Here is a 144,179-nt window from a genome sequence, read left to right as displayed (position 1 = left end):
GCTATGAGCGTCGCTATAAGCGTCGCTATGAGCGTCGCAAATTTCTTTGTAAATTTGCGACGCTCATAGCGACGCTCATAGCGACGCCAGCTGGGGTAAAAAAAATAACCGAGCGCGCCCAAAAACTCAGATCTCAGATCTGAGTTTTTCGGCGCCCTCAAGCAAAGAGCAGGTAACGCTCTCCCTCACTCTCTCTCTCTCTCTCTCTCTCTTTTTCTTTTACACACACACACACACACGCACGAGGAGAGGAAGGAGAGACAGGTATGCTCCTTCCCTCTCCTCTTTCTCATGTTCCCTTCCTTTCTTTCTCTCTCCCTCGCTCTCTCTCTCACACACACACACATATAGTGTTTTTGAGAGAGAGAGAGAGAGAGAGAGAGAGAGAGAGTGCAAAAACGCACACACATACATAAACAAAGAATGCACACACACATTGAGAGAGAAAAAGAGAGAGAGAGCATGCATAAACAAAAAACGCACGCATTGAGAGAGGAAAAGAGAGAGAGAACATGCATAAACAAAAAACGCACACATTGAGAGAGGAAAAGAGAAAGAAAACATGCATACGATCCAAAAAAACGCACACACATTGAAAGAGAAAGAAAGAGAAACTAAGGGAGCGTCGTAGGAAACTAATTAAAATTAAAAGACCTAAAGATCTAGCCGACGAGGAGTTGAACTGAAGACCTATTATTCAAGAGAGAAATGGCATAATCAATCTATCATACTTGGCATGGGTGATAGAAAGGTTATACCATTTATCTCTTTTTATTGGCACACACATCCACACACGCGCACACACACAGGAAGAAGAGAGTTATAACGTCGTAGGAAACTATTTTAAAAGACGTTAAAGATTAGGTTATATGTAGACTTACATTAAATTAGATTTAGGTTTATTTTTAACTAGATTTACATTTATTTAAGCTAGATTTAGATTTATGTTATATTAGATTAGATGCGGGTCTCCATAGACTGCGATGCCTGCATGAAGCGGGTGAAGAAAGCCCTCAATGGAATATAGGGTATTGCTGCCTTCTCTCATAGTGGGCTCCGTCGATCCAAAAGTACTGGTGAAATGTCTTCAGAAGATAGGGAAGAAGGTGGATCTTCAGGGCGGCAAGAGTCACTACATCCCCGACACAATGACCATCTAGACAACCTCTAGTCATTATACTTACGTTAAATTAGATTTAGCTTTATTTTTAGTTAGATTTATGTTTATTTAGATTTACGCTTATTTACGTTAGATCGAGTCCACGCAAAAATTACTTACGGTTTAGGGTTTAGAGTTAGACGAACAGTGAAAAGATCTACTGTGAAAAGATGTTAAGATGAAGTGAAGTGCTACAGCTAGAGAAGAGGCAAAGGGATTTTGTCCACTACATGCAGTATCATGTAGACGTGGGTGTTTAGATTTCTTGTACCCACAAATATAGGTATTGACCAATAAAGACGAGATTATAACCCGGTGGTTCTGATCTCCGTGCACCTCTAGACCGAGGTGTGCGGGGATTGGACATGACTAGAGAATGTGAGGTAAAGAGAGAGAGAGAGAGAGAGAGAGAGAGAGAGAGAGAGAGAGAGAGAGAGAGAGAGAGAGATAAGACGAAGAATGCCAATAGAATATTAAATTTGTTGTCTAGGTTATAAGTTTTTTATCCTCATTATGAGTAGCGACGAAGATGTGGGACCGTCCAACCGAAACACCTATCTCTCAACGAGGGTCTTATGTCCTTGTAATCAATGCAAGCATGCTGTGCGACGGACAAGACGTGTTTCTTTGCAGCACGTTCGTGAATTTGGCGAGTTCGATCCATCTATTATAGATCGAGTTGTTGCCAATTATAACTCGTCGGACTCTGACGCTGGCCAACAAGCAGCAATCTTGCAACCCAATAGACGTATTCGCAGGCGCTTTGGTCAAGCAGCATATGTGAGGCCACAAGATGTAGCCTCTGACAGCTCGGGGGATGATCATGCAGAGCACATTCCCAACGAGGCAATGTTTGAGCCCGAGATTGATGAAATGATCGAGACGATCATGGATTCAGAAAGGCTTATCTATGATGATATGAAAAGTGAAGCCGATACATCATTGTATAATGGAGCACGTATGTCTAGATTGAAAGCACTCCTGGTTCTTCTCAACATGCAGGCAAAGTTTGGATGGAGTGACACTAGCGTCACAGCGCTTTTCAGGTGATCTATTACAATTAGTTTACTTTAATAGAACTCATGGTGTATAATGATCTGATAGATTTTTACACGACTGTATCATATTTTTATGTTGTGTAGATTGCTGAAAGAGCACATTCTACCAGCTGACAATGTGATGCCAGATTCCCGAGATGAAGCAAGAAAGATTTTGCGAAACTTGGGGATGGATTACAATTCTATCCACGCTTGTCCTAATGACTGCATTCTTTTCAGAGGGGAATACACAGACATGGAGAAGTGTCCGAAATGTGATTCCGAAAGATATCGAGTAGATCTCCACGGGACAAAAATTCCACAAAAGGTTTTGCGACATTTTCCTTTGCTTCCTCGCATCAAGCATTTCTTCGAATGTAAGTCCATGGCCGCCCTAGCATCATGGCATGAGGAGAATAAATCTTCGGATGGTGTGCTACGAATTCCTGCAGATTGCGCAGCCTGGAAACATATAGATGGAACATGGTCGGATTTTGCCAGGGAAGCTCGAAATTTGCGCTTAGGCCTGGCTATGGATGGCGTAAATCCATTTGGTCAAAGATCAACATCTTACAGTGTATGGCCCGTTGTCATCGTCAACTACAACATTCCCCCGTGGTTGACTACGAAGAAGGAGCACCTATGGCTAAGCTTGATTGTGCCAGGGCGATATAAAGTGGGGAATATGGATGTGTATCTTCGTCCACTATTGGAAGAGCTACAACAATTGTGGATTGGCATAGAGGTGGTGGATATGAGCCGACACACAGGACGACGGAATGCTTTGATCAGAGGTATTCTAATGTGGACCATGCATGACTATCCCGGGCTAACAGAATGCTCAGGTGATCTATTGACACTCCTCTCTCAGACACTGTAAATCTGGTTTTTCCCCATAGTTGATCTATTATCATGTGTATACATGCAGGGCTTCAAACAAGCGGATACAGAGCATGTGTCACATGTGGACCTAGACTGAATGCACGTAGGGCACCCTCACTGAAGAAGCAAATCTACGAAGGTCATCAAGCGTATCTTCCGGAGAATCATGTGTTACGCGACGGCTTTTTGGGAAGAGAGCCACCAAGGATGTCTGCACAAGCATGGTTAGAGCAGAAGGAGATGTGCGATGACGGATTGCCTCCAGGGATGAAGAGACTATCTCTATGGTACGAGTTACCATACTGGCCTCGACTCGTGATCAATCACTTGCTCGATCCAATGCACATATTCAAGAATGTGGGTAATCTACTATGGGACCATTTGACCGGCAAGAAAGATACTTTGGGAGCCAGAGTTGACCTTAGAAATGTGGATCGTATGGAGCAATATTGGCCGCAAACAGCGTCTGATGGATCGATAAAACTTCCTAAAGCACCATGGATTTTCACAGGAGCCCAAGAACGCAAAGTAAAAGAGGCCATTCGATCTTTGCGGACCCCCACTGGCGTAATGCACTCGCTCCGAACGTGTTTTACTAAAGAAGGAAAGCTTACCGGTTTGAAGTCACACGATTGGCATAAAATGTGTCAGGTACGTTCATAGTGGACTTTAATATCATTGCATAAAATGTGGACTTTAATATCATTGCTGCACATACTTTACAGTTTATTTTACCGGTTGCCATTGAGGGATGTTTGTCTCTCGACATCCGTAACACAATCTACAAACTTGCAAAGCTGGTGCAATGGATCTCACAAAAGGAGATCGACGTAGACTCCATACCATTCGCCAAACTAAATGCTGCGGAGCTTGTGTTCTAGTTTGAGAAACATTTTCCTACTACAATGCTAACCATTCAGGTGCATCTTCTTATTCACATAGTTGATGAGGTGGAAATAGCTGGCACAGTTCATTCCAGATGGATGTTCTTCTTAGAGCGTTTCATGAAAACGCTTAAGGGATATGTGCGTCAAAAGGCACGTCCGGAGGGTAGCATGGCAGAAGGTTGGTTGGTATCAGAGTCCCCTTCTTTGCCCGCCCCCACACCAGCCACAGCATCGCCGTCTACGCCAGGTTTTGCACGGCTGACTGTTCCTAGAAGCTACACACCTCTACCTACTCCGCCAGGAGCCACCCCACTCGACACTCCTCGCTTCGGGGCCCAGACGCCGGTGGAGACACCTGACGTCCGTACCCCCATCGACACGCCGCTAGAGACCCCTGCCGGGACACCCAGGTTCACGCGTCACCGGCCAGAGGGCTTGCCTTACTCCGTCGACATCAGCGGCGGCATCATCATGGATGATGACGGCAAGAAGGTGATCTCGCGCATGCGTGGTCTTTGCTCTCAGCTGTTTAGACACTATATACTAAACAAATGGAGTGAAGTACCAAGTGATTTAAAAAACAGAGTCATCAGCATACTTCATGATGAGTTTCCCGTTCCAACACGGGATCAGCGCTTCAATGAAGACCTGATGAAGATTCGAATGCGCGAATACTGCAAACACAAGCGTTCCGAAGTGCAAAAAGCAATCAAGAATGGGTGGAATAGGCCAGATTGGCTGGCCAAAGAAGATTGGAAGAATGCGAAGAAAGCAGCGCGCGAGAATCCCGACAAGTGGAAGCAACAAAAGGATGCAGCCAGAGCGCGAGTAGAGGCAGGGAGCTCGCACCACTTGGGGAGCGGTGGATGGGCATCATTTGAGGCCGATTTTGTAAGTCTTTTCACATTGCTCTTTATGCATGTTCGATAGTTTAGGGTTTATGAGTTTTTTAGTTCTAACATAATGAAATCTTTGTATGTTTTGACAGTGGTCGATGACAGGACGTGATCCCACACCGTACGAGCGCGAGTACGCAGGCAGGAAGGGCTTAAACGCCCTGATGGACATTCTCAGTTCTCGCAGCGGCATGGTTAGTATTAGGGTTTACTCTTTTTTATTTTTTGTATTGTTTTATAAATGTCGTTATATGTTTATACTTACTGAAAACTGTCTTATTGTCTTTTTTTGCAGAATCCGACAGATACGCCGCTTGGACGCGATGAGACGTCTGATTAGACGACGTCAGTTTAGCCGTATCTAGATAGCATTAGTTTAGGGTTTCTCATAGCTTATGTATCATGAGACGGATTTTATACGTCTTTTTGAACCATGTATATTATTACATTTGTCACCGCAATTCCTTTTGCCAATCAATTCTTTATGCCTATGATGTTGTACAATTGTCATTATTACATTTGCCAATCAATTCAGTTTGTCTATGATGTGTACAATTGTCAATTTTGCAAACAATGCGTCTTGTGGGTGACTATTTTGGGTCTATTATTTACCTTTGCACTTTTTTTAAAAAGTGAATCAAGTACAATATGGTTGATGGGTGGCAGGCATTCAATGTCCTGCCACCAAAAAAATATTCTCTCAGGCGTCGCTATATGCGTCGCTATTTATGGCTCTGTAACGTCGCTATATGCGTCGCTATACTCTTCTGTGAGAGCGTCGCTATAAGCGTCGCTATAGGCGTCGCTATAAGCGTCGCTATATAGCGACGTCTATAGCGTCGCCTATAGCGACGCCTATAGCGACGCCTATAGCGACGCTCTCGTAGCGACGCTTTTAGCGACGCTTATAGCGACGCCGGGGGTTATAAAAACCCAGTGTATTTCCGTCGCTAAGAGCGTCACAAGAACACATAACCTCTTGTAGTGATACTATGCGCTAAAATGGGACATATGGCTCATATAGCCCATTTTAGCGCATAGTACGGGTCGGGACCACCGACCAAACCATATCGGATGATCATGAGACTTTGCATGAATAGGTGTGAGTACCATTCACCCACTTCTAAAATGTCACACAACCATCCGATATGGTTTGGGCAGTCAAGGGCCATACTATGTTTTAAAATGGGACATATGGTTCATACAGCCCATTTTAGCTCTTCTATCATGGATTAGGATATGATCATCTGGTATTGTTGGATATTTGTTCATGTACATGGGTATTTATATGGTTGTCTATATTTTCATCTATATGATTAGATTGATTGCCACATATGTGGACCTTTATATGTTCATCTACATTGGTATCCTTTTATAATGGATTAGGATATGCTTGTCTTTATAGTTTCTATATGGGTGTTTATATGGTCCTCTACAAGTGTATCTACAATGTTGTTTTCTATGGTCACCTATACAATTTTCTGCATGGACGAAAAAGGAGTCTCAATAGAGACAAAGACTGACAAAGATTTGATCCAGACATTCTTTAAGCTAGACACTCAGTACGATTTTCGTCAAAAAAGTCCATGCACGCATGTGGGTCCATGTTCAATCATCTCTGCAAGTCTCATCAAGTGCCACGTAACTTGTCGAGTTACGTGGCATGCAAGCGGTTGAAAACCTGTCCACGTAACTCGCCAAGTTACGTGGACATTTGACGTGTATTTCACGTCTTTGTTGAGATTTTTTTCAAGAAGGTATCCACGTAACTCGCTGAGTTATGTGGCCTGCCTATGTGACAATCTAGTAGGCTTTGCCACGTAACTCATTGAGTTACGTGGCTTGCCTATGTTGGCATAGCCACATTACTTGGCGAGTTACGTGGAATGTCGTGTGTGTATGTACGTTGAAACAACACGTCGCCTTTGTAGCATGATTACGTCACTCGGCAAGTTACATGGAGCTTCTTACCAGTAACTCACCGAGTTATAGAAGTATGCCACGCGTCGCAATTTCCTGCTTCGGGCACAAGGGTAACTCGACAAGTTAGCCGCATATGGAGGTCACGCTTCGGTGCGGACTGTGGGAAGTGGGTACACCCTATCTTGCATACATCCCATGAGTGTTTTATTAACTTCTCAAAGTGTATCCACTTGTTTGAATACCGATGATAACACTTGTTGAGTTTGTCAAGTCCCATGCATAGTTGTCCATTTGTGTGGCATCTAATGTGCATTCAAGTGTCAACATGAATCCTTCTATAATTGATTTTTTCATCTCCATATGGGTCATTTGCTTCTTGCGTATTTCCAAGTTTTCATGATAGGAATTTTTACACTATCTTTGAACTTTTGTTTAAGCCTATGAAATCTTGATTTTCCTATTCCATGCATTACATCCCAAGCTTGATTACAAACCTTATTGCCATCAAAGAAAAATTCAATGTAGCCATCATCTTCACCCTAAGTATAGGCCATGCTCATATTATCTAGTATGAATGTGCATCGACTAGGATAGCTCTATCCCCACATGTCCAATCTTGCTTACATATAATTTGGGATATATATTTAATTTGACAACATTTCAACTCACAATAATCAACCATTGTATCTTTGTGCATCTCTACAATAGCATATTTCTTATTAAATTATTTTTGCATAGACTTGTCAAAGTGCAGCGATAGGGGGGTGTGTGTGTGTGTGTGTGTGTGTGTGTGTGTGTGTGTGTGTGTGCGTGCGTGCGTGCACGCGCACGAGAGAGAGAGAGAGAGAGAGAGAGAGAGAGAGAGAGAGAGTAGATAACTGTGAGAAACAACTCAGCTAACAAGAGAAGGGGAACAAAAGCTTTGTATCCAGAGATGTTATCTATGCAAGAGGTACCAACCCCCTCTGGCTATAAAGCATGGATCACGAGGTGGTTGCAATACCTCCTAGCCAATAATATCAATCAAGTTTCTCATTGCAACATAGGTAAGCAATAACAAACCACCATCTAGGGAGATAAGCTCCTACAAAATCTACAACACATCACCACCTTTGGCAAAAAGCTACTACACCTAGCATAAAGAGACACATATAGCTTGTAAGAGACCGGGGACAAGCACATACTCATCACCACCCAATCGTATTATATTTAGGTCATTGGCCCTAGCTTTAAATAGATCCCCATACTACATGTGTGTCTTGGCCCTTGACCTAACGTTACTCCCCCTTGGAGAAGCAGTTTTGTCTTTGAAAACAAAAGTGGTGGTATCTTCTTAAGAACACAAATGTTTTTCACAATGGAACCTCTCATGTGTCCAACCATTCATTTGAATGATACATGGTTCAAAAGAAGGCTCAATGAAACCAAGAAAAACATCTTGATTATCTAGATTATTGTCCCTTTGCAAACAGATTATATTCAAAATAGTGTATAGAATTGATTTATAACTCAAATATTTTAAGTGAGTTACCACAATTAAGAGGTGACTAAATGAATGACCAATTTTCAGACTTTTTGAACGTGCTAGAACATGTAAGAATACCTCCTCAACTTTCCATAAAAGTGAAATGCTTGCATAACTCATCATCACAAAGTAAGTCCTTTACTTGTTGTCATTCCTCATTAGCCACCGACCGACTTAAAAGATGAAAAAGAAAAAGAACATAATATAAAGAAAAAAAATATTCGAAAAAAAATCGGGTTCAATTTAAGCACCAAAGTATACTCACGAGACACTTCCAACTTATGCCATTGGAACATGGACATAACCAATGCATAGGAAATTAGCTTTTCATTTTGAGAAAAATTAGCATAAAGGAAAAAAATAGATAAAGGAAAAGGAAAAAAAAAAGATAAAAGAGAAAAGGAGAAGATAAGGATAAGGTGAGTAAGTAACTTGTTGAGGAAGTTTTGATAAGTAAGATAAGTTATCAAGATAAGGAAGATAGGCTATCAAGATAAGTGAAAGCACCTATAAAAAAATGTGCATAAAAAGAGGGCTTCTCTTCTCACTTTTCACTTCTCTCCTTCATTTTCTCAAGGTGCAAACTTGAGAGTAAGCTTGAGAAAGCCACAACTAAACCTCTTTCTCACACACACACACACACACCCACACATCTCTCCAAGAGAAGCCGTGGCCAAAACCCTAATTAAGTTTTTCAAAACTTGATCTTCTTCTTCACACTACACTCTCCCCCTAATTCTCAAGCTTTCTATAGCTTGAGAATTCCTTTGCCTCTTATCATTCTCTTATTCCAAGTAGCCAAATTGGTGGTCTTCAAGTGAAGTGAAGAGCCGACTACATCCAAAGCAAGGAGAATACTAGACCATACACACACTAAGGTAATGTTTTCTTGTTTTTTTAATGCATTTCATTTGCTTGAAAGTGATTCACTTTCATGCTTACATAAATTTATGCTTAAGCTCTCATTCTTTTCTTAAGCAAGCCTTTGCTTGGGAGGAAAAAATAACTACTTCCTCTAATTATGGTTCATTACTAATTATAACTAATCATGTTGCTAACAACTAACCCCAATGTTATTTCAAGTTTCGTTGTTTCAAGTTTTTTAGATTACCGGACTAATATGACATAGAGAGAGTAGAAAAGCACTCTTTTTAACCATAGGTGACTAGAGATTATAATAAATTAGCATGCATGTTGGATGATAATTAATATCTATGCGTATCCTTAAACCATACCAAAATTATCTTTTCTAATTTCTAAGATGCACGAGATAATTGCCACATAATCACGGCAATTAAATAATGAATTTTTTTGGCATTAACCATTCTATTCAAAGTGGCATTATAATTTACTCTAAAAAGAATGCTTTTATGAAAGGTTCACAAGTTTTTCTTTAAATTTAAAAAATAGGGATTTTCTTCTTTCAAAGAAAAAAAAGAGCATGTGTGTAAGATTTGTTTAGTGATACCAATAAAGTTAATACTAATTCTCTCAAGGAGAGTTAAGTTTTGAAGCGTAGCCCTATCTTAATCAAAAGGAGTTTTTCCTTAGAAGTGGAAATTTCCTTCCAATTAAGGTTATCCCTCCCTCTCTTATCAATTGGAAAATCCCGAAACCATAAGCCTCTTCTAAGTACGTTATTAATCCTCTCCATGGTAGCAAAGATATGCATAAATCCCTTCTTAAAGAAAAATTTGTTAATCACTCATACACTATTACATGAGCATTTTCCACTACACTAGCATGTCCACTCTTAGGAATATTGCATTTTCACTCTTACACTATCATGCATGAAAGGTTTCACTCTTACAGAAGCAAGAATTTTCTTGATTATTTGTCTCAAGATTGTAAGCTGGTGCATTCCAAAGTTTTGTATTTACCACACATAGATCACACCAAAGCACAAACTCATGGTAAAAAGCATATGCATTGTTCATTTCAAGCTTATCTACTTTCAATCTTGTTTGCAAATTTGAGGGGGGAGTAAGGGGATAGCTTCACGGATGTCGTGACCGTGTTGCTTGAACATAAAACTCTCATTGCTTCCATAGAGATGTCCCATGGATGGAAAATATGATACAAAGGGACCAAAATGGGATTCGTCAAAGTCGAGGGTTAACTTGAAACTTACGTTGGAACAAAACCTTAAACTCCCAAGAGACTCGTTGTATTTCTTAAGGTCTTGTTTGATTGAAGATTAAAATAAACTAAGAACTAAGAGATTATAACTCAAGGAACTTAATCTATATTTAAACTAAGATTAAAACTTTACCGAGAAGATTTGACATGGATAGCCCTAGCATAACATAGAATATTTAAGTGTGAACTTTGTCTTACGTTTGGAAAAAGACCGACGCATTCACCTGTGGGATACAACGGAGGATGGTCCTTTTTGGCTAGGACTGGTAACCGTTGGTCTATGTTTTAATTGTATGTTGTGTGTGTTAAGGTGAAGAACGCGGAAAGGGTTCTGATCTATGGAGTGGGGATCAAATTTGGGAACAAGGGAATTGACGGTTGTGCTTAGTCATAGCCGGAAAAAAAGTATCATTAATCTTGAAGCTAGGATGAATTAGAGGACTCCCACCAGTTGACCCTGGAAGATTGAGTTTACATTTAGTCTCATGACTTCGATTGGAAATTTCAAAGCAATAAGGAAAGATATTTTGAGGTTAAGGGTTTTGTAAGAAAAGTGGATGCTATCACCCCCTTCAGTTGACATCGAAGAGCAAGAGGAGTCCTGTCTTGGTGTCGGTTTCAAGTGGGAGGGATGTCCGAAATCGTGGTGTATCCATTTGGAGATGGTGTAGCCGATGGTCCATGGCATGGACCTCACAAGTGGTATCAGAGCGTAGTTTCTATCCTTGGCAGACAAAGATTTTAGTATGAACTTTTGTAGGAAGAGAGTGAGGTATTGACAAAAATAACATGGGAATATTAAGAAGAGAAAGATCTCCACTTTGTGTAAGAATAAATGGAGATAGCAACTGTAGAAAAAAAAGAAGAAAAGAAAGAGGAAATGATAAAGAGCTTTGTCTACCTCATCTTTCCTACCAAAGAGAGAATCGCAAATCTACAAACATAGGAGACCCAGTACAATATAACGTGAATATTACCTTGGGTCCCATGATTATGGTTTGGATAATCTCTGTCTAGAAATGGTAATAGAAAAAAATGGGAGCAGGTCCCAAATATCTTGTTGGACTCTTGCTGATGAAAACAAATTGGCATTTTAATTTGGGCTTGCAAGTAATTTTTCTTAATCCTAGTCTATAATATTACATTTTGGATTACTGTGAACCCTAGAGATTTAAGGACAGTCCTCTCAAAAGCATGAAATGGGGGAACTCAACATTTATAAAATGCTAAAGAGGTGTTTCTATTGATTGTTAATTATTTCCCAATGTAAATTTTGGATGAGATAAAGAGAATCCACCATTTGAAATGTCTGCATTTTTATGAATCTACCCTTGAGTATTTGTGAATGTATCGCTAAGAGAAAGTAGTTTTGTTTGCCACAGCCATAAAATATGCCATGTAAACTCCCAAGAGATAGAGATGCTCAGGACTCGCCTGTAGCTAACACTTCAGATTTGGTTCTTCCTGATACATGAGAGTCACCAACACCTCAAGTTATCCCTGTACCAAATCAGATGCTGCTTGCTACAACATTCATAGAGAACTATGGATATGACAAGGATCTGAAGACCCTGTTCAGATCTATGCAGCCACATTCATTTTTAGGCACAGGTGAATATGTGTCTACTCAATTAGAAGAAGATGATGCTGAACATTTCTTCAAGATTGATCTCAGATTAGGCTACTACCAAGTTGGGATAAAGAAAGAAGTTACCCAAAAAAAAAAATTTCAATACAAGGTTTGGACATTATGAGTTCACAATCATGCCTTTTGGCTTGGGTAACGCTCATACCACCTTTATCCGTCTCATGAGTGACCTTTTAGAAAAGAGCTAGATGATTTTGTTGTGGACTTCTTTGATGAAAATAACATATTTTCAAACACCCAAGAAGTTTGAGAACATCTTGTATGCCATGTTATGGAAACTCTTAGAAAAAGCCTAGTTATACACTAAGCAAGGCAAGTGCTCTTTCTTTGTAGAAAAGGTGTACAATCCCACTAAAGATGCTTCCTCAAAGGACTAGGAACATCTTATTCTTAGTTTTCTCATCTTTTTTTTAATGAGCTTGCTCCTTTTGTGATCCTATTAATCTTTCCCTAGCTGATGAAATCAATGAATACAAGCTCCGTCTTGATAACTTTTGTGCCACTCACATACTGCAAGCTTTGGTAATACGATTGTTTTTGCTACGTGATAATAAGATTAGTGTTATCCTTTGTAAATAAGCTAGCTACATTTGTATTTATCTCAAGAGATTCTACAAAATACCAAACATAGGAAGCTAAGAACAAATTTAATTGTAGTTGTCAAGAGAAATCAGATAAAGAAGGATTTTAGACAAAAACCAAGATCTTAATAAACGACAAACTTATTAAGAGATACAAAAAAGATGGATTTTAACAAGTTAATAAGCCCATTCATCACATGATCACAAAAGAAACTATCACAAGCGGGACACATATTATGCCTTTCAGTCATATGAAGAATTCGCTTGTGAAATTGTTGCACTGATCTCTTGAGTATGAGGTGAGAAGTTAAAGGGCCCTCTAAGAGGTAAACCAAAGTGAGGGCAAAGATATATCTTTTGATGAGGAAGAAATTGTGCAAGCAAATAGACTCGTTCAGAGAACCCACGATACATCGACCTCATCACGCAGTAGTATCGAGGACCTAAACCCAATGCTTCAATTACCACAGCCAAATGTACATTGTTGCAAAAGTGATCCCGATCGCAAAGTGTCACTCTTGTTATGTCTCGGAACGACCACCATTTGGTTTGAGCTTTTGAAGTTCCCAAGAGAGGAAAAAGCAAACACTTGTACCGCTTCACAAAATCCCTCCTGACTGATTCACTTATTTGTTACAGTTGAGGAATGGCCACAAATAAGATCAACTCTTGCCAGTGATCCATGAAGTAAGGTAATGAGCAAAGAGACAGAGAAAAGGGTTAAAAGACACAATCCTAAAAAGTTCTTGACAAGGACATGGAAAGAAAAGAGAAAGAGGAAGGTAACAACATTGTGAGAGATGAGGATAGATTTTGTCTTATATGGATGAACCAGCTAGAGAAGAACGAATTAGCATTATCTAAAAGTTAAAGGTGTAACTTGCATTTGAAGATTTATAACCTTTCTTTATTGTTCTGAACTGAGGACAACTCTTTCTTTTTGTTGGGGAGTTTATAAGGGCCTTCTCCTAGCCCTTAAGCAAAGCCAACACATCTAAGCCACCGACTTAAAAGATGAAAAAGAAAAAATAAAAAATAAAAATTCGGGTTCAATTTAAGCACCAAAGTATACTCACGAGACACTTCCAACTTATTCCATGGGAACGTGGACATAACCAATGCATAAGAAATTAGCTTTTCATTTTGAGAAACATTAGCATAAAGGAAAAGATAAGATAAGGAAAAAGGAAAAAGAAAAAGATAAACGAGAAAAGAAGAAGATAAGGATAAGGTGAGTAAGTAACTTGTTGAGGAAGTTTTGATAAGTAAAAGTGCATAAAAAGAGGGCTTCTCTTCTCACTTTTCTCTTCTCTCTTTCATTTTCTCAAGGTGCAAACCATTCTATTCAAAGTGGCATTATAATTTACTCTAAAAAGAATGCTCTTATGAAAGGTTCACAAGCTTTCCTTTAAATTTAAGAAATAGGACTTTTCTTCTTTCAAAGAGAAAAAGGAGCATGTGTATAAGATTTGTTTAGTGATACCAATAAAGTTAATATTAATTCTCTCAAGGAGAGTTAAGTGTAGCCCTATCTTAATCAAAGGAGTTTTTTCTTGGAAGTGGAAATTTCCTTCCAATTAAGGTTATCCCTACTCATCTTATCAATTGGAAAATCCCAAAACCATAAGCCTCTTCTAGGTACATTATTAATCCTCTCCACGGTAGCAAAGGTATGCCTAAATCCCTTCTTAAAGAAGAATTTGTTAATCATTCATACATTATTACATGAGTAGTTTCCACTATACTAACATGTCCACTCTTAGGAATATCGCATTTTCACTCTTACACTACCATGCATGGAAGGGTTTCACTCTTGCATAAACACTCAAGGAAGTTTCTTGATTATTTGTCTCAAGACTTCAAGTTGGTGCATTCCAAAGTTTTGTGTTTATCACACATAGATCACTCCAAAGCAAAAACTCATGAAGGGGATAGCTTCACGAATGTCGTGACCGTGTTTCTTGAACATAAAACTCCGATCGCTTCCATGGAGATGTCATATGGATCGAAAATGATGCAAAGGAACCAAAATGGGATTCGTCAAAGTTGGGGGTTGACTTTGAAACTTACATCCAAACAAAACCTTAAACTCCCAAGAGACTCGTTGTATTTCTTAAGGTCTTGTTTGATTGAAGATTAAAATAAACTAGGAACTAAGAGATTATAACTCAAGGAACTTAACCTAAATTTAAACTAAGATTAAAACTTTACCGAGAAGATTTGACGTGGATAGACCTCGCATAACATAGAAGATTTAAGTGTGAATTTTGTCTTACATGCTTAGAAAAAGGCCGGTGCAAGTATTTACCTATGGGATACAACGGGAGATGGTCCTTTTTGGCTAGGACTGATAACCATTGATCTATGTTTTGAGCTCGGATTTATTTACTATTGTAGAAATGGGAGTGAGTCTCGACCGGATGATAGGGACCCACAGATGCGTCTTGAAATCGGTCTAGTTTGGGTAGGCCTGATGGCGACAGGAAAAGGAGGAAGGAAAATGGATTCAAGAAGAGATCAGGATAATGGAGGAGGATGTGATTTAATTAAGGAACTCTTCTAATGTGATAAAAAAGAACCTTGGAAAGGCTAGGAACCTAAATGGGCTATTCCGCAATTGTCCTCATCAGCCCGACCTTTGCTCTACTTCTCGTATTATTGATTTAAAAAGAATCTGGAGTAGATTATTATTGTAAGCCTTTCCTACACAAGATAAAGAAAAATAAGAATTGAAAATTGTGTCAAGGCGCCGCCTCTACATGTGGTGGAGGAGACAAGATACCCAAGTCTTAGGACAAGGATAGGGATATGCATAGAGGAATATATGTGATTTCTTGAAAGATAACTAGATAATTTTACTAATACTAAAGGAAAAAGGAAGTAAAATCTAAAAAGAAAAAAGGTGGGAATGACCTGATAAATGCACACTTGCAAGGGTATGCACATTTTACATGCTGCTTTCAAATGCTGGAAATGTATTCTTGATTTGACATTTTTGAAATACTGTTTTCTAGTATCATAGTACTACCTTGGGAAGGTGCATTCATCAAACGGTTCGGTGGGTGGGTGGATTTCGGAGGGTTAATTTGTTGGCCGAAAAGTTAAACCCAATTTTATGTTGTCTGTTAAGACCAAGAACGGCGAAAGGGATTCTTATCTACAAGACTGGGGATCAAACTTGGGAACAAGTGATTCGTGTACTTAGTAAATACACTCATCTTAAGGAAACGTATTGACGGTTGTGCTCGATCATAACCGGGCAAAAGGCGTCAGTAACCTTGAACCTAGGATAAATTAGAGGACTCCCTTAAGTTGACCCTAGAAGGTTGAGTTCACATTTAGTCTTATGACTTCGACTGGGAATTTCAAAGCAATAAGGAAAGATATTTCGAGGTTAAGGATTTCGTAAGAGAAAAGTGGATGTTATCACCCCCTTGAATTGGCATCGAAGAGTAGGAGGAGTCTTGTCTTGGTGTCAGTCTCAAGCAGGAGGGATGTCCGAAATCATGGTGTATCCATTTGGAGATGGTGCAGCCGACGGTCCCTAGCATGGCCCTCACAATAATAAACTTATAAAGTCTAGGAAATCGATCTCAAGCACCCATACCGAGCCATCACTTCGTATGGTGGTTGGTAGACCCACAATGAATCCCATAGATATACTACATTATGGTACGAAAAGCTTCATAAGCTATCAAATGCATGAGTTTGCATGTCATTCCAAATATGCCTTTTCTTAACACTAGGGCCTATAACACCTAGTGTGCATGCTTATCCGAGCCTGCATTTTCATGACTATACTTGCAAATGCTCATGGAAGAAGCTATGCTCATAGCATCCGCCATGCATACATGGAAGAGGAGGGAATAATAATGACCTAAATATGTCCCATTGTAATTACTTGAAAGCTTTGCTAAACATTTGGACCATAATAGAATGCGAAAATGAATCACATCTAGATACAAACAATGAAACATTTTCATTAATAGCACATAGTCTTTCTATATGCGTGAAAAACCATCTGTTAATGTTGTTTAATAGTACTTGTAACCTTAACAAGTCTTACTTGGTATCCCATAATTTTTGTCCAATGAAATTGTTCCTAATACTAAGTGCTCCAATGGTCTAATAAACGAAATTGACCAGTACCTAGGGACTCTGTCATGACGCATAATTGAGAAAACATGCACCAATGTTAGTCCCAATGACTCATATTCTCCATATGTAGAATATGTATCACATAGAGATGTCAAGCAATATGACATCCATCAAGTATGATATATACTTATGTGTGGAGGTAAATGTAAACACTCAGCAATATGAGTGAGGGAGAACCTTACTCCACACTACCTAAACCAAACTCCATGAGTTCCTAGACCGTGTTGTACACTTTGTGACTAACAACATGTGCCAAGAAAAACCCTACCATGTAGGCCTATAACTATTTCAATAGGGAGTGCATCCTCAATTGTATCAAAATGAACAATTAAGAGAGAAAGTAACAAGTTGCAGAAATGATACCTGGCACACTACTTTTTCAAAAACTTTTGCTCCTTCATGACCTTTTCATGTGTCTGAAGAGTTAAGTGGAAAAACGCATTGCATCATATGCATCCCACCGGAGGTCAAGGGTAATTTTCAAGCCTCAAAGGTACATTACTAAAATTATAGCCTCTTGAAAAGGCCCAATCTTGGTTAGTTTCTGCAAAGAAAATAAAACTATCAGGTAGCTGAGACTAGCAAAGGCTACCGTACTACCAATAGTCGTTATACGGAGTCTAGTAAAGTGACATTTGCTACTACCCCTTGGCAGTTGAAAACTTATTTCCTTGAAAGTAAGCGTGTGAAGAGATCATTCAATGACCATCGACAATTATGGAGTGATTTATCATTAGCTGGGTCGTATCCCTGAAAATACCACTCCTATAGACACAATCATTGTTATAGTCTAAGTATGAGATCCTCTCAAGTTGGAATATTATTCACAACTGGATCTTTGAAACAATCATATCTCCTCATGAAAAGAAGAGAATTTTTTTCCAATCCAAAAAAAAGTTAGTCATACTAGATATTCTTTGGTTTTGAAACAGGGGATTATCTATCTTGAGGCTCTCTTAGAAGTGTCATGCTATCACATGAACTAGTTGCTTGATAGCAAGGCCATGCCTACCTGCTATACACAAAAATCATCATCTATAATACATGCACATTGTGCAAATAGTTATTGATATACAATGCTTGTCGATGCATTGAGATGAGAAAACACAAGCAGAGATACCAAGCTCAATTGCTAGTGAGTAGAAGGTCACAGCTATGAGTAGCTCCTGCAACAGCAACCACATCAATAGGAGAAGCATGAATAAAAATAATTGGAAACAAATAAGATCTTATCTCGTCTTAAAGAATCGTGCAACTCTAGTGCATGTGGTTATCACATCGATCCATCGTGACCATTAAGCGGATAATGAAGTCTTTGACAAAGTAGCTGGCGTTATGGCAAAAGCATAAACAATGATTAAGTGGAATTAATTTATTCCACCTTACTGGCATGCCATGCATGTAAATTAGAAAAATAGAGTGATAAGCCCTTGTCTACAAAGACGACCTCAATACTTTGAGCCGATACCATAAGTGCCTGGCATGATTTATACTAGCATGGATACATCACAATTCGATCGTTGCCATACGTAAAATGCGAGCTTATATCAAAATATAGCCAATTCTCCAAACATGTGTGCACTGTATCTTGGCATGGGGTAGAAGCCTTGCTTCTCGTTATATCCTTTAAAGTACTTTGCGTTGCACAACAAGAAATCCTCCAAAATAAAGGTTTAAATACCAAAAAACAAGGAGAACTTCCAATGTTGTCGCCCATCTGTGACTAGTTGTTTAGTTTGATTTTGTTGTCCTTGCTTGAATATGGCTCATAGCCATGTATGCTGATAGACCAAGAGTTGTCATATATACCATGTATGCCCTCTTAGCTTGGTTCATACTAAGATGTTGCAAAGCTCCCCCAAGTTTGTATGTTAATAATATATTTCAAACTTTGGAAGCTTCTATGCATTATGTTTCAAATTGAAGCCTTGCTTCACATAAGGACATTGTAAAAATAAAACATGATGGAGCTTTTATGCTCATAGCCAATGGATGCTTCTACCAACATGCAAATGTCGTGGCAAAATGGAATCGACCTTGTCAATCATTTACAAATAATCGACCTTGTCAAATTGTACGTCATATGGAGAATCAAGAAGTACTTGCAATTGATGTATAGCTTAAGTGCACTCACGAAACGTACCTTAAATTGTCCGATTGGCCTTAGTATTTTGTTGGCCAGGTGAACTGTAACAAATAGTCGGTCATGTTGAGCATCTTTGCCTCCTTCGTTAACATAGGCATGATAGAGAGAAATATATCTTACTAGCAAAAAGTCACCCATGCCAAACAACTTGCACAGTTCATCAAGTCTATACATGAGTTGGATGGGAGTAGAATCTCGCACCCCCTAGGGTAATCTAGCAACATGCCTTGCCTTTGACTCAAAAATTATCTTTTGGAAACCTCTTACAATATGAAATCATACATAAAGCTAATATCCACGAAAAACATGAAATCTCAAAGCTTATGATCATACTTAGCCAATGTGCTCTGTCTGATGCCATGCATGGGGAGAAGTAGTGCTTCTTGTGCAAGGAAATTCGGGAACTTTTCTCGTAGAGGACTATGTCTTTGTCTAGATTTCTTTAACGAGATCACTTTGCAATGATCTCTTGCGAAAGTCTCCTTGCTAACTGCATTCTGTACTTTGCACTTGCCAAAATTGTACAACCTTCAGAGTGAAGGTTCATGAGGCAAGGTATGAACTTTGATTTTTGGGAAGATGTCAAAGTGAAGGTACTTAGCGATAGAAGTTTGGTGCTGCCTCAACCAAGGTATCTATTCCATGAATTGGTCTAAATAAACAGACTTAAGACCACGCAACCATGTTTGGAATTTCCTTGAAAATTTCATGTTTTCTATGTGATGGCACCTTTAAGGTTACCCTGCTTGTTGACTTGTGATGCTTTAAAGCCTGCAAGGGGTGACCCTTCGTGACCTTTTGGGCATCTTGGGCATCCAACCCCTAAGAATAATGAGAAACGGCAAGGTTTGTCCATGGCGACAGCGAGCCAGAGCGCAGGCGAAGAGGGAGAGGGTGATGGTGCCCTCTACAGGCCAAGCATCTGTATGCCTTCGACAACTTTTCCTCCCCTCCCCTAGGGAATCTCATCAAGCTCGATTGCTCGTTGTTCTGCGCCCTCCTTCACTCCCCACGCAAGGGTTGTTTCCCGCAGTCGGTTGGAGCCCGCGTCTATCAAGCCTGCCATACTAGGGTGCTTTCACGCCTCTATCGAGTCTGCCTCTCCATGCAAGCCACATGCTCATCACCACCCAATCGTACTATATATAGGCCCTTGGCCCTATCTATACATAGACCCTTGCTGTCATGGCCATTGGCCTGACATGGCTGGATAAGTAAAAGAGTATAGACCACATCTAATCATTTCTATTAACATATCCACTTGGAAGACCGTGAAAACTAACCTATGAATGAGCGAAAGTGGTAGCCAACCCACCAAGAGGTTCTTAGTAGGCGGAAGGGTAATTTAAGTCCTTGAAGGGACTATTTTTGCCGAAATGCACTTACACTCTTTGATCTAAAGCGATCAAACTAAGTCTAACACACCCCTAAGACCATGAAAACTCAATGAAAGTTAGAACCACCATGTCTCTATCGGTGTACTTGAACATAAAACTCCACTATCCATCTCCAACATATCAAGTCGACGCCAAGTCACAAGAGTGCAAACTTGACTTTGAAGTTGCAAGTGATTTTTCGTGGGAAGGGATTGCAGACTCCTTTGCAAGGGCATATACACTAGTTGAAATCAATAGCTCACTATGCTGCACAAAACAGTCCAACTGGCTAGCTAAAAATCCGTAGAGGTACGGGGTACGAACCGCCACACACGAGTCCCTGCTTGCCTTCAAACCAACTCCTCGTTGAAAATTAGCAGTACTCCTCCATCGCCTATTGGCTGAAAAACGTACGTAAGACAACAGACAACCCTCAGCCCCATTGTTCGGGAAAAATGTATCTCAGCTTAATATCGTGTCGTTTTCAATTGCAAGGGGAAAAGGAGAAATTCCATCCCAAAATAGGGAAAAATAATGTAAAAACCCAAAAAATGACCTAATTTTCTATAAATTTCCTCTTGACAAAATCAAGAAAAGGAATTTTGAATGTTTGGAAAACGATTTTCCCGAACACTGCTCAGCCCCTTCTTGATGCCAAAACTTTGGTCCAAGGGTCGTTTCGGTGATGAAAACGCAGCCACATTCAACTTGTCACACGCTCCAGATCTACCATGTCAGAAGTGTGGCGAAAGATGTGGTGACTAAGAGAAGCTACCAGGCCTTTGCACAAGTTGTCCAAGTCGGAGTGCGTCTACAATATCTGCCCAACCCAACCAAATACCCCACAACCCAATAAACGTGTGAATATAAAAGGGTCACATCAAACAAATAGGGCACCCGGCCAAACTAGGTCCTGTTACTATATACATGTGGTAGTGATGTGTGTGAACACACTAGGACCGCCGGGGCATTTTTTCCCTCTTTAGGAGGTTTTTTCCCCCGTGCATTGTATATACGCCCATCACTCTAGGGCTATCTATCTTTCCATTGCACACTAAGTAACACACTCTCTATTGTGTGCCTTGAGCTTCCTTCGTCTTCTCCAAGCTGTGTGTGTTTCTCTGCAACCCTAATTCCAACAATTTGTATCAGAGCAGGTCACGTCCTCCCGGGCTTAGTCGCCAGCTGCTCCAGCACACGCCTGTTCACTTTCTCCGATTTCAGTGAGCTTTGGCGAGCGTTCGCAGGTCGACAAATATTTTGGGGCAGCTCGAAGAGCTTGGTCTGCTCAGAATTTTGATTTGGGCTCATTTCGGCCTCTGTTTCTACTACAGGCAGTACTGCACAGGCTATTTCGTCATTTTGTGCAGAATTTCTGTCAGTGCCATTTTCTGCATAACAGGTGCCTTACAGTCTTCTACGGTTTGTGCTATATAGCACAGGATGTTACCGCTCCGTTTCTCCTGTTTTCGGGCAGTTTTCACATCAGGTGCAGCATTTACCATGGCTGACAACAACAACACAGATGTGTTCAAGATGTTTGCTGCTGAGGATAGGTTGGATGAGGACAACTACCCTATGTGGGCTTATATGATGCAACATGTTCTTGTGTCAAAGGGTGTCTGGAACATTGTGCAGGGCATTGATGTACGTCCTGGTTTTGAGGATGTAGGCGATGTTGCAGGTCTTGTTGCAAGGATTGCAGCTATTAGAGTTGTTTTGCCTACGGCAGAACAAGCTCGTTGGGATGTTAAGGATGCGCAGGCTCATGCATTGATTGCGTTGTCTGTGAAGCGCACCATTGTTCCTCACATCCGTTCAGCAAAATCTACAAAACAGGCTTGGGATATTCTAGCAGGTCTTTATGCAAGCCGCAATGAGGCTAAAATTTCTTTGCTGCGTAAAGAGCTGGAGTCGAAGATTATGCATGAGGAAGATGATATGGACACTTTCCTTGCTAGTGTCAAGGATATCAATGAGCAGCTTATTTCTGCAGATGAAGTCATTTCAGACAGTTCCCTTGTGCAGATTGTTCTTGATGCCTTACAAGATTCCTACCAGACTTTTGCTAGTACTTGGAGACTGATGACCCAAGGAAATCCTGAAGTTGTCAAGTTTGATGCATTATGCACATTGCTGTTGCAAGAGTCACTTTCTAGAAAAAACAAGACTAGGCAGCGTGCAGTTGAATAGGCTTTTATTGCTTCTCAAAGAAAGGGTGGTAACAGTAATGCAGCCACTTCTTATGGTTCTGCTGCGAGTGGAAAAAATTATGTTCCTAGTGCTTCTGCTGGCAGTACTTCGTCTGGTAATTCTGGTGATAAGGGCAAAAAGAAGATGCGTTGCCATTATTGTAAAGCCAATGATCACTTGATCAAGTCGTGTCCTAAGTTGAAGGCCAAAGAGGCTAAGAAGAAAGAGGGTGGTTCCACTGCAAATGCTGGTTCCACTACAAATGCAGCCATTGTTGAGTCTTCTGTGAAAGGAGACTGTAATGCTGATCTTGATGCAGAATGGGCTTTTAGCGCAGAGTGCACTTACAATCCTGTTGTCCATGATGCATGCTTGTCAATTGCTGCAGATTCACATGTGTGGTATTTCGACAGTGGTGCTACAAAGCACATTACCTCACATCGTGAATTTTTTACCTCTCTCGAGTCTGTCCCTCATGGGAAATGAGTCACTTGTGCCAACAATGCCTATTATCCAGTTCAAGGAGTTGGAAAGATTGTGCTTACTGCTGCTAATGGCAGTTCTTTCACACTTGTTGATGCACTTTATGTACCTGGGATCAAGAAGAATCTCTTGTCTGTATCCGCACTTGCTAGACTTCGACTTGTAGTCAAATTTGTGGATGACAGATGTACAGTTCATGATCTCAGTTTTGGTGATGAAATTGTTGCATCTGGGCTTCTGTGCCGTGGGTTGTATAAGCTCACTTTGTATGACAAGTGTGGATAAAATTTTGCAAATGCTGTTGCAGATTCATGGGCTATTTCAGATGCAAAACTTTGGCATGCACGTTTTGGTCATCTGAATTTTGCCAGTTTGCTGCGTTTGCAGAAATCTGATATGGTTGCTTCTTTGCCGCCTCTTGAAGCACCTGTCAAACATGTTTGTGAAGGCTGTATTTTGGGTAAGATGCAGCGTTCTAAGTTTCCAAAGGATGGTTCAGTTCGGGCCACATGCAGGTTGCAGCTTGTGCATAGTGATGTTTGTGGGCCCATGCAAACTCCGTCCTTGGACAATGGGTATTTCCTCTTAAAGCGAAGTCCGAAGTTTTTATGTGCTTCAAACAATTTCTGGCTATGGCTGGCTATGGCTGAAAATGTCTCGAAATGTACTATGGGCACCCTCCGTTCCGATCGAGGGGGGGAGTATATGTCTCATGAATTTAATGCATTTCTGGCTAGTCATGGGATAAAACACCAATGTACAATGCCTTATACGCCTCAGCAAAATGGTGTTGCTGAGAGAAAAAACAGGTCACTAACGAAAATGGCACGATGTATGGTCAAAAGTCAAGCTTTACCGCATTCTTTTTGGCTTGAGGCCATCATGTGTGCCACTTATGTACTAAACAGGTGTCCTACGAAAGCTTTGCAGTCTATTACTCCATATGAAGCATGGCATGATAGAAAGCCTTCTATTGAGCACATGCGTGTTTTTGGCTGTTTAGCATATGCTTTGGTGCCACAAGTGCAGCGCAGAAAATTGGATGATAAGGCTATCAAATGTATTTTTGTGGGTTATAGTGCTGAAAGCAAAGGTTACAGGTTGTATCATCCGCAAACAAAACGTATTCTGGTTTCTCGGGATGTAGTGTTTGTGGAAGATTCTGTTCAGCCTTTGTTGTCATGTACTAGAGACAGTAATGTAATCTCACAGGACATTTATGACACTTTGTTGCCTCTTTTCAGTGGTGGAAATACGAATGTAAGTTCCAATGAGGCAAATGTACAGCCTATGGGGGTTTCTGAAAATGTTTTCGATCAGCCTATTACTGATGCAGATGTACATGATGTACTTGATGAGGAAAGGGCTGAAAATAAGCAGGCTAGAGGTATGCCAAAATGGCTGGTGCACACTTTGCGTGACAGTAAATTGGATGCACCTTTGTCTAGTCGTACTCGTTCAGGCTCTTGCCATGCATCTTATGCATCAGATTGTTATGCTTTGGCTGTGTCTAGTTTACATGATGTTGAGGAGCCTCTGACTTTTGATGAAGCACAGAATTCAGAAAATTGGATGGCTGCCATGCAATCAGAATATGATGCACTTATAGAAAATGACACATGGACTTTATGTGATTTGCCTCCTGGCAAAAAGGCCATTGGTACGAAGTGGGTTTACAAGTTGAAACACAAATCGGATGGTGAGATCGATCGCCATAAGTCTCGACTTGTTGCAAAGGGTTATGCACCGCAAAAAGGCATAGATTATGAAGAGACTTTTGCTCCCACTTGTCGTATGACTACTGTACGTTTTCTATGTGCATTGGCAGTTCATTTTGGTTGGGATGTACATCAATCAGACATTGTTACTGCTTTCTTGAATGGTGACATATTTGAGGAAGTTTATGTAACGCAGCCTCGCGGTTTTGTCATAAAAGGACAAGAGGACAAAGTGTGCAAATGTAACAAGGCTTTGTATGGGTTGAAGCAATCTCCTCGTGCTTGGTATGAGAAAGCTGACACTCATTTGGTCAAACAAGGCTTTCGTAACAGTCCAACAGAAAGCACATTGTATGTAAAGCGTGAGGGTGATGTATTTCTCATCGTGGTTCTTTATGTTGATGATTTGCTGATCATTGGACCAAATGAGAGACATATTGCTGAATTTAAGGCTGATTTGAATGCTACTTTCAAGATGAAAGATTTGGGGCTGTTGCATTATTACTTGGGTATACAGTTTAAGGAGTGTGATGGTGGTATTGCCTTGTGTCAGAAAAGTTACATAGAGACATTGCTATGTAAGTTTGGACTTGAGGATTGCAAACCTATTTCCACTCCCATGGAAACAGGTTTGAAGTTGAGTCTACATGATGCTGGCGATCCTGCTGATGTCACTCTTTACCAAACTGTTGTTGGCTGCCTCATTTATGTATGCAACACGAGGCCGGATATTCAGTTTGCTGTCTCACAGGTCAGCAGATTTATGCATAGCCCAGGGTCTAAGCATTGACAGGTTGTCAAGAGGATTTTTCGCTACCTTAGTGGCACTTTACATCTTGGCTTGTTTTATCCCAAGTGGGGATCATTGCCGCCAGACTTACATGCTTTTTCGGACTCAGATTGGGCTGGTTGTTTTGACACGAGAGTGTCCACAAGTGGTTTTTGTTTCATGCTTGGCAGTTCATGTATATCATGGTTGAGCAAGAAGCAACCTACTGTGGCCACTTCGAGTTGTGAGGCTGAGTACAGGGCAGTCTTCACAGCTACGGTTGAGTGTGTATGGCTCAGACGCCTTATGGCTGATTTGGGTGTTCGACAGGACACTGCCAACACTATCTACACTGACAGTCAGAGCGCATTGGCAGTTGCAAGGAACCCAGTTTTTCATGCTCGCACAAAGCACATTGAGGTGCATTACCACTATGTCAGGGAGAGGCTCTCAGCAGGAGAGATCAGCTTGGCTTATGTGCCAACACAGGACAACCTTGCAGATCTTTTCACAAAGGCATTGTCTCGTGAGAAGCTTGAAGCTTTCCGCAAAGCTTTGGGCTTACTCCCCTTTGTGGACTGATCCTGTCCTCAGGGCATGGCACTTCCCTTTACTCATGTGCCAGCTCTCGTTCACCGCATCACTCCAGGGGGGATTTGTTACCATATACATGTGGTAGTGATGTGTGTGAACACACTAGGACCGCCGGGGCATTTTTTCCCTCGTTAGGAGGTTTTTTCCCTTGTGCATTGTATATACGCCCATCACTCTAGGGCTATCTATCTTTCCATTGCACACTAAGTAACACACTCTCTATTGTGTGCCTTGAGCTTCCTTCGTCTTCTCCAAGCTGTGTGTGTTTCTCTACAACCCTAATTCCAACAGGTCCAAGTGGCCAAACCGGACAAAATTTGAAAAGCCTCCATATTACCTAGACTCTAGAAAAGCCTCACAAGGCTGAGGCACAGCCACAAAGAAGCTCTCTCTAGGGGAAACCACTATATGGACCTCCAAAACTCTAACAAGACCATGGACATGATAGATTTTTAACCAAACGAGTGCAACACCCGTCCTACGGACGGAAAAGGGCCTCAGAAGACATCTTTTTGACAACACTCTCTCTCTCTCTGGTTGCACGCACTGTGTTTAGTGAGGCTCTAGAAGTGAAAAGCTCCTGCCATGTGTCGAACATATAAAGCTCCCTACTTTTAGGGTGTTCAACGTCCTTTAGTATATAGTAAGATAAGATAGTAAGATATAATTCCATGCTAGACTAACTCCTAGAGATAGACATTATTTTCTTGAGATGAATAAAAACATTGCTATTGTAGCTACCTCTTTCTAAGGGCTGAGTTGCATCCGATTGTAGTGGGGGGAACAAGGTGTGAGCTTTTATGCAAAGGCTGTTTTCATGGAGAACATGGGGCTCGTAAAATTGGAGGAAATGCTACTACAAATGAGGAGGAAATATGGTCTCCTGAAAGAGAGCCTAAAATCTTCCTTTTTAGAGGTACTAGCACTACCATAGGAGGGCTTCGAAAATCCAACAAAGATCAAGATACTCTATTTTTAAATTTCCTTCATCACCCCACTCCTCCCACTAGCCCTGGGTGCTCTACTCAATCTCTTCAAAACAATATGAACAGATGTTGGATATGGAAAACCTCATCACATGCCTCTAGAACCAAATGCTACATCATCGACGACTTTACTTTATTCTTGTGTGAAGCATTTGGATGCAGAAGCAAAAAAAAAAGCTTCCAAGAGGTGCACTATCACAAAAACTTGTGCATGAACACGAGATTGAGGTCCCAAACATATTTTTAATAGTTACGGTGGGAAGTGATGATTTCATTGAGATATATGGGTTAGTTCCCCTTGTTTCTACTCATTATTGAACCCAAAGGGCAAGCATTAAGGTTAAATTTATGTTTACTATATGTGAAGTGAAGGCACATTCACCAACCTATGCACCTGTTAGAGCTATGTGAACGTGATATTTTTGCTTATGTGTTCATCACTGCTTATGTGAACATGATATTTTTGCTTATGTGTTCATCACTGCCATAAACTTTGAAAAGCATAGTTGTTAAGGTCATGAATCACAATGTTTTTGTTTTATGAACCTTGAAATACAGATGGGTTGTGCTCCGAAAGGCTATTCCAAACATTCAGTAGAGTATAAGTTCTTGAAGATGGTAAACCTTGGAGCACTGCAAAAGAAAAAAGAAAAATCTGTGAAAAAATTACACAAAACAAAAAAAAAGTTGCATTATTAATTGTAATAGATCGAACGCTCCCTACTGCTACCGCGCCCTCCCTCCCCCCCCCTCTCGCCATCGCTGCCCTCCCCCCCCTGCCCTCGCCCGCCTTGTGCCAGCAGATACTGCTCGCAGCCCCTCAACGCGCCCCCCCACCCCACACACTGCCTGCTGTTCCACCTAGCCCGCCCGCTGCCCCTGCCGCTCAGCCCGTTTCCCCGCCCGCCACTCGCCCAGCCCGCCCGCTGCCTTTGCCGCTCAGCCCGCCACTCGCCCAGCCCGCCCGCTGCCTTTGCCGCTCAGCCCGCCATCCCGCCCGCCTTTCGCCCATCCCGCCCGTTGCCTCTGCCGCTCATCCCGCTACCCCTCTGCTACTGCCTCTGCCGCTCAGCCCGCTACCCCTCTGCCCCCAACAACACCCCCCCCCGCCGCGGCCTCCTTTGTTTTGTTTTTTCGCCTTCCTTCCCGAAGATTTCCTTCAGCTGGCATTGGCAATATCCTTCCTGGGATAGTGCTCGTCAAGGTCGTTGACAGCGTTATCTCTCTTTCCTCCTTTCCGACACAACAGTAGACACAGATGCAGGCTCCAGCTCCGCCACAGAGGGACTCGCCCGAAGCCCCGTCGCCCGACCCCGTTGAGCCCACCATTCGACTTGCTCTTTCACCGGTAGAGCAAGCGACCCTAGCCGCAGAGGTAGAGCGCTTGCAGGCGACGTCAGTCATCTGCAAGATTCTCGGCACCCGACCTAGCAGAGGAGAGCTGCGAGACCTTCTCCAGGCCCGCCTTCTCGCAGAGGTGGGCAAGATCTTGGATGTCCAGATTCTCGGACGGTGTTACTATCAGATCGAGTTTGAGACCTCCGAGATGGTAACCAAGGTCATAGCTATGAGTCCATTGGCCATCCGAGCATCACGTGCCCACTTTCGACAGTGGCGACATGGTTTTGACCCGACTTCGGATGTTCTAGTAGAGGAGGCAGACATCCCCATCTCAGTCTGCTTTCCGGGTTTTCGGAGGGAGTACCTACCACTTCTCTCCAGGATCGGCTCCGCCATCGGGACTGTCCTGGAGACACCTCGTACGGCAGCATCAGTAGCTGCCAAGGCGGCTGGCATCTCGTCAGTTCGAGTTTTGGTCAGAGATACCCACACGCTCCCGAAGGTCATCCTTTTGCCTCGGGTGAGTGGGGGGTGGTTCAGACAGAGTGTGGAGTACTCGGGCCTCTCGAACCAGTGCTTCATTTGTCGACAGATGGGCCACCTAGCGAAGGCCTGTCCACGGAGGAGGCCGCGATATGCACCACAGCCTCAGCCCCAGCCTACCAGGGCTGGGCCGCAGCCACAGTCAGCGGCACAGCGCACAGATTCAGAGCCACCCTCCGAGCTTGGGGCTCCAGCGAAGGAGGGGTGGCAGCAGGCCCGTGGCCGTCGACGCCACGGGCCACAGCGACAGCCTGGCACTCAGAGTGGCCCCTGGCACTCCGACGCCAGGGGCCACAGCGACAACCTGGCACTCAGAGTGGCCCCCAGGTGCCTACTCAGCAGCAGTGGGTTCCCACGGGGAACCGCTTTGGTCCTCTTGAGCAGGAGGAGTCCCCTACGCCAGCCTCCACCTCCGCTTCACCCTCGACAGCCGCTTCCCCCTCAAAGTTCCCCTCCACCTCCTCATTCCCCCCCCCCCCCCGCCTGCTCCCGTCGCCTCTTCACCTCGCCCCTCTTCCTCTGTCGCCCCATCTCGCCCCTCTTCTCCTCCGCCGCCCCCCCCCCCCCCCCCCCCCCCCCTTCCTGCTCCAGTTCCACAGTCGACTCAAGAGACTGGTCCTTCTCCGGCAGCTAGGAGATCTCTTGGCAGCGCTTTTGCCACAAGTCGCCCAGCAAGAGAGGGTCAGCCCGTCTTGCGGCCCCCTCTGCAGATTCAGACATCTTCCCTTGCAGCTATCCCTCGTGGTCTGACGAGCATTGACCTCCGACGCCGCTGGGACTTCTTTGACTACGGGTTCACTCGCTTTCTCGGCGATTCCGCAGCAAACCACAAGGCAGCCTGCTTCAGGGTCCATGCTTTGTTCCTCGCCGCTAGGGGGACAGAGGCCTTGGACTCAGCAGTTGGTTTCTCCTTCCCCCTCTGTGGTAGGGCCGAGACAGAGTGGTACCTCGACTCAGTGTTGGGATGGTTGCATACACAGGTTCTCGAGTTCTCTCATCACATGGGAGAACTTGGAGTTACAGATTTGCTACAGACTTTGTGGCCATTAGCCAAGTTTGCGGTGACATCCCTAGACACAGCAGGATGTAGGCACATTGTGGTATACTTCTTTGCGGATACGCAATGTTTGCCTCGCTATGTATACATTCATGAGGACTCCTGGATAGAGGAGGTTGCTTTACACACAGCTCATTCTGCTTGGGCTTGGGCTAGGCACTCACTGCAGTCTCACCTATCTAGAGGACGCTCGGATGCGGATTACTCCCTATCCAAGCCAGCCTCGAAGATAGCACGACTTGCTGTTGCGGCAGCATCTGTTCTCTCTCGCTCACCATGAGGATCGTCTCATGGAACGTGCAAGGACTAGGTGGGCCCCAGTTTCAGCGACAGCGGGGCCGATTGCGTCGGGAGCTTCAGCGTTGCCTTGTGGGAGGAGAGATTGATCTCCTTATGCTTCAGGAGCACCATCTGTGTGAGAGCCGCATTCGGCGATGTGGTCAGATTTTGTGTGGACGATATGATACCTTTTGGTCAGCTGCTTTTGGACCTGGAGGCATCCAGGGTGGGGTATGTATGACTATTGCGGATTCATTGCAGCAGGCCATTGTGGGCAGAGGGATTATTGTGCCAGGCAGGGCTCAGTGTATTACTATGCAGGTTCAGGGTGACCTTGTGGGCTTCCTGAACATCTATGCGCCCAATGTGGCAAGTGCTCGTGCAGAGTTTTGGTCACAGATTGTTGAGTCTTTGCCGCAGGCCGACCATTGGTGTGTAGGAGGGGACTTCAACATGTTGGAGGACCCTTCTGACAGGATTGGAGGCAGCCATGCTACTGTGCATCGAGTCGAGTTAGAAGCTTGGAAGAGGTTGTGTATGACTTTGAGGGTCTCGGATACACGGCAGCACTCTGGCTTTGTGAGGCCTCCAGACAGTCTTGCCTTCTCTAGATCAGACCGCAGAGTGGGAGGAGTGAATCTATCGCGTGGATAGATCGCTTCTACACTAGTGACCACTTCAGTGACTTGGGGGGGTCAGTGGGCATCCTGGCAGGGACTTCCTTCTCGGACCATGCACCAGTGATCCTCACAGTGGCAGACAGGCAGAGGAGTGGGAGCACGATGCTTCGCATCCCAGAGCGGGTCTTGTTGGACTCAGCACTCAGAGAGAGGGTAGAGGCTCTCTGGACAGAGGACATGGACAGCCAGGTTCCACCTGCAGACAGAGTGGCCTTAGGCCTAGCTCAGTTGAGCCACTTTTTTCTTCAGGAGTCTCTGGCTCGTTGGGCTACAACGAGAGAGGAGGAGAAGCGTCTCAGACGAGGCATTGCTTCACTACAGAGGATGCAGGAGCAGCATCCAAACAGTCCATGGTTGGAGGAGCAGTTACAGCAGGCTTGACAGGAGCTTGCTAGCACAGAGGAGAGGCGTCATGAGTTTGCCTTCCACCGACAGGCATCTCAGTGGACTCAGGTGGGTGACAGAGTGACTGGGGCTTTTTTTGAGACAGTGGGACCTCGGCACTCGCATGCCAAGGTCAATCAGTTGAGGAAACCCGATGGGTCAGTTGCTTGTGAGCCCGAGGATATGCGTGCAGTTGCTACTGACTTTTAACGTGATTTACTATCAGCTGAGCCCCATTCAGAGCGGCAGGATGCATGCAGGGAGCAGGTTTGGGCACAGATGCCTTGTCTTGTGACAGAGGAGATGCGCCAAAGGCTAGAGATGCCACTTCAACTTGAACAGCTGCACACGGCTCTTAGGGCCCTTCCTCGTGGTAGCTGTCCAGGTGAGGATGGGTTGACTCCCAGCTTTTTCTTGGAGTACTGGGACCTGCTTGGCCCAGATCTTTGTAGTGCCTTTCAGTACATTTTGCACACAGGAGTGATGCCTGATAGCATGAGTGAGGGCCTGATCTACCTCATTCCAAAGGAGGGTGGCTCCTTGGATGAGATTCGATAGTGGCGCCCCATCACCATCCTCAACTCAGCCTACAAAATTCTTGCCAAGGCTCTGAGTTTGAGGATTCAGCCACTTTTGGAGAGCCTTATACATGGGACAGAGACAGGTTTTGTCAAGGAACGCAGTATCCTTGACAACATCTTCACTTTCTGGGAAGCTTCTGCCCTGGCACGGCTCCGTGGGGAGGACCTTGTGATTCTTCTTCTCGATTTTGAGAAGGCATACGACAGAGTTGACTGGGACTTTCTAGAGGGCACTCTATGCAGGATGGGCTTCTCAGATGCTTGGATCAGAGGGGTGTCAGCTTTGTATAGACAGGCTCACAGTCAGGTGCTTTTGGCAGGAGGTAGAGTGGAGCGCTTCATGCTCACACACTCGGTCAGACAGGGTTGTCCTCTTGCCCCCTTTCTCTTTCTGTTCTATGCGGAGGCGATGAGCAGATTTTTGGTGTCACAACAGGTTGGTCTGCGGGGATTAGCACTCCCTATTCGGGGAGATGAGCTACTGGACGCTGAGTTTGCCGATGACTCAGCCTTGTACTTAGAGGGCCAGGAGGCCAATCTGCACAGATGTGAGCAGGCTCTCGAGACCTTCTGTTGTGAATCGGGCGCACTGATCAACTGGAGAAAGACAGTGGCTTTCTCGGTTGGTAGTGCTCCTGTGCCAGATTGGATGCCAGGCGATGGATGCCAGGCGAGGGTTTCAGGTGAATTCCCCCAGGGACTGCAGTTCGGTACCTGGGTTGTCAGGTTGGTTTGGACTTGTCCCTCGAGCAGCAGATTGCTCCTCTTCTCCTGTCCATCAGGAGAAAGATGTTACATTGGAGCTCAGCACGACTTTCGCTGGCTGGTAGAGTAGTAGCTGCCAACCAGGTGTTGTTGGCGACTATGTGGTACATCACTTCTTGTTGGATCTTCTCGAGTTCTTGTATCAGCCAGGTAGAGAGGCTGATCAGGAACTTCCTTTGGTCAGGTTGTGACACTCAAATTGCTCGAGCCAAGGTGGCTTGGTCGGTCATCACACTTCCTTGTTCTCAGGGAGGGCTTGGGATCATTGATCCAGCACAGCAGAGCATAGCCCTTCTTGGTAAGTTCGTAGTCAGAGGACTTCTTCCAGGAGAGGAGCCCTGGAAGGAGTTCTTGCTGCAGAGGCTTCGTGCCAGGGTGCCTCAGTCAGGAGGCCCTTGGCAACCTTCGACCAGATGGATCTTTACAGAGTTGCGCCGAGTTGGTTTGAGCAGGAGACTGGAGGACCGCTTCGCTGTGAGTTTGCTCCGATCTTGGGAGCTCTTACGGCGTGGCCTGGAGCAAAGACAGCCAACGTGCACGGAGGAGCACCTACGGCAGCCCCTCATCTGAAACCCCATGGTTAGCACTCAGAGAGGCCACTTGGTTGGTAGTCGGCCTCATGTTTCTTGGGGTCCCATGGCAGCAGGTCCAGCGCTCTCTCTAGGTGACTGGCTAGAGTTCACAGGTTTGTCAGAGGAGGTGCAAGGTTTCCAGCTATACAGGGCATGAGAGGAGTGCAGAGCATGTGTCAGGACATCACAGTTAGTTCCAGTTGAGTGGCTCACGCCTCTCGAGCCAGTAGCACCCCGCTGGATGGGAGCCTTCACACGACTTGAGGTTCTCATTTCAGTCAGGGCCTGCTCAGAGTCTGTCTCAGCCCTGTTCTTCGAGCTTCAGGGTGGGGGACGACTACATCGAGTTGCAGTAGAGGCCCCGCAGGTAGCAGAGTGTTGTTTTCAGAGGATCCGAGTAGTGGGCATCTGTGGGAGAACCTGCGTCATAGACCCTGACCCAACAGTTCTTGAGACAGGACACTGGAGGCTATGGGCTTGGGAGTGTTGTCCATTGACACGAGTACAGTGGGATCCTGGTGAGTGGCTATGGAGGGACCCCTTCTCTTCTGCAGACCACCCAGGAGTCCCTTTCTTTCAGTACACTGTTCGACTGGGATGTCATATACTAGCAGCACAGAGAGAGGCCCTCCCCGCTGCAGCACGTCATTGGCAGGAGGAGGGTCTCACAGTCGAGTTCTTGGTAGACTTTTGGGAGAGGTTGTGGGACTCGAGACAGCCGAGGTGAGTCACCTTGTTTCAGTGTGGCTGGTCGCACATAGAGCCACAGCAGTAGGGAGCTGGCTAATGCATAGTGGTCTCTCGGCCACATGTGCAGCTTGTGACCATTTGGTGGAGAGTCAGCGTCACTGTCTTTGGGACTGTCCCTCGGCCCAGCAGGTGTGGCTACGAGTTCTTCGACTGATGCCTGCTCTCTCCACGGCTCGACAGTACACTTGGGGGGCAGCGGCTTGGTCCACCCTCACGGGCCCGGCACTTCAGTTTGAGCTATCTTCCACCAGCAAGATGATAGTGATACAGGGGGGGTGTCCTACACTCCAGCCTGCTACAGAGCTTACTCCACAGGAGTGGTGCAATGAGAGAGAGGAGTGTTAGGAGCTCATCAGTAGCCTGACACTTTGGTTCATCTGGCGGGCCCGCTGTTTTCGCGTCTTTGTGGCTCGCCCTGTGCCACCAACAGAGACTGTTCGTGACTTTTGGCTAAAGCTGATCCATACTCTCAAAGGACAGCTTGAGGGACTACAAGGCAGCTCCAACCGCATACGGGAGCGCCGCGAGGCTTTCCTTCGACTCTGGCACCCTGGGCCTTTCTACACCATTGTCCAGGGGGTGCTCAGATGGCACTACTGTCCACCTGTGTGGCTCTTCCCTCCTCCCATCTCTTGATTTAGCCTCATTGTATATATGCTGTTTTTTCATTGGGAGAGTCTCCCCATCATGCTTGTTGTAGCCCTCTCTTGCAGAGGTGGTTGTAGCCCTATGGGCAGTTTTCATTAACTAATAGAAGGATCTTTTTCTCGAAAAAAAAAATTTAATTATAATACAAGGTTTGACCAAAGCATGAATTATTTGCAAATGACTCTTTGCTACTAATAAGAGTTGTTAGTTTCCCTAGTGTTATTGAAGAGTACCCTCAATCCCACGACACGTCAAGCCATTGTTGGGACACTTGTTTTTCTGTTAAAAGCCATGAATTATATTAAAAAAGTTGGAGCTCATGGGGATTGAGTCCTAAATACAGGTACAACCATTAAATTGGTGAGAACATTGAAATTGCTGAGTAACCTTTATTCCGGAGCATGTCAAGCTGCCGGACACTTTGCACTGGCTTGCAGCAACAGAAGTAAATCATGTGTCATTTGAAACACATTCAACATGCAATGTGTACATATGTCGTGTTCGGCAAGGACCTTTATACTAGTTGAGGGGAGCGTATAATGTGGATTCACTAGGTTTGATGCTTTATCATGCTCGAGATGTTTTGTAGTTGGGAGTTTTACACAAAAGAAGGCTAGCTTTAAGAAAACCTTTTAAGTTTTCTTGTAAATGTTCTTTGGGGGTTTTGCATGCAAGAAACCTTGAAGTGACACTTTTAGAGGAACATTACATCTCTATATCTCTATGGAAAACTAGGGTTCAAAGTTAGGAGATTCGCTAAGGAGGCTTGTATGCTTCATTGAACGTTTGCAAACACTTCATTAAATAACTCATCCTGTACCCATTGCTTTCGGTATATTAAAGAAGAATGCCACCCATTGCTAATCTTCATAAAATGCCACTAAATTTCAATTCATTGCCACGACTATCTAAAGATACTCGTCTTGATCGGGGAACTCTATTAACAAGGTTAAATTATGTGACAGTATGACCGATAACTTTTCACAAACTGAGCTTAACCGTTTAGAAAAACTTAATCAAAGCAAGGTTCTTTGTCTGAGTATAATCCTTATGATGGTGTAGTGAACTCCTATAAATGTCCCTCGCTGCCTCGGTCGGGAAAATCCTTCAACCATCAAAGATTTGTGCCTAGCTCCACAACATGAAACATGCTAATCAGCTCCAAGTGGATACATCATTGCCCATTAGGGTTAGGTGGTTCTCAAATGCCAGCTATCGTAATCAGATTTAGAAAGCTGATCTACTGTCGTCATGCCCATAGATCAAAGCGACCGTCTCCTCAAGAGTGGGTCCAGGCACAGTGCACCAAGTCATCTTTCTCCAGGTATAAGTCCCCTCCACGCCCGGCAAGAGGCGAAGCATCCTTAGTCACTCTCTCTTACTCACCTAGCTAAGCTGGCATCTGAACTTAAACATCAGAAGTTGAGAAAAGAAAAAGCAGATAAATGCAGCTCTTACATTCAAACAAAACAAATTGTGTTCACCTATGCGCATGGTACTTCGGGGCCTTTCTCCACATTGTCTGGCTTGGATTCTTCATTGTCTTTTAATGCCAAATTTAGAGCATCAATCAATTCCTGATCCTCGCTTGAGCTCTGCTGCTGATTCTCATTACACTACAACCATAAGCCATATACAATTTTTTTCTTAGGTAAATGAACCCTTAAGCAAAGCTGAACAAGACAGAGAATCCACACTTAGGCTAAACCACCAGTAGACCTTATAACAACTTACCTTTGAGCCCACATCAAGCAGGCCATCATATACAGCTGCCTACATACACCAAGAAAATTGTAAAATCACAATTTTCATGCTCAAAAAGAGCAAAAGAATTCACTATAAAACTTGTTTTCCTTACAATGTGGTAGCGTAGTACCACCAACACATATTTTCATTATTATATCAGCAAATTCAACCAGAGATGTTATACTTGCATAGTGCATAGAAAAATCTATGGTATGAAAATACATTGCTTGATCATCACACCTTGTTTGTACTCCATTAATGTTATGTGTGTTCCTAATTTCTTTTGAAGAATATGTGCAAAAAATTGTACTCCTTCATCTTCTATTTCCTACCATAGCGGTGTCAGCTTTTTCCACCACTGCATTCCTATAAGAATGTATTGTACTTCCGAGGCAAAGCAGTTTGTACATCCAGTGTCAATCATTATATCAGATTCATAGACTTGAGAAATTGCAATACCTCGTTGCTTGGTCCCTTGGCCTGTTCACCAGAAATTTTCAGTGTGCGCAAAAAGACATGCTCCTCAACCTTTAAGCAAAGAGATCAACTCAGTTCAGACAACAAAGAGAAAATCATGAGCTGGCAACATACACTGCGTTATGTCTGTTTGATCACCTGTAAACGAGAGAGTTCTTCAGACATCTTGCTTTGCAAATGTGTAAGCAAAACTTCTTCCTCGTCGAGAAATCTGCAACAGCTCTCTCTCTCTCTCTCTCTCTCTCTCTCTCTCTCTCTCTCATTCATAGTGGCTTCCCCCACAGCAAGCACCTCTCTGTATTCAAAACAAAGATGAAAGAATGAGGAAGGAGATGGAGGAATAAAGGAAGGAGAAAGCGACCTTGATCAAAGAGTGGATGCGGGATAAAGAGGAATGGAATAAGGAGAGAGACACAATGAAGGAAGAGATGGACATGCTCAAGGCAGAGATCACTTTCCTCCAAGACCGGCCATCATGTGCAGAAGGGGAGATTGTAGAGGCGAACGAAGAAGCCATTAAAGAAGGGCTTACAAAAGCAATCACCGAGAGCATTGAGGGCACCAAAGAAGGATGAGTGGAGGTAGCGACACAGAACATCAAGAAAGAGGCCAAAGGAGGAGGCAGAGCCAGAGGCGAAAGTGGACGACAAGAAGAAGAACTCCCTCGTACACGCTACCCTTGAGGAGGAGGAGATGCAACATACCTGCCAGTCACCGGCATAGTGGAGAAGAAAGACCACACCCAACATGGATGGTATAGAACTATGTACCAAGCTTGGGTACAAAGAAGAAGAGCCACCCCCCTTTAACAAGACTTGGAGATGTCACATGATGATGTGGCATATTTGGCCAAGGCCTTGTTTAAGGGCCAATCAAGAACTGATGACATGGTCGATTGCTGACATGGCTGATTTTCTCTGGATCCCAGTGAATTTTACGTTGATGTCGTGGCACATCCATACGGCAGAAGCAAGGGGAGTTTTAGCAGAGCTTTTAAAGAGCCATTGGTTTTAGCTGTTGTATGCTTTTGGGGGCACCCAGTTTTGGAGCCTCTCTTCTTTTCAAGATCCTTTAAATATGAGCCTTGGAGCGGTATCGAATCTACTCCCCCCTATCGTCTTTTCAAAGATCGACCTGAAGACAGGCTACCACTAAGTAAGATTCACAAAGCGAGACATCTGCAAGACCGCCTCCGAGCGTGGGCATTACGGTTCATTGTTAGGCCGTTTGGTCTAATGGGAGCGCTTGGTAGGTTTAATTAGATGATGATGCATATCTTCATTGACTTGTAAGTGCATGTTTATTTTTCTCAATGACATTCTCATTTTCTCCACTACTTGGGAACAGCATGCTATAGATGTAGAGAAAGGTTTAGCCTGATTGGATGCTAACCATCTTTATATATACCTAACAAGGAATAAAGCACTCCTAAAACTATAAAAGCAAGGGACACAAGAAAAGAAATTTAAAAAATCACTTTATTTGCGATGAAATAAAACTAGATAAAGCAAAACATTATTAACTTAAAAATGTTTTTAGAAAAGGCATGCGCAAAATAAGCCAACGTAGCTTACTTAGCTAAAACTTAAAACAAGTACTCAACTTTAAACAAAAAAGATGAGACATCTTAAAAACTTTAATTCTAGAAATCAAACTTCACACAAATTCTAAAGGAACAAATTTTTAAGTCTTAACATAATCTAAATACGAAATCGAAAAATGAATACTACTACAAACCTACGAAGAAGAGGCTGCAAATAACCAAAGAAGTACAAAGATCCAAACTTGACAATATGTGACCTCAACTTTGCTGCTTGTCCAAACAAGAAGAATAAGATTATCACCTTTATCACGCATAGCTTACACAACAGCTATGACAACATCCATGTGTGCCATACTACTCTCTCACCTGCGATTACCAAGCCTCCAGCTTGCGTGACTCTGAAATGTGTCAAGGGCCTCGAAGGAGAGTCTATCTGATGGCATCTCTCTCATCATCTGAATAAGGCAAACTGTCTGGAAAATAGCCTCGACAAGCAAGGGTGGAGTGGCTAATTCTGCTCTAATAATGTCGTGTGGTATTGAGGGCTTGTTGTGGAACAAGGGTGATATCATATATATATGTGGTTTCTCAATCTGTGTCCATGAGATGGTTGATAGTTGATAGTCCAGGGGCCATATTGCTGCAACATACATTAAAGTGGGGGTGACCAGAGTGTCGAAAAGCCACCCCTTGGTGCGGAGCTCTTGAAAGTGTGCATGATGACATCTCTCTAGCCTGGCCAAAGCTACATATCCTTTGGTAAGTCTATCCCTAGGTGCCTTTGCCATGGTGAAGCACTCGAGTCGGTTGGCAAAGGTGACTCCCAAGTATACATAAGACTCCACCACCTCTACCTGTTCACCTGCAGTAATAAAGACCGTCGCACTCTTGACTGCCTTGGAAGTATGAAAGATCATGACCTTGGTTTTCCCAATGTTCATTGCATGCCCTCTCTGTGTACAAAAGTCGTCATGTCAGCTGTTGTCATAGCTTGGACAGCAGCTTGGAAAATAAAAAATACAGGTCACATGTCACGAGGACGTGGCAACTGCTAACCTTATTTGTTGGTTTCTTTCCAATGATTTTTGTTTTATTTTTGAGACCCTTTTTTTGAAGTTGCAAATGGTCAGACATTGTATGGCCAATGTGAATGGTAGTTTCACCCGCAAACGGGAAGTCGGCATTGGAATTCGTATCGTAAGAGGATGTCTAGGCTCAGTCCCAGGTCATGTAGGTCCCCCTGTCGCACTTAGCAAGTTGGTGGATACTAGGAAGTGAACTCAATAAAGGCATAAAGTCCAGGTGGGATCACCGACAGAAAGTATCCGACAATTGGGCCACATTGCACTTTTGGATACGGTCCCAATAAAGATAGATGATCAGAAGACCAGTGGGAGCCCAACAGAAGCATCTCCTAAAAATTAGGGAATTGCTATTTTGGGCCATGAAATGTGTTCGCGTCATTACCTCCGGAATGACAAGGGGAACATTTTAGAACTCTTGCCGCGAAGTCAACTGGGCAACCAGTCAGTAGATTTTTAGGGGGCAACCCCGAAACGGGAAATTGCATGTAATCGTGCCAATTGGCACATTTTAGTGTACTTTCCTTATGCAATGAAGAGGTAGCGCTGAATATTAAGCTGGGAGGCCTCATTTTTCATGCTGTTCACAGGTTAAGAGCTATGGAGTACCTTCAAGATTAAATCCGCATGAGACGACATGCAGTTATGTGATGCCCCACAAGAGGGCTCTTCATTTGACTAATGTACATTTGTGTGGATGTGATGCCCCACAAGAGGGCTCTTCATTTGACTAATGTACATTTGTGTGGGTTCATGCGTTGACAGGTACTAGATTAGCTAGTTGCTACTCCCCCGCAGGTATAGGTGAATTCGGAGAGGTTTCACGTGAGAAATCTCGTCCGATTCAAAGGGCAAGTAGCCCTACAGGTGCGGGAGCTAGAGACTTGCTACAGATGCGACCGGCTCACGAAACGGAGCCCAAAACAGGGAATTACAGCCTACTGTGTATTTTTGCAGGTTTAGGGTTTCGGCCCTAAACGGTCCCTAATACCCCCAGGAGGTCCGGAGACGCAAGGGGACCGCAGTAGAGGTGATCTGGCGCATTTTCGGGGCAGAAAACAGAGAATTCAGCGTGCTGCAGATTCTCGCCAGGTTTTGCAAAGTGTCCGTATGCGTCGGGAAAGTCATCTATTGCGTGGGTATACTGTCTGTGAAGCGTCCTAGTACAGTTATGCTGCCGAAATCGGGCCAGAGCAGGTGGATTTTAGGTCGGATTATGCGGGACAGCTTGAAACTGGCCCGTGGGGCGGTAGGCTTTGGCTTTCACCCGAAATTCTTTACTTTAGACACACACACAGAACAATTTGCAAAAAGAACCTGCGACAGGAATTAACACTTGAATACACACGGCTCGGAAGCTAGAATGCCCCGAGCAGACGCCGACAACCTGTAGGCCCTAAAATTGGCGCCCCTTTCGGTATTTCTTTATTCTTTAACAAAGGGAATAAAACCTGTGATCTCCTACAAACTGCCCCGTCCAGGCTGAGAAACACCTGTTCTGGCCCGATTTCGGCAACATAACTGTACTAGGATGCTTCACAGTCAGTATCCCCACGTAATAGATGACTTTCCCGACGCATACGGACACTTTGCAAAACCTGGCGAGAATCTGCAGCACTCTGAATTCTCTGTTTTCTGCCTCGAAAATGCGCCAGATCACCTCTACAGTGGTCCCCTCGCGTCCCCGAACCTCCTGAGGATATTAGGGACCGTTTGGGGCCGAAACCCTAAAGCTGCAAAAATACATAGCAAGCTGTAATTCCCTGTTTTGGGCTCCGTTTCGCGTGCCGGTCGGCGGTCGCATCTGTAGCAAATCCTCAAGCTCCGGCACCTATAGGGCTACTTGCCCTTTGAATCGGACGAGATTTCTCACGTGAAACCTCTCCGAATTCACCTATACCTGCGGGAGATTAGCCACTAGCTAACCCAGTACCTGTGCAAGAGGCTCTTGCCTCGGCAATCGCACATGAACCCACACAGCTGTACATTAGTCAAATGAAAAGCCCTCTTGTGTCGGGCATCACATAACTGCACATAAAAGAGAGAGAGAGAGAGAGAGAGAGAGAAGTGTGTAGCTGGCGGCAATTGCGACGGTAATGAATCAGAAAAACAATCACTAAAATCTCGCAAAATGCTGACCTTTCTTTATCTAACACAGATAAATTTGGCTGACAATTGTCTGAGACATCACGTGCAAAAATCAAGTACACAGAAAGCTGATTCTTTATTACAGAAGCGATAGCTGAAGCAGATACAATTGGGACAGACTCCCCTTTGAGCTTTACATACAAAACATGAGTTTCGCCCCTATGCTGAAGGATGATCTTCTTGCCGCAAGCATCCAGCACACCTCTATACATTTTACAAATTATGATTGTTCACAATGTACTCTGAACATCCACGGGATTTCAAGTAGCGCATCGCACCCTTCCAATGGCATGATATAAAATTCTTTTGTGTCTACATATGATTGAATATGCAAACGCAGCTTTCCAATAATGGGAGTAACGCACTCTGAGTGGCCAAGACATGCCAACCCTGCCTCTGTCGTGTACCCCATCTCTTCAGCTCTGATGCCCAGCTTCATAGCTAACTCTAGTGAGATAAAGTTTGGTTTGGCACCTGATCAAAGAAGATGAGTGCCGTCTGATCTCTAACTTTACCCCATGCTCTGCATAACTCGCTGGCATCTGTACTGGGCTTGTCACCCACCATATCTGGCACCAAACCTGCCGTGGGTTTAGGCTTCTTGCCTTTCTGGTCCTCTTTATCATCTGACTCAGCTGGTCTTTTACTTTGTGGACAATTGGTAGCAAAGTGACCAGGCTGCTCGAATATAAAGCATTTGTTTTCAGCCATTAAGACCTTCTTTTGCTTGAGCGACTTACGCACAAAAGGCTTCCTTTTTTGTTTCTTTGCCTGCACTCTAAAAGTCCCGGTTGAGTCCTTATCCTTGTTGGCCTTTTCTGACCCCTATGAAGCTGCAGGAGCCGTTTTCACAAAGGACTTCTTCACTGAATTTTTCTTCTGCTGCCCTCTTTTTTCGTTGCTCGGAAACCCACTGTCCTCTCCTTTCAACAAGGCAAGACCAGTGTTAGCAACTTCCATGAGTTGGGTGAGGGTAGCCACTCTGTTCTTAGTACAGTAGTCCCAAAGCCCTTTAGGCAGCCCACAATAGTACTTCTCTATCTGCTTCGTCAATGGCACAAATCTGTAGGAGGTTACTGAGAGTAACGCTTTACAAAACCTCCGATTGTACTCCAGCAAGCTCTTGCAAGTAGCCGAAGTAAGCTGGTGCCAATCTGTCATGACGTCAGCTTCAAATTCATTTGACAACCAAGCAGATGCAAACATTTGCTTGAAGTAGACCCAAGTGGCAGGTCCCTGTCCTTGCATTAACAATGTCGTCCACCATGTAAGCGCATTGTCTTTCAAGAAAGTGGCAGCTTTCCTGACCCTAGAGGCCTCTGTAAAATTCCCTCTTGCATAAGTTGTATCGAACTGTTGGAGGAAAGTAAGAGCCTTCGTCTTATCCTCAAAGCCGCTGAAAGTGCTAAACTTTATAGCTACACCACCTTCTTTGTAAGCTTTCTGCTTTTCCAGTGTCATAAGGAATTGTCTGCAACATGGGCATTGTAGTAGGGGATCATTGGCACGTCTAGGCCATTGACATTTTGCGTAAAAGGTGCCATATCTCGCTGCTGTCCAGAAAATCCAGCCATGCCAAAATGACCTTGTGGCACCCCAAACTGGCCCTGGTTGCTCTGAAACCCTTGTTGCATGCCGATGCTACCATACATAGGGTTTGGCATCATGCCTTGTATACCTCCAAACACTGTTTCTAGCATCTACGACTGGCTTCGAGGCGCATAATCAGCAATACTCTGGAACACAGATCCACCCCCGAAATACCCAGAATGTACCGTGGGTGGTGGAAAAACTTGATGCATTGCCTGGTAACCAGTTCCTTGTCCATTCAAGGCAACATGCGGGCTCTGAAAGGTGGTGGGCTGAACTGGCATAGCTTGTGGAATCGACGTCCTAGCCATCTGTTCATAGACGGAATTTTGGAGCCTCTAACTCCAACATGCGAGTGCTCCCTATCATGTTGGGACGCATGAAGTACTTGGGCTTAAGCCTCAACACGCTCTGTTCGCGGTGTAGGTTGCCTTATTTGTTGTGTCATTGGTGGCGCTTGCAAGAACTCCATAAACATTGGGTTCTGCACCAGTTGCGAAAACACATTCACCGTGGTAACTAACTGAGTCCTGAACGCATCATCCTCAAGTTGCCAAATCATAAAGCCCTCCACTGAAGGAGCATTCACATCGGGAAAAGTTACAGACAGGGGTGGCCGTGAACTCTCGCCAACCTCAAACACCATAGGAATTTCCTGCCTATCCTACGGAGAGGAACCCTCTTCTATAATGCCTTTCCCTTTGTCGGCCATAGTGTAATCCCGCGTCCTTGTACTCTTGTGTCTTTACCCACACAACCGAGGCTCACTTCTTGAGGAAAAAGTGATTGTGTCCCGGCAACAGAACCATGAAACCGGCCCGTAGGGCCGTAGACTAGGCTTTCACCCGAACCTTTACTTTAGATTTTAGGACATAGAGAAACTTTGCAAAAGAAAACCTGTAAAGGGAATTGATACTTCAAACACACAAGGCTTGGAAGCTAGAGCGCTAGCAAGCAGACGCAGACACCTATTGGCCCCAAAGACTGGCACCCCTTTCGGTATTTCTTTTTTGTATTCAAAGAGGGAATAAAACCTGTGATTTCCTACAAGCTGTCCGACATAATCCGGGCTGAAAATGACTTGTTCTAACCCGATTCGGCAGCATAATTGTACTATGACGCTTCATAGATAGTATCCTCACGCAATAGATGACTTTTCTGACGCATACGGACACTTTGCAAAACCTGGCGAGAATCTGCAGCATGCTGAATTCTCTGTTTTCTGCCCTGAAAATGCGCCAAATCACCTGTACAGAGGTCCCCTCGCGTCCCTGGACCTCCTTAGGGTATTAGGGACCATTTAGGGCCGAAACCCTAAACCTGCAAAAATACACAGCAGGCTGTATTTCCCTGTTTTGGGCTCTGTTTCACGAGCCGATCGCATCCGTAGCAAGTCCTCGAGCTCCCGTACCTATAGAGCTACTTGCCTTTTGAATCGGACGAGATTTCTCTCGTGAAATCTCTCCGAATTCGCCTGTACCTGCGGGAAATTAGCAACTAGCTAATCCAATACCTGTGCAAGAGGCTCTCGCCTCGGCAATCGCACATGAACGCACAGAACTATACATAGGTCAAATGAAAAGCCCTCTTGTGGGGCTTCACATAACTGCACGGAGGGGAGAGAGAGAGAGAGAGCAGTGAATGTTGTGCAAGGCTTCAGTTCTTGCACTTCACTGTACATAGAGGATAGGCAAGCACACACTAGCTTTGGTACCTACAAGAATCCATCATACGGTTGAAAATGCAACCCACATTTTGTTTTGATGCTTTTCTCTCTCGAGTTGGAAAATGCCCAAAAATGTGCCAAGTGGCACTCATGCATTAATTCCCCGCTTTGGACCTTCTGGTCTAAAAATATCTCAATCGGTTGCCCAATTGACTTAGCGGCAGAGTAATGATATGTTCATCTCCTCATTCTGGAGCTACTGACGCGAAACAGATTTCGTGGCCCAAAATAGCAGTTCCCTAAATTTTAGGAGATGCTTCCATTGGACTCCCACTGGTCATCTGACCATCTTTCACTACTGGCACCACGTCCAAAAATGCAATGTAGCCAAGTTCTCGGGTGATTTTCTCTTGGTGACCCACCTTGTCACTATGCCCCTATGGAGTTAATTTCCTAGTATCCACCAACTTGCTAAGTGCGACAAGGGACCTACATGATCTTGAACTGAGCCTAGACATCCTTTTACTATACGAGTTCCAATGCCAACCAACTTCCCGTCTGTGGGTGAAACTACCGTTCACATTGGCCATACAATGTCCAACCATTTGCAACTTCAAAAAGAGGGTCTCAAAGATTAAACAAAAATCATTGGAAAGTGTCACAAACTCGTGACGTGGCTGCCCTGTACAGTTGGTGACGTGGCTGTCCGATACACACACACACCCCCGCCTCGGGAAAGCTGGCCGAAATGGTGACATGGCAGATTTCGCGCTGCAGGCTAACGTGGCACTGCAAAACGGACCCCCGTAAATCATGCCGCAAAAAGTGCTACCACGCAGTGCGAAAATTTCAGCTTTTTGCGATGAGAAAAAGAAGGGAAATTTCTACGCAAAGCTTGATGGGAAAAATTCTACACAAGTTGCTTTATTTTGCAAAGCTTGTGAGATAAAATTGCTTTATTTTAGGCTTTCGATTTTCAAGCTTTTGGGGCTCGGCTTTTAGCATCCCTTGTAACCTTTATAATGAACCCAAGGGAGCTCCCTCTGCAGAGCATCTGGACGCAAAGTCTGAGAGTGAGCACACGCGTTGCTTGAAGATTGATATAAAGAGAATTACCGAAAGGGGCGCCAGCCTTTGGGGCCAATACCTCTTGGCATGGAACTCCGCCGGGCCGTGTCGAATCAATTGTGAATTGTTTTAAAGTGATTTTGTGTTGTGTCGCGGTAGAATCTTGACCTGGAGTGTCCAAGTCTGTTATAGTGGTATCAGAGCACAAAAAGATTCTTCTTCTACGGAGCATCCGATCCTTTTTACAGCGCACACAGCTTTTGGGAAAGAATCTTCGTGCCCCGACCTCGGACTGCATAAAGCCATTAAGAATCCCTGATTACACATGGGTTCTCGTGAAGAATTTGACAGAGATGACACCTCTCAATGGGAAGGCAAAGAAAAGTTGAAGATCTGGCGCGGAAACTACAGAAAAGAATGAAGATTTGGGTAAATTTTTTTCCGGACAAGTTTGCCAAAAATGGAGTACAAACGTCAACTACAGATTGGCATAAGTGTGAACAGATTGATTAAGTACTCCAGGGATCCGAGATTAATAATACACCTGAAGAATTGCCCAATTAATAAGATTTACTTGAGATGGCGTGTGGCCATTGCTTCTCCTCTCAGGAAGGGAGTAAAGCAGAAAAGACAAACGAGTGCAGAAAAGCAAAACTTGTACTTGCAGAAAGACATGGACAAGCGAAGCAAAAAGCAAAGCTTCGGAAAGGGCAAGAAAAAGGCAAAGAAGCCTAAGTTTTGCCCAGTTTCTGACAGTTCTACAGAGGACTCGTCTTCGGATAGTTCGGACTCCGACGATCATAGATTTTATACAAAGAAGAATTTCTATAAAGCCAACCAATATGACTTCCTCGAAGATAAAAGCAAGAAAGTAAAAGAATTTAAAGAAGGTGGACACTTGATTTGAATCCTTTTCTAGGTTCCGTGATGCTCGAACATGGTGGTTCACTCTTCTACTGAGAAAGGAAGCTCCGGTTAAATGGTTGAAAAACTTTTTATTTCTTCTTGGCTAAGTCGAGAGTACGAACGAGATATACGCACTGCTTGGAATCATCTTCGGATGACCAAGGGAGATTCTTTCGACGCTTATTGCGAGCGATTTTGGAACTCTTTTCTACCAGCCTCTTCATTTACGAAGGTCTTGTTTAAGGATTGCGGCTTCCTACAGAGATCCGAGACTACTGCTTGGAAAAGAAGTTGAATTCTTTTGAAAAATTGATGGGTCATGTGAAAGAGGGTTTTGCGATACATTCGGGAAATTTGACTTACCCCACTGATGAGATCTTGACTCAGAGAACCCAACAAACCTCTCCCAATGAAAGTAGAAAGAGAAAGAGTTCCCAAAACAAATTAAAAAAAGATACACGTCCCAGACAGACTCTTAGAGAAAGGGTTATCTATCTCAAAGAGGGGAAGTGTTTTGGATGCGGGGAACATGGACACATCTCCGCAAAGTGCTCGGCACAGCAAGAACAGACTGGAGACAGGCCAAAGAGTTCTAGAGCAGCACAGGAATGTGGCAGAAAAGGCAGATGAAAACACAACTAGTACCACATTGCTTGGGATCCGAACCGAATCAGATGAACAAAAGTACAAACTTTGCCGCACCTAGGGCACAAGGTGGAACCATACGTGTTGTACGGTACGTGAAAGTACGTACTATACGTCTGTATGTATGGGTAATTTTTTTTATGTACGCAAAGATACATGGCATTGGTAAATAAGGGTGGAAACCCCAAAAATAACTGTTAGTTTCAGAGACGAAGCTACAGAATTTGTCAATTGGATGTTTCACAACTTTGAATATGTCTAAACTCTATACACAACAGCTAGAGACTCATGAATCACATACCTGACGTGTGATATGCACCAAAGAGCACTGAACTTTTACCTATGTACCTTGAATAATAAACAGGCACAAAAATCACACTTTTTGTTCGCTTACACACACGCTTATTGTTCGCGTGATTTACTTGAGTATTGAGAAAAGATCACGCGAACAAAAAGCGTGTGTGTGTAAGAGAGAAGAAGGGAAACAGGAGAGGGAAGCTCCAACAAGTGTGGAGTAGAGAGAAACACACACGAGAGAGGGAGAGAGGCATATACCTTCACTCTGTAGCAACTCTGCACAGGCTTTTTCTGGTTCTGTTTCAAAGTTTCGTCTAACAGAAAGGCCTCTGTTTCGAAGTGGGTTTTGTGGGATTCGTGGGCAAATTGGGAGAAAATAGGGATCGCTTGGCCAGTTTGCTACCTTCCGCAGCCAAAAAGCCCCCAAACCAAAAAAAGGTGAAAAACATACGGATTGTTCCGTATGTACAATATACGTTATGTACGATACGTACGTACGGTACGGATCTATACGTACGTATTGGTCCAACCTTGCCTAGGGCACAATGAAAGAATAGGAAGCCCTCGTTTTCTTTGATGGAGGAGCCAAGGCCAACTTCTTTTCACTTGAATTGACGGCTCGATTTGGGATTACGCCCGACAGGCTGAGGCTACAAGCAGAGGTAGTTCTAGCGGCACCCGGATGGGATGATGTCATTACACCGATCATTGGCAAACGTCGTTTGCAATGTCAGGGGTGTTTAGCCAGGACGACTTCTACGTAATACAGGTTGTGACATCCTCCTCGAAATCCCTTGGTACCATAAGAACAATGCCATGGTTGACTATCGGCCTAAGAAAGCGACTTTAATAAATGAAGGGCACAGAGATTGTACTTGATGAAATTCAGCTTCTCGATTTTCTGGAGAGAACTGAATGATGATTGAAGGTCGAATATGTTTTGACCTTGATAAAGAATGCCAGGATTTTCTCCACACTCATGCCGATTGCTTTTCAGAGGGCCTGCCATGCGAGTTGCCAGCAGCTCGTCCTAAGGATCATACCATTGATCTGATACATGGAAGCACACCACCGAACCCGACACCTTACCGTGTGAGCCGAGCCCAAAATAAAGAAATTATGAACCAAGTGAAAGACCTCTTGGAAAAGGGTCTTATCCAGCCGAGTACTTCACCTTACTGCTCTCCGGTGTTGTTGGTTTTGAAGAAAGACGGATCTTGGAAAATGTGCATCGATTATAGAGCTCTCAATAAAATCACCATCAAGAACAGATTCCCAATTCCTAGGATCGATGATATTCTTGACCGGCTACAGGGATCCTCGTGTATTAGCAGGATCGATTTGAAGAGCGGATATCATCAGATCCGAATCGCGTCGGGAGATGTCTTCAAGACAGTTTTTCGGACGACTTTTGGCCCTTCCTTAGCACGAAAGATAAGATTTTTCTTTGAGGCGACCAGTTCACGAGGGACTTGGACTTGGTTCGGAAGACTTCGGAGAAATCTCAAAAAAAGGCAGCAGATCGACATCGTCGCGATTAGAAATTGAAGGAGAACGATTGGGTGCTCTTACGTTCTGAGAAGGCACGCCTGAAAAAGAAAAAGGGAAAGGTGCAGCTTTTTTGAAATCTTAACATGAGATACTGTCACCAGCGTGTGACTACTATCTATCCTTTTTGTTGATTTCTTTCTTATTGTCTATTTACTTTCACTTTTTGGAAACACCCCTCGGGAAATCTAACTGCCCTGCATTGCATAGCTTGTGTGGAACTGTCCAGAGGGAGTCCAGGCCTGAGGGCAAGAGAGCACTAAGGTTGGACAAGGACTATGGTTAGCCAAGTGGGGTCATTGACTAGCCAAAGTGGAATCCTTTGCTACAGAGGCTACATTTCAGTTTTGGGTGTGGCTGCAGTGTACAAAGGGGGTCGGATGACCTAGAAAGATACAATGGCAGCATCTCCTAAAATTTAGGGAACTGCTATTTTGGGACTTGAAAATGTGTTGGCGTCATTACCTCCGGAATGACAAGGGGAACATTTTCTTACTCTGCCGTGAAGTCAACTGGGCAGCCGGTTGGGAGATTTTTAGGCGGCAACCCCGAAACGGGAAAATGCTTGTAAATGTGCCAAGTGGCACCTTCTGGTGTACTTGCCTCATGCAACAAGAACTGGCGCTGAATTTAGGAGGGGGAGAGCCTCATTTTCAGATTTGTCACAAGTTAAGAGCTATGGAGTGCTTGCTTTCCCTCCTATGTACGGTGCGGTGCCAGGAGTGATGCCCTGCACGTTACGCACTGCCCTCTCTCTCCCCTTTGGCAGTATGTTATGCCCCACTAGTGGGCTCTTCATTTGACCAATGTACAGTTGTGTGGGTTCATGCGCGATTGCCGAGGCAAGAGCCTCTTGCACAGGTACTGGATTAGCTAGCGGCTAATCCCCCCACAGGTACAGGTGAATTCGGAGAGGTTTCACGCCAGAAATCTCGTCCGATTCAAAGGGCAAGTAGCCCTACAGGTGCGGGAGCTCAAGGACTTGCTACGGATGCGACCGGCACGCGAAACGGAGCCCGAAACAGTGAATTACAGCCTGCTGTGTATTTTTGCAGGTTTAGGGTTTTGGCCCTAAACGGACACTAATACCCCCAGGAGGTTCGGGGACGCAAGGGGACCGCTGTACAGGCGATCTGGCGCATTTTCAGGGCTGAAAACAGAGAATTCAGCGTGCTGCAGATTCTCGCCAGGTTTTGCAAAGTGCCCGTATGCGTCGGGAAAGTCAGTCAATGCGTGGGAATACTGACTGTGAAGGGTCCTAGTACAGTTATGCTGCCGAAATCAGGCCGGAACAGTTGAAATTCAGCCAAGTTTGTGCGGGGCAGCTTGTAGGGATCCACAGCATTTATTCCCTCTTTTGAACAATAAAGAAATACCGAAAGGGGCGCCTAAGTTAGGGGCCAATCTGGTGTCGGTCTTCTCATACAGGTGCATTCTAGCATCTGTATCCCATTCCCCTCTCTTGTGTCACTATAGCGCAGGTATAATAGACGACTAATAATGGGTGAAAGCTAAATCAAGGTTTAAAGTAAAGTCTACCGCCCTTTTTGGATTAAACAGGCCGGTTTCATGGTTCCATCGACGGGATTAAATCACTTTTTCCCATAGAAGTGAGCCTTGGTCAGTTTAGGCTTGAAGACACAAGGGATCATAGACCAGACACAGGGAATTGCAATTATGGCTGACAGACCAGATGATGTGACTGAAGAGGTTTCCTCTTCACAGGGTCAACAGACACATGAAGTGGGTGAGTCCTCAAGACCACCACAGACAAATGACGATATATTCAGGACCCAGTTGGCTACTGCTGTGGCTATGTTCACACAAGTAATGCAGAATCCGAGGTTTTTAGCCTTTCTACAACCTCCTGTTCCGTCTCAGCAAGTTGGGTCACTGGATCATATTCAAAAGCCTGTTAAGGCTCGAGCACAGGTGATTCATACCGCACAGTCAATGGAAACACAACCTGTGCCTAAGGTGCAAGAACAGGTGGCTAAGATGCCGGCGTCTTTCAGGCTGTACCAGTTCAGCCCGCCACCTTTCAGCAGCCTATAGCTGGTTCTAATGGGCAGGGAAGCAACTTACAGGCTATGCAACAAGTCTTCCCACCACCTTCAGTACACCCTAGCTATTTTGGAGGTGGATCGGTATTCCAGAGCATGGCTGGTCATGCACCTGGAAATCAGTTTTACACGCCAGGAACAGTGTTCGGGAGTGCACAAACGATGATGCCTAACCCCATGTATGGTGTCACGGGCATGCTACCAGGGTTTCAAAGTACTCAGGGCCAACTTGGGATGCCACAGGCAAATTTTGGTATGGCTGGCATTACAAATCAGCAGCCAAATATGGCATTTCCAGGTCAACTTAATTTCGGTCAGGGAACACAAATGAACCCTAACAGTGTTCCCATGTTTCAGTCACTTCCATATGACAATTTAACGCCACTAGAGAGGCCAACTCCGTACAAAGAAGGTGGCAAAGGTGTGACATTCACGACCTTTACAGGGTTTGATGACAGGAAGAAGGCTCTCTCACGACCTTTACAGGGTTTGGTGGACAACTTTATTGTTGCAAGGGCAAGCTCCGTCCACATGGATTTATTTCAAGCAGATTTTTGCAACAGCATGGTTATCTGATGACTTTGAAGCAGATGTCATGACAGAATGGCACCAGCTTAATGCTGCCACTTGCAAGAATCTGGATGATTACAATCGGAAGTTTTGGAAAGCTCTACTTCCAGTAACTTCCTATAGGTTTGTGCCATTGACAGAACAGATTGAAAAATACTGTTGTGGCCTACCTAAAGGATTGAGAAAGTACTGTACGAAGACAAAAGTCACTACTTTGACGCAGCTCATCGAGGTAGCAAACACTGGCAATGGTTTGCTCAAGGGAGAAGATTGTGAATTTAACACTGGCGTCAAGGCTCCTAGGATCAGGCAAGAAAAATTCAGCCAAGAAGCACGTTCCATGAGGCTCCTAAAGGGACTCATGACTCAGCCAATGCAGGGAAAAATAAAGCTACGGCTGAATCAAAAAAGGGACCAGTAAAGAAATGGAAAAGACATTTTCCTCGCAAGTCAGAAGAGCAAAAGAAGGTCCCGAGGACAGAGAACAAATGCTTTATATGTGAGCAGCCTGGCCACATTGCTTACAACTGTTCTACAAAGAAAAGGCCAGCTGATTCTGAAGACAAGGAGGACAGGAGAGGAAAGAAGCCCATGGCTGGTCTAGTGCCCGATATGGTGGGCGACAAGCCAAATTCAGATGCAAGTGAGCTTTGCAGAGCATGGGGAAAGGTCAGGGATCAAACAGTGCTTATCTTCTTTGATCCAGGTGCCAAAGCCAACTTCATTTCCCCAGAATTGGCTTCAAAGTTGGGAATCAGACCTGAAGAGATGGGGTATACAGCAGAGGCAGGTTTGGTATGTCCTGGCCATACAGAGGCTGTGACACCCATCATCGGAAAGTTGCGCCTACATATCCAGTCCTATGTAGATGCGGAAGAATTTTACATCATGCCACTGGACGGATGTGATGTGTTGTTAGGTATTCCTTGGTTGTTTCGTGTACAGGGAATCCTAGATGCCTACAACAAAAAGATCACTGTACAGAGCAGGGGAAAGACTCACATTCTGGATGTAAAGCTTAAAGAGGAGTCTATTCCTACTGTATCAGCTTCTGCTATAACTTCTGTAATGAAAAAGCATCTTTCTGCGTACTTGGTTTTTGCACGTGAAGTGTTAGATTGTGATGAATCAAATTTATCTATGCTAGATAAAGAAAGGTCAATGTTTTTACAACAGTATAGTGATTGTTTTTCCGATTCATTACCGTCTCAATTACCGCCAAAGAGACCCAAGGACCATGCGATAGATTTGGTGCCAGGCAGTAGCCCACCAAATAAGCCTCCGTACAGGGTTAGTGCGGCTCAGCAGAAAGAGATAATGGGCCAAGTACAGGAGCTGTTAGAAAAGGGGCTGATTCAGCCCAGTTCATCTCCATTCTGTTCTCCAGTGTTGTTGGTGCAGAAAAAGGATGGCTCATGGCATATGTGCATCGACTACCGTGCACTGAACAAGAATACCATCAAGAATAGGTTCCCTATACCTAGAATTGATGATATTATGGACAAATTAGAAGGAGCAGCTATGTTTAGCAGGATAGATCTAAAGAGTGGGTACCATCAGATCCGCATTAGATCAGAGGATGTGCACAAGAGTGCTTTTAGAACAACGTTTGGCCTTTACGAATTTTTAGTGATGCCCTTTGGTCTCACAAATGCTCCTGCTACGTTCAATAGGATGATGGACAGAATTTTCCGTCCACACCAGCAGTTTGTTGGTACATTCTTTGATGACATGATAGTCTACTCAAAGAATGAAGAGGAGCATAGGCATCACTTGGCCATTGTGTTCAAAGAGCTACGCAGTCATAGGTTGCTCATCAATGCAAAGAAAAGTGAATTTTTTCTGGAAGAGATTCACTTTCTGGGACACATTGTCTCAAAGGATGGTGTCAGAATGGATCCTACAAAAGTTGAAGCGATCAAGTCATGGCCACATTTGAAGACGGTGCACGATGTCCGAAGTTTCTTCGGACTATGCTCCTATTATAGAAGGTTTATCCGAAATTTCGCTGAGATTGCTTCACCTTTACATGCTCTTCAAAAGAAGGCAGTCACCTTTAGATGGACACAGAAAGAGATTTCAGCTTTTAATCTCTTAAAGGAAAAGATGACTTCAGATCCAGTCATTGTGTTGCCAGATCTTAGGAAGTCATTTGTGGTCCAGTGTGATGCCTGTGGTAGTAGCATTGGTGCAGTGCTAATGCAAGATGGCAGGGTAGTAGCCTATGAGAGCAGAATTTTGCAAGGGCCAGAGATGACCATGCAGGTCTATGAGAAAGAGTTACTAGCTATGATTCATGCGCTCTTAAGTTGGAAACACTACCTGCTAGGTGCAGATTTCGTTGTCCAAACGGACCATCAGACCTTGCGATACTTCTTGACACAAACAAAGTTATCTGAGAAGCATATGCGATGGGCAAATATCTTGTCCATGTTCCATTTTCAGATTGTGCATGTGGAAGGCAAGAAGAACGTTGTGGCTGATGCCTTCTCAAGGAAGCCACAAATTTCAGCTGTGTCCATTCCTTATCATCATGAACTTGATGATATGAGAGAACTGTATGCAAATGATGAAGATTTTGCAAGGGTCTTCGAGCAACTAATGGATGGACAACGTCATGAACACTATCTTCTTAAAGACGGGTTCATGATGATGCATGGCAGATTGTGTGTCACAAAGCCATTGCGATGCAAAGTGATGGAAGAGAGTCATGTCCCACCGTATGCAGGGCATCGTGGTATCGATGCTACAGTTAAAGCGGTTGAGACATTCTTCTATTGGCCTACATTGAGAAGAGATGTGGATGCCTTTGTGCGAGAATACCTAATATGCCAAAAGGTCAAGTTTGACAGGCAAAAGGCACCAGCGTTATTGCAACCACTACCTATTCGAGATAAACCATGGGAACGTATTGCTATGGATTTTATCTTTGATCTTCCGAGAACGCAGACAAGAAACGATGGTATTTGGACCATTATTTGCAGATTCAGCAAACAGGCTCATTTTATTCCTGTCAGGAAGAAGATAAAGCCAGATCAGATGGCACGCTTGTTTATGAGCAATATTTTCAAGTATCATGGCATGCCACAGTCGATTGTTAGCGACCGTGATCCACGCATGACAAGTTTGTTCTGGAGAGGCTTATTTGAGAATATGGGCACCACGCTCAAATTCTCTTCGTCATTTCATCCTCAAACAGATGGGCAGTCAGAAGAGGCAAATTCTACTGTCCTAGATCTGCTGAAGTGTTATGTGTCAGAGCATAAAGGAATTTTGGCACACAAAGAAAGGAAAGTGAAAGGCAAGGTTGCTAGGCGTTACTTGGTAAAGTTCAGAAACTATCCACCAATGGATGCTAAGTGGATGGAAGAAGGTGAACTTGCAGAGTCACCAACTGTGTTATCACTTTACCTTGAAGCCTTCGATTTGCAACCTACCTTGACCCCTTGAGTTTCAGAGCTACATGGATTGTCAGTGTGACAATGGATTCTGAAACAAATGATGTACGTGGTATTTAAAGTGAGCTCAAATGAAATACCTGTTACATGAATGTTAGAGCTGTACAGATTGTCAGTTTGGCAATTGCTCTTATGGAATGTCCAAAAGTTTGGTTAGTGCTATAGAAGTGAGTATTTCTTGTCAGTTTGTCAAGGATACAGTAATTGCTTCTATTATAAAGTACATGTGTAACTGCATTCTTAAACTGTCGGTTTGGGTATGCTCGAAAGTGTTACGGGATCCAACGTGTACTATAAGACAGTGGCAAAATGTGCACCTACCATTTTGTCATTGGAAAGTTAGTGACTCAAAGCAATGGCAGAGTGCGAAGCTACCACTATGTCATTGGGACAGGGTTCACACGCAAGCAATACATGAGTCGACGAGGTGTTGAATACACCAGGGTTGACAATGAGCATGTATGTGTCGTATATGTGTCGACACGTGTTGAATACATCAGTGTTGACAGTAAGTATGTACGACATACATGCAAACGAGGACGTTTGAGATTTCAAGAGGGGGGATGTCACCAGCGTGTGACTACTGTCTATCCTTTTTGTTTATTTCTTTCTTATTGTCTATTTACTTTCACTTTTTGGAAACACCCCTCGGGAAATCTAACTGCCCTGCATTGCATAGCTAGTGTGGAACTGTCCAGAGGGAGTCCAGGCCTGAGGGCAAGAGAGCACTAAGGTTGGACAAGGACTATGGTTAGCCAAGTGGGGTCATTGACTAGCCAAAGTGGAATCCTTTGCTACAGAGGCTACATTTCAGTTTTGGGTGTGGCTGCAGTGTACAAAGGGGGTCGGATGACCTAGAAAGATACAATGGCAGCATCTCCTAAAATTTAGGGAACTGCTATTTTGGGACTTGAAAATGTGTTGGCGTCATTACCTCCGGAATGACAAGGGGAACATTTTCTTACTCTGCCGTGAAGTCAACTGGGCAGCCGGTTGGGAGATTTTTAGGCGGCAACCCCGAAACGGGAAAATGCTTGTAAATGTGCCAAGTGGCACCTTCTGGTGCACTTGCCTCATGCAACAAGAAGTGGCGCTGAATTTAGGAGGGAGAGAGCCTCATTTTCAGATTTGTCACAGGTTAAGAGCTATGGAGTGCTTGCTTTCCCTCCTATGTACAGTGCGGTGCCAGGAGTGATGCCCTGCACGCTACGCACTGCCCTCTCTCTCCCCTTTGGCAGTATGTTATGCCCCACTAGTGGGCTCTTCATTTGACCAATGTACAGTTGTGTGGGTTCATGCGCGATTGCTGAGGCAAGAGCCTCTTGCACAGGTACTGGATTAGCTAGCGGCTAATCCCCCCGCAGGTACAGGTGAATTCGGAGAGGTTTCACGCCAGAAATCTCGTCCGATTCAAAGGGCAAGTAGCCCTACAGGTGCGGGAGCTCGAGGACTTGCTACGGATGCGACCGGCACGCGAAACGGAGCCCGAAACAGTGAATTACAGCCTGCTGTGTATTTTTGCAGGTTTAGGGTTTTGGCCCTAAACGGACCCTAATACCCCCAGGAGGTTCGGGGACGCAAGGGGACCGCTGTACAGGCGATCTGGCGCATTTTCAGGGCTGAAAACAGAGAATTCAGCGTGCTGCAGATTCTCGCCAGGTTTTGCAAAGTGCCCGTATGCGTCGGGAAAGTCAGTCAATGCGTGGGAATACTGACTGTGAAGGGTCCTAGTACAGTTATGCTGCCGAAATCAGGCCGGAACAGTTGAAATTCAGCCAAGTTTGTGCGGGGCAGCTTGTAGGGATCCACAGCATTTATTCCCTCTTTTGAACAATAAAGAAATACCGAAAGGGGCGCCTACGTTAGGGGCAAATCTGGTGTCGGTCTTCTCACACAGGTGCATTCTAGCATCTGTATCCCATTCCCCTCTCTTGTGTCACTATAGCACAGGTATAATAGACGACTAATAATGGGTGAAAGCTAAATCAAGGTTTAAAGTAAAGTCTACCGCCCTTTTTGGATTAAACAGGCCGGTTTCAGATACTACGGACCTTTCCAGATTTTCCGAAAAGATAAATGATGTCTCCTTTGGACTGAAGCTGCCCGATACTTGGAGAATTCACAATGTTTTTCATGTGAGTCTCTTGAAGTCTTTTGAAGGCGATGTGCTCGATGATAGGGAGCCAGGTGAGCAACCCAAAGTGGAGGAAAACGAGCAGATACTCGTTCCAGAACAGATATTGGCACAGAAAGATAGAAGGTAAATCGATAAGACGGTTCTTGGATAAATTCAAGACCTACTCCGCATTGGATGCGAAGTGAATGGAGGAGGAGGACCTAGCAGATACTCCTCAAATTGTGAATCTTTACCTTGAAGCATTTAGTTTAGCATAGTCTACTCGAAATGGAACCCCGAGCTCAACTTGGGCGGAATCTGGTGCAGCGGGTATGCACAAGAGGGGAGTCGCTCCGCTCCTTTGTCAACAGATTGCCTAGATTTTTGATACTAAAGTCACTGATGTCTCTTTGAGTTTCAGGGATACTGTGAGCTGACAGTATTCTGCTGTAATGACTTTATGAACTGAAATTTCCGATAATATGATACTCACTTGTTCTTGACTTGTTTAAGTGCAGGAACTGATAGACGAAATGACTGCAGCATTTCGGTTTAAAAGATCTCGATAGACGTGATTGCAATAAGGATTAGTTAATTGGGCATCTATCAGGTCCCGAGTGGATCTAAATGCAAATGCTAAATACGTTGCCGATTAATCATGATCTGAGATCCAAATGAATTTTGAATGTGATGTCCTGTGATGTCAAGTGATGTGACTGTCGATTGGTACATGTGCTAGATGTGTGTTCCTAGTGCGTCGGTACTAACAGTCAGTGTCTGCTAAGACAGTTTATAGCCTCTGTCTGTTTTGCAGGCGTAATCAAGGGCAATTACAATGCTTTCAAGAGGGGGGTATGTCACAAACTGGTGACGTGGCTGCCCTATACAGTTGGTGACGTGGCTGCCTTGTACACACACACACACCCCGTCTCGGGAAAGCTGGCCGAAGTGGTGACGTGGCAGATTTCCCGTTGCAAGCTGACATGGCACTACCGTACGGACCCTCGTAAATCACGCCGCAAAAAGCGATGGCAGGCAGTACGGAAATTCCAGCTATTTCGATGAGAAAAAGCAGGGAAATTTCTACACAAAGCTTGATGGGAAAAATTCTACGCATGTTGCTTTATTTTGCAAAGCTTGTGAGATAAAATTGCTTATTAGGCTTTTGATTTTGAAGCTTTTGGGGCTCTGCTTTTAGCATCCCTTGTAACCTTTATAATGAACCCACGGGAGCTCCTTCTGCAGAGCATTTGGACGCAGAGTCTGAGAGCAAGCACCCGCGGGAGTTGTACTTTGCTCGAAGATTAATATAAAAATAAATAACGAAAGGGGTGCCGGTCTTTGGGGCCAATACCTCTTGGCACGGAACTCCATGGAGCCGCATCGAATCAATTGTGAACTGTTTTGAAGTGAATTTGTGTTGTGTCGCGGTAGAATCTTGACTTGGAGTGTCCAAGTCTGTTACAGAAAGAAACCAACAACTAAGGTCAACAGTTGCCACGTCCTCGTGACACACGCCAGTAGGCAATCTTGTCCTACGCAACCTTGAAAGCCAGTAGGCAGTGCCATCTAGAGGCTACACCTTTGTTCACCACACACGCACGCACATTATTTACACAGCAAATACATTTAGGCAACACTAGTTGATGGCAAATCACCCATAGCCTACACACCACACACACGTGGGCACGCGCACACACACACTATACTCATAGGGTGGCTCTATGCGATAGTGGCAAGCCCTTCCAAAGACAGCACTACAAGTACATGCGGAACAAATTCTACATCACGGCCACTGTTACAAATTGCGCACTTGAGATCTCGCCCAAGGGTGCCCGAACAAATTCAATACACACAAGTAATCAACATGTGTATCTGAAACGAAACGCGCAGAGTGGATCTCCCAGCTACATGGACCACCTACCGACACGAGTCAGACGAACCACCTGACCATAGCCACCATCCGGCCGTGTTGGGGCTAGCGTCCGAGGACAGTCGTGCACCTGTAAGACCGAGCGTCCCATACCACCGAGCCTCACCTCCTCGAGGTGACCTCGCGCACTCCTAGCCTCACGGGCTAACCACTGCCACTCTGCCAGTGGGGGTGGATAACTGCAAATGAGGTCTTGGCCTCTCTTTTATTATAATGGCCGGCCACACTGGCCGGGTTCACACTACGTCCGGCCGGACACTGGACGCCAATCTCGACGGCGTCTAGGCTAGATCCCCTTCGAGCGGGACATAACATACTTTCCCCCTTAAGAACCATTGATGTCCTCGTCAGTGAAGTGGGGATACTCAGCTTTCAAAGCTCTAACTGATTCCCAAGTAGCAAACCTTTCAGATTGACCCTTCCATCTAATTAAGTACTCGCCATAAGATTTTTGGCACGAATGACGTGTACAATAATCTAAAATAGCCTCTCGTTCTCAAGGAATATACTCAGTTTACATATCTTGCCATACATTTTCCTCGAGGCCTGTACCGACACTCATACCAGCGCCTGTACAGACGCTCATACCAACACCTGTACAGACGCTTATACGGACGCCTGTAGAGACACCTGTACAGACGCTTGTACAGACGCACATACCAACGTCCGCACCTGCAAATTCTTTTTGAGCAGAGAGTAGTGCCATTTGTTGCTACATGTGCTGTAGTAACAAAGGCACAACCTCTCTACTCAAAAGAAGAAGGAAAATGTGATCGCACTTTGCATTAATATAGATTGATAGTGCATCATAAAAAAATAAAGGAGTGTTAAGCAAACGACCATAAATATGAAACTAGAAATTGCAATAATATGAAACTCATATAGACCCATTGTCCCACCCCTAGAGTCCTGTGGGAGATCTCTTTTGATTAGCATAAGTAGTTAATCAATCTCAAGTTGTCCCTATGTTGTCCTTAGCCAATTCGAGCGTTTCTTGCATGTCATACAAGAAATCACGAGCTTGGCGATTCTTGACTTTCTCTAAGCCAATAGCAATCGGGGATTTAGGCTCAAATCCATACATCAGCATGAATGGGCTAAATCCACTAGCAGAATGCTTGCTACTATTGTAGGCAAACTCTAATTGTGGAAGATATCTTTCCCAATCAGACAGCTTGTGAGAGACATAAGCCCTCAACATGTCCTCTAGCATCTGATTCATCCTCTCAGTTTGTCCATCGAACTCGGGATGGTCAGAAGACGACATACTCAACTTCATCTGAAGATGAGCAAACACATCTCGCCAATATTGCCCAGTGAACTTAGTATCTCGCTCACTGACGATATCCTCTGGTAGACTCAACATATTGTAAAGATGATCGACAAATAAAACCGCCAACTCATGGCTTTTTACTGTCGACTTCATTGGTATAAATTTTGCCATTTTTGTAAGTCTATCGACCACAACCCAAATGCCATCATTGCTCCGACTAGTATTTGGCAAACCAACGATAAAGTCCATGGAAATACTCTACCACTTGGCATCTGGGATTTCCAATGGATGTAGCAAGCCAGCTTTCCAAAGGCGCTCTGCCTTATTGACCTGACATTGAGTGCCTCTCTTCACATAGCTCTCTATGTAAGAGCGTATCCTTGGCCAATAGAAATATCGCTTGACCAAAGCCAAAGTTCTTTGGATGCCTGGGTACCCAGCGCTAGGAACATCGTGGCATTCGAACAAAATTCTTTGTCGAACCTCATCAATTTCTGACACACAGACTTTTTCATTTCTGAACAATAGTCCACCTCCAATGGAATATTGTCGCTATCTCGTCTCTCCAGTACGACTCACTTGGGTCTCTGGACCACCCAAGCCTGTACACGAGTCATGCACCGCTTCGACCTCGTTCCATATCTTGCCAAAATAGTTGTCGGAACGACATAGCCCTCGGGGATAGAGATAGAAATCCGTCGAGATTTCAGTCATAGACAAGGCATTAACCTCAGGAATCCGGCTGAGTGCATCGGCAACTCGATTGCTGGATCCTTTTCTGTAGCGGATCTCAAAGTCGGACTCTTGTATAAGCTAAACCCATCTGGCTTCCGGCCTCTGAGATCACCCTGATCACAGGCATATCGCAAGGAGTGATGATCTGTCCATGCAACAAACATAGAGCTATACAAGTAGTGCCGCCATTTCCTCAAGGCGTGGACTACGAAGTAAAGCTCCTTCTCATACGTTGGATGACGCATCTTAGCGTCAGAAAATTTCTTACTTTCAAACGCAACAGGACGTCCATCCTAGTATAACGCCGCACCAATGGCATAATAACTAGCATCCGTTTCAACCACAAACGGTTTGCTAGCATCCACAATGTGCAATATTGGCGCAATAGTCACCAAGTGCTTTAGTGTCCGAAAGCTCTCGTCGAGACGCTCATTCCAGACAATCAGGGAATTACCTTGTGAGGGCCCGAAGTTTTTGGTCCTTTTACGCCTCCTTTTAGAAGTTGCGTAAGCGGAGCAGCAGCTTTGGAGTAATCCTTGATAAACTTGCAAAAGAATCCTGTAAAGTCTAAAAAGGACTTTACTTGGCTCACATTCTTCAAAATGGGCCAATTTTGTACTTTATCCAACTTTTCAGGGTCGACGAGACTTCCATCGCGAGTAATAATATGACCCAAATACAAAAGCTCTTTCTTGAAGAATTCACACTTGGAAGCCTTAGCATAAAGCTTCTCAATTCTCATTACTTTGAGAACAACGCATATATGCGTTAAATGCTCAGACAAACTTCAGCTGTAGATCAAGATGTCATCAAGGAATACAACAACGAAATGGTCTCAATAGATCATTCATCATCTACTCAAATGTAGCGGGAGCATTGGTCCAAACCAAAAGGCAAGACCAAAAATTCATAGTGACCATAATGCGTATGGAAACCTATCCTAGGAACGTCTTCCAGTTTGATTCGTATTTGGTGGTGATAGCCTGATCGCAGGTCTATCTTCGTAAATTACAACGCCCCATCGAGCCGATCTATTAGATCGTCCATACGTGGGAGCGGATACTTATTCTTTACAATGAGCTTATTAAGCCCTTGTAATCCACGCAAAAGCAAATAGTGCTATCTTTCTTTCGAGAAAGTAACACTGGCGCTTGAAGGGTGGGCATGGGAACTCCTTCTACACCTAGTGCAAGTGTTGATGTGACACATAATACATATATGTATAGCCATTTTAAAAAGGCACCTGGAGATATGAGTTGCCGGATATAGGCTATGAAACCTCTTGTATATAAACCCTTTCTTTTGTATATGTAATAACATAACATATGCTGTATAGGTATTATACTTTTTGTATTGCTATGCACTTTTCTTTATCTCTCTCTCTCTTCCTCTCTCTCTCTCTACTGTGTGCAACCATGGTTGTTCCAAGCTTCAAACCACCTTGATCTCATTGTATCAATCCACCCATCCAATCCTAACAATTGGTATCAGAGCATTCAGACCCCGATCCCCCGCTTCCCTCATCATGCGTGCAGCCCTCTCAAACGAGAGATGGAAGCTTGAGAGCTTCTAGTAGTGAGTGCAATAGAGGAAAATTTGGGCAATGCACGCACGCAAATCAGAGCCAACTGTGCAAGAGAAAATTCACGGAAATCCAGTGAGCTTGGAGCTTCCAAGTCATAGTCGGGCGGCCAATAACCCAAGCAGAGAGAATCGACAGTTGTTGATCTCAACACACACACAGCTCGGCATAATCCATACGTGTACACAGGCTCGACATAATCCTCAAAATTGGCGCTATGTGGGCGATTGCGGGCAGCCACACCATCATGGCAAGATGCAGCACAGTCGTTTGCTTCTCGACATTGCTGCTGATTTAGGGCGGCTGGCACAATTGACATTCGTCATTCCTGCTAAGCGAACTTCCAATCGAGCTTCATGAATGCTAGCACGAGGCCAAGCGACCCTTCTAACACTCTCAGGTCACGCAACATCTATAAAGCATAGCACTTCCTCCTTGGACGGCTACTGCTTGCCTATCGCAGTCATCAGAAATCTTTCTTTTTTTTATGTCTTAATGTTTTGTCTTTGCATTATTACATTGCATTGAAATCAATTTATTTTTGGGCCTCCGCCTATGTCACGTGACACATCCAACCCTATGTGTCCGTGGACAAGCTACATCACGACAAGTCATCTGGCACTTTTGTGTCCAGCCAGTCTAGATTTAGAAGTGATCTGGCACTTTTGTGAGTCTATTCGTAGACCGTGCATGCCCAATCAATTAGTGTAGATGCATATCCTCTGGTTGCACACAACATGATCATAAGCATTCCCATCAGAATCAATCAGAATCCTTCAAGGGAATTTTCCAGTGCATTTAGCCTATTTTACCTAGTTTTGACATTTTTCACTTATTATGACATTTTTCACTTATTATTTTTAAGTGACTTTTGTTGGAAAGTAGGTAGGGCAAATTGAGTAAGTTTGTATATAAGCAAGCCTAGACTAGCACTAATTGGCAGAAGAGGCAACAGGAACCAAGGTCAACAGGCAACTTCTCAAGCAAGAACCTTGGTGGTTTCCCCTCCAAGCAAAGATCCCATCCCTGGCGATTCCATCAAGCAGTCCTCCCTAGCGTTTTGCATCAACATCAACCATTGACGTTTTCTCCAGCAGGTACCCACGCCAGCAGATCCCAGACCTAGCGTTTTCATCCTAGCCTTACCGCACGAAGATCCCAACCCTAGCGTTTTTCACAGACCCAAGTCGCCCCCTTCTGGCTAGCATTTTTCAACAATGAAGCAACATCAGATTCAGTCCTAAAAGACCATCAGTTTCAGCCCAAAGGAACATCAGTTTTCAGCCCTAGGACACGCAGACTTTCAGCCATAAAGAGCAGCAAGGGCAGCGTTTTCTTTTGCGTTTTCAACCGCAGCAGATTTCAGCCCATTAGCGTTTTTGGACAGCAGATAAAGAGTAGCAGATTTCAGCCCTTAGATCGGTCTCGCCATCCCCATCGTCATCATCGATCTAACCTAGACTGGCATCAGTCACATGCATTCAATTTGTACCAGTTTGTGCAATAATAAGTAGACCACTCTCCCCAACGAGAGTGGGGCCTTCGGAGGAAGGGTTTTACAAGGTCTCTGGTGTCGTATTCTCTTCCTTCTCTATCTCTCAGTCTCATACACTTGCACGCACAGTGTCCATTCTTTTTGTTTGTAACCATTGCACTCTCTCATTAAGAACGGAAGGCTCTCCCTTCCATAAGAACAAAAGGAACCTTGAGCACAGTTCGGAGCACTCATCTTGAGCAAAGTTCAAACATTCATTCCGTTGCACCTTACATTGGTATCAGAGGTTTGGCAGTATCACTCCAGGAAAGAACCACAAGAATCACAAGAATTTTTTTGCTTGTTGCGATCGCACGAACCCAAGTTCGCATTGTCCTCACCCGAAGCGGAATGGATACTTCGCATACAGGTGATGAGCATGGGAGTGGCGAAGAAGAACTGTCCCCACCAGGAGGCTTTCCCGACCCTCCCCCTTCCCCATCTACGCCACGAGTTGTACCAAATTCTATGGAGGTGATGGTCAAGTGGATGATGGAGATGATGGCACAACTAGAAAGAAAAGCAGAACGACAGGAAGCCAAGGACCGTGAGCGCGAAGAACGAAAAGAAGCCAAGGACCACGAGTGCGAAGAAAGAAACGAAAGAATTTCCATACAACAAGAAGCGACTCACATTGCCTTGGAACGCGAGCGCGATGAACGAGAAGAAAGAAAAGCACAAAGATAGGAAGAAGTTGAAGCAAGACGAGCGGCCTTGGAGGCCGAGCGTGAGGCTCAAAAAGACCTCCGCACTCAAGAATTGGTTCGACAAGTACTTGCCTCGAAGTCCGAACCAGCCAAAGATCGTGGGAGTTCCTCAAGTGGCGCAAGCCACGATGCGGATTCCAACAACCCAGTCACAGAGAAGTTGACTTTCAGTAAGTATGATCGTAAGATGGATGCTACGGTTATTCATTCTTGGTTGCATCGATTTAATGTTTATTTTGCAACAACTAACAAGACAGGAAATAGCAAAGTTTTGACGACAGCCATGGATCTTGTCAGTGATGCCATCAATTGGTACCACACATGGCAAGAGGCACAGCTAGCCGCGCACCTAGAGGAAGCCGAAGAATTCACGCCCCTTTCCTTTAGTTGGGCTAATTTCCAAGACAAGCTCAAGGCGCGGTTTATGCCTCCTCAGTATCTCGCACGATTGAAGGAAGATTGGCGCAATCTCAAGCAACATGATATGTCAGTCATGTCTTTTTCTAACCGTGTTTTGCAGCTCGGCACTCAATTACGCAAATCGGATGACGAGCGCAAAGAGGCTTTCCTCTTTGGGTTAGACGAATACATCAAGTTTGATGTAGAAGTCTTTGACCCCGCGGATCTCAACAAGGCGGTAGCGATTGCTCTCGCACAGGAGATGAAGCACAACAAGGGAAAGCCTAAGGGGAACAAGAACCCTCATAGCGGTAAGAACGGTAAGAATGGTAAGAATGGTAACTCTTCTAACCAATCTTCCAATAGTCTCTCAGAAAAGAATTCTTCCAATGAACCTAAGGGTAAGGCTAACAACAATTGCTAAACCTAAGCTTACTCCAGACGAAAAGGTAGCACAAGGGATTTTAGGAGGATACATCACGTCGGAAGAGCAAAACACTTATTCTAAGGAAGGTCGTTGTTTTTATTGTCACATTAAGGGTCACATAAAAAGAACATGTCCTAAGCTTGACTCTAATGAATCTAAAGAACCCACTTCCTCTGTCAATGCAATCATCGACAACACGAGTGTGCCCCAAGTTTCTCCTGACCCTCCCATTGATGATTCTCTCATTAAATGTTATGGTCATATGACGGGGCACCGTTTTGTCATATTGTTTGCCCCAGGTAGTATACATGATGTGATCAGTCCCTCTCTTGTTGAGAAAGCCCGCCTAGAGGTTAGTCGGATATCTCCTCTCGGATCTCTGGCTTTGTTCCCGGTATGGACTCTCTCATCACGCAAGAGTGTCTTGGTGTGTTGTTTACAATTCAACAAACTGCTTTCCGTAGAAGATTTTTTGTCTCTCCTCTCTCAAGATGTGATATGATTTGGGCATTCGATGGTTTCATGAGCTTAACCCTCTCATTGATTGGGAGGCTAACACTTTCACTCTCCATGCCAAAAGTGACTCTCCCATTGTCATTCGTAGAGAGGAAGTTGTTCATTCTCCCTCTCTCATTACTAATGTGCAGGACAAGATTGAACGGATTTAGGAGAAGGAGACTCTCTCAGTCTCTTCTTCTCCCAAGCATGACAATGATGACACACATGATTTGCATGATGATACGCATGATGATTTGAATGATAATGATGAGCATGATGATTTGGATGACATTGACAAGCATGATGATTTGCATGATCAAGATGTGATTTCTCACAAGTATGATGAGTTGCATGAAGAAGATGTGGTTGTTCACAAGAAGGATGATGTGTTAGTTGATACTTTCTCTAGTGAAGCTAACCTCATTGCAGATTCGATCAGTCACGAAGAACCAATCTTGGCTCTCGAGCCTAGGTCCCAAGAACCCCCTCAGGAAGAACCGATCTTTGCTCTCAAGCCTCGGTCAAAAGAACCCTCACAGGAAGTACTATGTGTTCGCATGATTAGTCAGCACGCATTGTTCGAATGTTTCATTCATGATTGTTTCCTGTATTTTAGTCAGTGTCTTTATGTGATCCCTTTTCCTAGGTATGACATATTGTACGTTGAGCACGTTTCACTCATAAATGAGCACAAATATATGCGGATTTTTCATGAAAAGCTGAAAAGTATGCATTCAAGGAAGTAACATTCCATGTCTCTTCCTTGGCATGACACATTTGTAGAAAGAGCACATGAAAGTATGAGCACCAAGCATGGGCATTTCTGTTATGAATTGCCACAGGTGATTGCTCTAGATCGTAAGAGAAAGATTCGATCTCATTGTTTGCGTGTGTGTGGTGAACGGTTTGGCACTCCGTCGATTGGTTCATCGACATTGCATGCACAGTCTTTTAGGAAGACAAAATTTTTTCCACTCACTTTACATGGAATGGGTATGTTCATGTTTCTGTGTTGGAAGTGGTTTCAGGAATTTTCAGCCTTGGAGATTCTTGAAGAAGAAAGCAGCAGCATGACTCTCAACGAAGTTAAAGCATCAAAGGAGCCACAGAAGACTTTGTGTCGCTTTCGGCACGGCCCAGAGAAGCAAGCGTTGCAAACCTTTATGAAGTCCAAGTACCGCACGACCCGGACATCAGAGTGGGTCGGCGAAGAGTCCCTTCCAGGATTCCGGATGCTATTGGCGATCTCCCTCGACGCCATACAATTCGGTACCAGTACCTTACTTTGAAAAGGAGGGGATGTCACGTGACACATCCAACCCTATGTGTCCATGGACAAGCTACAGGCGACAAGGGTGCAATCAGTCCAGTCAGTCTAGATTTAGAAGTGATCTGGCACTTTTGTGAGTCTATTCGTAGACCATGCATGCCCAGTCAATTAGTGTAGATGCATATCCTCTGGTTGCACACAACATGATCATAAGCATTCCCATCAAAATCCATCAGAATCCTTCAGGGGAATTTTCTAGTGCATTTAGCCTATTTTACCTATTTTTGACATTTTTCACTTATTATTTTTAAGTGACTTTTGTTGGAAAGTAGGTAGGGCAAATTGAGTAAGTTTGTATATAAGCAAACCTAGACTAGCACTAACTGGCAGAAGAGGCAACAAGAGCCAAGCTCAACAAGCAACTTCTCAAGCAAGAACCTTGGTGGTTTCCCCTCCAAGCCAAGATCCCATCCCTGGTGATTCCATCAAGCCGTCCTCCCTAGCGTTTAACATCAAACATTGGCGTTTTCTCCAGCAGGTAGCCACCGCCAGCAGATCCCAGACCTAGCGTTTTCATCCTAGCCTCACCGCACGAAGATCCCAGCCCTAGCGTTTTTCATAGACCCAAGTCGCCCCCTTCTGCCTGGCGTTTTTGAGCAATGAAGCAACATCAGATTCAGTCCTAAAAGACCATCAATTTCAGCCCAAAGGAACATCAGTTTTCAGCCCTAAGACACGCAGACTTTCAGCCATAAAGAGCAGCAAGGGCAGCGATTTCTTTTGCGTTTTCAGCCGCAGCAGATTTCAGCCCATTAGCGTTTTTGGACAGCAGATAAAGAGTAGCAGATTTCAGCCCTTAGATCGGTCTCGCCATCCCCGTCGTCGTCATCGATCTAGCCTAGACTTGCATCAGTCACATGCATTCAGTTTGTGCAATCATAAGTAGACCACTCTCGCCGACGAGAGTGGGGCCTTCGGAGGAGGGTTTTACAACGTCTGTGGTGTCGTATTCTCTTCTCTCTCTATCTCTCAGTCTCATACACTTGCACGCACAGTGTCCATTCACTTTGTTTGTAACCATTGCACTCTCTCATTAAGAATGGAAGGCTCTCCCTTCCATAAGAACAAAAGGAACCTTGAGCACAGTTCGGAGCACTCATCTTGAGCAAAGTTCAAACATTCATTCCGTTGCACCTTACAGCCTAGGGTGCTTCCCACACACCCTCACTACTCGCCTTCAACCCAGTAGGCAGCCCTACTTGTCCGAGGTTTGACGAAACATCAATACTTTAAGAGTTTCTCCCAAGAAGAGGCCCTTCAAAAAAAAAAAGAGGATTCTAGCCAAAGGCTCTTTCCGTGTAAATCTTTGCAAGTTTGAGTTACTCGAGGGGGCCATCCCGCTAGCTGAAAAGAAGCTTGACTAAGAAAAGCACCACATCAAGCTTTGAGCTCTTATTCTTATATGACTTCAAAGAGTCCTTTTTCATTTCAAGACTTTAGTGAAGAGGTGCTTTTCAAGAGAGAAGAGTGACTTCACAAAATAAAATTATTAAGCTCGCACCTGGACTATTTTATAAATTGGGCAAGACACTGCCATAGAGAGAGTCTCTCTATTTGTAAGACCAAGTCCTTGGCATCTTTCACGAGAGCTTGCGCCATGGAAGAGAAAGGAATTATAAAATTTAACGGGGAGGGTTTCCATACCTGGCAAACTAAGCTAAGGGGATATTTAATGAAGAAAACATTATGGACCGTAGTAAAAACATCTCTCAATGATTACGAAGGCACACAAACCATGGCTTCTACTGCACTCAATCAAGAAAAAGATGAACAGGCACTTGGCATCATAATTACTGTACTCCATGACAATTATGTACATTTTATATATGAGTGCACACATGCATACGAGGCCTGGCGAGTTCTAGAGGAGAATTTTGGCGCTAAAGCAAAACGAAGTAAAGTTAGCTTGAAAAGGCAACTTTACAAACTCACTATGCTCGAGGGGGAAGACATAGCCAGTTCGGTCAACAGGCTTAAATGCATGATTACACAATTGACCTACATCCAATGCGAAATAGAAGAAGACGACAAAGTTGCAGTCCTCCTTACTGCACTTCCTTCCAACTATGACCATATAGTCACTATTCTTGAAGAAAAGGAACCAACTCTAGCACTTCAAGATGTGGTAAGCTCACTTCAGGCAGAAGAAAGGAAGCAGAGAAATCCACCTACACCGACAAATGGGGCTTTTATAGCAAGAGAAGGCGAATCATTCATAGTTCGATATGAATGTGGTAAAATGGGACATATAGCTAAGGACTGCTATATCAATAAGTTTTGTAGCAATTGCGGAAAGAAGGGGCATCCTCCTTCTAGGTGCTATGGTAGCAGCAATAGTAACAACAAAGGCAAGAAGCCAGTGAGAGGAGCAGCTCATATAGTCGAAGAGGAAGAAGTTGAGGACGAAGGGGAAGTTTCTTTCGTTACAGATATACTATGAAGATCCATTTCTACTCTCTAGTTCAAGGGGAGGTATTTTCATCATCTTGTGTGGATAGATCTTGTCATCCTATGTGGATAGTGTCATCCTGTGTGGATAATTGGGTCTTCATTATGTATTACATACCCAAGGGAAGGGTTGAAAGGTGGGCATGGGAACTCCTTCTACACCTAGTACAAGTGTTGATGTGACACATAATACATATATGTGTAGCCATTTTAAAAAGGAACCTGGAGATATGAGCTGTCGGATATAGGCTATAAAACCTCTTGTACATAAACCCTTTCTTTTGTATATGTAATAACATAACATATGTTGTATAGATATTGTACTTTTTGTATTGCTGTGCAGTTTTCTTTATCTCTTCCTCTCTCTCTCTCTACTGTGTGCAACCATGGTTTTTCCAAGCTTCAAACCACCTTGATTTCATTGTATCAATCCATCCATCCAATCCTAACAGCACTCCCCACGGGGATTTACTTGCCAAACAAAACCCCTGCCCAGATGATCTTTCAACAACCGCTGAACCTCGTTCTCCTCGGTTTTACTAAAGTTTAAACCGATAGGGTTGACTACAAGCGACCAGCTCAATGCCATGATCTACTCCTCTCAAAGGCGGCAAGCTAGGAAGTAGATCATCAGGAAAAACATCCTTGAAATCGGTCATGATTTCTCGAATAAATTTGGATTCATCGGAATCCCGAAGTTCAACAAAAGAACATGAAACATTTTTACAAAATTCAGTGACAAAAGTACCAAGCACTAATAAATCAAACCAATCAGATGGTACACATTGATAAGTCGACGTCATAAGACTTTACATCTTTAAACATTTCCAAAGCAGTGACGAAACAGTAAACATGGATCGTATAAGTAAAAGTCCACTTCGGAAGACTTGATATCCTTAAGCATTGCAGGAGCAGTGACAATTGACATTACCAAAAGGATATGTATAATCATTTACAAGAGAAATACGCAACTACGGCATGTCTTGCCGCATAAATAAAAAGCTATGTACATAATTTATGTACAAAGAAAACTGTAAATTTCTTTGTAGTTTGTTGCTCAAGCTCAAAATCCAAAATTATTTGGTTCTCTATCCATGTTCATATCACGAGCCACTCATACGCAAAAGAGCATACTAAAAGACACACTTTGGTGTCGCATTTGCAATCAATGCATGGAATGTGCGCTAAAATAACAAATTTCATATTAAAATGAGCTTACCAAAAATGTGGATATTATTACTTTCTTCTCTTATCTTGTAGAGCATCATGGTGTAAGGTGCAGCCGAATGAATGTTTGAACTTTGCTCAAGATGAGTGCTCGAACTGTGCTCAAGGTTCCTTTTGTTCTTATGGAAGGGAGAGCCTTCCGTTCTTAATGAGAGAGTGCAATGGACACAAACAAAGTGAATGGACATTGTGCGTGAAAGTGCATGAGACTGAGAGATAGAGAAGAGAATACAACACTAGAGACGTTGTAAAACCCTCCTCCGAAGGCCCCACTCTCTATGGCGAGAGCGGTCTACTTATGATTGCACAAATCTCTACAATGCTTGGACTTGCCGACGATGTCGACGACGAGACGGGCTGAAATCTGAAATCGCTAAGGGCTGAAATCTGCAAATCTTTATCTACTGAATTCTGACTCTATGTCGATGACGACGGTACGACGACGACGCGCTGAAAACGCAAATGCTGAAATCTGCGTTTTCTGGGCTGAAACTGCAAACTTCGATGGATCCCACCGTGCGGCGAGGAACTGCTGCGGGAAGGTGAGATCTGCGAGGTTTGGGACTTGATCTGCGAGTGCTAAAGGCTAAAACTGAAAACGCTGGTCTTATGGCTGATTCTGTCGCGATGATCTGCAAAAACGCTGAGGTTGATCTGCAAACCAAAAACGCTGAGGTTGAAAACTGACCTTCCGGGGAAATCTGCTAACGCTAGGAAATCTGTTGTGTTGCTGTGGGAATCTGCTAACGCTAGGGCTGATCTGCTGTCTACTGTCGCCGAGAATCTGCAAGTGCAAAAACGTTGGCTGATCTGGTGCAAAAGCGCTAGGCCTTCTGTTGAGAGAAAACGCCAGAGTTGTCGCAGGGGATGGTCTTGCTGAGAAGTTGCCTGTTGAGCAAGGTGCTCCTGCTGCCTCTTCTGCCAATTAGTGCTAGTCTAGGTTTGCTTATATACAAACTTACACAATTTGCCCTACCTACTTTCCAACAAAAGTCACTTAAATTAATAAGTGAAAAATGTCAAAAATAGGGAAAATAGGTCAAATACACTGGAAAATTCCCCTGAAGGATTCTGATGGATTCTGATGGGAATGCTTATGATCATGCTATGTGCAACCAGAGGATATGCATCTACACTAAGTGTCTGGTCATGCACGGTCTGCGAACAAACTCACAAAAGTGCCAGATCACTTCCTATTCTAGACTAACTTGACTGAACTGAACCCTGGTCATGCTGTAGCTTGTCCACGGACACATAGGGTTGGATGTGTCACGTGGCACGTTGCCTTGACCACAGCATCTTCGACATCTGTCAAAGCTTTACCTCTGAGTAATGCCCAATGGTATTCCTCATGTAGGTCGAGGATATACATGTGGACAGCATGTTCGGAGTCTAAATTAGTAAGGCAGAGGGCTTCCTTGAAGGCGGTAGTATATTGGTCGAATGACATTGTTTTCATCGACACGCTCTGAAGCCTAACATATGCCTTCAATGGATCCTTTCTGGCAAAGTGATCGAAGAACTTCGCACACAAAACAACCCACGTCACGTGTTTTTTCTCTCATGTTAAACCACCAAATAAGTGCGGCACCTTTCAAGTACTGAGGAAGCATCTGCATCCTTTGTGCATCTGATTTTTCATGGAGATCAACAAAAGTTGTCCATTGGCAAAGCCAATCATTGACTACAAACTCCGCACACTCTCTCTCCTCGCCAAAAAATTGAGTGATTCGTCCAACCTGTGAACGTAGATAATCGGCAATTTGCATCAGCAATTGTCGACTTTCAAATCCGCTCACAAAAACATCACAATCGTCGACTCGTCTGTGTTTTCGGGAGTAAAATATGAGTATCAAAAGGCCATGTAAAGCCTCTCGAGATGACATACATTAATGTTTATATTCCATGAAAATGGCGCACAAAAATAGAAATAATTTCTTACTTGGAGTGCCCTCGCCTCGTAAATCAAAGTTGGAGGACTCCATCGCGGGAAACCCAGAGAAATATCAAAATTTGACTGAGTTCAGATTTTTCACATCACGAAAAGAAAAAATTCCACGCTCGACCGCGTCAATGGGAGCATACGGAGGCGTGCAGGTGAGGAGAGGGGCACGTGAGAGTGAACAGATGAGAGAGAGAAGCAGTGGGAGAGAAGCACAAGAGTTAGACTTTTTTTTCGGGAAAAAGATCCTTCTATTAGTTAATAAAATTGTCCATAGGGCTACAACTACCTCTATATCAACCATAAGGGGAGACTCTCCCAATGGAAAAACAGCATATGAACAATGAGAGCTAAATCAAGAGATGGGAGGAGGGAAAAGCCACACGGGTGGACGGTAGTGCCATCTGAGCTCACCCTAGACCATGGTGAAGAAAGGCCAAGGGCGTCAGAGTCGAAGAAACCTACGCTCCCACATGCAGTCAGAGCTGGCCTGAAGTCTCTGGACCTGTCCCTTGAGAGTATGAATCAACTCCAACCAAAAAATCTCGAACAGTGTCCGTTGGTGGCGCAGATGCGGAAGCAGCGGGCGTGCCAAATGAACCAGAGTATCAGGCCACAGACGAGCTCGCAGATGGCCACGATTGAGGAGAGGGGCTACACAGCATCGACGGAGACTACAGCAGAAGATTGGAGCCATACTCTCTCGACATCCAGAGTGCAGATGAGGATGGATTCTAGTAGTAGTATCTTTGTTCTAGTTCTTTTGTTCTTTTGTACCCAGGGTCCTAGACATGGTATTAGATTCAATTTTTTGTAGCAGATCGGTCTCTCGCCTTTTAAAGACGTTAATATAACATTTCATTTCATTTCTCACTGCACCACTCCTGTGGGGTGAGCTCAGTATCATTATCATCCTACTAGTGGAGGATAGCTCAAACTGAAGTGCAAGGCCCGTGAGAGTGAACCAAGTAGATGCCCCCCCAAGTGTATTGTCGTGTAAGGTACAGCGGAAGTGAACGTTGATAGTGCTCAGGATGAGTGCTCCGAACTTTACTCAAGGGGTTCCTTTTACTTACAGAAGGGAGAGCCTTCCGTTCTTCTTAGCGAGAGAGTGCAAGTGCAATGACCACAAACAAAGTGAATGCTTCTGTGAATGAAAGTGTTGAGAATGAGAGAGAAGAATACGACACCAGATGAATCTGAAAACACTAGCTAATCTCACTGAGACAGAGAGGATCTGCTACGAGATGTGAGATCTGCGAGGCTAGAGGGTCAATCTGCAAAGGCTAAAGGCTGAAAACTGAAATTGCTAACCTGATCTACTGAGACGGACTGCCGGAGACTGAAAACGCTGGCTAATCTGGATGTTGCCAAAACGCCAGAGGTCTGTAGCTGAAACGCTGGGTTCTCTGCCGGTCTGCTGAGGAGAAGCATTGCAAGTCTAGTGAACTTCTGCTGGAAACTGGGTGCCCCACCTCTCCTTATATGAGAATCTCATGCTGGGTCAAGCAAGCTCCGCTACAGCCCCACGACCCTAGAAATTGGCATAAATGAATAATAAAATAAATAAATTCCTAGAACTGAACTGCCCCAAAATGCCATGGAAAATTGGGTTCCCTGACTTATCAAATGCAAATGCTAGTTACTAATGGTTGTGCAATCAGAGGGTATGCAACTACTCTTAAGTGTTTGGACATGCACAGCCTGCACACAGGCTCACATAGGTGCCAAAACACTTCCTAGGCTGTTCTAAACCCAAGAACTAGTGTAGCTTGTCCACATGCACATAGGGTTAGATGTGCACGTGACATCCCCTCCTTTTTAAAGTGAGGTACTGGTACCGAGCTGCATGGCTTCCTTGTAGTCTGCCAACAACTCTGGGTAATCTTCGAAAAAGACTTTGTCTACCCACACGGCTTCGTGGGTTCCTCGATCTTTGAACTTCAAAAGATAATGTCGCACTTGTTTCTTTGAACCATGATGAAACCGATACAACAAGACTTGCTCCTCATCTATAATGTCTGGTTCCTCTTCTTCAGAAATGTCCTTTGGAGGTGTACCCTGAAACACTTTCAACCAAGAAAAGGGTTAGCTTTTCTAGGCACATACTCGATAAAACCACCAAATTGCTCAAAAAAATGTGGCCACAATGCTTGGCGATCACTCCAATGTGCACTACGCATAAACTGGAGCCACTTGAGGCCTTGATGATCTGTGCGGATTGTTAACTCTCTACCATACAGAAAATGCTTTCAATGCTTGAGAGAGTGAATAACAGACATAAGTTCTTTGTCATAAACTGAATAGTTCTTTTTGGCACTATTTAACTTCCGACTAAAAAAAGCAATTGGACGGCCATGCTGCTGAAGCACAGCACCTATAGCAACATTGCTCGCATCCGTCTAAAAGAGGTCATCTCAAGAGGCAAGGATGAGACACGAAGCTTCTGTCACCGCAACCTTGAGAGCTGCAAAAGCCTCAATGGTTGCCTCCGGCAAAACAACGCGCTGGTGGCGAGTTTTCACTCCTTTCAAAACACCAGTCATGGGTGCGGCAATGTGTGCAAAATTCTCTATGTGCGAACTATATGCTTGACATTAACCAAGAAAAGAACGCACATAATATACAGTTTTGGGCAAATCCCAATTACGAACCTGTTCTCCCTTTGCGGTATCAAGCTTGACACCTTCTGTAGAAATGATATAACCCAGATAAGTAACTTCAATGAGAAAAAATTCGAACTTCTTAGCTGCAATGTACAGCTGACACTCATCCAAACCGGCTAACACCTTTCCTACATCCTTTTCGTGATGTTTCTTTCCTACATCCTTTTCGTGATGTTTCCATGATGTAGAGAATAAGAGAATGTCATCAAGAAAGATAAACACACACACACACCAATCATATCACCAAAACGACCTACCATGAGACGGTTGAATGTAACCAAGGCACCAGTCAATCCAAAAGGCATAACCACATACTCCCATTGCCCTCACTCCGTACAAAAGGCGGTTTTGTAGATATCGCCTTACCTGATGGTATCCACTTTTGAGATCGAATTTGCTAAATACCTTTGCCTCATTGAGCCTATCGAGGATATACTCAATGCGAAGCATCGGAAACTTGTTCTTGACGGTCATCTTGTTCAAAGCCATGTAATCGACACACAAACGAGATGAACCATCCTTCTTGCGGTTAAACAAAATAGGTGCAGTAAAAGGATAGAACTTATGAATCCTCTGGCCACTAACTCCGTGAGTTGCCGCTCTAACTCTTCTTCTTGAATCTTGTTCAAACGATAGAAAGCCTTACTGACTGGCTGTGCCCCCTCCGTGAGTTCTATGCGATGGTCCTCCGGCCGCTCAGAAGGGAGACGGGGTGGAAGATCATTCTGCAAAAAAAAGTGCTCATACTTGGTAAACAAACCTAAATACCTTTCTGGAGCATTGAGGTTCTGATTGACTGGAGAGGCATAAATGTTGTTGCTTGTGCTCCCTTCATAATTCACACTTCGCTTGCACATGAGAAATGAGAGGTAAAGAATAAAGACCCTCCTCACCACGAATGATCATGGAAGAGTCACTTTTGGCATTTAGAGTGAGCGTATTGTTTGCCCAATCAACGAGAGGGTTATGTTCACGAAACCATCGAATACCCAAAATCATATCACATCCTAAGAGAGGAGACATAACAAATCTTCTACGGGAGAAAGCTTGCTGAACAGTGACTAACATCTCAAAGGCACTTTTGTGTAATGAGAGAGTTATACCGAGAGCGAAGCCAGACACCTCAACAGGAGTTGTCAACCTAACCTCCAAGCGGGCTCTTTCTACAAGAGAGTCACTAACCACATCATGCATACTGCCTGAATCGAACAAGATCACAAGACGTTGACCCTTCACATGACCATAACATTTAAAGAGAAATTCATCAATGTGTGTGTCAGAGACATGTGGAGAATCATTGTGGTTCACTGAAGTGCTTGTGGTAGTTGTTTGTCCTTTTTCTTTTCCGTAGGAGTAGAGGAATATGGGTTAGAAGAATTGCCATTCTTACAATTCTTACCGTTCTTACAATTTTGTGGGTTCTGAGGATTTTGAGAGGTACTGTGAGAAGACTTATTCTCCTTAGGCTTTCCTTTGTTGTGCTTCATCTCCTGCGCGAGAGAAATCGCTACCGCCTTGTTGAGATCTATTGGGTCAAGGACTGCGACATCGAACTTGATATACTCGTCCAACCCAAAAAGGAAGGCCTCTTGGTGTTCCGCATCCGATTTGCGAAATTGGGAGCCGAGCTGCAAAACATGGTTAAAAAAAGACATATCTGGTGTAACATTTTGCTTAAGGTTACGCCAATCTTCTTTTAACTGAGCCAAGTACTAAGGCAACATGAATCGCGCCTTGAGCTTGTCTTGGAAATCGGCCCAATTGAAAAAAAGGGGCACGCCTTCCTCCGCTTCCTCTAGGTGCGCGGCCAACTGTGCCTCTTGCCACGCGTGATACCAATTAATGGCATCACCGCCAAGATACATGGCTACCGTCAAAACTTTGCTATTCCCTGTTTTCTTAGTTGTTGCAAAGTAACTATTAAATTGATGCAACCAAGAATGAATAACATTAGCATCCATCTTACCATCATACTTACTGAACGTCAACTTCTTAGTGAGAAGGTTGTTGGAATCTACATCTCTACCTGTGCTACCTGATGAAGTGCCAAAGTTCTTGAGTGGCTCGGATTTCAAGGTGAGTACCTGTAGGACCAACTCTTGCATGCGTTGGTCTCTCTGCGCCTCACACTACTCCATAGCCGCTCGCTTTTCTTTGGCCGCTACCCGTTGAGCTTCGCGCGCATGCTCGCGCTCAAGCTCCATAGTTGCCCTTCGGTCTTCGGCCGCCAAGCCCTCTTGCTCACGCTCATGCTCCATGGCTGCCCTTCTTTCGTCTGAGGCAACACGTTGCACCTCTTGTTGTAGCATCATCTCCATCATCGACTTGACCAAAGCCTCCATAGGATTTAGTGCAGTCCGTGGCATAGATGGGGATGGGGGAGCATTAGGGAACAGTAAAAACTTCTTCTCCAACTCCACTCTCATCACATTCACGCAAAGTATCCATTCCGCTTCGGGTGATGACCATACATTGAGATCCTCGGTATTTGGGTTCTTGAAAGACTTGGGTTCTTAGCTTGCAATCGGTGTTTAAGAAGGCTTTTCTCTTACCCGAGCTCGACTCTTCCCTGCGGAAACACCCCTTAGCGGCCTTGCGCTTACACCAAAGTTGCTTTTTCCCACCTCACATCGATTGGTCGGTTGCTAGGTGCACAGTCCTCTCTCAATGAGTGAAAAGAGGAACAAGGGAAGGCTCGACAAGCCCTTCTTTCTTGGGTTGCCTGCCACTCTTCAAAAACACAATTAAGAATCAATACGTCCAAGTGGACTTGGGTTACGTGCGACCGCAACAAGCAAAAAAATTTATGTGGTTCTTTCATTGAGTGATACAAAACACTGCCAAAGAGCTTTGATACCAATGTAAGGTGCAGCTAAAGTGAATGTTGATAGTGCTCAAGATGAGTGCTCCAAACTTTACTCAAGGGGTTTCTTTTACTTACGGAAGGGAGAGCCTTTCGTTCTTACCACAAACAAAGTGAATGCTACTATGAATGAAAGTGCTAAGAGAGAGAGAGAGAGAGAGAGAGAGAGAGAGAGAGAAGAGAGAGAGAGAGAGAGAGAGAGAGAGAGAGAAGAATATGACACCAAATGGGTTCCCAAACCCCCCTCCAAGGGCCCCCCTCTCTATGGCAAGAGAGGTATATGTTTTAGATTGCACAAATCTGGTACAATGGTCTAGATGCAATGGACTTGCCAACGATGTCGACGACGATGATGGCGTCTAGGAGGACGGGCCGAAAACTGAAAAACGCTAGGGCTGAGATGCTGAAATCTGAAAATGCTGATCTGCTGCTGAATCCTGCCACCGGGTTGGAGTGGACGGCAGTGACGACGACTTGACAACTATACGCTGAAAATGCTCATGCTGAAAACTGAAAACTGTGGGCTGAATCTGAAAACACTAGCTAATCTAATTGAGACGGAGAGAATCTGCTGCAGAATGTGAGATCTGCAAGGTTAGAGGGTCAATCTGCAATGGCTAAAGCCTGAAAACTGAAAACGCTAATTTGATCTGCTGAGACGGACTGCCGGAGACTGAAAATGCCAGGTATCTAGAAAACGCTGGCTGATCCGGATGTTGCCAAAACGCCAGAGGTCTAATGGCTGAAAACCATAGTTACCCGGAACGCGGAACGGGAACGGCGACGGGATCCCCGCGGAACGGGGGAACGGCTAGGGGTTCGGAACGGGAACGGCGCGGAACGGGAGGTATAAAAAACACCCAAATAGTGCATTTTTTAGCTCCTTGTGTTTAAATACGAGTATTAGAGTGCTTTGACTCTAATACTCACAAAAAACTCGTTTTGAAGACCATTCAATCTTGCTATGACTAGATGATGTGAGAGAGAGAGAGAGAGAGAGGGAGAGACTCGAGAGAGTGAGAGGGAGAGGGAGAGATTTGAGAGAGTGGGAGGGAGAGGAAGAGAGCTTGAAGGCTTAAAGCCTTGAGCCTTGAGAGAGTGAGTCTTGAGAGGGAGAGATCTTGAGAGTGTGAGAGGGAGAGAGCTTGAGCCTTGAGGATTAGCTTGTGGAGAGAAAGGGGGAGGGGGGTGCATTTTATGAGTCCTTGAGGCCTTGCACACTTCAAAAAGAAGCCCAAACATTTACTTCAATTTTTGCCAAATTTGTTTGTAGCCGTTGGCCGTTCCAGGGGCATTCCGGAACGTTCTGGGGGCGTTCGGAACGTTCCGGAACGGCCGTTCCAGTTTGCACTGGCCACCCGGAACGTCAAACGTTTCGGGACGTTTCGGAACGTTCGGGAAAGAAACTGCCCCCCCGGAACGCCAGAACGGGGGCTAGGGGGCGTTCCCCGGTAACTATGCTGAAAACGTCGGGTTCTCTGCCGGTCTGCTGAGGAGAAGCACTGCAAGTATGGTGAACTTATGTTGCCTCTTCTGCTGGAAACTGGGCACCCCACCTCTCCCTATATAGGAATCTCATTCTGGGTCGAGCAAACTCCCCTATGCCCCACAACCTTGGAAACTGGCATAAATGAATACTAAAATAAATAAATGCCTGCAACTGAACTGCCCCAAAATGCCATGGAAAATTGGGTTCCCTGACCCAATCGAATATTGTACTATAAGAAAGGGACCCCTGGATGGTCGGCCGAGGAGAAAGGGTCCCTCCAAAATCACCCTCCAGGATCCCACTGCACTCGTGCTAGTGGACAGCTCTCCCAAGCCCAAAGCCTCCAATGGCCTGTCTCAAGACCTGTTGGGTCAAGATCGATGACACAAGTCCTCCTGCAAATGATTACTTGGATCCTCTGAAAACAACACCTACAACCTGTGGAGCCTCTACTAAGACTCTGTGTAGTCAACCCTTGCCTTGTATCAGGAGAGTTAAACTTTTTACTCTCTGCACTCTTTCAAGTCTCTGTAAGTGGGTTCTTTTATTGTGCAGGTTTCACACCTTTTTTTAAAATAAAGAGTCACTTAATGAAGGAATAGCGAAATAAATCTCAACGCAAAGGGAAGAGGTAGCGCAAGAAAATGGAGGGCCTGTGAAAGCTGCAATTGACGCGTGGAGAGAGAGAGAGATTTACCAGGGCACGTGCCGCTTGTGTCCAGCAAGAGAAGGAGACTCCACGTTGGAACCAACGCTGCCTTTTTTTTTCCCACGCTGGAAAATTCTCTCCACGTCAAGCGACCTCCCTCTCTTCTCCTACAGTGAGCACTCTGCTCAACACAGAGTTGTACTCTCCCTCTCACAGACACACGTCGGACAAACCACCTGACCATAGCCACTATCCCCAGTGCTAGGCCAGCATCCGAGGACGTAGGCGTGCACCTGTAAAACCAAGCGTCCCATACCACCCAGCCTCACCTCCTTGAGGTGACCTCCCGCACTCTTAGCCTCCCAGGCTAAACACTAGCACTCTGCCAATGGGGATCGATAACTGCAAATGAGGCCTTGGCCTCTCTTTTATAATAATGGCTGGACGGGTTCACACTAGGTCCGCCCGGACGCTGGACGCCCATCTCGAGGGCGTCTAGGCTAGATCCCCCCTCCTGTGAGCGGGACATAACACTATCCTTGGATTGACTACACAACCACATGTAATGTAGAATATACCCACATGCATATACATTATATGTACAGACCTATGCGTATACACATGCTAAACCACGTACTGGTAACTAGTCTCTCCTCTTCGTTGTTACACAGCACACACATACACATGCACACATAATGATCATTAACCACATACAGACTCGTACGCAGCTGTGATATGCACAATACAAGCATAGACATGCGAACACACACCGGTACACACATACATATTACACACAAACTTTGCAAATACCTGCAAAACAGGGTCCTCCTACTGAGCTCAGGTCTAGTCGGCTCGTCATCTTGTTCTCTTCCAGTCTGGTGAAGCATTGCCAAGTCAACAGGTTGTGACATACCCCTCCCTTAAGAGAGGAGTAATCGCCCTCCACACAGACATGCCAATGACAATCCCCACAAGATATGCATGTATCTGTATAAAATCCAATTCCACGAGCACATAGTTTACACTGAACACTTATATCCTAAAGAATCTAGTCATCTCCTCAATGCAGAACTTTTGAAACACTCGAATTATGATCTGTCTCGTCACCTCACCCATGCGGAATTCTTGATGCACTAGGGTCGCCATCTATCTAGTCGTCCTCCACCTCTTTGTCTCTCTAAAGGGAAACAGAACTTCCTCAATCAAGGAACCACTAAGGATTGTGACTGTGCAAAGCCAGATTCTATCACATCTATTCTCTTTCCTCTGTGCCATTCAGATGAAGCAAGAAATGTTCGACTTACCCAAACATCCCAAATGCATGACCAAACTGAAATAGAAGAGCATGGAATGGTCTTGTTGGAGCAGCAACGCTCTCAAACAAGTAGGCTGATGCTGCTGTTAATGACAATGGAGAATACGTCGACCGATCTTGACAGTACACTCAAGAAAAGAAATAGGGCACCGCAAGACTTTGCAGAAGGACAGTGCCACTCCCTAGGATCGTAACATAGTTCAGAAACCCCCCACATCCTTGACCGCCAACTCATGGCTTGCGCTTGCCTACAGAGCCTACCACCCACATAGGCATCACGTGAGTCCTCCACTTCAAGGTTTCCCACGAGTAATAAAAGAAATTTAAAAAAAAGCATGCATGTGCTGCCCGGGGGGGAGGGAAGAGAGAGAGAGACCTGAGCATGTCCTTGAGAGACATGCTATCCATGTCCACGTTGCTTTCTGCCACTTTATCGGGAGGCTTCACTTGATTTTCAATTTTCTTAAGGTGGCTTCTGATAGGTTTAAGCTTCTCTCTTCTAGAGCTTCCTTCAGTTAAATCATTCGTTGCTGTGTCAAGCCTGACCAAAAAAACATCAGAAGACACAAAATTATCAGAGCTTCCAAAAGTTTTTGCTTGCAAAGTAGTGAAAAAAAAATGCTTTTCTGTTCCTTTTTCTTTTTACCAACTATAAAAGAAGTTGTCAGGTAATAGAGCACACTGGCTATTACAGCATATTAGCCACTTTCATTTAACAAAATTTTCACACTTGCAAACATGATATTTTTATGGCTTTATAGTGTGTTATACGTGGTGCCACACACATGTGAGTGCTGATTGCACAAACCGCACACATATTTTCAAGCAAAAAGATGCAAACAGTTAAATATAAAAAGTGCAGTGAAAAACCTGGGCCCCTCATTGGAAGACATATTATTCATGTCCATGTTGCTCCTTGCCAATCTATCTAGGGACTTGACTTGGCTTTGAGTTGTTTTGAGGCAGCCCCTCATCGGTTTAAGCTTCTCTCGAGGCTTCACTTGGCTTTGAGTTGTTTTGAGAGAGCCCCTCATAGGTTTAAGGTTTTCTCGATGATTCACTTGGCTTTGAGTTGTTTTCAGACAGCCCCTCATAGGTTTAAGCTTTTCTTTTCCAGAGCTTCCTTCGGCCATATCATTCGCTGCTATGTCAAGGCTACCAGAAACCATCAAAAGACACAAATCTATCAAAGCTATTTGCAAAAAAAAAAACTGCAAGGTATTCAAGAAGACAAGCCTACCCGTTCCATTTGTCGACTACAAACAAAATCTTTAATAAGAGGTAGCACATATCACGTGCGCACTTCACTTGCGCCACGTGGACAAGCTACTGCTACAGTCTAGTGTCAGTCTTAGCTTAGCTTAAAAACTAGCCTAGCTTTTTGTGAGCCTCTAGAAGGACATGCATGATCAGGCAGGTCATAGTTGCATACCCTGACTTGCACAGTTAAGTCACTTAAGCATATAGGCATATGAACAGTCACTTAGGTCATTTATTAGTAAGTGACTTTGACATGACATTTATTAAAAGCATATAAGCATATGAACAGTCACTTAAGTCATTTTATTAATAAGTGACTTTTACATGACATTTATTAAAACTAGGTAGGGCAAATGGCTAAAGGACCTATAAGCGGCCCTTTGGGCACCAGTTGAAGGCAGAGGAGCAGTAGAGAGCCTCACAAGAAGCACCAGTAGAACCAACGTTTTCCCCAAGCAGTCGTCAACGCTTTCAGCCCTATGATTGCCATCAGATTCCAGCACCAGCAGCGTTTTCAGATCCCAGTACCAGTTGCGTTTTCAAATCCCAGCAGCAGTAGGTTTTTTCAGATTTCAGCCATCATCCACCTCAGCGTTTTCAGTTTTCAGTCCATAGCCTTTTCAGCAATTTCAGTTTTCAGCCCATCGCTGTCCCTGGCAATAGCAAATAAGCCCACAGCCTAATTGTCGTCGTCGTCGTCATCGACACAGCACCAAGCATCTCTAACAGCACCCATCACTACCCACAACACCCAAGTACCTTCAGTACCCGCAGTACCCAAGTACCAAGTACCCCGCAATACCAAGCACCCAAGTACCCACAATACCAAGTATCCACCGCAATACCCCTCAACATCTACTGCAGTAGCATCTGCATCAAGTACCCATAAGCATCTCAGCATTTAGCATCATGGTGTCAACAGTGTGCAAGTAATAAAGCAAGATCTTGCTCTGGCAACAGAGCAAGGGGGCCTTGAGGGTGGTCGGGACTCGTGTCACGAGGACGTGGCAATTATTAACCATGTCACAGAGATGTGGCAACTGCTAACCTTGGTTGTTGGTTTCTTTCCAATGGGGTTTATTTTATTTGTTTAAGACCCTCTTCTTGAAGTAGCAAACGGTCGGACATTGTATGGCCAATGTGAACGGTAGATTCACCCGCAGACGGGAAGTGGTCGGCACTGGAATTCGTATGGTAAGAGGATGTCTAGGCTCAGAGCAAGATCATATAGGTCCCCCCGTCGCACTTAGCAAGTTGGTGGATACTAGGAAGTGAACTCAATTAAGGCGTAAAGTCAAGGTGGGACTTCCAACAAAAAGTATCCGACAGTTGGGCCACATTGCATTTTTGGATGCGGTCCCAATGAGGATAGATGGTCAGAAGACCAGTGGGAGCCCAACGGAAGCATCTCCTAAAATTTAGGGAACTGCTATTTTGGGCCACGAAATGTGTTCGCGTCATTACCTTCGGTATGACTAGGGGAACACTTTACAACTCTGCCGCAAAGTCAATTGACGCACCAGTTGAGATATTTTTAGCAGGGAAAGCCCAAACTCGGAAACTGGGCGACGTGTCAGCTTGTGAGCGATTCTGCCACTCTGGGAGGCAAAAACGAGCTGCATATCAACAAAGGGGGCGCCATTTTCAGCCACAGGCGGATTGCAACAGGTACAGAAGCTATGGAATGCTTACCTTGCCCTCTATGCACAGTATGGTGACGGGAGTGATGCCCCGCACGCTACATACTGCTCTCTTTCTCCCCTACGTGCAGTTATGTGATGCCCCACAAGAGGGCTACTCATTTGACTGATGTACAGTTGTGTGGGTTCATGCTTTTGTGCTGAGGCAAGAGCCTCCTTGAGCAGGAACAGGGGTAGCTAACTGCTGCTCCAAAGCAGGCACTGGTGAGGGTCATAACCTCACCGTACAGGTGCAAAATCAGCGCTGTGTATGCGCTGTAATTTGACTGTTTTTCAGCCATACGGACGCCAGGATCATTGGGAATCGTGCCCCACTGGCAAAGGATAGTTAGGGGACTGTTTGGGGCTGAAAACAGGGCAAAAACCAGTAAATACAGCGTGCTGAATTTACTGTTTTTGGACAGGAATCAGAGGGTATACGTCAGTGCAAGCGAGTTCCAGCAGGGGAATGGGTTTCGCGCAAGTTTTGGGGCTGTTATGCTGCCGAAATTTGGCCAAATCAAATGGTATCTAGGTGGATACACGTGAAGGATTCCCAGGACCTTACCTTGTAATTTACCCTCCTAAAGAATAAAGAAATACCGAAAGGGGCGCCAATTTTGGGGCCTACAGGTTGTCGGCGTCTGCTCGGAGCATTCTAGCTTCTGAGCCGTGTGTGTATTCAAGTGTTAACTCCCGTCGCAGGTTTTCTTTGCAAAGTGCTCTGTGTGTGTGCATAAAGTAAAGAATTTCGGGTGAAAGCCAACGCCTACCGCCCTACGGGCCGGTTTCAACTCGTCATCGTCACAGTCACCATCGTCGTCGTCGACATCATCGTCGTCGACATAAACCAGCAGTACCCGTCGTCGACATCATCGTCTTTGACATAGACCCCGTCGTCGACATCACCGTCTTCGACACAGAACCGTCGTCGACTTCATCGTCATCGACAAAGACCCTTAGTACCTCGTCGTCAACTTCATCATCTTCGACATAGACCTCGTCGTCGACCCTCCCATCTTCGTCATAGAACCCGCAATACCCGTCATCGACATCATCGTCTTCGACATAGAACCTCAGTACCCCTTCAATACCTTGGTAGCTAGTACCCAGCATCAGTAGTGTCAGTACCCATTAGCATCAGCATCTCAGCATTTAGTCATTGTAGCAGCATTGTGCAAGAATAAAGAAAGTACTTGCTTTGGCAACAGAGCAAGGGGGCCCTTGAGGGTTGGGACCCGACATCTTTGTGTCATCTCTTTTCTCTCTCTCGTCGTCTCTCTTTCTTTCAGTTCAGTTCAGTTCTTTCAAGTGAAGTAAAGTGTTCCTTGTGTTTGTGTGCGGAGTACTAGATCCGAGCAAAATCTTTTTTCTCTTCCGCTGCACCTGACATGCCATTTGTGTGGAGTACTAGATCCGAGCTAAATCCTTAAACACTTCCGTTGTTGCACCTCACAGCACATGGCTATTACAATACTTTATGTCACAAAGTGAGGTCGTGCATTTTTCTCTTGCAGCTCTCTCTCTCTCTCTCTCTCTCTCTCTCTCTCTCTCTCTCTCTCTCTCTCTCTCTCTCTCTCTCTCTCTCTCTGTGTGTGTGTGTGTGTGTGTGAGACCATCACATCAGTTGGAGGATTGAGACTCACCAATATCGAGGTATTTCAGTTGAGGCCAGGTTGTGCGAACTATGTCAGAGAGAGCCAGAGATGAAGCTTCACTATATATGCCACTGTACAGCATACTATGAGATACGTGGCCGCTTTCACTGCCTCTTTGAAGAGGGTTTTGGGCCTCTATTTATAGTCATGAGATACCAAGATCAGAGATTTCTTGGCCTCTATCTATTGGAGATTCAACGATATAGAGCAGGGATACTGAGAGAGAGAGAGAGAGAGAGAGAGAGAGAGAGAGAGAGAGAGAGAGAGAGAGAGAGGCTCACACACAAGGGGACACACCCATAGACAAATCACAATGTTCTTCCATCCAGAGATTGAGCAGAGACGAGATCAGCCAAAGAGGAGGGATACAGGGCACATCACTAGCACAAGTATAGAGCAGAAGAGCTCGGGAAACCCAGGAGGCAAAGGATGAGGGGATGCTCCCATCAACGGAGGAGGTTACGGTAGAGAATTAGATCTATATTGGTGAGGTAAACCGCAGCAAAACCGCTCAACTTGTTGTTTGAAGGTAATTTTCTTAAATGAAGAGGCCGGTAGAAAAGTATCCCAAAACCTCTAGCAATAGTCGTCCAAGTTGTCTTCCTTTGTCATCCTCATATGATTCCAGGCGGTGATGACATCCTCTTTGTATTCTTCTATAAGCCAAGCACAAATGAAGACCGGTTTGATTTTTAACCACTTTGTAGGTGATTCCTTGTGCAACAATAGGGTTGACCACCATGTATGGGCATTCCCTTTTAGATAAGATGACGCTTTTCGTACTTCAGAATGTTCGGAAAAACGTCCTCCTGAAAAGACGTCGTCAAACTATTGATAAATGCAAGAGCTCTGTGGATGTCCTTATGTCACAAAGTGATAACATGGAATGGCCTCAAGGACTGAAGGAAGGGCCAAAACCCTAGCATAGAGGCAGAAGATGTTTTACAAACTTGCAGGACTCTTTCGAGTGGCCCACAAGGGGTTTAAAAACCTGACCAAAAGACTTCCCAACTTATGGTAACCCCCAGTCGAGGGACCTAAAACCCTTAAAAATAAAGCTGAACACCAAAAATTGTGCGCAAACTGATGACGTGGCACGTTGTACAAACTTCTACAATTTGTGCCGAAATCGCGCTGACATGCTAACGTGGCGCACCGTACGAACATCCCAAGAGAGAGCTAGCTTTTGGGTACCAGATGCTTTTAGACTACTACTTTTCATGTATTGCTATTGGCCTAGGGCCTTAAAAGTATTGCAAGGGCCTCTCTTCCGGCAGATTATCTTTGAGAGCACTGTTGAGAGAGCGGACACTCCAACTTGTACTTGGAGAAGCATAATAATAAAGAAATACCGAGAAGGGACGCCAGTCTTTGGGCCCAGCACTTCTGGGCACGGAACTCAGCCGTGTCGTGCTCTCTCTCTCTCTCTCTCTCTCTCTCTCTCTCTCTCTCTCTCTCTCTCTCTCTCTCTCTCTCTCTCTCTCTCTCGCTGCACCAGCGCCCTCCTCCTGCTGCACCAGCGCGCGGACCTGCTGCTGTGCTGCCCCAGGCACATTACTACTGTGCTGCGTGCTCCTGTGTCACCCCAGTGCTCAGCGCGCCCACCCCACCTGCACAGCACCCCCGGTATCTGCTTGTTGCTGACGCTGTTATACCTGCTGCTGCTGCTGAACTGCCTTGCTGCACACGTACTCCCTCTCTTTCCCTCGCGCAGCCCCCCTCCAGCTTCCCCCTCACGCAACCCCTACCCGCTCCCATCACGCAGCCTTCTCTCTCTCTCCTTCTCTCTCTCTCTCTCTCTCTCTCTCTCTCTCTCTCTCTCTCTCTCTCTCTCTCTCTCTCTCTCACACACACACACACACACACACACGGATACATACCCACACACATAATACACGCATATACGCATACACACACGTACTCCCTCTCTTCCCCTTCTCCCCTCTTCTTCACAATATGAAGAGAGGGTAGCTTCGAAGACAACCATGTCTTCCCCCACCATCAAGACGCCGACACCGACAATGAAGACAACCTTCATGCTCACGAACAAGAGGCTTGCACAATTGGAGAAGGACATGAAAGAATGGTGGATGGAGAGAGAGATATGGAGGGAGGAGAAAGCCACCTTCATCAAGCTATGGAACGAAGAGAAGGAGGACATGAGAGCGGAAATCCAAAACCTCAAAGAGGAGAAGGAGAGAAGGGAACGGGAGAACGAGAAGGAGAGGGAGAGATGGAGGAAAGAGCAAGAAGAGATGAAGGCACAAATCGATCTCCTTCATGCTTCCATCACATCCCTCACCCCCGAGGAAGGAGAGATTAAAGAGGAGGCTAAGGAAGCCCTCAAGGAGGAGATCACCAAAGCCCTCACCGCAAGCATTGAGGACAAATTAGAGGCCACCAAAGAAGGATGGGTCGAAGTGGTCAAAAAGAATATCAAGAAGGTAGCAAGAGAGGAAGCCCAAAAAGATGAGGTACTCATAGTACACACAACCATCGAGGAGGAGAAGATGCGACAAACTCGCCGTCTCAATGTGCGAGTGACCGGCATCAAAGAAGAAGAAGGGTCTACACCCGAGAGCGATGGGAAGGCTTTATGCAAGAAAGTGGGATACAAGGAAGAAGAGATCCCTTTCTCCAAAGTTTGGAGAGCCGGCAAAGATCCAAAGAAGAGAGCTCTCATCCTCCAATTCGCCTCCGAGGAGTCTCGAACTTCTTTCCTCCGAAAGAGGGTCATCTTGAGAGGACTAGAAGGCCCCCCGATTTATCTTGATGATGACCTCACAAAGATGCAACAAGATCACCGTCGTGCGTGCATGCCTAGAGTCCACCAAGCCCGCAAAGAAGGGAAGAAGGCAGTATATCGAGATGGCAGGGTCATCATTGATGGCAAGACCATCGCATAGGGACTCGCGGCCTGTGGGACACACGAGGAGATTCATGTCACGGTTTGGAATTGCAATGGAGACCTATGGACACACCCAGAGAGACTTGAGGAGGTGATGAGAGGTCGAGACATCATTCTACTTACAGAGACACACGAGAGCCCAGAGAGAGGGCTACCACGGATACATGGATTCCAGTGGGAGTCTCTACATCGGGGATGTATGCGCCAGCACACCACTCGCGGTTCAGGAGGAGTGGCCATACTCTTTAGACAGGGGCTTCACAACAGACTACAGATTGTTGCCCGGGACCCACAGGCCCGCTACATGTGGATTCGTCTCGAGCTCTCACGAGACAGGATCGTCTACATTGCCCTTTGCTACTTTGCTCCCACAGGCTCCAGATTCGCCCCTACTGAGCAGGAGTCACCGTACGCATGCCTCACGGAGGAGATTATGGAGTACTCCACACTGGGTGAAGTCTTCCTTATGGGAGACTTCAATGCTCGTACGCGTAGTGAGCAATGTGAGGCATATGACCACGAGGACCCAGAGGCACTACACACTCTAGATGAGGAGGCTACTATGAGAGATACAGCAGACAGAGCTCCAGTCACAGCCTACGGACGACATCTACTTCGACTTGGCTCCTAGCACCGTCTCGTTATTTACACACTCCACACACCACCATCCATTTCACACATGAGCTAGCCCCTCTTTACTCGGCCGAGGTCGAGCATGGCCTATGCCTCCTCCACCCATCCACACCACTCTCAGTTCTCACATCACATATCTCTTCCGTTCTCCACACTTCAGCTATTAGCTCTTTTCCACACACCACTCACACAGGACGCACTCCCCCTCCCGGGACTATGCCTCAGAACCGCTGGTATGATGATGAGTGCAGAGAGCTATACCGACGCCTTCGTGCACGGCGAGCCTTAGGAGAGATCATAGAGAGAGAGGCCAGACGGCATATGAAGACGCTGACACGCCAAAAGCGGCGAGCATTCGAAGAGGCACAGGAGCTAGAGCTATACCGCCTATTCATGAGCATGGATAGCGCGACGGCATGGCGCACCCTGCGCGAGCCACGTCCGACTACAGCTATTGAGGATCCACAGATATGGCATGATTATGCAGAGCGACTCTATGAGGTGCCAGGGCAGCCTCCTATCCCACAGCCACACGGGCCACGCCCCACGGGCTCTTCCTTCTTTACAGCAGAGATGGTAGAGAGGGCCATACACCGCATGCAGCACAGACGATCAGCTGACCATACTGGATTACAGAGTGAGCACATCATTTATGCGGCCTCCACTATAGCCCCGTTGATTGCACATGTCTTCAACCGGGCTATAGGGGAGGGCTTCCCAGAGGAGTGGACACAGCACACCATAGTGCCTATCCACAAATCTGGCGACACCCTGGACCCAGGGAACTACAGGACTATCATGATTGGCCACACTATGGCCAAGCTATATGGAGCAGTACTTGAGGCACAGCTCAGCCGCTACGCAGAGACCGAGGGTTTACGAGCTCCAGGCCAGGCAGGTTTCAGACGAGCTTTCTCCACCACTGATCACATCTTCGTTCTGCGCTGCCTCATTGATGGGGCAAAGGCGCGGAAGAAGAGGCTTTACTGCTGCTTTGTGGATTTCCGCAAGGCCTTTGACACAGTCCCACGCGAGAGACTCTTCCAGCGCCTTCACAGCATTGGGGTACCAACAGAGATGATTTGGGCCATATATACTCTCTACGAGAGGGTGACGGGTCGGGTTCGTTGCCCAGGCGGTTTTTCAGAGACCATTGCTAGCACCATTGGTGTTAAGCAAGGATGCCCACTCTCCCCGACACTCTTTGGGCTCTACATCGACGAGATCTCCGACTACATACTGCGAGCAGGGGGAGAGGGGAGCGACTTGGCAGGTACTCCGGTCCACATCATGTTATATGCTGATGATATTGTGTTGATTTCAGAGTCACCCGAGGGCTTGCAGCGCCATCTTGAGGCCTTGGACGAATTCAGCACACACAAGGGGTTGACTGTGAACCTTGGCAAAACCAAGGTCATGATCTTTCACACATCCAGTGCAGTGAGGAGCGCTGCCACCTTCACAGCAGCAGGAGGACAAGTTGATGTAGTTACCTCCTATGTCTACCTTGGCATCACATTCACCAGCCTACCAGGACCCTTCACTATGAGGCAGGCTGCTGCTGACAGGCTCACCCGAGGATATGCAGCTCTGACCATGCTAGAGCGGAGGTGCCACCAGGCACACTTTCAGGAGCCCCGCACGAAGGGGTGGCTTTTCGACACCTTAGTCACCCCGGCCCTGATGTACTCGGCGGCAGTATGGGCACCAGGATTGACAGCTGACCAGTGGACACAGCTTGAGAGGCCACAGGTATGTATGATCTCACGCTTGCTCCGCAGCAAGAAGACAGTGCCACATGACATTATTAGAGCCGAGCTCGCCACACCACCTATGGTTGTAGAGGCACTATTCCAGACAGTCTGCTTCCTCCAGAGGATGAGAGAGCTACCTCCTGACAGACTTACTCGTAGAGCATTTGAGGCAGCTATACAGCTATCAGAGAGTGGGCATGAGAGAGCATGGTACTCACAGGTCAGAGCATGGTTTGAGGGACACGGTCTTGACATGGAGAGCCTACCACCATTCCAGTACGACCCCCACTCACCATATATTCACCTCTCTCGCAGTGAGAGGAACTTGGTATTGAGACAGGATCTGTGGCAGCTATACACTAGGAGAGTCTAGGAGTCACCTGGCTTGGGGACGAGGATGTCAGATTACAGAGACCAGTTTCTCACCATATTGTCTGGGGGGTTCATACAGAGACCACGCTATATGGACACATATATGCCACATAGCTCACGGGTGGCGATTGGTCAGCTGAGAGTGGCTTCACACAGGTTAGAGATTGAGATCGGGAGACACACTGGTGTTCTAGGGAGGAGCGAGTCTGCAGAGCCTGCACAGAGGAGGTAGAGAGTGAGGAGCACTTTGTATGTAGATGCAGAGCATACACTGAGATCAGAGGCAGGTATGAGGCCTTATTCAGAGGACAGCCCACTCTCCGAGAGATCATGGACTCTCGAGATCAGAGACAGCTCGGACGTTTCTTACTAGAGATACAGAGCCATCGGGACACACTACTACAGCCACACACAGCTACACAGACAGAGGGGAGACAGTCGCAGCTCACAGACTTCTTTCAGAGGATTGCCGCCCCTCCCTCACCAAACACTCAAAGGGGAGTGACACTGCCACAGGCGGAGGTGAACCGAGCTAGACGACGACCACGAGTCACAGGCTACAGGGGCGCGAGCTCCCACCACCGACAGATCGAGGAGATCCGAGCCCGGGAGCGCTGTGCCACTGAGGAGCGAGTAGCTCAGATGAGGGCCGACCCGACAGCTTTCATCCGGGTAGCCTTGGCACCAGCCCCGCCCATGTACCACATCTTACATCCCCCCATTAGTACAGGATGGAGCTAGATAGCTTGATGCATTCTCATGATTGTACTACCTTGAGCATATAGACATGCATATACCCCTAGAGAGATAGAGCTCCATCCCTCCTCAGATACTCCACTACCTACATTCAGTTCAGTTTTGTATCAGTTTTGTTTCATTTGTCTTTCCGATAGACGGATGACATACACACCATGTACATCTGTTTTGTCTCATAGGCCGATTTCGGCCTGACATAGACGTTAAAAATCTTTCTTTCTTTCTTTCTTTCTTTCTCTCTCTCTCATGTATGGTGCAACGGAATGAATGTTTGAACTTTGCTCAAGATGAGTGCTCCGAACTGTGCTCAAGGTTCCTTTTGTTCTTATGGAAGGGAGAGCCTTCAGTTCTTAATGAGAGAGTGCAATGAACACAAACAAAGTGAATGGACACTGTGCGTGAGAGTGTATGAGACTGAGAGATAGAGAAGAGAATACGACACCAGAATGTTGTCAAACCCTCCTCTGAAGGCCCCACTCTCTATGGCGAGAGCGGTCTACTTATGATTGCACAAATCTCTACAATGCTTGGACTTGCCGACGATGTCGACGACGATGAGGACGACGACGAGACGGGCTGAAATTTGAAAATGCTAATGGCTGAAATCTGCAATTCTTCTATCTGCTGAATTTGATGACGACGGTACGACGACGACGACGCTGAAAACGCAGATGCTGAAATCTGCATTTTCCGGGCTGAAACTGTAAACCTTGCGGAAACTGACCGTGCGGCGAGGAACTGTTGCGGAAAGGTGAGATCTGCGAGGTTCGGGACTTGATCTGCGGTGTCTAAGGGCTGAAAACTGAAAACGCTGATGGTTCTTGAGGTTCCGTCGCGGAGAATCTGCAAAACGTTGGGGTATAATGCAGATGCAAAAAGGCTAGGGCTGAAAATCTGCTGCTGTCGGTGGTTGTTTCGCAAATGCAAAACGCTAGGCTGATCTGATGTGTCTTGACGACGCCGAGCTGATCTGCTGTGCACAAATCACCAAGGCTGATCTGATGCAAAAACGCTAGGCCTTCTATAGAGAAAACCCCAGAGTAGTCGCAAGGGTTGGTCTTGCTGAGAAGTTGCCTGTTGAGCAAGGTGCTCCTGCTGCCTCTTCTGCCAGAAAGTGCTAACTCTGGTTTGCTTATATTAACTTAGCAAAATTGCCCTACCTACTTTCCAACAAAAGTCACTTAAAAATAATAAGTGACAATATCAAAAATAGGAAAAATAGGCCTATGCACTATAAAAATGCTCCTGATGGGTTATAATGGAAATCTAATGATCATGCTTTATGCAACTAGAGGATATGCATCTAATTTAAGCGTCGGGACATGCAGAGTCTGCGAACAGACTCACAAAAGTGCCAGATCACTTCCTATTCTAAACTGACTTGACTGAACTGAACCCTGGTCATGCTGTAGCTTGTCCACGGACACATAGGGTTAGATATATCACCTGACATCATGTAAGGTGCAGTGGAATGAATGTTTAAACTTTGCTCAAGATGAGTGCTCCGAACTGTGCTCAAGGTTCCTTTTGTTCTTATGGAAGGGAGAGCCTACCGTTCTTAATGAGAGAATGCTATGATCACGAACAAAGTGAATGGGCACTTTGCGTGCAAGTGTATGAGACAGAGAGATAGAGAGAGGAGAATACAACACTAAGATGTTGTAAAACCGTCCTCAGAGGCCCCATCTCGTCGGCGAGAGTGGTCTACTATTGATTGCACAAACTGGTACAAACTGAATGCATGTGACTGATGCAAGTCTAGGCTATGTCGGTGTCGTCGACGGGGGTGACGAGGCGGACACTAGGGCTGAAAACTGAAGGAATGTATCTACTGTCCAAAACCGCTCAAGGCTGAAATCCGCTGCAAATCAAAACGCTGAATTGGGGCTGATTTCTGCTGCTGAAAAACGCTGATTTGGGGGCTGAAACTGCAGGTCTTCAGGGCTGAAAACTGATGGGTTTTTGGCTGAAAACTGCAGGTCTTCATCTGCTGAAAATCGCCATGCGCAAAGGCTGCAAATCTGGAAAAGCTAGGCTCCTGAAAAACGCCAGGGCTGAGGACTTCTTGGCGATGAGTGCTTGCTTCAAAAACGCTAGTTCTGGGATCTTCTGGCGATGTTGGTTTGGATCAAAAACGCTAGAAGCTGGGGTTGATGGAAAACGCTAGGCTAGGGGAAGTCTTGCTTGGAGGGAAAATCGCCACCAAGGGGTTCTTGCTTGAGAAGTTGCTTGTTGAGCACTGGTGCTCCTGCTGCCTCTTCTGCCAATTAGTGCTAGTCTAGGTTTGCTTATATACAAACTTACTCAATTTGCCCTACCCACTTTCCAACAAAAGTCACTTAATAAGTGAAAAATGTCAAAAATAGGTAAAATAGGCTAAATGCACTGGAAAATTCCCCTGAAGGATTCTGATGGATTCTGATGGGAATGCTTATGATCATGCTGTGTGCAACCAGAGATATGCATCTACACTAAGTGACTAGGCATGCACGGTCTACGAATAGACTGACAAAAGTGCCAGATCACTTCTAATCTAGACTGACTGGACTGATTGAACCCTTGTCGTGCTGTAGCTTGTCCACGGACACATAGGGTTGGATGTGTCATGTGACATCCCCTCCTTTTCAAAGTGAGGTACTGGTACCGGATTGTATGGCGTAGAGGGAGATCACCAATAGCATCCGGAATCCTGGAAGGGACTCTTCGTCGGCCCACTCGGATGTGTGGGTCGTGCGATACTTGAACTTCATAAAGGTCTGCAACGCTTGCTTCTTTGGGCCGCGCCGAAAGCGACAATCTTCTGTGGCTCCTTCGATGCTTCAACTTCGTCTAGAGTCACGCTTCGTTCTTCTTCAAGAATCTCCATGGCTGAAAATTCCTGAAACTAGTTCCAACACAAAAACATGAACGTACCTATTCCATGTAAAGTGAATGGAAAAAATCTTGTCTTCATGTAGATGAACAAAGAGACGGAGTGCCAAACCGTTCACCACACATACGCAAACAATGGGATCGAATCTTTCTCTTCTGATCTAAATCAATCCACTGTGGCAAAACACAATGGAAATGACCATGGTTGGTGCTCATACTTTCTTGTGCTCTTTCTATAACTGTGTCGTGCCAAGGAAGAGACATGGAATGTGACTTCGTTGAATGCATACTTTTCAGCTATTCTTGAACAATCCGCATACATTCGTACTCATTCATGAGTGAAACGTGCTCAACGTACAATATGTCATGCCTAGGAAAAGGGATCACATAAAGACGCTGATGAAAATATAGGAAATGATCACGAATGAAACACTCAAACAATGCGTGTGTATGAATCATGCGAACACATAATACTTCTTGTGAGGGTTCTTTGGACCTTGACTGCAGAGCCAAGATCGATCCTTCGTGATTGATCGAATCTGCAACGAGGTTAGCTTCGCTAGAAAAAGCATCATCTAACACATCATCCTTGTGAACAATCACATCATCTTCATGGAAATCATCATGCTTGTGAGAAATCATATCTTGATCATGCAAATCATCATGCTTGTGAGAAATCACATCTTGATCATGCAAAGCAACATGCTCATCATTATCATCCAAATCATCATGCTTATCATTGGCATCCAAATCATCATGCTCATCATCATCATTCAAATCATCATGCGTATCATCATGCAAATCCTGTGTGTCATGCTTGAGAGAAGAAGAGACTAAGAGAGTCTCCTTTTCTTGATTCTGTGCAAAGTGCGCCTGCACTTGAGAAAAAAGTCGCCACAACTCTTTCATGTGTTGATCGCTCTTCTCTTGTCTTGCTTTGTTCTCGCGGTCATATTCTGCTTGTCTTTCGTTGTTTTCGCGATCAAATTTGCTTGTCTTTCTTTGGCTTCCAAGCGTGCTTGCTCGCTCTCACGCGCTATGGCTACCATTCTTTCTTGGTACTCGCGCTCTATGGCTGCTATTATTTCTTTGCTTTCTAACTTCCTGTCCATCACCCTCTTGTCAAAAGCCTCCATAGGAGTTAGTGCAATCCTTGGCGTAGATGGGAAGGGTCAGAAAAACCTCTTGGTAGGGAAAATTCTTCTTCGCCTCTCTCATGCTCATTACCTCCAAGCGAAGTATCCATTCCGCTTCGAGTGATGACCATCTACTGAAGTCCTGGGTTCTTGTGGGTTCTTGTGGTCTTGGGTTCTTAAGTTCACGAGGAACTTGGGTTCTTGGGTTCTTGGGATTCTTGAGGTTCTTGAGTTCTTCTTTCGCTTGCAATCGGTGTTAGAGAAGGATCTTCTCTTCACTCGAGTTCTGCTCTTTTCCGCGGGCGCACCCCTTGGCGGCCTTGCGCTCACACCAAGGTTGCTTTTTCCCACCTCACGTCGATTGGCTGGCCGCTAAGTGCACAGTTCGCTGTCAATGAGTGAAAAGAGGCACAAGGGGAGGCTCGACAAGCCCTTCTTTCTTGGGATTCATGTCACTCTTCAAAAACACGAATAGAAATCGACACGCCCAAGTGAACTTGGGTTCATGCGACCGCAACAAGCAAAAAAAATTGTGGTTCTTTCCTTGAGTGATACAGATTCCAAAACACGTTCAAAGCTCTGATACCAATGTAAGGTACAGCGGAATGAATGTTTGAACCATAGTTTTTTCTAACGTCAACCATGCAGCATACGCGGGCGGGTATGGAAGCCCGCCACAAGCCCGGTTCAGACCCCCTGAAGATTCCATACGTGGGATACCATACGGCACCCTAGAAAACACTAGAGTAGCACAAAAACCATAGAATACAATAAACCACTCCTTGGTATATTGTAATAGCACTATAGGGCAAAGGGTTCGCACATGGGCGAAATGCCCATCCCATTCAAAAACGCCCAAAATCTGGTCAGTTTTTAAAATCACTGCCCCACGTATGGAAACCCCAATCATACTTCAATCGAGCTCGTACGCGTCTGGAAGCATGGTTGGCCAATCATGCGCGTGAGAAAAAAACTATGGTTTGAACTTTGCTCAAGATGAGTGCTCCGAACTGTGCTCAAGGTTCCTTTTGTTCTTATGGAAGGAATGGTGTCACCAGGAGGTGTATTTTTCCTGTTGCCTTCCGTAAATAAGTACTAGATATATTTATTTTATTTTTACTTGTTTGTCCCAAAACCCTTGAAAAGGTGCAAGTGGACATTGCATGGCCAGTGTGAAACGGCTGCAGCCAAATGGGTTTCTCACATCGGGGATCTAGGTCGGTCAGACAGGGACTGCACGGGCCAATTAGCACTGAATTCTGATGAGTATGAAAGCTCGTGTGCGCCAAACTGGAATTTGGGCCACTCGTCAAGTCACTGCAACTTTATAAGTTGAAAGGGGCCAGTAAATTAACCCACATTGTAGATGTTGTTCAAATGGTAGTCTTCAATGATGGTCAGGAGACCGATAGGGACGCCATGGAAGCATCTCCTAAAATTTAGGGAACTGCTATTTTTGACCGGAAAATGTGTTCGCGTCATTAGCTCTGGAATGACAAGGGGAACATTTTATTGCTCTGTTGCCAAGTCAACTGACGCACCAGTTGAGATATTTTTAGCAGAGAAAGCCCAAACTCGGAAACTGGGCGACGTGTCAGCCTATGAGCGATTCTGCCACTCTAGGAGGCAAAAACGAGCTGCATATCAACAAAGGGGACGCCATTTTCAGCCTCAGGTGGATTGTAGCAGGTACAGAAGCTATGGAATGCTTACCTTGCCCTCTATGCACAGTATGGTGATGGGAGTGATGCCCCGCACGCTACATACTACTCTCTTTCTCCCCTACGTACAGTATGTTATGCCCCACTAGTGGGCTTCTCATTTGACCTATGTACAGTTATGGGGGTTTATGCGCGTTTGCCGAGGCAAGAGCCTTCTAAACAGGAACCGGATTAGCTAATTGCTATTCCCCCACAGGTACGCACAGTTCCATCACGAAAGATTGCGAGTTTGGAGAGTTTCCTCGCGTGAAAACTCGTCCAATTCACAGGGGAACTGTCCCATTGCGTGCGGGAGCCCTTGGGACACACGTAGGCGTGTTCGCTCCGCTAAAAACGATCCAAAACAGGGAATTACAGCCTGCTGTGTTTTTCTGCAGGTTTAGGGTTTCGCACCTAAACTACAAGGGAACATCGGGGAGCCTCGTGAGAGCCTTGGGATGCGTGTTCAGGCTTTTTGGCTCCCGGCAGTGAAAAACAGAGAATTATAGCCCGCTGAATTTCTGTGACAGCTCACCAGAAAGCTTCCAGATAGAGGGAATCCGTCCTAGACAGGTGTTTTTGACCTACAGGGGTTTTTGCGCCGTTATGCTGTCGAAATCCGGTCGAAAACCTGCGTTTTCAGCCCTCGCCAGGTTTGGACAGCTTTGTGAAAGCTTGTGCTAAGTGGTCGGATCATCTACCTTAATTTGAATAAAGAAATACCGAAAGGGACACCAGTCTTTGGGGCCTACAGGGTGTCGGTCTCGTGTGCGCAGTGACATTCTAGTCGCTGGACGCAACTGTGTTCTCTTCCCTTCTCAGTGCTCTGTGTAAAGTTAACAAGTAATTGAAATAGTACCGCCCTCTACGTTGTACGGGCCGGTTATATGGTTCCATCGACGGGATAGTCACTTTTTCTTCAAAAAGTGCAGCGTGGATTGTTGTGGGTGAAGGCAACACAGAGCTTGTCGATATGGCAGAGAAGAGAGACCAAATATTTGAAGAGGGATCTTCCTCACATGGCACAGAGAAAATCCCTTCAACTCTTCAAGAAGAGGACAGGTTGTTTAGAACTCAACTGCGTTGTTGCATGGACATGTTTCAGCAGTTGGCTAACAACCCAAGGATGCAGGAATTCTTACAAGCTCCGACACAGGGTTTTCAGCCTCCTACACAAGGCATGACTGAGCCGTTGCAGGAAAAGGAGATTTCCAATGCGTAGAGGACTCATGATGCTTGAGGGAAAGCCCATGTGGTTGAGCAACTAGCGGTGTCCAATGATCCAAAGCAACTTGCTTTAGCTGGACAGGAACCGTTTGTGAATGGTCAAGGGAGCAATGAACAGGCTATGCGTCAGACCCTTCCATTACCTAATACTTATCTTGGTTATTTTGGAGGTGGTTCAGTGTTTCAAGCTATGGCTGGACCTTCCACAGGTTATATGCCAGGGAATGTGTTCGGGACAATGCAAACAGGCATGGGTAACCCTATGTACGCGAACATGGGTGTCCAACCTGGTTTTCAGGGTGCCTATGGCCAGTTTCGAGTGCCTGGAACACAATTTGGTATGGCTGGTTTTTCGCAGCCATACGTACAAAATGCAGATATGACAGGGAAAACAGTTGATGCGAGTGCTGGAATGAACACTCATGGAGCACCACTGCTACAGACACCTGTTTATGATAATGTGGCTCCTTTGAGTCATCCTAAGGATTACAAGGAAGGTGGGCAGGGAGTGAAGTTTGAAACTTTCAGAGGAACTGAGGACCAATTAAAGGCTTTGACCTTCATACAGCAGTTCGATGCAGCTTATGCTGGAGGCAACTTCACGGAATCTTCAAAGATACGCAAGGCTGCCACTTTCTTGAAAGGGAATGCGCTTCAATGGTGGACCGCATTGTTAAACCAAGGTCAAGCCCCAACAACGTGGGTCCAATTCAAACAGCTTTTTGCGCCTGCATGGTTGACAAACACTTTTGAAGTGGATGTGATGACAGAATGGCACGAGTTGAATGCTAAACAGTGTGCGAATTTGGAAGAGTACAATAAACGGTTTTGGGCCGCACTGTTGCCAGTCACCTCTTACAGATTTGTGCCTTTGTCAGAACAAATTGAGAAGTACTGTTGCGGATTGCCCAAGAAAATCAGGGACTACTGCAAAAAGACTACTGTCATGAATATGTTTCAATTGATAGAGAATGCAAGAGTGGCCAACAATCTGTCTAAGGGAGATTCCGATGGATTTAATAGCCACAAGAAAGGGGCCCAGGGCAAACAGTTTTCAGCCAAGGGCAATGTTGCAACAAAGCCTTCTGAGTCTCCTGCAAAGAAGCCCTCCACTCAAGAAGCTGATACGTCCAAGAAGCAGTCTAAATCTTCTTCGGAACGAGGACAAGGACAAAAAAGGCATTTTTCTGGCAAAACTTTTCAAGAAAGGAAAGCTCTTAGGGAGGCCAAGAAATGCTACATTTGTGAACTAGACGAAATGAAGACACAATATGCTGAAGATTCAGATTTTGCAAGGATCTATGACCAGCTTGTTGATGGGCAACATCATGAGCACTATATGCTTAAGAATGACTTTCTCATGATGCATGGAAAGTTATGCGTTACTAAACAGTTACGGCCAAAGATTTTGATGGAAAGTCATGCTCCACCTTATGCTGGGCATCGTGGAATTGATGCGACAGTGAAAGGGGTTGAGGCATTCTTCTATTGGCCCGCTTTGCGTCAAGATGTTGACACATTTGTAAGATCATGCTTAGTATGCCAAAAAGTCAAATTTGACAGACAAAAGCAACCGGGATTGTTGCAGCCATTGCCGATCCCTGATAGGCCATGGGAAAGTATAGCAATGGACTTTATCTTTGATCTTCCAAGGACGCAAACAGGAAATGATGGGATTTGGACTATCATTTGTAGGTTCAGTAAGCAGGCCCATTTCATTCCTGTTAGGAAGAAGATAAAGCCACAACACATGGTCAAGATATTCATGAGCAATATCTTTAAATATCATGGGATGCCTCAGTCAATTGTCAGTGACAGGGATCCACGTATGACGAGTCTTTTCTGGAAGGCATTGTTTGAGAACATGGGCACTACGCTCAAGTTCTCTTCTTCGTTTCATCCGCAAACTGATGGACAGTCAAAAGAGGCAAATTCTACTGTCTTGGACCTGCTCAAATGTTATGTCTCAGAACACAATGCAACTTGGGAACACCATCTCCCATTGGTTGAATATGCTTACAATAACACTGTGCATACGTCAACACGTAAGGCACCATTTGAGATAGTGGAAGGAGGAAAGAAAGTCCCGCCCATTTTGCAGACTTAGGACAAGATATTTGAGGCAGACAAGTATGTGCAAGATATGGATGAAACATACAGGAAGATAAAGATTGCTCTTGAGAAGACTCAGGCTAAGCAAAAGAAAGTTGTTGATCGTCACCGTCGTGAACTTGTATTTTCACTTGGTGATTGGGTACTTTTGCGCTTTGAAAAGGCCAGGTTAAGGAAAAGGAAAGGCAAGGAACGCTTGTTTCCTAAGCTCAGTATGCGATATTATGGTCCTTTTCAGATTTCAGAAAAGATCAACGATGTAGCTTACAGGTTAAAGCTACCAGAAGGCTGGAAAATACATAATGCTTTTCATGTCAGCCTTCTAAAGGGGTTGAGGCATTCTTCTATTGGCCCGCTTTGCGTCAAGATGTTGACACATTTGTAAGATCATGCTTAGTATGCCAAAAAGTCAAATTTGACAGACAAAAGCAACCGGGATTGTTGCAGCCATTGCCGATCCCTGATAGGCCATGGGAAAGTATAGCAATGGACTTTATCTTTGATCTTCCAAGGACGCAAACAGGAAATGATGGGATTTGGACTATCATTTGTAGGTTCAGTAAGCAGGCCCATTTCATTCCTGTTAGGAAGAAGATAAAGCCACAACACATGGTCAAGATATTCATGAGCAATATCTTTAAATATCATGGGATGCCTCAGTCAATTGTCAGTGACAGGGATCCACGTATGACGAGTCTTTTCTGGAAGGCATTGTTTGAGAACATGGGCACTACGCTCAAGTTCTCTTCTTCGTTTCATCCGCAAACTGATGGACAGTCAAAAGAGGCAAATTCTACTGTCTTGGACCTGCTCAAATGTTATGTCTCAGAACACAATGCAACTTGGGAACACCATCTCCCATTGGTTGAATATGCTTACAATAACACTGTGCATACGTCAACACGTAAGGCACCATTTGAGATAGTGGAAGGAGGAAAGAAAGTCCCGCCCATTTTGCAGACTTAGGACAAGATATTTGAGGCAGACAAGTATGTGCAAGATATGGATGAAACATACAGGAAGATAAAGATTGCTCTTGAGAAGACTCAGGCTAAGCAAAAGAAAGTTGTTGATCGTCACCGTCGTGAACTTGTATTTTCACTTGGTGATTGGGTACTTTTGCGCTTTGAAAAGGCCAGGTTAAGGAAAAGGAAAGGCAAGGAACGCTTGTTTCCTAAGCTCAGTATGCGATATTATGGTCCTTTTCAGATTTCAGAAAAGATCAACGATGTAGCTTACAGGTTAAAGCTACCAGAAGGCTGGAAAATACATAATGCTTTTCATGTCAGCCTTCTAAGGCCCTTTGTTGGTGATGTGCCAGAGAATATGCTTGACGAGGAACAACCCGAAGTGGAAGAATTGGATGAAATCCTTGTTCCTGAACAGATATTGGCACATAAAGAAAAAAAGGTTAGAGGAAAAGTTGCAAGACGCTATTTGGTGAAGTTCAAGAACTATCCATCATTAGATGCCAAATGGATGGAAGAGTCTGAATTGCTTGATTCACCTCAGCTATTGCAATTGTATCTTGAAGCCTTTCAAATGGAACCCACAGTGACTTGATGCAACCTTTTTGGAGCAAGGCAAGAGCATGGTTCATTATGCTCAAGAGAGTAGTTAAGCAATTGTATCTACTCTTTCCATACAGAATTTAGCTAGAGAAGTTTGTGCTCAAGAGTACACTAGAAGACTTCTATGCTTGATATATGTGTCGTAGCCAGGTTGGTGGGATTGTTTAATCGTCCAACGCTACATTTCCGGAAGCATGTATATCTTGGATTCCCATCATAGAATATATGTGATATCAGGAGATATCTGCATGTATTATTGGCATGCAAGCGAGGTCGCTTGCAGTATTTCAAGGGTGGGGTGTGTCACCAGGAGGTGTATTTTTCCTGTTGCCTTCCGTAAATAAGTATTAGATATATTTATTTTATTTTTACTTGTTTGTCCCAAAACCCTTGAAAAGGTGCAAGTGGACATTGCATAGCCAGTGTGAAACGACTGCAGCCAAATGGGTTTCTCACATCGGGGATCTAGGTCGGTCAGACAGGGACTGCACGGGCCAATTAGCACTGAATTCTGATGAGTATGGAAGCTCGTGTGCGCCAAACTGGAATTTGGGCCACTCGTCAAGTCATTGCAACTTTATAAGTTGAAAGGGGCCAGTAAATTAACCCACATTGTAGATGTTGGTCAAATGGTAGTCTTCAATGATGGTCAGGAGACCGATAGGGACGCCATGGAAGCATCTCCTAAAATTTAGGGAACTGCTATTTTTGACCGGAAAATGTGTTCGCGTCATTAGCTCTGGAATGACAAGGGGAACATTTTATTGCTCTGCTGCCAAGTCAACTGACGCACCAGTTGAGATATTTTTAGCAGGGAAAGCCCAAACTCGGAAACTGGGCGACATGTCAGCCTGTGAGCGATTCTGCCACTCTGGGAGGCAAAAACGAGCTGCATATCAACAAAGGGGGCGCCATTTTCAGCCTCAGGTGGATTGTAGCAGGTACAGAAGCTATGGAATGCTTACCTTGCCCTCTATGCACAGTATGGTGACGGGAGTGATGCCCCGCACGCTACATACTACTCTCTTTCTCCCCTACGTACAGTATGTTATGCCCCACTAGTGGGCTTCTCGTTTGACCTATGTACAGTTCTGGGGGTTTATGCGCGTTTGCCAAGGCAAGAGCCTTCTGAACAGGAACCGGATTAGCTAATTGCTAATCCCCCACAGGTACGCACAGTTCCATCACGAAAGATTGCGAGTTTGGAGAGTTTTCTCGCGTGAAAACTCGTCCAATTCACAGGGGAACTGTCCTATTGCGTGCGGGAGCCCTTGGGACACGCGTAGGCGTGTTCGCTCCGCTAAAAACGATCCGAAACAGGGAATTACAGCCTGCTGTGTTTTTCTGCAGGTTTAGGGTTTCGCACCTAAATTGCAAGGGAACATCGGGGGAGCCTCGTGAGAGCCTTGGGATGCGTGTACAGGCTTTTGGGCTCCCGGCAGTGAAAAACAGAGAATTACAGCCCGCTGAATTTCTGTGACAGCTCACCAAAAAGCTTCCAGATATCGAGGGAATCCGTCCTAGATAGGTGTTTTTGACCTACACGGGTTTTTGCGCCGTTATGCTGTCGAAATCCGGTCGAAAACCTGCGTTTTCAGCCCTCGCCAGGTTTGGACAGCTTTGTGAAAGCTTGTGCTAAGTGGTCGGATCGTCTACCTTAATTTGAATAAAGAAATACCGAAAGGGGCGCCAGTCTTTGGGGCCTACAGGGTGTCGGTCTCGTGTGCGCAGTGACATTCTAGTCGCTGGACGCAATTGTGTTCTCTTTCCTTCTCAGTGCTCTGTGTAAAGTTAACAGGTAATTGAAATAGTACCGCCCTCTACGTTGTACGGGCCGGTTATAAATGGACACTATGCGTGCAAGTATATGAGATTGAGAGATATAGAGAGAAGAGAATACGACACCCCAAGATGTTGTAAAACCCTCCTCCGAAGGCCCCACTCTCGTAGGCGAGAGTGGTCTACTATTGATTGCTTAAACTGGTACAAACTGAATGCATGTGACTGATGCAAGTCTAGGCTATGTCGGTGTCGTCGACAGGGGTGACGAGACCGACGCTAGGGCTGAAAACTGAAGGAATGTATTTGCTGTCCAAAAACGCTCAAGGCTGAAATCTGTTGCAAATGAAAACACTGAATTGGGGCTGATTTCTGCTGCTGAAAAACGCTGATTTGGGGGCTGAAACTGCAGGTCTTTAGGGCTGAAAATGATGGGCTTTTGGCTGAAAACTGCAGGTCTTCATCTGCTGAAAATCGCCATGCACAAAGGCTGCAAATCTGGAAACGCTAGGCTCCTGAAAAACGCCAGGGCTGAGGACTTCTTGGCGATGAGTGCTTGCTTCAAAAACGCTAGTTCTGGGATCTTCTGGCGATGTTGGTTTGGATCAAAAACGCTAGAAGCTGGGGTTGATGGAAAACGCTAGGCTAGGGGAAGTCTTGCTTGGAGGGAAATTGCCACCAAGGGGTTCTTGCTTGAGAAGTTGCTTGTTGAGCACTGGTGCTCCTGCTGCCTCTTCTGCCAATTAGTGCTAGTCTAGGTTTGCTTATATACAAACTTACTCAATTTGCCCTACCCACTTTCCAACAAAAGTCACTTAAAAATAATAAGTGGAAAATGTCAAAAATAGGTAAAATAGGCTAAATGCACTCGAAAATTTCCCTAAAGGATTCTGATGGATTCTGATGGGAATGCTTATGATCATGCTGTGTGCAACCACAGGATATGCATTTACACTAAGTGACTGGGCATGCACGGTCTACGAATAGACTGACAAAAGTGCCAGATCACTTCTAATCTAGACTGACTGGACTGACTGAACCCTTGTCGTGTTGAAGCTTGTCCACGGACACAGAGGGTTGGATGTGTCACGTGACACTCTCTCTCTCTCTCTCTCTCTCTCTCTCTCTCTCTCTCTCTCATACTCTCATAATAGGTCTTGAGTTCAACTCCTCGTCGGCTAGATCTTTAAGGTCTCTTGGGATAGTTTTCCTACGACGTTAAAACTCTCTCCTCCTCCTCCTCCTCTTATTTCTCTCTCTCTCTCTCTCTCTCTCTCTCTCTCTCTCTCTCTCTCTCTCTCTCTCTCTCTCTCTCTCTCTGCCCTAACAGAGCCTTCCCCCACTCTCATTGGCCTCTTCTCCTGGGCAAGGGGCAGCTCCAAGGGGAGGTCTCAAACAAGCCATAGTGCCACCCAGTACCCAAATCAACTGCGAAAGCGGCACTTGAGCTCGCCATTGTCTGATGTAGTTGCAACCTGCTCAAAACCCTTCTCGCTAGTGAGTGCCTCAAGTGCACCAAGCCCTGGCCCTAACCCTCCACACCAATCTACTCACTCCAGAACCGTTTCGACTTGCATTCCAGAAGCTTGCCGATTTACCCTCTCAGATTTTCAAATCCATTAAGGTTGTTTGGTCCCCCATTCCTGCCTCTATTAAAGGACTCTGAACCTCCAACTCACTTCTTCAAAACAAGATGCAACAAGGGAGGTCATCCACACCAATCAAGCCGACACGCCTCTTTGTGTCTACACCACGAGTGGATCCAATAGACCTTCTACGTGCGCAAATTCGACAACTTAAAGATGAAAACACGGAACTCAAGGTGCGTCTTGCGGCCTTGGAGACCCATCTCACCGTTTTGGAGTCACAAAAGCAAGTTGGCACCGATCATATTCTTGCCAAAGCGAAGTAAGTTGAGCGAAGGCTCACCGCAAGCTTGGCAAACCTTGCCACTCAAGTCAATGAAGTAACCACCACCGTCTAAGGTAGAAGAATGCATACAAGAACGTCATCGACGGGAAGGATTGGTGTTATCCCTCCGCATCGGTGGCTTTCCCTCTACCTGATGGCGGGAAACCGATGATTACACTTCGACCTTAACCAAGCTCAACCAAGCTATTCACCCGATCGAGTTTGATCCCAACACGATCGAGAAGGTCCATCATGACCACCACACCAACCAAGGCACCCTTGTCTTCAAAAACAAAGAGGCGCCCGTAGCACTTATACAGCAAGCTCGACTACTCAAAGGCTCCAAAGTGTGGATAAGCGAGGCCTTGACCCCCGCTCAACTCAAAATCAAGAAACAAGAACTTCAAAAGGTGCGAGATGCTTGAGCAGCAGGTAAATGGGCCATCTACCGAGGTGGTAGGGCCATTATTGAGGAATTTCGGGTCCCAAGAACTCCCATATCAACCTTTGTTGTATCCGCATCTAGTCATGTATCCAATGTACCCTCTTGATAAGAGGCACCATGTATGCTTTCTTGGTCCCATAAGTCATATTTGACCTCCGAGGATGATAATGACATCTCTCTCTCTCTCTCTCTCTCTCTCTCTCTCTCTCTCTCTCTCTCTCTCTCTCTCTCTCTCTCTTGCTGCCTGCCCACCCATGCTTCTTGCACCTGCCTACACACCGGACCCCTTCGGGTTAGGTCACAGCAACAGTGGGGGCCAGAGTTACCCGGAATGCGGAACGGGAACGGCGACGAGCCTCCCTGCGGAACGGGGGAACGGGAATGGGTCCAGAACGGGAACGTCGCGGAACGGGAGGCTAAAAAAACACCCACATATTTCTTTTTTTAGCGTTATGTGTTTGAATACAAGTAGTACTAGAGTCCTTTGACTCTAATACCCACAAAAAACACGATTTGAATAGCATTCAACCTTTATTGGACTTGATTGGGATGTGTGGCGCCCAGAGTACATAGCACAAGACGCTACAAAAAAACCAAAGGTGACATACCATAATGAGAGTCGAGACTACAAGGGGGCCAAACCAGTGGCCACAATACCAAAAGACTGAAGGTGAAAAATACCATAAAGATGCTAGTAGCTACAAATGTCAAAAGAGGGCAAGGCTCAAGCAGCCATACAAAAAGGTAAGGATAATGGAAGTCCTAAAGTTGCAACTCTCGAGCCTCAAGACTCGAGACTCAAGAGCAACTAGCCTGAGAGGCCTCTCAATTCGTAGTAGCCGGCTGTAAATCATGCACATCCTCCCATTCCTCATCATCAAGCTCTATGCCCAGCTCGATCTCAGCCACGGATGAAGTAGCTGGTGTTGGTGGATGTGCATCTCCACCTGCCTGAGGAGCCTCTTGCTCCATCTCCCACTGTGTAAAAGGATCTGTCTATTTGTCTGTACTCTTGCAAAGCATTTTCAAATTTGCGCTGACAAGGACAAGATCATTAGCCTTCTCCACTCCAAGCCGATTCCTCTTCTTGGAAGCAATGTGGCTAAAGGTACTCCACAATTGCTCCAAGCATGAGGTACTAACTGACTGGCTGAGAATACGGATCGCCAATCTCTGAAGCTCAGGGCCATCATAGCCATAGTCCTCCCAGGGACATCATAGCCATAGTCCTCCCACCATAGCACTGAACCTATCTTCCTGCGATCAATCTGAGCATCTGGACTGCCAAATGACCCCCGCATCTCTCTGTACTGTCTCAACTGATCTCTGACAATGCGTCGCCCATCTCTGTCTAGAACCATCTTGTTTAAGATCTCTGTAAATTGGTTCATGACTTCTCTATCTGTCTCTTGCCCTGCACCTTGGAACTCTGAATCCACCATGTAGGCTCCCCATGTAAAGCAGAGGCATATGAATTCCACCTCAAGCTGCAAAGCGCATGGATCTCCTCATATCGCTCTACTTTCGGCTCAAGCTGTGTAAGTTGCTCGATCATGCGGTCCATTGCCTCATAAATCTTGCCAATGAAAGGATCCATGTCATCCAGAACTCGAAGCAAATGAACAAACGGTTTTACCTGTGCGTCTAGACTCTTGAGCTCCTTCCAGAACTCAAGATCCTCTGCCTTATCCTTGCACAAAATCCCTGCAACTATCTTTGCATAGGGGGAGGTGGTGAACTCATCACTAATGAAGGCCTGTCGAACCGCATTGTGACATTCAGACAACCTGCGCACAAGAAGAAAGTTGAATGCGAAGCGGGTGTCTGAATACTTTAGAAGCACTTTGCCGCCTGACCTCTTGAGGTACTCACTCCGAACCAAGTTGTGATTGTTGATGAAAGTAACAATCTTCACTGCATCAGCAATGACTCGAGCAATCCAGTTTAGCTTGCCGATGTCTTTTAGAAGGTTGTTCAAGCAATGTGCCATGCAAAAGCACATTGTCACATGCGGATAGTGGCCCTCTATAATAGCTGTTGTTGCCCTGTTTGATGCCTCTCCATCTGTGACAAAGGCCACCACGCGTTGCTCACCGATCGTTTCTATGGCCGTTGTCCACTCGGCGGACTTGCCACTCTCAGTGGCATCATGAGAGTGCAAAAAGTACATCTCTCCACTTGAGTATGCGACGAGAACTTGAATAGATTTCTTCCTTGTATCGCTCCACTCGTCGGCAATGAGGGTTTTGCCCAAAGACACTGAATATTGAGGGTTGCTTGCTCCACGATAACCTCTCGATCGAGCATAGTAGTTCGGAGAGCCTCTGAAGATGGCGGCACATAGCCGGTGCCATACTCTCCTATCCATTGCACCATGATGTAAGGTGCAGCGGAATGAATGCTTGAACTTTGCTCAATATGAGTGCTCCGAACTGTGCTCAAGGTTCCTTTTGTTCTTATGGAAGGGAGAGCCTTCCGTTCTTAATGAGAGAGTGCAATGAACACAAACAAAGTGAATGGACACTGTGCGTGAAAGTGTATGAGACTAAGAGATAGAGAAGAGAATACGACACCAGAATGTTGTCAAACCCTCCTCCAAAGGCCCCACTCTCTATGGCGAGAGCGGTCTACTTATGATTGCACAAATCTCTACAATGCTTGGACTTGCCGACGATGTCGATGACGATGAGGACGACGACGAAACGGGCTGAAATTTGAAAATGCTGATGGCTGAAATCTGCAATTCTTCTATCTGCTGAATTCTAACTCTATGTCGATGACGACGGTACGACGACGAAGCGCTGAAAACGCAGATGCTGAAATCTGCGTTTTCCGGGCTGAAACTGTAAACCTTGCGGAAACTGACCGTGCGGCGAGGAACTGCTGCGGAAAGGTGAGATCTGCGAGGTTCGGGACTTGATCTGCGGTGTCTTAAGGGCTGAAAACTGAACACGCTGATGGTTCTTGAGGTTCCGTCGCGGAGAATCTGCAAAACGCTGGGGTATAATGCAGATGCAAAAACGCTTGGGCTGAAAATCTGCTATTGTTGCCGGTTGTTCTGCAAATGCAAAACGCTAGGCTGATCTGCTGTGTCTTGACGACACCGGGGCTGATCTGTTGTGTACAAATCGCCAAGGCTGATCTGATGCAAAAACGCTAGGCCTTCTGTGGAGAAAACGCCAGAGTAGTCGTGGGGGTTGGTCTTACTGAGAAGTTGCCTGTTGAGCAAGGTGCTCCTGCCGTCTCTTCTGCCAGAAAGTGCTAACTCTGGTTTGCTTATAGATTAACTTAGCAAAATTGCCCTACCTACTCTCCAACAAAAGTCACTTAAAAATAATAAGTGAAAAATGTCAAAAATAGGGAAAATAGGCCTATGCACTGTAAAAATGCTCCTAATGGGTTTTGATGGAAATCTGATGATCATGCTTTGTGCAACCAGAGGATATGCATCTAATTTAAGTGTCTGGACATGCACGGTCTACGAACAAACTCACAAAAGTGTCAGATCACTTCTGACTTGACTGAATTGAACCCTGGTCATGCTGTAGCTTGTCCATGAACACATAGGACTGGATGTGTCACGTGACACATGACTTTCCAATACTCCGAACTATTTCGATCAAACATAGAAGAGGTTAGTATCAAAAGGGCGGATACGACGATAATGGAAGAAATGAAAGAAGAGATTGATAAATCATAAAACATACCTCGCCGCGACAAATGGGATATGGTTGTGGTAGAAGAATCGGGCCACGGCCGCATCCACCTCTTCCTTCTTCTTTGGGTCCCAAGAGGTGGCAAGGATCCTTTGGCGACGAATCGGACCCGATGAAGATCCACCGGTACCTAAACCGAGTAGAGAGGAAGAAGGGAAAATGAGGGTCTTTGGGTCGATACCTTTGCCTACGGGCTTGGCTTTATGGTTGAATTGCCGATCCTTTTCCTCAAGCTCCTTCCTCTTCTCGATAGTTACGTTGGTGCAAAATCTCACCTCATGTCCCGGCACTCGAAAAAAGTGTGCCCTCACTTTGTCATGCCCCCCTTTCCACGTGTAAGAGCATAGCTTGCATGCCCATGCACGAGAACCTCCCGCCGCCGACAAGGTGCCCTCCGAGGTCACTTCATCCCACCACGAACATTCCTTCGCCTTTTGAGTGTTGCCCGCATGAACGGAGGGGGTTGTACGAGAAGAAGAAGCCATGGATTATCCGTGAAAGAGAGAGAGCTTGATCTTTGAGGGTTTGAGAGAGAGAGAGATAGTGTTAGATGCAATGGAATGAATGTTTGCGCTTTGCTCAAGATGAGTGCTCCGAACTGTGCTCAAGGTTCTTTTTGTTCTTATGGAAGGTAGAGCCTTCCGTTCTTAATGAGAGAGAATGCTATGATCACAAACAAAGTGAATGGACACTGTGCGTGCAAGTGTATGAGACTGAGAGAGAGAGAGAGAGAGAGAAGAGAGATACGACACCAGAGACGTTATAAAACCCTCCTCCGAAGGCCCCACTCTTGTCGGCGAGAGTGGTCTACTTATGATTGCACAATCTGGTACAAATGGAATGCATGAGACTGATGCAAGTCTAGGCTATGTCGACGATGACGACGGTGATGACGAAGTCGACCTAAGGGCTGAAATTTGCAATCTTTCTACTGCTGTCCAAAAACGCTATGGGCTGAAATCTGCGACTGATCCAAAAACGTTGATTCTGGGATTGTTTTCGTGGGTCTTTGACGCTGAAAATCTGTAGGTTTAGGGCTGAAAACTGAGGTTGCTTAAGGCTGAAAACTGAGGTCTTACCGGACTGAATCTGCTACTTCTTTATGGGCTGAATCTGCTACTCTTCTATTTCTGAAAATCGGCGAAGGCTGAAATCTGCAAATGCAGAGATCTTCAAAAACGCTAGGGCTGCTGATGGCAAAAACGCTAGCTTGTCTGTGGCGATGAAGGCTAATGCAAAACGCTAGTGTCTGAACTTGCTGGCAATGGTGTAGATCTTGAAAACGCTAGGCAATGGCTAATGCAAAAACGCTAGCATGGGGGTTCTTGCTTGGAGAGGGGAAACCGCCAAGGTCCTGTTGAGAAGTTTCCTGCTGAGCTTGGCTCTTGTTGCCTCTTCTGCTATTTAGTGCTAGTCTAGGTTTGCTTATATATAAACTTACTCAATTTGCCCTACCTACTTTCCAACAAAAGTCACTTAAAAATAATAAGTGAAAAATGCAAAAATAGGTAAAATAGGCTAAATGCACTTGAAAATTCCCCTGAAGGATTCTGATGGATTCTGATGGGAATGCTTATGATCATGCTGTGTGCAACCAGAGGATATGCATCTACACTAAGTGACTGGTCATGCACGGTCTGCGAACAAACTCACAAAAGTGCCAGATCACTTCCTATTCTAGACTGACTTGACTAAATTGAACCCTGGTCATGCTGTAGCTTGTCCACGGACACATAGGGTTGGATGTGTCACGTGACAGATAGCTTGAGAGAGGGCTTGAGAGAGAGAGAGAGAGAGGTTTGATTCTATGAGAGCTTGAGCAATGAGAGGTTGAGATAGAGAGCTTGAGAGAGAGGCTTCACCTCTTGAAAATTGAGACCGAGAGAAAGAGAGCTTGAGCCTTGAGTCTTGAGGGTTAGCCCAAGAGAGAGAGGTCGAAACTTGAGAGATTGAGCCTTGACTCTTTGAGGCCCTAGAGGCTAGGCCCCTATGGCTTAAGAGTTGAGAGCAAGGGAGAGAGGGCCTTCAAACCTTCAAAGTTCAAAGCTCACTTGATGCTTTTGTGAAGAATGAGGCTAGCTGGTTGTAAATGGCCGTTGGCTGCCCAAACAGATATTTTTTAAAACTTCAAATCTGGCCGTTGGGGCCGTTCCGACCGTTCCAGGCCATTCCGTTCCGGTGACTGTCTGACTATCGGAACTCCAGTCCGTTCCGGGGCATTCCAAGACAAGTTGCCCGGCCGGAACGCCGTTCCGGTGACTGTCTGACTATCGGAACTCCAGTCCGTTCCGGGGCATTCCAAGACAAGTTGCTCGGCCGGAACGCCGTTCCGGCGTTCCAAGCCCCCAAAGTGGCGTTCCCCGATAACTTTGGTGGGGGGCTTCCCTAGAGGGGGAGAGGGGACCCCTTAGGAGGCCACTTATGTTGGTCTCCACTTCTTTTGGATAGGAGCGGGCAGACGACGAAGATGGAGAAGAACAAGACATTTGCCGCCGCTCTATCACAATCTATACCATTAGCCAAGCCATCGGCATGGGATTCATATCTCCTGCAAGAGTTGAAGAAACTCCAAGGAGAAATGGCAGACATGAAGAAGGAGATGGTAAAGAAGGATGAATAGATCAGTGAGTTGCAAAAAAAAATGTTGACCATGAAGACACCACAACAGGAAGGAGAGAGTCCCATGACAGGACATTACAAAAAGAAATGACAAATCACGTATTAAAGGTAAATTCATTAAACTCGGCACATTTTGTTAAAGAAGTCATATCAATTATCAAAGAAAAGGAAAGGGTCGAGAGCATACAAAATCAAGTCAGAATAGGTGGGCTTCCCTTAGGCTGGGATAGGGAAAACATTGCCCCCGAGCTTGAAGACGACTACGTACTAGAAACAGATGTTCTTAAAGCATAGTTGAGCAAAGTCGTACCTTTTGTGGACCTAGAGGAACCCACCTTCATCACTGTCAAACGCAAAGGTAGCAGTCATGAAGCAGACAAGGTCACTTCAAGGGACAAAGGTATGGATAGCCAATGAACTTACCCCATTGCAGCTTAAGAATAGGCCAACAGAGTTGGCCAAAGTCAGAGAAGCAAGGAAGAATGGTAAATGGGCAATATACAAAGGTGAGAGAGCAATCATTGGAGAGTTCCACACCCCACCCACGAAAGGGGTGAATCCACATCCCACATAGATTACCTATTTTCACCCCCATGTAATGAATCCCATTGTAATGTAAACACTTATGAGTCATAAGAGTCTCAAAGAAGCTACTACCCACCCCCTTTTTAGTTAGATTTCTTTTATCGATGCCCGAAGTGGAATGTGAATGAAACATCTTGGTCCACGGCAGGCTGAACTTAAATGAAACATCTTGGTCCCATGGGCCGAAGCCTGCCTGTTCAATCCAAAAAGGGCGGTAGATTTTACTTCAAACCTTGATTTAGCTTTCACCCATTATTAGTCGTCTATTTTGCATGTACTTTCAAGACACAACAAAGGGGAGAGGGATACAGGCTGCTAGATTGCACCTGTATGAGTAGACCGACACCAAATTGGCCCCAAACTTAGGCGTCCCCCCCCCCCTTTTTTCGGTATTTCTTTATTGCTTAAAAGAGGGAATAAACGTTGTGGTTCCCTACAAGCTGCCCCGCACAAGCTTGGCTGAATTTCAACTGTTCCGGCCCGATTTCGGCAACATAACTGCGCTAGGACCCTTCACAGTCAGTATTCCCACGCACTGAATGACTTTCCCGACGCATACGGGCACCTTGCAAAACCTGGCGAGAATCTGCAGCACGCTGAATTCTCTGTTTTCAGCCCCAAAAATGCGCCAGATCACCTGTACAGCGGTCCCCTCGCGTCCCCGAACCTCCTGGGGGTATTAGGGACCGTTTAGGGCCAAAACCCTAAACCTGCAAAAATACACAGCAGGCTGTAATTTACTGTTTCGGGCTCCGTTTCGTGTGTCGGTCGCATCTGTAGCAAGTCCTCGAGCTCCCGCACCTGTAGGGCTACTTGCCCTTTGAATCGGACGAGATTTCTGGCGTGAAACCTCTCTGAATTCACCTGTACCTGCGGGGAATTAGCCGCTAGCTAATCCAGTACCTGTGTAAGAGGCTCTTGCCTCGGCAATCGCGCATGAACCCACACAACTATACATTGGTCAATTGAAAAACCCACTAGAGGGGCATAACATACTGCCATAGAGGAGAGAGAGGGCAGTGCGTAGCGTGCACGGCATCACTCCTGGCACCGCACTGTACATAGGAGGGAAAGCAAGCACTCCATAGCTCTTAATGTGAGAAAATCTGAAAATGAGCCTGTCACCAGCGTGTGACTACTATCTATCCTTTTTGTTGATTTCTTTCTTATTATCTATTTACTTTCACTTTTTGGAAACACCCTCGGGAAATCTAACTGCCCTGCATTGCATAGCTAGTGTGGAACTGTCCAGAGGGAGTCCAGGCCTGAGGGCAAGAGAGCACTAAGGTTGGACAAGGACTATGGTTAGCCAAGTGGGGTCATTGACTAGCCAAAGTGGAATCCTTTGCTACAGAGGCTACATTTCAGTTCTGGATGTGGCCGCAGTGTACAAAGAGGGTCGGATGACCTAGAAAGATACAATGGCAGCATCTCCTAAAATTTAGGGAACTGCTATTTTGGGACCTGAAAATGTCTTCGCGTCATTACGTACAGTTTGACATGGGGATCATTTTGCTACTCTGTGGCCAAGTCAACAGAGGCTGCAGGTGAGATATTTTTAGACCCGAGGGTCTAAAGCGGGAAAATGCACAAATGAGTGACACTTGGCACTCTGAGGCCAGTTTACTACTTATAGAGAAGGCAAAAACGTGATTTATAGCTGGGAGGCTCCTTTTGCAAGTCTTTGTCACAGGTTAAGAGCTATGGAGTGCTTGCTTTCCCTCTTATGCACAGTGCGGTGCCAGGAGTGATGCCCTGCACGCTACGCACTGCCCTCTCTCTCCCCTTTGGCAGTATGTTATGCCCCTCTAGTGGGCTCTTCATTTGACCAATGTACAGTTGTGTGGGTTCATGCGCGATTGCCGAGGCAAGAGCCTCTTGCACAGGTACTGGATTAGCTAGCGGCTAATCCCCCCGCAGGTACAGGTGAATTCGGAGAGGTTTCACGCCAGAAATCTCGTCCGATTCAAAGGGCAAGTAACCCTACAGGTGCGGGAGCTCGAGGACTTGCTAGGGATGCGACCGGCACGCGAAACGGAGCCCGAAACAGTGAATTACAGCCTGCTGTGTATTTTTGCAGGTTTAGGGTTTTGGCCCTAAACGGACCCTAATACCCCCAGGAGGTTCGGGGACGCAAGGGGACCGCTGTACAGGTGATCTGGCGCATTTTCAGGGCTGAAAACAGAGAATTCAGCGTGCTGCAGATTCTCGCCAAGTTTTGCAATGTGTCCGTATGCGTCGGGAAAGTCGATCAATGCGTGGGAATATTGATTGTGAAGGGTTCTAGTACAGTTATGCTACCGAAATCGAGCTGGAACAGTGGAAATTCAGCCGAGTTTGTGCGGGGCAGCTTGTAGGAACCACAGCGTTTATTCCCTCTTTTGAACAATAAAGAAATACCGAAAGGGGCGCCTAAGTTAGGGGCCAATCTGGTGTCCGTCTACTCATACAGGTTCAATCTAGCAGCCTGTATCCCTCTCCCCTTTGTTGTGTCTTGAAAGTACAGGTAAAATAGACGACTAATAATGGGTGAAAGCTAAATCAAGGTTTAAAGTAAAGTCTACCGCCCTTTTTGGATTGAACAGGCCGGTTTCATGGTTCCATCAACGGGATTAAATCACTTTTTCCCATAGAAGTGAGCCTTGGTCAGTTTTCGGCTTGAAGACACAGGGGATCATAGACGAGACACAGGGAATTGTAATTATGGCTGACAGACCAGATGATGTGACTGAAGAGGTTTCCTCTTCACAGGGTCAACAGACACATGAAGTGGGTGAGTCCTCAAGACCACCACAGACTGATGATGATATATTCAGGACCCAGTTGGCTACTGCTGTGGCTATGTTCACACAAGTAATGCAGAATCCGAGGTTTTTAGCCTTTCTGCAACCTCCTGTTCCGTCTCAGCAAGTTGGGTCACTGGATCATATTCAAAAGCCTGTTAAGGCTCGAACACAGGTGATTCATACCGCACAGTCAATGGAAACACCTGTACACTTGACGGAGAACATGCAGTCTCCACAACGTATGCCTAAGGTGCAAGAACAGGTGGCTGAGATGCCAGTTTTTCAAGCTGTACCAATTCAGCCCGCCACCTTTCAGCAGCCTATAGCTGGTTCTAATGGGCAGGGAAGCAACTTACAGGCTATGCAACAGGTCTTCCCACCACCTTCAGTACACCCTGGCTATTTTGGAGGTGGATCGGTATTTCAGAGCATGGCTGGTCATGCACCTGGAAATCAGTTTTATACGCCAGGAACAGTGTTTGCGGGTGCTCAAACGATGATGCCTAACCCCATGTACAGTGTCATGGGTATGCAACCAGGGTTTCAAAGCACTCAGGGACAATTTGGGATGCCACAAGCAAATTTTGGTATGGCTGGAATTACAAATCAGCAGCCAAATATGGCATTTCCAGGTCAAGTTAATAGCGGCCAAGGAACACAGATGAACCCTAATAGTGTTCCCATGTTTCAGTCACTTCCATATGACAATTTAACGCCGCTGGAGAGGCCAACTCCATACAAAGAAGGTGGCAAAGGTGTGTCATTCACGACCTTTACAGGGTTTGATGACAGGAAGAAGGCTCTTTCATTCCTCCAGCAGTTTGATAAGGCCTATGCAGGGGGAAACTTTACAGAGGCTTCAAAGGTCCGCAAGGCAGCCACTTTCTTGACAGGGAATGCGGGACAATGGTGGACAACTTTATTGCTTCAAGGGCAAGCTCCGTCCACATGGATTTACTTCAAGCAGATTTTTGCAGCAGCATGGTTATCTGATGATTTCGAAGCAGATGTCATGACAGAATGGCACCAGCTAAATGCTGCCACTTGCAGAAATCTGGATGATTACAATCGGAAGTTTTGGAAAGCTCTACTTCCAGTAACTTCCTATAGGTTTGTGCCATTGACAGAACAGATTGAAAAATACTGTTGTGGCCTACCTAAAGGATTGAGAAAGTACTGTACGAAGACAAAAGTCACTACTTTGACGCAGCTCATCGAGGTAGCAAACACTGGCAATGGTTTGCTCAAGGGAGAAGATTGTGAATTTAACACTGGCGTCAAGGCAGGATCAGGCAAGAAAAATTCAGCCAAGAAGCACGTTCCCAATGAGGCTCCTAAAGGGACTCAGGAGTCGGCCAACGCAGGGAAAGACAAAGCTACGGCTGAATCAGAAAAAGGACCAGCAAAGAAATGGAAAAGACGTTTTCCTCGCAAGTCAGAAGAGCAAAAGAAGGTCCTGAGGACAGAGAACAAATGCTTTATATGTGAGCAGCCTGGCCACATTGCTTACAACTGTCCTACAAAGAAAAGGCCAGCTGATTCTGAAGACAAGGAGGACAGGAAGGGAAAGAAGCCCATGGCTGGTCTAGTGCCAGATATGGTGGGCGACAAGCCAAATTCAGATGCAAGTGAGCTTTGCAGAGCATGGGGAAAGGTTAGGGATCAAACAGTGCTTATCTTCTTTGATCCAGGTGCCAAAGCCAACTTTATTTCCCCAGAATTGGCTTCAAAGTTGGGAATCAGACCTGAAGAGATGGGGTATACAGCAGAGGCAGGTTTGGCATGTCCTGGCCATACAGAGGCTGTGACACCCATCATTGGAAAGTTGCGTCTACATATCCAGTCCTATGTAGATGCTGAAGAATTTTACATCATGTCACTGGACGGATGTGATGTGTTGCTAGGTATTCCTTGGTTATTTCGTGTACAGGGAATCATGGATGCCTACAACAAAAAGATCACTGTACAGAGCAGGGGAAAGACTCACATTCTGGATGTAAAGCTTAAAGGGGAGTCTATTCCTACTGTATCAGCTTCTGCTATTACTTCTGTAATGAAAAAGCATCTTTCTGCGTACTTGGTTTTTGCACGTGAAGTGTCAGATTGTGATGAATCAAATTTATCTGTGCTAGATAAAGAAAGGTCAATGTTTTTACAACAGTATAGTGACTGCTTTTCCGATTCATTACCGTCTCAATTACCGCCAGAGAGACCCGAGGACCATGCGATAGATTTGGTGCCAGGCAGTAGCCCACCAAATAAGCCTCCGTACAGGGTTAGTGCGGCTCAGCAGAAAGAGATAATGGGCCAAGTACAGGAGCTGTTAGAAAAAGGGCTGATTCAGCCCAGTTCATCTCCATTCTGTTCTCCAGTATTGTTGGTGCAGAAAAAGGATGGCTCATGGCGTATGTGCATCGACTACCGTGCACTGAACAAGAATACCATCAAGAATAGGTTCCCTATACCTAGAATTGATGATATTATGGACAAATTAGAAGGAGCAGCTATGTTTAGCAGGATAGATCTAAAGAGTGGGTATCATCAGATCCGCATTAGATCAGAGGATGTGCACAAGACTGCTTTTAGAACGACGTTTGGCCTTTACGAATTTTTAGTGATGCCCTTTGGTCTCACAAATGCTCCTGCTACGTTTAATAGGATGATGGACAGAATTTTCCGTCCACACCAGCAGTTTGTTGGTACATTCTTTGATGACATGATAGTCTACTCAAAGAATGAAGAGGAGCATAGGCATCACTTGGCCATTGTGTTCAAAGAGCTACGCAGTCATAGGTTGCTCATCAATGCAAAGAAAAGTGAGTTTTTTCTGGAAGAGATTCACTTTCTGGGACACATTGTCTCAAAGGATGGTGTCAGAATGGATCCTGCAAAAGTTGAAGCGATCAAGTCATGGCCAAATTTGAAGACGGTGCATGATGTCCGAAGCTTCTTGGGACTATGCTCCTATTACAGAAGGTTTATCCGAAATTTCGCTGAGATTGCTTCACCTTTACATGCTCTTCAAAAGAAGGCAGTCACCTTTAGATGGACACAAAAAGAGATTTCAGCTTTTAATCTCTTAAAGGAAAAGATGACTTCGGATCCAGTCATTGTGTTGCCAGATCTTAGGAAGTCATTTGTGGTCCAGTGTGATGCCTGCGGTAGTAGCATTGGTGCTGTGCTAATGCAAGATGGCAGGGTAGTAGCCTATGAGAGCAGAATTTTGCAAGGGCCAGAGATGACCATGCAGGTCTATGAGAAAGAGTTACTGGCTGTGATTCATGCGCTCTTAAGTTGGAAACACTACCTGCTAGGTGCAGATTTCGTTGTCCAAACGGACCATCAGACCTTGCGATACTTCTTGACACAGACAAAGTTATCTGAAAAGCATATGCGATGGGCAAATATCTTGTCCATGTTCCATTTTCAGATTGTGCATGTGGAAGGCAAGAAGAACGTTGTGGCTGATGCCTTGTCAAGGAAGCCACAAATTTCAGCTGTGTCGATTCCTTATCATCATGAACTTGATGATATGAGAGAACAGTATGCAAATGATGAAGATTTTGCAAGGGTCTTCGAGCAGCTAATGGATAGACAACGTCATGAACACTATCTTCTTAAAGACGGGTTCATGATGATGCATGGCAGATTGTGTGTCACAAAGCCATTGCGACGCAAAGTTATGGAAGAGAGTCATGTCCCACCGTATGCAGGGCATCGTGGTATCGATGCTACAGTTAAAGCGGTTGAGACATTCTTCTATTGGCCTACATTGAGAAGGGATGTGGATGCCTTTGTGCGAGAATGCCTAATATGCCAAAAGGTCAAGTTTGACAGGCAAAAGGCACCAGGGTTATTGCAACCACTACCTATTCCAGATAAACCATGGGAAAGTATTGCTATGGATTTTATCTTTGATCTTCCAAGAACGCAGACAGGAAATGATGGTATTTGGACCATTATTTGCAGATTCAGCAAACAGGCTCATTTTATTCCTGTCAGGAAGAAGATAAAGCCAGATCAGATGGCACGCTTGTTTATGAGCAATATTTTCAAGTATCATGGCATGCCACAGTCGATTATTAGCGACCGTGATCCACGCATGACTAGTTTGTTCTGGAAAGGCTTGTTTGAGAATATGGGTACCACGCTCAAATTCTCTTCGTCATTTCATCCTCAAACAGATGGGCAGTCGGAAGAGGCAAATTCTACTGTCCTAGATCTGCTGAAGTGCTATGTGTCAGAGCATAAAGGAAGGTGGGAGCAGTATTTGCCATTGGTGGAGTATGCATACAATAATACAGTGCATTCATCGACTGGCAAGGCACCTTTTGAGATAGTTGAAGGTGGCAAGAAAGTTCCTCCCATACTGCATACAAAGGACAAGATATTTGAAGCAGATAAGTATGTTCAAGACATGGATGAAATGTACAAGAAGGTCAAAGTGGCCTTAGAAAGGACTCAGGCAAAGCAAAAGAAAGCAGCTGATCGTCACCGTCGTGAAGTGGTATATTCACTTGGTGATTGGGTGCTTTTACGCTTTGAAAAGGCAAGGTTAAAGAAGATGAAGGGCAAGGAAAGAGTGTTTCCAAAGCTCAGCATGCGTTACTATGGGCCTTTTCAAGTGTGCGACATAATCAGTGATGTTGCATATAGGCTGAAATTGCCTGACAGTTGGAAGATTCACAATGCGTTTCATGTGAGTCTTCTCAGACCCTATGTGGGTGATGTGCCAGAAGATATGCCAGCTGAAGATCAGCCGGAAGTCGAGGAACTTGACGAGATCTTGGTCCCTGAACAGATTTTGGCACACAAAGAAAGGAAAGTGAAAGGCAAGGTTGCTAGGCGTTACTTGGTAAAGTTCAGAAACTATCCACCAATGGATGCTAAGTGGATGGAAGAAGGTGAACTTGCAGAGTCACCAACTGTGTTATCACTTTACTTGGAAGCCTTCGCTTTGCAACCTACCTTGACCCCTTGAGTTTCAAAGCTACATGGATTGTCAGTGTGACAATGGCTTCTGAAACAAATGATGTACATGGTATTTAAAGTGAGTCAAATCAAATACCTGTTACATGAATGTTAGAGCTGTACAGATTGTCAGTTTGGCAATTGCTCTTATGGAATGTCCAAAAGTTTGGTTAGTGCTATAGAAGTGAGTATTTCTTGTCAGTTTGTCAAGGATACAGTGATTGCTTCTATTAAAGAGTACATGTGTAACTGCATTCTTAAACTGTCGGTTTGGATATGCTCGAAAGTGTTACGGGATCCAACGTGTACTATAAGACAGTGGCAAAATGTGCAGCTACCATTTTGTCATTGGAAAGTTAGTGACTCAAAGCAATGGCAGAGTGCGAAGCTACCACTATGTCATTGGGACAGGGTTCACACGCAGGCAATACATGAGTCGACGAGGTGTTGAATACACCAGGGTTGACAATGAGCATGTATGTGTCGTATATGTGTCGACAGGTGTTGAATACATCAGTTTGACAGTAAGCATGTACGACATAGATGCAAACGAGGACGTTTGAGATTTCAAGAGGGGGGATGTCACCAGCGTGTGACTACTATCTATCCTTTTAGTTGATTTCTTTCTTATTATCTATTACTTTCACTTTTTGGAAACACCCTCGGGAAATCTAACTGCCCTGCATTGCATAGCTAGTGTGAACTGTCCAGAGGGAGTCCAGGCCTGAGGGCAAGAGAGCACTAAGGTTGGACAAGGACTATGGTTAGCCAAGTGGGGTCATTGACTAGCCAAGTGGAATCCTTTGCTACAGAGGCTACATTTCAGTTCTGGATGTGCCGCAGTGTACAAAGAGGGTCGGATGACCTAGAAAGATACAATGGCAGCATCTCCTAAAATTTAGGGAACTGCTATTTTGGGACCTGAAATGTCTTCGCGTCATTTACGTACAGTTTGACATGGGATCATTTTGCTACTCTGTGGCCAAGTCAACAGAGGCTGCAGGTGAGATATTTTTTAGACCCGAGGTCTAAAGCGGAAAATGCACAAATGAGTGACACTTGGCACTCTGAGGCCAGTTTACTACAATAGAGAAGGCAAAAACGTGATTTATAGCTGGGAGGCTCCTTTTGCAAGTCTTTGTCACAGGTTAAGAGCTATGGAGTGCTTGCTTTCCCTCTTATGCACAGTGCGGTGCCAGAGTGATGCCCTGCACGCTACGCACTGCCCTCTCTCTCCCCTTTGGCAGTATGTTATGCCCCTCTAGTGGGCTCTTCATTTGACCAATGTACAGTTGTGTGGGTTCATGCGCGATTGCCGAGGCAAGAGCCTCTTGCACAGGTACTGGATTAGCTAGCGGCTAATCCCACCCGCAGGTACAGGTGAATTCGAGAGGTTTCACGCCAGAAATCTCGTCCGATTCCAAAGGGCAAGTAACCCTACAAGTGCGGGAGCTCGAGGACTTGCTAGGATGCGACCGGCACGCGAAACGGAGCCCGAAACAGTGAATTACAGCCTGCTGTGTAATTTTTGCAGGTTTAGGGTTTTGGCCCTAAACGACCCTAATACCCCCAGGAGGTTCGGGGACGCAAGGGGACCGCTGTACAGGTGATCTGGCGCATTTTCAGGGCTGAAAACAGAGAATTCAGCGTGCTGCAGATTCTCGCCAAGTTTTGCAATGTGTCCGTATGCGTCGGGAAAGTCGATCAATGCGTGGGAATATTGATTGTGAAGGGTTCTAGTACAGTTATGCTACCGAAATCGAGCTGGAACAGTGGAAATTCAGCCGAGTTTGTGCGGGGCAGCTTGTAGGAACCACAGCGTTTATTCCCTCTTTTGAACAATAAAGAAATACCGAAAGGGGCGCCTAAGTTAGGGGCCAATCTGGTGTCCGTCTACTCATACAGGTTCAATCTAGCAGCCTGTATCCCTCTCCCCTTTGTTGTGTCTTGAAAGTACAGGTAAAATAGACGACTAATAATGGGTGAAAGCTAAATCAAGGTTTAAAGTAAAGTCTACCGCCCTTTTTGGATTGAACAGGCCGGTTTCAGAGCCTCTCCCAGCTTCAAATTCAGTGCCACTTCTTGTTGCATGAGGAAAGTGCACCGGAAGGTGCCACTTGGCACATTTACAAGCATTTTCCCGTTTCGGGGTTGCCGCCTAAAAATCTCCCAACCGGTTGCCCAGTTAACTTCACGGCAGAGTAAGAAAATGTTCTCCTTGTCATTCCGGAGGTAATGACGCAAACACATTTTCAGGTCCCAAAATAGCAGTTCCCTAAATTTTAGGAGATGCTGCCATTGTATCTTTCTAGGTCATCTGACCCTCTTTGTACACTGCACCCACATCAAAAACTGAAATGTAGCCTATGTAGCAAAGGATTCCACTTTGGCTAGTCAATGACCCCACTTTGGCTAACCATAGTCCTTGTCCAACCTTAGTGCTCTCTCTTGCCCTCAGGCCTGGACTCCTTCTGGACAGTTCCACACTAGCTATGCAATGCAGGACAGTTAGATTTCCCGAGGGGTGTTTCCAAAAAGTGAAAGTAAATAGATAATAAGAAAGAAATCAACAAAAAGGATAGATAGTAGTCACACGCTGGTGACATACCCCCCTCTTGAAATCTCAAACGTCCTCGTTTGCATCTATGTCATACATGCTCATAGTCAACACTGATGTATTCAACACCTGTCGACACATGTACGACACATACATACTCATTGTCAACTCTGGTGTATTCAACACCTCGTCGACCCATGTATTGCCTGCATGTGAACCCTGTCCCAATGACATAGTGGTAGCTTCGCACTCTGCCATTGCTTTGAGTCACTAACTTTCCAATGACAAAATGGTAGCCATACATTTTGCCACTGTCTTTTAGTACACATTGGATCCTGTAACACTTTCGAGCATACCTAAACCGACAGTTTAAGAATGCAGTTACACATGTACCCTTTAATAGAAGCAATTACTGCATCCTTGACAAACTGACAAGAAATACTCACTTCTATAGCACTAAGCACACTTTTGGACATTCCATAAGAGCAATTGCCAAACTGACAATCTGTACAGCTCTAACATTCATGTAACAGGTATTTCATTTGAGCTCACTTTAAATACCATGTACATCATTTGTTTCAAAAGCCATTGTCATATTGACAATCCATGTAGCTTTGAAACTCAAGGGGTCAAGGTACGTTGCAAATCGAAGGCTTCAAGGTAAAGTGATAACACAGTTGGTGACTCTGTTAGTTCACCTTCTTCCATCCACTTAGCATCCATTGGTGGATAGTTTCTGAACTTTACCAAGTAACACCTAGCAACCTTGCCTTTCACTTTTCTTTCCTTATGTGCCAAAATCTGTTCCGGGACCAAGATCTCGTCAAGTTCCTCAAGTTCCGGCTGATCTTCAGCTAGCATATCTTCTGGCACATCACCCACATAGGGTCTGAGAAGACTCACATGAAACGCATTGTGAATCTTCCAACTGTTAGGCAATTTCAGCCTATATGCAACATCACTAATTATGTCGCACACTTGAAACATAGTAACGCATGCTGAGCTTTGGAAACAGTCTTTCCTTGCCCTTCATCTTCTTTAACCTTGCCTTTTCAAAGCATAAAAGCACCCAATCACCAAGTGAATATACAACTTCACGACGGTGACGATCAGCTGCTTTCTTTTGCTTTGCTTGAGTCTTTTCTAAGGCCACTTTGACCTTCTTGTACATTTCATCCATGTCCTGAACATACTTATCTGCTTCAAATATCTTGTCCTTTGTATGCAGTATGGGAGGAACTTTCTTGCCACCTTCAACTATCTCAAAAGGTGCCTTGCCAGTTGATGAATGCACTGTACTATTGTATGCATACTCCACCAATGGCAAATACTGCTCCCACTTTCCTTTATGTTCTGACACATAGCACTTCAACAGATCTAGGACAGTAGAATTTGCCTCTTCTGATTGCCCATCTGTTTGAGGATGAAATGACAAAGAGAATTTGAGCGTTGTGCCCATATTCTCAAACAAGCCTCTCCACAACAAACTAGTCATGCGTGGATCACGGTCACTAACAATCGACTGTGGCATGCCATGATACTTGAAAATATTGCTCATAAACAAGCGTGCCATCTGATCTGGCTTTATCTTCTTCCCGACAGGAATAAAATGAGCCTGCTTGCTGAATCTGCAATAATGGTCCAAATACCATCGTTTCCTGCCTACGTTCTCGGAAGATCAAAGATAAAATCCATAGCAATACTTTCCCATGGTTTGTCTGGAACAGGTAGTGGTTGTAATAACCCTGGTGCCTTTTGCCTGTCAAACTTGACCTTCTGGCAAATTAGGCATTCTCGCAAAGGCATCCACATCTCTTCTCAATGTAGGCCAGTAGAAGAATGTCTCAACCGCTTTAACTGTAGCATCGATACCATGATGCCCTGCATACGGTGGGACATGACTTTTTTCTATAACTTTGCGTCGCAATGGCTTTGTGACACATAATCTACCATGCATCATCATGAACCCGTCTTTAAGAAGATAGTGTTCATGACGTTGTCCATCCATTAGCTGCTCGAAGACCCTTGCAAAATCTTCATCATTTGCATATTGTTCCCTCATATCATCAAGTTCATGATGATAAGGAATTGACACAGCTAAAATTTGTGGCTTCCTTGACAAGGCATCAGCCACAACGTTCTTCTTGCCTTCCACATGTACAATCTGAAAATGGAACATGGACGAGATATTTGCCCATCGCATATGCTTCTCAGATAACTTTGTCTGTGTCAAGAAGTATCACAAGGTCTGATGGTCCGTTTGGACAACGAAATCTGCACCTAGCAGGTAGTGTTTCCAACTTAAGAGCGCATGAATCACAGCCAGTAACTCTTTCTCATAGACCTGCATGGTCATCTCGGGCCCTTGCAAAATTCTGCTCTCATAGGCTACTACCCTACCATCTTGCATTAGCACTGCACCAATGCTACTACCACAGGCATCACACTGGACCACAAATGACTTCCTAAGATCTGGCAACACAATGACTGGATCTGAAGTCATCTTTCCCTTTAAGAGATTAAAAGCTGAAATCTCTTTCTGTGTCCATCTAAAGGTGACTGCCTTCTTTTGAAGAGCATGTAAAGGTGAAGCAATCTCAGCGAAATTTCGGATAAACCTTCTGTAATAGGAGCATAGTCCGAAGAAACTTCGGACATCGTGCACCGTCTTCAAATGTGGCCATGACTTGATCGCTTCAACTTTTGCAGGATCCATTCTGACACCATCCTTTGAGACAATGTGTCCCAGAAAGTGAATCTCTTCCAGAAAAAATTCACTTTTCTTTGCATTGATGAGCAACCTATGACTGCGTAGCTCTTTGAACACAATGGCCAAGTGATGCCTATGCTCCTCTTCATTCTTTGAGTAGACTATCATGTCATCAAAGAATGTACCAACAAACTGCTGGTGTGGACGGAAAATTCTGTCCATCATCCTATTGAACGTAGCAGGAGCATTTGTGAGACCAAAGGGCATCACTAGAAATTCGTAAAGGCCAAACGTCGTTCTAAAAGCAGTCTTGTGCACATCCTCTGATCTAATGCGGATCTGATGGTACCCACTCTTTAGATCTATCCTACTAAACATAGCTGCTCCTTCTAATTTGTCCATAATATCATCAATTCTAGGTATAGGGAACCTATTCTTGATGGTATTCTTGTTCAGTGCACGGTAGTAGATGCACATACGCCATGAGCCATCTTTTTTCTGCACCAACAACACTGGAGAACAGAATGGGGATGAATTGGGCTGAATCAGCCCCTTTTCTAACAGCTCCTGTACTTGGCCCATTATCTCTTTCTGTTGAACCGCACTAACCCAGTACGGAGGCTTATTTGGTGGGCTACTGCCTGGCACCAAGTCTATCGCATGGTCCTCGGGTCTCTCTGGCGGTAATTGAGACGGTAATGAATCGGAAAAAGTCACTATACTGTTGTAAAAACATTGACCTTTCTTTATCTAGCACAGATAAACTTGATTCATCACAATCTGACACTTCACGTGCAAAAACCAAGTACGCAGAAAGGTGCTTTTTCATTACAGAAGTAATAGCAGAAGCTGATACAGTGGGAATAGACTCCCCTTCAAGCTTTACATCCAGAATGTGAGTCTTTCCCCTGCTCTGTACAGTGATCTTTTTGTTGTAGGCATCCATGATTCCCTGTACACGAAACAACCAAGGAATACCTAACAACACATTACATTCGTCCAGTGGCATGATGTAAAATTCTTCAGCATCTACATAGGACTGGATATGTAGGCGCAACTTTCCAATGATGGGTGTCACAGCCTCTGTATGGCCAGGACATGCCAAACCTGCCTCTGCTGTATACCCCATCTCTTCAGGTCTGATTCCCAACTTTGAAGCCAATTCTGGGGAAATGAAGTTGGCTTTGGCACCTGGATCAAAGAAGATAAGGACTGTTTGATCCCTGACCTTTCCCCATGCTCTGCAAAGCTCACTTGCATCTAAATTTGGCTTATCGCCCACCATATCTGGCACTAGACCAGCAATGGGCTTCTTTCCTTTCTTGTCTTCCTTGTCTTCAGAATCAGCTGGCCTTTTCTTTGTAGGACAATTGTAAGCAATGTGGCCAGGCTGCTCACAGATAAAGCATTTGTTCTCTGACCTCAGGACCTTCTTTTGCTCTTCCGACTTGCGAGGAAAACGTCTTTTCCATTTCTTCGTTGGTCCCTTTTCTGATTCAGCCGAAGCTTTGCCTTTCCCTGCATTGGCTGGCTCCTGAGTCCCTTTTGGAGCCTCATTGGGAACGTGCTTCTTCGCTGAATTTTTCTTGGTTGATCCTTCCTTGACGCCAGTGTTGAATTCACAATCTTCTCCCTTGAGCAAACCATTGCCAGTGTTTGCTACCTCGATGAGCTGCATCAAAGTAGTGACTTTGGTCTTCGTGCAGTACTTTCTCAATCCTTTGGGTAGGCCACAACAGTATTTTTCGATCTGTTCTGTCAATGACACAAACCTATAGGAAGTTACTGGAAGTAGAGCTTTCCAAAACTTCCGATTGTAGTCATCCAGATTCTTGCAAGTAGCAGCATTAAGCTGGTGCCATTCTGTCATGACATCTGCTTCAAAGTCATCAGATAACCATGCTGCTGCAAAAATCTGCTTAAAGTAAATCCATGTGGACAGAGCTTGCCCTTGAAGCAATAAAGTTGTCCACCATTGTCCCGCATTCCCTGTCAAGAAAGTGGCTGCCTTGCGGACCTTTGAAGCCTCTGTAAAGTTTCCCCCTGCATAGGCCTTGTCAAACTGCTGGAGGAATGAGAGAGCCTTCTTCCTGTCATCAAACCCTGTAAAGGTCGTGAAAGTCACACCTTTGCCACCTTCTTTGTACGGAGTTGGCCTCTCCAGCAACGTCAAATTGTCATATGGAAGTGACTGAAACATGGGAACACTGTTAGGGTTCATTTGTGTTCCCTGACCGCAATTAAGTTGACCTAGAAATGCCATATTTAGCTACTGATTTGTAATTCCAGCCATACCAAAATTTGCCTGTGGCATCCCAAATTGGCCCTGAGTGCTTTGAAACCCTGGTAGCATGCCCGTGACACCATACATGGGGTTAGGCATCATCGTTTGAGCACCTCCGAACACTGTTCCCGGCGTGTAAAACTGATTTCCAGGTGCATGTGTCACCAGTGTGTGACTACTATCTATCCTTTTTGTTGATTTCTTTCTTATTATCTATTTACTTTCACTTTTTGGAAACACCCCTCGGGAAATCTAACTGCCCTGCATTGCATAGCTAGTGTGGAACTGTCCAGAGGGAGTCCAGGCCTGAGGGCAAGAGAGCACTAAGGTTGGACAAGGACTATGGTTAGCCAAGTGGGGTCATTGACTAGCCAAAGTGGAATCCTTTGCTACAGAGGCTACATTTCAGTTTTGGATGTGGCCGCAGTGTACAAAGAGGGTCGGATGACCTAGAAAGATACAATGGCAGCATCTCCTAAAATTTAGGGAACTGCTATTTTGGGACCTGAAAATGTCTTCGCGTCATTACGTGCAGTTTGACATGGGGATCATTTTGTTACTCTGTGGCCAAGTCAACAGAGGCTGCAGGTGAGATATTTTTAGACCCGAGGGTCTAAAGCGGGAAAATGCACAAATGAGTGACACTTGGCACTCTGAGGCCAGTTTACTACTTATAGAGAAGGCAAAAACGTGATTTATAGCTGGGAGGCTCATTTTGCAAGTCTCTGTCACAGGTTAAGAGCTATGGAGTGCTTGCTTTCCCTCTTATGCACAGTGCGGTGCCAGGAGTGATGCCCTGCACGCTACGCACTGCCCTCTCTCTCCCCTTTGGCAGTATGTTATGCCCCTCTAGTGGGCTCTTCATTTGACCAATGTATAGTTGTGTGGGTTCATGCGCGATTGCCGAGGCAAGAGCCTCTTGCACAGGTACTGGATTAGCTAGCGGCTAATCCCCCCGCAGGTACAGGTGAATTCGGAGAGGTTTCACGCCAGAAATCTCGTCCGATTCAAAGGGCAAGTAGCCCTACAGGTGCGGGAGCTCGAGGACTTGCTAGGGATGCGACCGGCACGCGAAACGGAGCCCGAAACAGTGAATTACAGCCTGCTGTGTATTTTTGCAGGTTTAGGGTTTTGGCCCTAAACGGACCCTAATACCCCCAGGAGGTTCGGGGATGCAAGGGGACCGCTGTACAGGCGATCTGGCGCATTTTCAGGGCTGAAAACAGAGAATCCAGCGTGCTGCAGATTCTCGCCAGGTTTTGCAAAGTGCCCGTATGCGTCGGGAAAGTCAGTCAATGCGTGGGAATACTGACCGTGAAGGGTTCTAGTACAGTTATGCTGCCGAAATCGGGCTGGAACAGTGGAAATTCAGCCGAGTTTGTGCGGGGCAGCTTGTAGGAACCACAGCGTTTATTCCCTCTTTTGAACAATAAAGAAATACCGAAAGGGGCGCCTAAGTTAGGGGCCAATCTGGTGTCTGTCCACTCATACAGGTGCAATCTAGCAGCCTGTATCCCTCTCCCCTTTGTTGTGTCTTGAAAGTACAGGTAAAATAGACGACTAATAATGGGTGAAAGCTAAATCAAGGTTTAAAGTAAAGTCTACCGCCCTTTTTGGATTGAACAGGCCGGTTTCATGGTTCCATCGACGGGATTAAATCACTTTTTTCCATAGAAGTGAGCCTTGGTCAGTTTTGGGCTTGAAGACACAGGGGATCATAGACCAGACACAGGGAATTGTAATTATGGCTGACAGACCAGATGATGTGACTGAAGAGGTTTCCTCTTCACAGGGTCAACAGACACATGAAGTGGGTGAGTCCTCAAGACCACCACAGACTGATGATGATATATTGAGGACCCAGTTGGCTACTGCTGTGGCTATGTTCACACAAGTAATGCAGAACCCAAGGTTTTTAGCCTTTCTGCAACCTCCTGTTCCGTCTCAGCAAGTTGGGTCACTGGATCATATTCAAAAGCCTGTTAAGGCTCGAGCACAGGTGATTCATACCGCACAGTCAATGGAAACACCTGTACACTTGACGGAGAACATGCAGTCTCCACAACGTATGCCTAAGGTGCAAGAACAGGTGGCTGAGATGCCAGTTTTTCAAGCTGTACCAATTCAGCCCGCCACCTTTCAGCAGCCTATAGCTGATTCTAATGGGCAGGGAAGCAACCTACAGGCTATGCAACAGGTCTTCCCACCACCTTCAGTACACCCTGGCTATTTTGGAGGTGGATCGGTATTTCAGAGCATGGCTGGTCATGCACCTGGAAATCAGTTTTATACGCCAGGAACAGTGTTTGCGGGTGCTCAAACGATGATGCCTAACCCCATGTACAGTGTCATGGGTATGCAACCAGGGTTTCAAAGCACTCAGGGACAATTTGGGATGCCACAAGCAAATTTTGGTATGGCTGGAATTACAAATCAGCAGCCAAATATGGCATTTCCAGGTCAAGTTAATAGCGGCCAAGGAACACAGATGAACCCTATTAGTGTTCCCATGTTTCAGTCACTTCCATATGACAATTTAACGCCGCTGGAGAGGCCAACTCCGTACAAAGAAGGTGGCAAAGGAGTGTCATTCACGACCTTTACAGGGTTTGATGACAGGAAGAAGGCTCTTTCATTCCTCCAGCAGTTTGACAAGGCCTATGCAGGGGGAAACTTTACAGAGGCTGTGACACCCATCATTGGAAAGTTGCGTCTACATATCCAGTCCTATGTAGATGCTGAAGAATTTTACATCATGCCACTGGACGGATGTGATGTGTTGTTAGGTATTCCTTGGTTGTTTCGTGTACAGGGAATCATGGATGCCTACAACAAAAAGATCACTGTACAGAGCAGGGGAAAGACTCACATTCTGGATGTAAAGCTTAAAGGGGAGTCTATTCCTACTGTATCAGCTTCTGCTATTACTTCTGTAATGAAAAAGCATCTTTCTGCGTACTTGGTTTTTGCACGTGAAGTGTCAGATTGTGATGAATCAAATTTATCTGTGCTAGATAAAGAAAGGTCAATGTTTTTACAACAGTATAGTGACTGTTTTTCCGATTCATTACCGTCTCAATTACCGCCAGAGAGACCCGAGGACCATGCGATAGATTTGGTGCCAGGCTGTAGCCCACCAAATAAGCCTCCGTACAGGGTTAGTGCGGCTCAGCAGAAAGAGATAATGGGCCAAGTACAGGAGCTGTTAGAAAAAGGGCTGATTCAGCCCAGTTCATCTCCATTCTGTTCTCCAGTGTTGTTGGTGCAGAAAAAGGATGGCTCATGGCGTATGTGCATCGACTACCGTGCACTGAACAAGAATACCATCAAGAATAGGTTCCCTATACCTAGAATTGATGATATTATGGACAAATTAGAAGGAGCAGCTATGTTTAGCAGGATAGATCTAAAGAGTGGGTATCATCAGATCCGCATTAGATCAGAGGATGTGCACAAGACTGCTTTTAGAACAACGTTTGGCCTTTACGAATTTTTAGTGATGCCCTTTGGTCTCACAAATGCTCCTGCTACGTTTAATAGGATGATGGACAGAATTTTCCGTCCACACCAGCAGTTTGTTGGTACGTTCTTTGATGACATGATAGTCTATTCAAAGAATAAAGAGGAGCATAGGCATCACTTGGCCATTGTGTTCAAAGAGCTACGCAGTCATAGGTTGCTCATCAATGCAAAGAAAAGTGAGTTTTTTCTGGAAGAGATTCACTTTCTGGGACACATTGTCTCAAAGGACGGTGTCAGAATGGATCCTGCAAAAGTCGAAGCGATCAAGTCATGGCCAAATTTGAAGACGGTGCATGATGTCCGAAGCTTTTTGGGACTATGCTCCTATTACAGAAGGTTTATTCGAAATTTCGCTGAGATTGCTTCACCTTTACATGCTCTTCAAAAGAAGGCAGTCACCTTCAGATGGACACAGAAAGAGATTTCAGCTTTTAATCTCTTAAAGGAAAAGATGACTTCAGATCCAGTCATTGTGTTGCCGGATCTTAGGAAGTCATTTGTGGTCCAGTGTGATGCCTGCGGTAGTAGCATTGGTGCAGTGCTAATGCAAGATGGCAGGGTAGTAGCCTATGAGAGCAGAATTTTGCAAGGGCCAGAGATGACCATGCAGGTCTATGAGAAAGAGTTACTGGCTGTGATTCATGCGCTCTTAAGTTGGAAACACTACCTGCTAGGTGCAGACTTTGTTGTCCAAACGGATCATCAGACCTTGCGATACTTCTTGACACAGACAAAGTTATCTGAGAAGCATATGCGATGGGCAAATATCTTGTCCATGTTCCATTTTCAGATTGTGCATGTGGAAGGCAAGAAGAACGTTGTGGCTGATGCCTTGTCTAGGAAGCCACAAATTTCAGCTGTGTCAATTCCTTATCATCATGAACTTGATGATATGAGAGAACAGTATGCAAATGATGAAGATTTTGCAAGGGTCTTCGAGCAACTAATGGATGGACAACGTCATGAACACTATCTTCTTAAAGACGGGTTCATGATGATGCATGGCAGATTGTGTGTCACAAAGCCATTGCGACGCAAAGTTATGGAAGAGAGTCATGTCCCACCGTATGCAGGGCATCGTGGTATCGATGCTACAGTTAAAGCGGTAGAGACATTCTTCTATTGGCCTACATTGAGAAGGGATGTGGATGCCTTTGTGCGAGAATGCCTAATATGCCAAAAGGTCAAGTTTGACAGGCAAAAGGCACCAGGGTTATTGCAACCACTACCTATTCCAGATAAACCATGGGAAAGTATTGCTATGGATTTTATCTTTGATCTTCCGAGAACGCAGACAGGAAATGATGGTATTTGGACCATTATTTGCAGATTCAGCAAACAGGCTCATTTTATTCCTGTCAGGAAGAAGATAAAGCCAGATCAGATGGCACGCTTGTTTATGAGCAATATTTTCAAGTATCATGGCATGCCACAGTCGATTATTAGCGACCGTGATCCACGCATGACTAGTTTGTTCTGGAGAGGCTTGTTTGAGAATATGGGTACCACGCTCAAATTCTCTTCGTCATTTCATCCTCAAACAGATGGGCAGTCAGAAGAGGCAAATTCTACTGTCCTAGATCTGCTGAAGTGCTATGTGTCAGAGCATAAAGGAAGGTGGGAGCAGTATTTGCCATTGGTGGAGTATGCATACAATAATACAGTGCATTCATCAACTGGCAAGGCACCCTTTGAGATAGTTGAAGGTGGCAAGAAAGTTCCTCCCATACTGCATACAAAGGACAAGATATTTGAAGCAGATAAGTATGTTCAAGACATGGATGAAATGTACAAGAAGGTCAAAGTGGCCTTAGAAAGGACTCAGGCAAAGCAAAAGAAAGCAGCTGATCGTCACCGTCGTGAAGTGGTATATTCACTTGGTGATTGGGTGCTTTTACGCTTTGAAAAGGCAAGGTTAAAGAAGATGAAGGGCAAGGAAAGAGTGTTTCCAAAGCTCAGCATGCGTTACTATGGGCCTTTTCAAGTGTGCGACATAATCAGTGATGTTGCATATAGGCTGAAATTGCCTGACAGTTGGAAGATTCACAATGCGTTTCATGTGAGTCTTCTCAGACCCTATGTGGGTGATGTGCCAGAAGATATGCCAGCTGAAGATCAGCCGGAAGTCGAGGAACTTGACGAGATCTTGGTCCCTGAACAGATTTTGGCACACAAAGAAAGGAAAGTGAAAGGCAAGGTTGCTAGGCGTTACTTGGTAAAGTTCAGAAACTATCCACCAATGGATGCTAAGTGGATGGAAGAAGGTGAACTTGCAGAGTCACCAACTGTGTTATCACTCTACCTGGAAGCCTTCGATTTGCAACCTACCTTGACCCCTTGAGTTTCAAAGCTACATGGATTGTCAGTGTGACAATGGCTTCTGAAACAAATGATGTACATGGTATTTAAAGTGAGCTCAAATGAAATACCTGTTACATGAATGTTAGAGCTGTACAGATTGTCAGTTTGGCAATTGCTCTTATGGAATGTCCAAAAGTTTGGTTAGTGCTATAGAAGTGAGTATTTCTTGTCAGTTTGTCAAGGATACAATGATTGCTTCTATTCAGGAGTACATGTGTAACTGCATTCTTAAACTGTCGGTTTGGGTATGCTCGAAAGTGTTACGGGATCCAACGTGTACTATAAGACAGTGGCAAAATGTGCAGCTACCATTTTGTCATTGGAAAGTTAGTGACTCAAAGCAATGGCAGAGTGCGAAGCTACCACTATGTCATTGGGACAGGGTTCACACGCAGGCAATACATGAGTCGACGAGGTGTTGAATACACCAGGGTTGACAATGAGCATGTATGTTTCGTATATGTGTCGACAGGTGTTGAATACATCAGTGTTGACAGTAAGCATGTACGACATAGATGCAAACGAGGACGTTTGAGATTTCAGGAGGGGGGTATGTCACCAGTGTGTGACTACTATCTATCCTTTTTGTTGATTTCTTTCTTATTATCTATTTACTTTCACTTTTTGGAAACACCCCTCGGGAAATCTAACTGCCCTGCATTGCATAGCTAGTGTGGAACTGTCCAGAGGGAGTCCAGGCCTGAGGGCAAGAGAGCACTAAGGTTGGACAAGGACTATGGTTAGCCAAGTGGGGTCATTGACTAGCCAAAGTGGAATCCTTTGCTACAGAGGCTACATTTCAGTTTTGGATGTGGCCGCAGTGTACAAAGAGGGTCGGATGACCTAGAAAGATACAATGGCAGCATCTCCTAAAATTTAGGGAACTGCTATTTTGGGACCTGAAAATGTCTTCGCGTCATTACGTGCAGTTTGACATGGGGATCATTTTGTTACTCTGTGGCCAAGTCAACAGAGGCTGCAGGTGAGATATTTTTAGACCCGAGGGTCTAAAGCGGGAAAATGCACAAATGAGTGACACTTGGCACTCTGAGGCCAGTTTACTACTTATAGAGAAGGCAAAAACGTGATTTATAGCTGGGAGGCTCATTTTGCAAGTCTCTGTCACAGGTTAAGAGCTATGGAGTGCTTGCTTTCCCTCTTATGCACAGTGCGGTGCCAGGAGTGATGCCCTGCACGCTACGCACTGCCCTCTCTCTCCCCTTTGGCAGTATGTTATGCCCCTCTAGTGGGCTCTTCATTTGACCAATGTATAGTTGTGTGGGTTCATGCGCGATTGCCGAGGCAAGAGCCTCTTGCACAGGTACTGGATTAGCTAGCGGCTAATCCCCCCGCAGGTACAGGTGAATTCGGAGAGGTTTCACGCCAGAAATCTCGTCCGATTCAAAGGGCAAGTAGCCCTACAGGTGCGGGAGCTCGAGGACTTGCTAGGGATGCGACCGGCACGCGAAACGGAGCCCGAAACAGTGAATTACAGCCTGCTGTGTATTTTTGCAGGTTTAGGGTTTTGGCCCTAAACGGACCCTAATACCCCCAGGAGGTTCGGGGATGCAAGGGGACCGCTGTACAGGCGATCTGGCGCATTTTCAGGGCTGAAAACAGAGAATCCAGCGTGCTGCAGATTCTCGCCAGGTTTTGCAAAGTGCCCGTATGCGTCGGGAAAGTCAGTCAATGCGTGGGAATACTGACCGTGAAGGGTTCTAGTACAGTTATGCTGCCGAAATCGGGCTGGAACAGTGGAAATTCAGCCGAGTTTGTGCGGGGCAGCTTGTAGGAACCACAGCGTTTATTCCCTCTTTTGAACAATAAAGAAATACCGAAAGGGGCGCCTAAGTTAGGGGCCAATCTGGTGTCTGTCCACTCATACAGGTGCAATCTAGCAGCCTGTATCCCTCTCCCCTTTGTTGTGTCTTGAAAGTACAGGTAAAATAGACGACTAATAATGGGTGAAAGCTAAATCAAGGTTTAAAGTAAAGTCTACCGCCCTTTTTGGATTGAACAGGCCGGTTTCAGCATGACCAGCCATGCTCTGGAATACCGATCCACCTCCAAAATAGCCAGGGTGTACTGAAGGTGGTGGAAAGACTTGTTGCATAGCCTGTAGGTTGCTTCCCTGCCCATTAGAACCAGCTATAGGCTGCTGAAAGGTGGCGGGCTGAACTGGTACAGCTTGAAAGACTGGCATTTCAGCCACCTGTTCTTGCACCTTAGGCACAGGTTGTGGAGACTGCATGTTCTCCGTCAAGTGTACAGGTGTTTCCATTGACTGTGGAGTATGAATCACTTGTGCTTGAGCCTTAACAGGCTTTTGAATATGATCCAGTGACCCAACTTGCTGGGGCGGAACAGGAGGTTGCAGAAAGGCTAAAAACCTCGGGTTCTGCATTACTTGTGTGAACATAGCCATAGCAGTAGCCAACTGGGTCCTTAATATATCATCATCCGTCTGTGGTGGTCTTGAAGACTCACCCACTTCATGTGTCTGTTGACCCTTCGAAGAGGAAACCTCTTCAATCACATCATCTGGTCTGTCAGCCATAATTGCAATTCCCTGTGTCTGGTCTATAATCCCCTGTGTCTTCAAGCCCAAACTGACCAAGGCTCACTTCTATGGGAAAAAGTGATTTAATCCCGTCGATGGAACCATGAAACCGGCCTGTTCAATCCAAAAAGGGCGGTAGATTTTACTTCAAACCTTGATTTAGCTTTCACCCATTATTAGTTGTCTATTCTGCCTGTACTTTCAAGACACAACAAAGGGGAGGGGGATACAGGCTCCTAGACTGCACTTGTATGAGTAGACCGACACCAGATTGGCCCCTAACTTAGGCGCCCCTTTCGGTATTTCTTTATTGCTTAAAAGAGAGAATAAACGTTGTGGTTCCCTACAAGCTGCCCCGCACAAGCTTGGCTGAATTTCAACTGTTCCGGACCGATTTCGGCAGCATAATGTACTAGGACTCTTCACAGTCATTATTCCCACGCATTGAATGACTTTCCCGACGCATACGGGCACTTTGCAAAACCTGGCAAGAATCTGCAGCACGCTGAATTCTCTGTTTTCAGTCCCGAAAATGCGCCAGATCACCTGTACAGCGGTCCCCTCGCGTCCCCGAACCTCTTGGGGGTATTAGGGACCGTTTAGGACCAAAACCCTAAACCTGCAAAAATACACAGCAGGCTGTAATTTACTGTTTTGGGCTCCGTTTCGCGTGCCGGTCGCATCCGTAGCAAGTCCTCGAGCTCCCGCACCTGTAGGGCTACTTGCCCTTTGAATCGAACGAGATTTCTGGTGTGAAACCTCTCCGAATTCACCTGTACCTGCGGGGGATTAGCCGCTAGCTAATCCAGTACCTGTGTAAGAGGCTCTTGCCTCGGCAATCGCCCATGAACCCACACAACTGTACATTGGTCAACTGAAAAACCCACTAGAGGGGCATAACATACTGCCAGAGAGGAGAGAGAGAGGGCAGTGCGTAGCGTACAGGGCATCACTCCTGGCACCGCACTGTACTCCATAGCTCTTAACCTGTGACAAAATCTGAAAATGAGCCTCTCCCAGCTTCAAATTCAGCGCCACTTCTTGTTGCATGAGGAAAGTACACCAGAAGGTGCCACTTGGCACATTTACAAGCATTTTCTCGTTTCGGGGTTGCCGCCTAAAAATCTCCCAACCGGTTGCCCAGTTGACTTCACGACAGAGTAAGAAAATGTTCTCCTTGTCATTCCGGAGGTAATGACGCAAACACATTTTCAGGTCCCAAAATAGAAGTTCCCTAAATTTTAGGAGATGCTGCCATTGTATCTTTCTAGGTCATTTGACCCTCTTTGTACATTGCACCCACATCAAAAACTAAAATGTAGCCTATGTAGCAAAGGATTCCACTTTGGCTAGTCAATGACCCCACTTTGGCTAACCATAGTCCTTGTCCAACCTTAGTGCTCTCTCTTGCCCTCAGGCCTGGACTCCCTCTGGACAGTTCCACACTAGCTATGCAATGCAGGGCAGTTAGATTTCCCAAGGGGTGTTTCCAAAAAGTGAAAGTAAATAGATAATAAGAAAGAAATCAACAAAAAGGATAGATAGTAGTCACACGCTGGTGACACCGAGTTTGGCGTCTCGTAGAAGTTAATATATCTTTCTCTCTCTCAGTTTTGTTCAGTTCTATCAGTTTCTCTCACGTGTGTTGCGCTAGATCTTTGGCTTGGGGTGTCCAAGTCTATTACACCTTATAGCCTGAAAACGTGTCAAATTTGAGTGCTTGCTCACCCTCCTTAAAATCCTTGGTCTTCTCGTCTTTCTTCCCGAGATGGTCATACTAGTTCAGATAGTACTAGTCTTTCACAATTCCCTTTGATTAAGAATATGTGGTTGACCTTATTCGAGAATTAGAGACGACTATTCCTTTGGAGCAGTATGCACCTTGTGTGGAACGTGAAGATTTCTAAAATCTTTAGGAGATTTTGGGATGTACTTTACCTCGGCAGGTAAATTCTTCTCAATCTACATCATCTATCAATGCATCACTTCCACCTGTTCCCTTGGTTGCACTGATGTCCATGGGACCTTTGTCTCCTTAGATGCGCTATTACATAGTTCCAGATGCAAAAAAAAACTTCTCCAACTTCTACTTCTGTCGCTCTTCCATAGTCTTCTTTCAGGAGGTGTTTTCCGCACCATGGCCAACGAAAATCATACTTTGCAGATGCCTCTTACCTCTACAATTTCTTCTTCTATGCCACAACTACCCCACCACGACTTGGACCATTTTATCCTCCTGCACCAAGCCCTTCTCCATGTATCCAGGTTACTTTATCCTGCACCCATGTTGCTAGGCCCCACACCATTCTGAGGAGTTCAGATAGCTTGAAAGCTTTGCAATTCCTCCAATAGTTTGTCGTGAGCTCTTCAATAACAAGAATTACACAAAAGATTCCAAGCTTGCTAGAGTCGCGGTTTTCTTATTGAAAATGCTCTACAATAATAATGTGACCTTATAGCCAAACCCTCTAGATGTATCAGACGATGTAGGAGTAGTGCAGGAAGAAGAGGAGAGTAGGTTTTCCAACCATCATCTTGTAGCCAACAGGCACACATCCATAAGACCTTGAAACTTTGATACTTCTGTAATGGAGAAGAGAAGCCACAATAGCACTTCTCACACTAATCCACCAAAGTCTTTACAGATAGAACCAAGAAGGTAAGCATTTCCATGGGTAATCGATTTGAGGCCGGGAGAATATGGCAAAATCACTCTTGAACTGTGACCAACAAATCCACAAACTTTTCAGAAATTAAAACTTATATATCATGCAACGGGAAGCTCTCACAATGAACAACCACAACCAGTGCTACCAAAAAAGCAACAAGAGCTATGCGACTTGCCACAATAACATTGGCTTGCTAAAGATGTCAAACAAGCCTTAAATGGAAAAGGAGCAAGAAATTACTTGTAGGGAAGGGCATGAACGGAAGCAGAGCAATAAATCCTCTTTCACAGAGCAGCTCACATCATCCACTTCCTCTGTGGCTCCATCTGCTGCGCTACTGTACATTGTACAACAGCCTCGCTTTTGAGAAAGAATGCAGTGCTAACTCTCGAAGTACCCAAACACATTATTACCATCGTGGCTCATTCACTTTTAGTGACCGACTTATATAGGCCGATATTTAGTAGACATGAATTAGAAGACATTATAACCATGAAAAATTTAATAGACATAAAATTGAGTAGCATTATAACTAGAGTGATATAGGGCGCGTTCATACACTACGGCATCAGCATTTTGGGTGACAATGATCGGCTTATTTGGTGTTCTTGAGTGCACTTAGAACATGGAGTAAGAGAAGAGAGATAAGGCGGAACAGATGAGAGAGAGAAGAGAGAGAGGTGTAGTTAGCGCAACTCAGCCAATTTTGGTAGAGTTGAAAAGCTTCGTTTGCAATTGCAAGACAAAGGAGTTTTGAAGAAAGCAACACGCTGCCACAACCCTTGTGCAAAACGTACCATATGTATGATGCCTTTGATGGCTACAAAATTGAGAAATTGTTCTCGTTCTCCATCTAAAAATACATAAAGCATCGACGAACTTTAAAAATTGAAGTGCAGTACCGACCTAGTAATCGTGTGTTGATAGCGTCCAACTGTGCAAGATAAAGGACGTTGTTTGTGTTAAGCTACATGGAAATAATATGAATCGTTATACATTTTTACCCAATGAGATACAGAGTGAAAATGATAAACATATAGTGAACGTCATGCAAAAGTTCCACACGAAAGTATGGTGGAGAGTCTGCATTGTGGTCTCTCCAGAAATTATAAAGAACGGAAGCCATGTCGTGCCTTGTAGTCTTTATGTGTTTGTTTGTTGTCCAAACAAATGCATAGGCATGGAGGTTTGGATACATATTACATACCTTGCAGTTTTGTCGAGGTGGAGGTGTGATTTTCCATTTGAAACGTCCACTAGTGTGATATTATATGGTTCCTATGGCACATGGCACAAGAACTAAAACTCATACAAAAGACGTAGGGTATAAACTTAACTTATAGAGGAGGAAAGTATCTTTTATATGAGTATATGAATCAAAATAAATTAGAATAACAAAGTTCTCTTTTATTGGAATTGAAATTGTAGAGAATGTTTAAGAGATCAACATATGGACTCGATACATCATCTATTAGAAACGAAAGTCGTTCCATGCTTTGTAGTTCATTTCCTACTACATAGCCATGGTATTCAAGAACAAAATAATGAACGTGTATTCCTCTCTTATACTTGGGTATTCAAGTCCTTGCCACGGCCATGTCAATTTCTCTCTTGTAATTTCGTATTCAAGTCCTTGCTAGAGCCATGTTTGGCATATCCTACAATTAGCATGTTTCAAGAGACTACATTTCCAATAAAAATCTTGTTAAGAACTTTATGTGCTTTTCTAAGGGCACCAAAGCTGGCATACATATCAAACAAAGCTTCTTTTTGGATGGAATTCAACATGGTTCTTTGATGCTACACTCGTAACTTTCTCCTCTCTTTGGATGAATCAAATTGTGTCATTGTAGCTATCTGAAATGAATCATCTAGATTTTTAAATATTTTTATAGGTGACACATCAATGGAGTACCTTGCGTGCCCTCTTCTTTCATCTTAGCCTCATGCTCAAGCCCCTAGTGTAGATCTTTGATTATCCCTCTGTCATCAAGGACATAAAGCAAAGGGAAGGCTGAATCAATGCTTACTTTTGCGTTTCTCCTTGTCTGCAGTCTTTCTTTTAGGGGGAAGAATAGCATGAGAACTAGTGTGCAAACTTTAGACGAAGTACTTAGGAAGCGCACTGTGCATTGAGGCTTTCGATCGATGTTCCTAGTTCTCACTCTTTTGGGGGAGGTTGATGATGTGCTCTACCAGCGCTTTGTGAAAACATCTAATGTTGGCTTCCAACTCTGTGTAAACCTCCAAAATGAGGGACAAGGACTCTAATGCTTCAATCCATCATCGACATTCACCCTTCTATGTGTTGAAAAGCATGCATAAGCCAATTTCATCCTCCTCCATGATGACAATTCTAGGAAGCCTTTGCATCTAGTTGAAGACTGATTCATACTAGAGATTAGATTCCTCATCCAAAGGGCTACT

The 144,179-nt window shown here is 45.1% G+C and overlaps 1 protein-coding gene and 2 pseudogenes across 3 annotated transcripts; 2 read left to right on the top strand and 1 right to left on the bottom strand.

Moving 5' to 3' along the window:
- Positions 1-35,623: 35,623 nt before the first annotated feature.
- On the bottom strand, positions 35,624-142,174 carry LOC147423907 (uncharacterized). 3 transcript variants are annotated; one of them, XM_086501017.1, is made up of 8 exons: positions 141,993-142,174; positions 83,511-83,781; positions 83,017-83,181; positions 37,062-37,134; positions 36,906-36,974; positions 36,435-36,473; positions 36,185-36,316; positions 35,624-36,102 (listed from the first exon to the last, which is right to left on the bottom strand). In XM_086501017.1, exons 1-7 carry the CDS (start codon positions 142,006-142,008, stop codon positions 36,185-36,187), a joined length of 765 nt encoding a protein of 254 aa, XP_086357143.1. In that variant the 5' UTR covers positions 142,009-142,174; the 3' UTR covers positions 35,624-36,102. The 3 variants fall into 3 exon arrangements, with proteins under 3 accessions (XP_086357143.1, XP_086357144.1, XP_086357142.1); XM_086501018.1 differs by having other exon boundaries at positions 83,511-83,795; positions 141,993-142,173; XM_086501016.1 differs by lacking the exon at positions 141,993-142,174 and having other exon boundaries at positions 83,511-83,809.
- Positions 107,123-108,587, top strand: LOC147423909 (uncharacterized; annotated as a pseudogene).
- On the top strand, positions 114,358-115,321 carry LOC147423908 (uncharacterized; annotated as a pseudogene).
- Positions 142,175-144,179: the final 2,005 nt, after the last annotated feature.

Source organism: Adiantum capillus-veneris, chromosome 26, assembly GCF_014529385.1.
Source record: "Adiantum capillus-veneris isolate H3 chromosome 26, ASM1452938v2, whole genome shotgun sequence".
Lineage (NCBI taxonomy): Eukaryota > Viridiplantae > Streptophyta > Polypodiopsida > Polypodiales > Pteridaceae > Adiantum > Adiantum capillus-veneris.
Note: the sequence above shows the minus strand (reverse complement) of the source record. Positions and strands in the feature narration are given on the sequence as shown.

Coding starts and splice junctions, on each gene's coding strand:
- LOC147423907 (XM_086501016.1), bottom strand. CDS start 83,809: ATGGTTTCTGGTAGCCTTGACATAGCAGCGAATGATATGGCCGAAGGA. Junction 83,182..83,510: donor TCTTCCAATGAGGGGCCCAG/GTTTTTCACTGC, acceptor TTTTTTGGTCAG/GCTTGACACAGCAACGAATG. Junction 36,317..36,434: donor TGCTTGATGTGGGCTCAAAG/GTAAGTTGTTAT, acceptor TTATGGTTGTAG/TGTAATGAGAATCAGCAGCA.